Source organism: Eleutherodactylus coqui, chromosome 4 (genome assembly GCF_035609145.1).
Source record: "Eleutherodactylus coqui strain aEleCoq1 chromosome 4, aEleCoq1.hap1, whole genome shotgun sequence".
Classification (NCBI taxonomy): domain Eukaryota; kingdom Metazoa; phylum Chordata; class Amphibia; order Anura; family Eleutherodactylidae; genus Eleutherodactylus; species Eleutherodactylus coqui.
Window position 1 is genome coordinate 10,899,286 of NC_089840.1, and position 116,241 is coordinate 11,015,526.

The 116,241-nt window shown below is 47.6% G+C and overlaps 2 protein-coding genes across 6 annotated transcripts; both read right to left on the reverse strand.

The window, feature by feature from the left end:
* Positions 1-2,355: 2,355 nt before the first annotated feature.
* CFAP298 (cilia and flagella associated protein 298) lies at positions 2,356-15,964 on the reverse strand. 2 transcript variants are annotated; one of them, XM_066599074.1, is made up of 8 exons: positions 15,820-15,964; positions 13,297-13,437; positions 11,692-11,859; positions 10,278-10,345; positions 6,156-6,314; positions 5,195-5,326; positions 3,101-3,196; positions 2,356-2,568 (listed from the first exon to the last, which is right to left on the reverse strand). In XM_066599074.1, the coding sequence occupies exons 2-8, from the start codon at positions 13,433-13,435 to the stop codon at positions 2,458-2,460; spliced, it is 873 nt and encodes a 290-aa protein (XP_066455171.1). In that variant the 5' UTR covers positions 13,436-13,437; positions 15,820-15,964; the 3' UTR covers positions 2,356-2,457. The 2 variants fall into 2 exon arrangements, with proteins under 2 accessions (XP_066455171.1, XP_066455172.1); XM_066599075.1 differs by lacking the exon at positions 3,101-3,196.
* Positions 15,965-20,822: 4,858 nt separating this feature from the next.
* SYNJ1 (synaptojanin 1) lies at positions 20,823-112,280 on the reverse strand. Of its 4 annotated transcripts, none has more exons than XM_066599080.1 (30): positions 112,183-112,280; positions 110,554-110,703; positions 92,317-92,403; positions 91,037-91,304; positions 90,495-90,720; positions 87,108-87,191; positions 85,212-85,273; positions 82,566-82,662; positions 82,293-82,465; positions 80,671-80,752; positions 72,613-72,765; positions 64,778-64,943; positions 62,183-62,374; positions 58,841-58,925; positions 58,109-58,249; positions 57,847-58,039; positions 55,707-55,865; positions 53,746-53,902; positions 52,623-52,740; positions 52,315-52,530; positions 50,452-50,530; positions 48,600-48,762; positions 47,616-47,831; positions 47,181-47,318; positions 42,045-42,083; positions 39,215-39,262; positions 38,305-38,369; positions 37,822-37,924; positions 35,991-36,205; positions 20,823-28,210 (listed from the first exon to the last, which is right to left on the reverse strand). In XM_066599080.1, exons 2-30 carry the CDS (start codon positions 110,675-110,677, stop codon positions 27,389-27,391), a joined length of 4,671 nt encoding a protein of 1,556 aa, XP_066455177.1. In that variant the 5' UTR covers positions 110,678-110,703; positions 112,183-112,280; the 3' UTR covers positions 20,823-27,388. The 4 variants fall into 4 exon arrangements, with proteins under 4 accessions (XP_066455177.1, XP_066455174.1, XP_066455175.1 ...); XM_066599079.1 differs by lacking the exon at positions 42,045-42,083 and adding an exon at positions 33,313-33,336 and having other exon boundaries at positions 28,124-28,210; XM_066599077.1 differs by lacking the exon at positions 42,045-42,083.
* Between the last annotated feature and the right edge of the window lie 3,961 nt (positions 112,281-116,241).

Below are 116,241 nucleotides of genomic sequence, written 5' to 3' on the forward strand. Positions count from 1 at the left end.
ACGCAGTGATGTGTGTCATGCAGCAAAGTTTCAGAGAACTGACATTTAGCTGTTTAAAGGGGCAGTAACTTTTCAGACAACTTCTGCTCATCTTCCAGCTTGTGTTAGTCTCAGCATTTCATATACTTGTATTAGAAATGTTGTTGCTTTATCACTGTAAATCATGTTTGAAGCGGCTGCTACTAGGGGGTCTCTCTAGCTTCTCGGTAATCCACTCTCTGTTGTTAGGTACAGAGCTTCTATAGAGTAAGAAGGACACATGGACATTTCAATAGCAACGGAGGGGTTATCTTTACAGGCAGCTGCCCTGCATTCAGAAGCTACAGGCTGACAGATCTGCAGACACTGTGATAACGATCTCCATAGTCTCTGCCTCTTCTGCTGTCACAGCGTGTTGATGCACACATTACACACACACGCTATGGTCGCCTGCAGACGGCCGGGTCGGATCCCGCTGTGAGAATTTTCGCAGTGAGACCTGACCTGAGCCCCTGCAGGGACCAGTGCGGCGCTCACCTCCCCCGCAGCTTTAGGTCTTTGATGTGCTGGCTGCTGGCCAGCCCGCGCATGCACAGAGCAGAGCCGCAGCGCCGGGAGAGATTTGTTTTCCGCGTATATTTTCACGAGGACAAATCGCGGCCGTCTGCCTAGGATTGTGTTTTGCAATGCAGTCCTATACAGGCGTTCAGGGGTGGAAATCCCGCCACAGAATTTCCACCCGTGTGCAGGGGGCCTATAGTGTGTTTACTAACCATTTGGCCAGAATGTCTCTGAGTGCCTATCGTCCTGGGAAAGCAGAGGGGCGGGGGTATTCAGATACTGCCCTCTTCTGATTGGACCAGAGATAGTGCAATGTAGCTTAAGAAGTAAGGGCAAGGAAGTCAGGACAAGGAACTACTGGCAGAATGCTAGACTTGGTAACACCCCTTCCTGAAAGTGGATTACAAACAGCAGAACAGAAAAATGGTGAAGAACACTTGAAAAATCAGAACGTACAGACATGAAACGGGGCAAACAGGAGCAAATGAGGGGAAGAAGAACCTGGAGGATTGTAGAAAACTTCTTGCACACTCAGGTACGCTTTAAACAGGCAGATTGCAGTCCGGCTGCCGTTGGCTTATGTTTGTGTCTGTGATAGAAAAGTCCTGCATGACCGATTTGGATTTTCTAAGACTGTCGTGCCGCAGGTCCCAACAGTACACCATTGACAATCATTGGAAGCAATGTCATACTACGACACTGATCTTCAGGTTGGCAGTAGCTCTAGTCTAAGAGGACAGTCACGCAGCGCCCCCATCAGGCATGCACTAGGTATAGTTCTCCCGGACTGTTCCTTTAGGCACGCCTCTGCTCCGGGCCGCTTTCATGCAGATTATTAAAGATTAATGCCGTGTTCTCTATTTGTATATAAACAATGAAACCCAATCCAGCCGCTAACGTCACCAATCGACAGGAGCAAATAAGACTCCTGCGTGGGAAGAGAATGACGTCGCCGGAGAGAAGAATCTACTATCTGTAAGTCCTATCGCAGCACAACGGCGGGGGATCCAGCCAAGATATACGGACATTTCCGCCTACTCCTCTCACAGCGCCACATGTATTCCCGCGCTAACGGTGACGTCCAACAAACAGAATCCATATCACCTCTATGATCACCGGCGTCCTGAGACCCCACCTCCCCCAATGGTAACGTGTTCGGACGCACAACTCGCCGTCCCTCTGCATGGATGATATAACAGCAGGCGACCAGTTCCAGCGCCATTGTGTCTAAGAGAAACAGAAAGATGAGACTCCAGCGGGCAAAAGAGCGCAAAACTTGTATCACTGAGCAGCGGAAAAACATCTCCTGGTCAGATGGAGCCAGATCGCTGTTGCTCCGTGCTGATGGGAGGTCAGAATTTGGTGCAAGCAGCATGAATCGATGACCCCTTCCTGTCAGCCGGTCAGAACATATCAGCACCGCCATCTAATCTGCAGCAACTACAAGAAGCTTCCTGTCCGCAGGGGCCGATATTCCTTTTATCACCTAGTGAATCTACACAATGGTGAATCGCTGCAGTCCTAAAGGACAGAGGAGACGGACGCATTTCTAGAAGGGGCTCCAATAAAGTGTCCACTCGGTGTATTCTGACATCCAGCAGATCTCTTGGTTTGTAGCACTTTATAGAGGATCACAAAGTTTCACGCCAAGTAGTACAACAAAATGAAATTGCTGAAGTTGTGTCGCAGTACGGCCGCCGTGACGTCTCTATAATAACCCCAGACACATGAGGAGCAGAGAGAGCGACACCTAGTGGTCAGCCAGAGACATGGCGAATGCAGAATAAACGGGAAAACCCACAGATACAAAAGTGATGAAATCTTGTATAAAGCAACTAAAAAGCATTTATTCACATAATATAAGGAACGGCCGGACAAACAGAAGGGCAGACGCCGGGGGAGGGGAACAAGACGTCTTCATCTCGGCCTCCATTTAATGTCTTTTACACCCTGGAACTGTCTCTTCAGGGAGCTGCTGTCGGCCCACTCCGTGTTTAGGTAGGAGATGTCTTCATCCTCCTCAAGGTTCTGCAATAAATAATTATATTATTACACTCAGCAAATCAAAGCGTGCGAAACGGGTGTGTCGGTAAAAAAAAAAAGAGGGGCGGCTGTGTTGGCTCAGCTCTGCGGGCCTGCTGTGCTGGAGCCCTGGGTTTGAAAACAGTCAAATTCCCAATAGTAAATCTGCCCTCGTGTGGTTTATGTAGCGGGGCTCTTCCTATAACTGATGCTGCGGCGGGGGTCCAGCAGACTTACAGCAGCGGCTCTGATGTCGTAGATCTATTTTTCCATAGGTCTCCATGTAAAAAAAAAAAAAAAAAAAATGCTCCCCCCCCCCCCCCAAAAAAAAACAAAAACGTAGGCATGAATAAGAAATGTCCCACAAAGAAAATGTTGACATCAATCATAGAATGCTAGAAAAAAAAAAAAAAAAAAGCAGCCGGCACCTCCCGGCCCCCTTATGGCTTCACGAGCCGCTTTCTCAATGGACAGCAATCTTCGAATGAGTTGGGTCATCGGGTCGGACCCCCTGCTCAATAGAGGAGAGAAGCGTCACCTTAAGCTCTTCCTGGCGCCGGTGGTAATGCATCATCAGCTTCTTCTGCTCCTCCTCCGATATGACGGGCTCCCTCGCCGGGGCGCCGTGTCCCCTCTGGTGGAAGGAGTGACAGCGGTCGTTATACAGTATATTCATGGCTGCAGATCCCATGATCGATGTGAAGGACTCTCAGGCCAGATCCACACGGGTCGGCGCACAGGAGCTGCAGATTTGCGAACGAATGACGCTTTTTTTTGCACATCGGCGTATTTTACTGCATTTTTCTGTACGGGAGGCGCGTTCATTTATGTGCAGCAAAAATATACGCACCAATCGAAATGGCTAATTATTCTAATGAGTTCGAGACGTGTTCTTTTTCCTGCGTGATTACAGTGTCTTATGTATCTCCGTATTATACTCGCTTTTGCGCATCCATATTGACTTCTATGGGGACTTTTGTGGCGCAGCAAAATAGAGCGTGCTGCATGTTTTTTTTGTGTGACCGAAATGCGCAGGAAATACAATCATGTGATCGAACCCATTAAAACCAATGGGTTCTATTCACTATGTACGCAACTTGTGCGCACACAAATACGCCGGTGTGAATCTGGCTGCGGGTTCGTTCACACGAGGGAAAGCGCTGCGGAGTTTTCCATGGCAATTTTCGCCGTAAAAAAAAACATGTCAAAATCCGCAGGTTTCTGGCGCGGTTTTTGGCGTGGATCCACATGACAGATTTGCCCCGGCAACAAGCATGATCTTCACGCAGAACGCCGATGCAGAAGATCTTGCAAATATCACTTCTTGCCGTGGAAACCCGCAGAAACACGATTTTCCGTGTCGGAATGTTGCATGTAGATTTTGCTCATTGACAGCGCAAATTCTGCATGTGGATCCGCGCCAAAAACCTCTGCAAAAAGCTGCAGATTCTGATGCCGGTTTTAGAGGCTGAATGAGGTGTAAACAAACGCTTATAGTGAAACTGTCTTCACACCCAAGATAACAGGTGGCAAAAACACGTGTCCAGGAAATACCGCCATCGATCACTAATCCAGAACACGTACCTAGTGAGCAGAGAGGGCGGCGGCTTCAATGATCCGCAGCCGAGTTCAGCATCTACAGCGCTCCCCTCACCTTGTAATACCCCCTGCTGCCAGCAGGAAGAGTGCAGCGCTACCAGTGCACCAAGTCACCCGTCAGCTGTGGATCTGCAGCTGACTGTTAGTCATGTCAGCACTTCCACACGTAACGCGCCTGCATTGTTTAAACACGGATGACGTGTATTTCAAACATTATCTCCCCCCCCCCCCCCCCGTGCCAAGTAATCCGGAGACTTTTTTTTATATGCCAAATGCAAATATCGGGTGATCGGTCCAGCGGGCGGCACCATGGTGGGCTACCGTCTGTGGAACCCTGCGGCACTCCCCAACCCCGCCTCTCCATCTGTAAGTGGCATGGAGACATTCCGCACGCTGTCACAGCCTTTGTCCACGTCTCCCGCCGTGACCTTTGACACCGGTGCTTGCGCAGCTGTAAGGGATGAATCTGCAGGGACAGACTCCGCAGGCACCGGGCTCGAGGTCCCGACGCTTGTGCTGGACTTGGACTGTAGCTGTGATGACGTGGAGGATATCACCATGTCACTTGCAGAGAGAGGGGCGGTGTTGGGGGCTGGCACTGAGTTCGGTCCGGTCAGCCCACCACGAGGGGTCAGGCCCGCCCACCAGACCGATATTTGCATGTAGCATGGGAAAAATGAAAAGTTTCAGATAGCAGGTATGTTCGGTACAGCGCGGCCAACAGGAGAACTCTTAAAATACACATCATCGGGGCGAAAAAGTGACGACAGGTTCCTGTTAATGTCTATGGAGGGCGCCACTGCTCTACGCCCTGGGAATTCAATATAGAGTACAAGCCCCGCCCACAGACTTTTAATCTCAACAACTCATCCGCACGCGGTGGAAAGTCGGCGGCGCCATAACTTGTCCTGCGGTGGATTTTAACCACAAATATTCTTTGCAATCTGTAGAAAGGCGCAAAATACATATTTTGGTGCAGACCCCCTCGTCCCGCGTGACGCGCCCGGAGGAGCCGCCTACAGATCTTTGTTACCTTCTGTATCTTGACAATAATTTTCGTCTTCTCGTTTTTGCCGATGTAGTCACCGAGGGTCTTTTTCCTCAGCAGCTCCTTCCCGGCCCACCACAACTGGGCGTTGGGGTCCTCGATGACCATCTGACCAGCCTGGAAGAAGCAGAATGAATAAGGCGTTCAGAGCGGGCAGACGGCGGCTGCTGGGACGCTCATTACGCCATTTACTCACAGACCACCAGCCAGCGTGTACATCGGGGTCTCAGGATCACCTTGAGAGGATTCACATGTCTGCAACATTTTATCAAAACCGACTCCTTGACTCTTTCAAGACATTTTTAATTTTTTTTTTTCAATTTTAGCTTTTTTTTTAGCCCCGCCTTCTAAGAGCCATAACTTTCTAAAAATCTTTTGTAAATCAATGCAGCCAGAGGTGGGTTGTGATCGGAAATAAGAATTCCAATCCGGATCCCAGGCGTCCTGTATGTAGGACACATCAGCAGATCCTCTGAACTGGACTTCATATATTATATATAACAGAACAAGAGGAAAAGAAAGTGCCTTCTAAGAAGGAGCGGCGTTCACCTTCCCATCCGGGGCTTCCATAAGTATCGCCAAAAATGTCATCCAGCCTAAACCGTGGCCAGAACTGCGGGCGCTCATAACAAGACGTGCCGCATAAAATAGCGCAGTCAACTACATTACAGAAAGGAACAAAACCGCGTTACATGGAGACCGCCCTGTTCTCTGTTTGACCAACGAAAGCCAACGGATCTGTCCGCAGTTTCATCTGAAGCCATTTTGGGTGATACATACAGAATCCCAGGATGGAAAGGATGAACATAGTACAAAATAACCAATGTCGGAGGTGTAAGCTGCCCCCGGACCTCCCATGATGCCTTGCAGTGCGGTTTTAAATCTCTCATAAAAGCATTATGTATAATTCTATAATATATATATAATCATGTGAAGCCACTCGCACCTGAGTTCCTGAAAGGTCTTCATTATTTTCAAACTCCATCCGGACGGGGTCATGTGGAGGCAATCCCATTGGATATACAATCATGACAGCGCCCCTTAGCTGGTCCAAGGCGTCCTTCACCATGTCCATTGTGACACAAACATTCGCTTCTGCTTGTTTCTAGACAGAGAGATTATTGCTATTAAATATATATATATATATATATATATATATATATATATATATATATATATATATATATATATATATATATATATATATATATATATATATATACACACACACACACACACACACACACACACACACACATTACCAAATGACTGAATTAAATTCTGTCACCACTAGGGGGAGCTCACCGAAGACAGATACATAAGGCTCCTTTTGGAGACTCTATTCAGTTATCTCTCCTGGGGGCAGTTAGAATATTAGCCTTGTCCCATCACAGCAAGTCATTCCCTTTCTACAGGCCGATTAGTCAGGGTGTTGTGACCACTGTGACCCCACTGGTCCGGAGACTGTAGCCCCGCACGTCCTGAAGTGTGGCAGCACTGGTCGGACATAGCTGCCTCTGTTCCATTCACTTCAATGGTTTGCCAAGTATAGCTCGACAGAGGGGACCCTCACTTGCTGTGAGCCCCCCGCTAACAGATACTTGTGAAGGCGACGAGGATTAATGTACAACAGAAACCAAACACGGAACAAAACATCATGTTTAGAGAACAAGTTGTTATAATGTAGAAAATGAGAATGTGGGGTTATACATGGTGCATACTCTGATTGGGTCACAGTTACTAGTGGGGTACCACAAGGGGCCGTAGAGGAGGGGTAACTGTTACTACGGGTCTACCACAGGGGGCAGTATTGGAGGGATCACAGTTACTAGTGGGGTACCACAGGGGGCAGTATTGGGCCCTATTTACAACATATGTATTAATGATCTGGTAGAAGGATTGTACAATAATACAAAACTATGTAAAGTAATTAACACAAGAGAGGATGCAAGGAGATGGCAAGAGGATCTGGATAAGTTTGGGCAATATAAAGTGTAAAACGAGGTGTAACACTGATAAATGTAGGCTTCTGCACGAGGACAGGGAATCCATGTCACCATTACTAAATAGGAAGCACTGACACTGAAAAGGACTGTAGTCAACTGTAAGCTTAACTGGAGCAACCAGTGTCAGACAGCTGCTGCCAAGGCAAATAGGATCATGGGGGCATCAGAAGAGGTCTAGGGGCGCATGATGAGAACATTGTTCTTCCTCTTATAAGTCACTGGTCAGACCACACATGGGATATTGTGCACAGTTTTGGGTACTCAAGAAGGACATATCAGAGCTGGAGCGGGTACAAAGGGGGCAACTAAAGTAATATATGGAATGGGTGGACTACAATACCCAGAGAGGTGATCAAAATTGAGGTTACTTAGTTTAGAAAAAAAGACAACTGAGGAGCAACCTAATAACTATGTATAATATATCAGGGGGCAGTACAGAGATCTCTCCCATCATCTATTATACCCAGGACTGTAACAAGGGGGCGCTCTAATAACTATGTATAGATATATCAGGGGACAATACAGAGATCTCTCCCATCATATATTATACCCAGGACTATAACAAGGGGGCGCTATAATAACTATGTATAGATATATCAGTGGTCAGTACAGAGATCTCTCCCATCATCTATTATACCCAGGACTGTAACAAGGGGGCGCTATAATAACTATGTATAGATATATCAGGGGACAATACAAAGATCTCTCCCATCATATATTATACCCAGGACTATAACAAGGGGGCGCTCTAATAACTATGTATAGACATATCAGGGGTCAGTACAGAGATCTCTCCCATCATCGATTATAGCCAGGACTATAACAAGGGGGCGCTCTAATAACTATATATAGACATATCAGGGGTCAGTACAGAGATCTCTCCCATCATCGATTATAGCCAGGACTGTAACAAGGGGGCGCTCAAATAACTATGTATAGACATATCAGGGGTCAGTACAGAGATCTCTCCCATCATCGATTATACCCAGGACTGTAACAAGGGGGCGCTCTAATAACTACGTATAGATATATCAGGGGGCAGTACAGAGATCTCTCCCATCATCTATATATACCCAGGACTGTAACAAGGGGGCGCTCTAATAACTACGTATAGATATATCAGGGGGCAGTACAGAGATCTCTCCCATCATCTATATATACCCAGGACTGTAACAAGGGGGCGCTCTAATAACTATGTATAGATATATAAGGGGTCAGTACAGAGATCTATATATACCCATCATCTATATATACCCAGGACTGTAACAAGGGGGCGCTCTAATAACTATGTATGGATATATCAGGGTCAGTACAGAGATCTCTCCCATCATCTATTATACCCAGGACTGTAACAAGGGGGCGCTCTAATAACTATGTATAAATATATCAGGGGTCAGTACAGAGATCTCTACCATCATCTATTATACCCAGGACTGTAACAAGGGGGCGCTCTAATAACTATGTATAAATATATCAGGGGTCAGCACAGAGATCTCTTCCATCATCTATTATACTCAGGACTGTAACAAGGGGGCGATCTAATAACTATATATAATATACAAGGGGGCATTACAGAGATCTCTCCCACCATCTATTATACCCAGGACTGTAACGAGGGGGCGCTCTAATAACTATGTATAATATATCAGGGGTCAGTACAGAGATCTCTCCCATCATCTATTATACGCAAAACTGTAACAAGGGGGCGCTCTAATAACTATATATAATATACAAGGGGGCAGTACAGAGATCTCTCCCACCATCTGTTTATGCTCAGGACTGTAACAAGGGAGCGCTGTAATATCTATGTATAATATATCAGGGTCAGTACAGAGTTATCTCCCATCATCTATTACACCCAGGACTGTAACAAGGGGGGCGCTCTAATAACTATGTATAATATATCAGGGTCAGTACAGAGATCTCCCATCATCTATTACACCCAGGACTGTAACAAGGGGGTGCTCTAATAACTATGTATAGACATATCGGGGTCAGTACAGAGATCTCTCCCATCATCTATTATACCCAGGACTGTAACAAAGGAGCGCCCATAATGCCTAGAGGAAAGAAAGTTTCTACACAACATAGAAGGAGGTTCTTTACTGTAAGAGCAGTGAGACTATGGAACTCTCTGCCTGAGGACGTGGTGATAGGGAGTTCGATAAAGGAGTTTAGGAGGGGCCTGGAGTGATACAATATTACATGTTATATCACTGATTACTCAGGAGGGTCGGTGATCCGGGGATTATTCTAATTGCCAGATTGGAGTCAGGGAGAATTTTTTTCCCCTAAAATGAGGAAAAGTGGCTTCTACCTCATTGGGTTTTTTTCCTTCCTCTGGATGAACATTGGGGGTAACAGGCTGCACTGGGTGGGCTTGTGCCTTTTTTCAGCCTAAAATACTATGTTACTACAAACTGTTACAGGGACCGCAGAGAGCAGGACGGCCTTACACTGCGATTACCCTGCAGGACTCCGGACGTTACACCTCCACCCACCATCCATCTCATCAGCCTCGGTATACAGCACGGGTATCACCCACCATCCATCTCATCAGCCTCAGTATACAGCACGGGTATCACCCACCATCCATCTCATCAGCCTCATACAGCACGGGTATCACCCACCATCCATCTCATCAGCCTCAGTATACAGCACGGGTATCACCCACCATCCATCTCATCAGCCTCGGTATACAGCACAGGTAACACCCACCATCCATCTCATCAGCCTTAGTATACAGCACGGGTATCACCCACCATCCATCTCATCAGCCTCAGTATACAGCACGGGTATCACCCACCATCCATCTCATCAGCCTCAGTATACAGCACGGGTATCACCCACCATCCATCTCATCAGCCTCATACAGCACGGGTATCACCCACCATCCATCTCATCAGCCTCAGTATACAGCACGGGTATCACCCACCATCCATCTCATCAGCCCCAGTATACAGCACGGGTATCACCCACCATCCATCTCATCAGCCTCAGTATACAGCACGGGTATCACGGACACACCTCGTATTACATGACGTATAATGCACACAAGTCACCTTGGATATTACAGCTTTGGTTTCTTCCATTGTTTTCTGCAAAACCTTCTTCATATTCTCATTCGGTGCTAAAAAAGATACAGGAAATATAAGCACAATATACGGGAGAGCAGAGTAACCGAGACCCCCGCTGCTCAGCCAGGAAGGGGTAAGAAGACCCCAGATGGTGACCTGCAGGATTACCGACCGCTCCTCTCTGCAGCTCGTGGAAATTAAACTTTACTGTATTATGGAATTGCATCCATTTCACTGGGGGAAGGGGGGGGGGCCTCAGCCAATCAAAGCAATCTATTGCTGGAGGCGGGGTCTCCATCACTAGCAAAAGATCCTCTGTCAGCGATGACAAGTGAACCGCGCAGGGACCCGGACAGCGGCAGCTACGGGAGTATTGATCTTTTTTTTTTTAAGACTCCTTGGCTGCCAAAACGCTGTCAAAAATGGCTGACAACGCTGCTAAAAACCGGTGAGGGAGGCCTGAGGAATTAGGAGGGTTTAAACATTTCCCATTTATTGTTCGTACTTTTATTTTTGGGGACCGTTTATATCATAGTTAAAGTCCCGGATAATAATGACCTCGTTGTGATTTGCCTCAGTAATAGATTTTCAGTGGCTTTTGTTATATTTGGGGTCTATAGAAAACCCCTCTGAGGATGTTATTGTTGTTGTGTTTCCCTTCATGTGTTTCCACCCATAGAGACTCCACATGTTCATCTCCCTCACATGTATCTCCCCATCATGTGGGCTTCACACAAGATTTTACATAAAGACAAGCCCCTCCCCTTTCCGTTTTTTTATGATCCTTCCTGAACAGACTGTAACCCTGTAAGTTCACCGCCCAGTCACAGCTTTCATCCAACCAGGTCTCAGTTATTCCCACTATGTCATAGCTTTCCTCAGGCATTATTACTTCTAGTTTGTCAACCCTTATTGGTCAGACTTCTAGCACTAGTCAGCCTTATTGGTCAGACTTCTAGCATTGGTCAGACTCTAATTGTACTAATTACTCCCACCACTCCACCCCCATTCTCATTACTTCGCCCCAGATACAGGAGAGCAGAAGGTCCGCCAGGACATGAGCGTCTCTTCGTCCTGGGCCATAGAAGAGGCTCCTGAGCTGGGGATCCCGCCTTATAACATTCATATGCCCTAATAGGATATGTGAGCAGGGGAAGCCATCTTGGCTATCAAAGACTTCCATGGGAGAGCGCGTGCATGGCGGTCTGAAAAGAGTCAGATTTTCAGACCGTGTGCGATCTTCGCCAGGGGAAAGCGCATGAACAGGCGAGTATAAAAACCCACCCGTGGATCCCCGCCACCGCCCAGCATAACTTAGTGACAGGTGCGCTTTAATAAGATGCAACGACTAGATCCCGCGCCCTAGCCTGCAGGGCAGACCCGCCAGCGCCGTGGTTACCATGCCCATTCCGCCTTCCAAGCTCGTCCTTCTTGAAGACGCTTCCTCCGCTGGGCACACACTTGGTTTCCCATTCATCTTTCAGCTTCAGCTCTTCAATCTGCTCGTCCGTTAACCCCTGCATGTTGGGCGGCAGCGTGACGCCGTGTTCTGCCAGCTCTTCCATCTCTATGAATGACAAGACCCGCGTTAGTAACACCGGAGGAGACGCGGCTGCAGCTCCTCCATATCCCATGTCACTAGGCTGCCATCACTAACGCTGCCCCGGACAGAAGAACATAACGGGCGCCGCTCGCACGGGTTGGGGGACATATCAGAGGGGTAACAACATCCCAGGTGTTATTGGCACCACCATGAAGACTCTCAGGTCACGCTGACGCAGACAGAGGTTTTTAACCCCCAAAGGACCAGATACTTTTTAGGGATTTTACCACCATTTTTTTTTCTCCTGCTGCGCTTGTCCCCGTGACAAACAGACGGTTATTTTATCTCTTCTTTGACTGAGTTTTTTTCCCTTTTTTAAATTTTTTATTGCAGATAAAAAGTTAAAAAGTAGGTTTCCCACGCTTGGTCCTTAAGGGGTTAAAATGTAAACACGCACGCAGATACGTAGATCAGGCTGATTTTACTTTACTACATTGAACGGCGTAAAAACCTGCATCAGAAAGTGAACCGCCGCAGAGCAACTTCCATGTGGACAAATTGCGCAGCCAGCGGGCGAGACCGGAATGATGTCACCCACGTGGCCAAAACGGGTCTCGGATGGTTCTCCTTGCGGATTTGGGCAGCAATCCCATCCCGTGTGAACTTGGCCTTACAAGGACAGAGAATCCCCGAGTAGCACTGACCCCATGGTGCACCCGGACATGTGTACGTCACAGAATGTCTTCCCTCACAGAGAATTTCCTGCAGCTCTCTTTTTTTTATTATAAAGCAGGGGAATGCTATAAAAAAGACCCCATAAACACCTCCGGCTCTTTAACCCCTTCCCCACTCACTTTAGGTAGTGTGATCACAAACGATCTATGCACACGACCACTGCAGCCAATCAACGGTCTCAGCTGTACCAATGCTGAGGCCAGGGATTGGTGCGGCAAACAAGCAGAGACCCATGGGATCTGAGCGGTGGGGAAGTGAAAGAAGTTTTATCATAAAGTATTCCCTTATTTTAGAATGAAAAATTAAAGTAACTTCACAACCCCTTTAAGGCCTTAATGTAAACTTAAAGGGGTTGTCCCACTTCTCGCTGTTTTGCCACAGGAAGTATTCGGCTCCATACATTGTACAGTGGCCCAGGAGGGTACTGCAGGCTGAATCCTATTGAAGTGAATATTACTCAGCCTGCAGTACCAACCTGGGCCACCACACAATGTACAGCGCTGTCTGGAAGTGGGCCAACCCTTTTAAGGAGCTCTGCCTGTATGATCCATGGAAGAAGCCAGAAATTATTTGAGAGCGGTGCTCATGTTGCAGCGGCCGGGATCAGAGAAACCTCAGATCTCGACTGTTTAACCCCTTATATGTGGCAGTTAGGAGGGGCTCCAGGGGGGTCCTGGCTTTAATAGGTTAGTCCCCTTTATTAAACCTGCACACGGGTCTTCTCACCTGAGCAGATCCTACTGACTTTCAGTCGTCCATTATATATAGATGCCACCTGCTTAGTCAGCTCCTCCATGGGGACGGTCACGGTCGTATCAAACAGGAACTGGCTCTCATCGCCGTGTTTCACGTGTAAGCGCACCATTTCTAAAAAGAAAAACACGACCCGTCACATGACACACAGTTACTTGTAAGAGAACAGTTTATAAAAGTCAAATATCTGGAGGTCAGAGAACATCAGTGGAGACCGCACATCCCGAATATCAGATCCAGAAGCTGATATTTATATAGAGATCAGCGGCGCTACAAGGACAACACCCATGTCTGCTCCGTCACCGGTCACTGCCGCAGCAAGAGGTTTCTCCTCCTCCGACAACAACTGACATGAAATTATGTGTATATATATTTACCAACCACCCTAGAAGTTAACAAGATGTGATACAGGAGGGCATGGAGGCTCTAGTACCCTGTTGTACCGCCTCTAGCTTGGATACAAGATGTGATACAGGAGGGCATGGAGGCTCTAGTACCCTGTTGTACCGCCTCTATCTTGGATACAAGATGTGATACGGGGCATGGAGGCTCTAGTACCCTGTTGTACCGCCTCTAGCTTGGATACAAGATGTGATACTGGTGGGCATGGAGGCTCTAGTACCCTGTTGTACCGCCTCTAGCTTGGATACAAGATGTGATACAGGCTGGCATGGAGGCTCTAGTACCCTGTTGTACCGCCTCTATCTTGGATACAAGATGTGATACGGGGCATGGAGGCTCTAGTACCCTGTTGTACCGCCTCTAGCTTGGATACAAGATGTGATACTGGTGGGCATGGAGGCTCTAGTACCCTGTTGTACCGCCTCTAGCTTGGATACAAGATGTGATACTGGTGGACATGGAGGCTCTAGTAGCCTGTTGTACTGCCTCTAGCTTGGATACAAGATGTGATACAGGGGGCATGGAGGCTCTAGTACCCTGTTGTACCGCCTCTATCTTGGATACAAGATGTGATACGGGGCATGGAGGCTCTAGTACCCTGTTGTACCGCCTCTAGCTTGGATACAAGATGTGATACAGGAGGGCATGGAGGCTCTAGTACCCTGTTGTACCGCCTCTAGCTTGGATACAAGATGTGATACTGGTGGGCATGGAGGCTCTAGTACCCTGTTGTACCGCCTCTAGCTTGGATACAAGATGTGATACGGGGCATGGAGGCTCTAGTACCCTGTTGTACCGCCTCTAGCTTGGATACAAGATGTGATACAGGAGGGCATGGAGGCTCTAGTACCCTGTTGTACCGCCTCTAGCTTGGATACAAGATGTGATACAGGCTGGCATGGAGGCTCTAGTACCCTTTTGTACTGCCTCTAGCTTGGATACAAGATGTGATACGGGCGGGCATGGAGGCTCTAGTACTCTGTTGTACCGCCTCTAGCTTGGATACAAGATGTGATACAGGAGGGCAATGTGATACAGGAGGGCATGGAGGTTTACAGGTTTAATATGGTATCCTGCTGCATATCGCTCCACATTTGCTGTACCCGAGCCTCTAGATCAGGGGTATCAAACTCATTTTCACCGAGGGCCACATCAGCCTCATCGTTACCGGCAAAGGGTGGATTATAATTGTAAGATTGTATAGTAATGACAGTGACTCTTCATAGTGGCACCCCATTGTGGCCCCAGTAATGACAGTGACTCTTCATAGTGGCACCCCATTGTGGCCCCAGTAGTAATAGCGCCCCTACTATCATCCTCGGGTATTTTACTCCCCCGGCCCGCAGCCCCAGGATGATGGCGGCAGCCGCTGCGGAGTCTGTGACCGCTGATCTCTCCCCTTGGCATCCGCGCTGCGTACAGAACGTTACACGCAGCGGTGGGAGAGGTCGGTGGTCGCAGACGCTCTGCTGCAGGCGGGGGGCACATATACCGAGGTGGCGGGCCGCGGGCCTAATACTTGACAAATGTGCTATAGATCGTAGGCTGTCCAAGATGGCGTCGCGGCCGGTCCTGTGTGGCAGCTGCGTTGTCAGGATGGAAGAAGCGGCCACCTGTGTGCCCACACAGCGCTGATGACAAATCACCACACAGCGCCCCCCATAGTCGTATGTTGACTACTTTGAGCTGCGAAACAGGAAACAAAAATGTGGCCGCCGCTCGCAGTTTGTATGAAGCCGCCATCCTAATCCGGGCAAAAACTGAACAACTTGTAGGAAAAAAAACCCAAAGCCAAACGCAACCTTCCCCAACAGTGCCGACTACCGACACCTCAGAGGAGTCCGCGGACCGTCGCCTAGCAACAGCAGCCGGTACTAGTAGCACCACCCACCAGAAGACGGTCCCCTCGGAGGTACAATTCCTTTAATCCGGCACTACTAGACCAGAAATCAGATTATCAATACGGATTACTGAGCAATTAGCAGGATAATAACATACAAGAGAGAGAACTGACGACACAGAGCAGAACTACAAGTCCCAGCTGGTCAGACCCTCGAGCCGACATATATACATTATATGCTATAACTCGCTCACCTGCAGCTGCTGTCCGGCCGGCACACAGAGGCTGCACACCGCACTTCCGGTATCGGTTTCTAGGGAGACGAGTGTCAACATCCGGCTGGGCGGGGCTTGTAACAGGCTACGCCCCTCAGCATTGATTGGCCGCTCATCTCTGCGATTGCGGTGAATGGCAGCTGGAGTGTGTGACGTCACCAGCGGAGGGTCACGTGTCTCCCTGAACAGTTGCCGGTTGTCTTGGCTGCAGTTTGTTATCTGTTATCCGCCTGCAGCTGGGGCTGTTGTGGGGGCAGCAGGGCGCTGAGGCTGGCGGGCAGGATAGATAACAAGCCTCCAATGAACGCCCTATACGGCTGTGCTCACACTTCGCTGATCTGCTGCGGATTTGATACCTTGAATTTGGTTGAAAGGGTGAAATGTGCTGCAGATCGCGACGAAATCTATCCTGTGTGAACGCAGCCGCCAGATATGTTCAGGCGTAGCAAAAAGGCAGAAAACTCCACGCAAAACCCGCAGCTTTTCCACGACCGACCATCCGTACAATCACATACAACTTTATCGCAGTGCCAGCGCTTCCTTCAAGCGGCCTCTAGAGCGCAGCGCTGCTCATGTGATGTCACTTCTGCATCAACACCTTTTTACTCCATTTTCATTGGCTGACGGGTCACGAAAATTCTGGCATTATGGATTTTTGCCTTTTGCCAGCGTTCACGGTGGGGGATAAATAACGCGAGCCGTACGCAGAAAGGACGTTTATTTTTTTGTTGTTTTGTGGGGGGAAAAAAATGGAACAAGGAGGATTTTTGGAGTTTTAACCATTTCTTCAATTTTCTTGTAACTTTATTTTACGTAAATGTCACTTTTTTTTAGTTGGCCTAGAGGAATGGAACGTGCGATCGTTTGATCATTATTATAATAAGCAACAATACTTCAGTATTGCAGTATATTGTATTTTTCACCTTCACATATTAAGCCCTGCCACATGCATGACTTCAAGAGTTAAATACATGGCAGCCTGTGAGCCTTCACTAGGTCCAGGACACCATGGCAACCATCAGGACCCTGCAATCTCATCCCAACAGGGCGATGGCGAGTCAGCAGGGTCCCCCCTTCCGGCTGACAGCCTTCATAGTGCAGTGAGGATTGAGCGCTTATGTAGGCTATCAAACAGCCACAATTGGGGCCAACAACAAAATACAGAACAGTTACCTGCAGAGATCACAGGTGACATCAGCGCTGCTTGGACTGTTTTTCTTTTCTTCTTTATGTTTTTCATTCAGGCCAGACCGCCATGATAAGTTCTTCTCTCTGAAGTTTGCTGTCCAGCCATCTTCAGCTTCTCACCTTTCTATCATCCTCTTCCCCTTCTCTGCACAGACTCCCCACGCTGATGCTGCCCAGTGCCCCAAATTCTGAACTGTAGTTCTAACACTGATACACAGTGCCCCCTACAGTAATTAGTGCCACAGTGCCCTCAAAAATAATTATACCCAGCGACAAGTGGCTCTGACAGTAAGGGTACCACAGACGATAGTGGGTGATTGTTCTCAGCTAGAGAAACCAAGTCATCTTGTAGATATGAGACCTTTAAATGGCCAACAAAAATACATGATGTTACAGCGAGCTTTTGGGCCTCACAGAGTTCTTCCTCAGGCTTAATAAAACAGATCTGAAGATGCATTTATATAAATACGTCTTTAGATCTGTCCATAAGCCTAAGGAAGAGCCCTGTGTAGGTTGGAAAGCTTGCTGTAACATCATGTGTTTTTGTTGGCCATTAAAAGGTATCATATCTACAAGATGACTTGGTGTCTCTGGCTGGGAACAATCACTCTTTGCTCTACTGGTGACACCGGACCAAACCGGTTTTCATTTTACAGACAGGGTCGCCCACAAAGAGCTGTGCCAAGCTGGCAGGAATATAAGTGCCCGCTCTCAGGACAATAGAAAATAAAAAGGTTGCAAAATTGGACCTTCCCTTTAAAGCACCAAACTGAAGGACCGCGGCTGAATGCGACCCACCATGTAATTTTATGTGGCTTGCGACAAGGTCCAGACACAGAAGGACCGACTCCCCACTTTTCCAGAGGCGCACTAGCATAGGGAACGGGTGCCATCTTGGATGTGCCCCTCCACAGCAGCTCACAGGTGGTGGCACAGCTCTGACAGCTCTACCCGCCGCCCTCCAAGGTAGGAAGAATTGTAAGGAGAGAATGGTCATCATAATGCATAGGAAAATTAAGGACGGCGCTCCAAATAATAAAGTGAAGTGAACACACAAATATGGTGTCAATGGTGTTTTAGAGGAGAAGTATCTCACCTCTGCCACGTGGGCTAGACCATAGGTGACTGTAGCTGGACCACGGGGGATAGCCAATTCCAGATTTCCTTGTATCCACAGAAATGGAGAGCAAACAGCCCAAGAACCAGAGAGCATTGCAGCCATCTGGGAATTGTAGGATGAAGAAAAGAGAACGGCTTATGCTCCGCGGAATCTGAAACCATACAGTGATAACGTATAAGAGGCATCGGAAGATCATGCACTTACTGATTTGGTGGGGGGTTCGCCATGAGGCCCCCAGCGTGCCAGAGCTTGAATAGTATTCTCTGGGTCCAGAGAGCGTCAGTCATGGATTAGGTGCGATACAGTAATGGTGGGTGCAAATCAGCAGCACGTTTCGGCCCCCAGGAGGCCTTCATCAAGCCTCATGGAGAGATCTCCCCCCAGATCAGTAAGGGCATTCGCTTCCGATGCCCCTTCTACATTCTAGGTGTATGGTCTCACATTCCATGAGCATAAGCCCGTAGTGCACAGAGCACCATTGCCATGTTAGGTGAACTTACTCTTAGGACTCATTCACACGGGCCGATGCAGTTTCAGTTTGTGAAATATGCAGCGTTTTCACGGACCGAAACTGTTAGGCCTCATATCCACGGGGAAAATAAGAATTAAAATCCGCAGCGTTTTTCCCGCACGCGGATCCGCGCCCCATAGGGATGCATCGACCACCCACGGGTAGATAAATACCGGGGATGGTAATTAAAAAATTTCTGGAGCATGAAAAAAAAATGGACATGCTCCATTTTAGTGCGGATCACGTGTGTGGAGCTCAGAGCACATAGCGCAATTGATCTCCCGCATGAAAAATAAAAGACAATTACAGTGCATCCGCGGCCCAAATCCGCGTTACAAATCCACAGCGGATCCGATTTTCCCCGTGGCCTCATGTCCACCAGCAAAATTGAATTGCAGATTCCACGGGTGAAATTTTGCCCATAGGAAATCATTGGCATCTGCAGTCAGTTAAACTGAATTTTGCACCCGCGGATGGCATTTTAATCGATTTGCGTTTTTCACGCGCAGAAAAAAAACGCAGCATGCTCCATTTTAGTGCAGATTCCGCGCGGATCGGCCACATTGCTATCTATAGGTGCGGATATCCGAATAAAAAAAATACCATTTAAAGCAAATCCGCAGGGATTGTATTTTTCTAAACATGAGGCCAAGATCCAAATCAGTGAATACACACTTTTTTTGCACACTTATTCACTGCGTTTTTCATGTGCGCCAAAAAAAATGCAAGCAGGTCCCATCATCATGCATAAATACGCAGTGAATACATATACATCGCGCACATTCACTGCGTATTTACGCAATACAATAGACTTTAGTGGGCAATTTAGGTCTGTAATACGAGCCTAATAGGACATGCTGCGGGTGCTTGAAGGACACGTCCGAGTACCCCAACGCACGTCAATGGTGATTAACCGGCCATATTAGGAGTGTTAAACTGTAATACGGAGCACGAATACGCCCGTGTGAAGGAGCCCTTAGAAACAGCCCTTTGAAAGCAAGCATAATGCTGATGTGGCCCCCGCTGATAAAGAGTCTGACCCCCCCCCCCCCCCCCACTCCACTCTAAAAAGGAGGTCCAAGTTCAATAGTGGACCAAAAAACAACCCAGACAAAAAAAAAAAAAAACGAAAAAAAAAAACACACAACTTTCCCGTCGGTCTGTGACATTGCAGATTTCTGTTAAAATACAGTGCAAAATAGCGCAGCATGCAAGAATATTTCATCTTGGAGAATACCAGAGGGCATTTTGGACAATGGAGTCCCTCTGGTGCCGTTCAGGCCTGGCATGTGCTCTGAATCATGACTACCTGTAACAGCTGCCAACTTTGCCCACTTTCGGACAATGCATGTTTGTTCTAATGGTCCTGCGGGTGTTCCGCCGCCGAGACAATTTGTGGGGGAATCTGGCAACAAGTGATCAATTACTCTGCAGCGCCCCCAAAGAAGAAAAGTAGTATTACATAGTTGCTGTTGAGATTAATGGGCCACGTGTGTCATGCTGAAGAGCCGCTCTGCACACTGGCTAGTGAATACGGTTCCCGACTCGTCATTGATGACCACACGGCTGTTTTTTGCCTCCGTTTTCCGTACAGAATATGGAAGTGTGCCCGGCCTGACCTTAACGCCAAGCTTCATGCACCCCTATAACGCTTGCAGATTGGGTCAAAGCGGGACACACTTCCATATTCTGTACATGAGACCCCTACGGATCAGCAAATTATCCCCTTATCCTGCGGACAGGGAATAACTTCCAATCTCCGTACAACTCCTTTAATATTAAAGGGATTCTCCACTTTGTAGTCAGCGTATTGTCAATAGACCAACAAGTGGGGATTGTCCAAAGTGCCCCTCCTGCTGGGACCTCCGGTGATCAGCTGTGGGGAAACCTGGCAGTAAGTATTCAATTTCCCTGCAGTGCCTCCACAGGGGAAACAAAGTATTACACACAGTGTCTATTCACATCAGTGTGTTGTCCGTGTAATACAGGACAGGTCGGGTCCTCCAGAGGCGCAGATCTGGAACAGAGGCCCTCTTCTACTAACTCACAACTACAGTATGCAATTGGTTTAAACTAGACGATCCCTTTAAATAAAGTTTAGGACCCCTTTAAATACCTTTAGGTAGACCTGTAATTAACACAATCATTTCTGTTCATTTTTGAATTTTTTTTATTTCAACATCACGCCACGGATTCACAGGACAGCGCACGGTTACATCGTATTATACGGTAATACTGCAGATGTCCAGTATATAATCTCATACCACAGAAGCAATGGAAGTCGGACATGAATCATCACATATACCACAGCTCAGAAACAACACCCCACAGGTCCATCAGCAGGGGACAGTAGTGCAGAGTCCGGGCCAGGAACGTATCCCTAGGATGTCGGTTAAGGCAGAACGGGGAGGAAAGACGTCAACTGCGGAACACAGGGCGACTTTTTTTTTTTGTGCAGAACCAAACATCCAAACGAACCGGCACAACGACCGAGCTGCGGTCCTCGAAAGAAGGATCGGCGTAAAGTGTCTAGTGTGGGGGGTGTCAAGGAGGCAGACCTCTTTCAATTACAGGATCTACTAGATCTCCCCCCAAAAAGTCTTTCTTCCTCCAAAAATAGCGCCCCACTTGTCTGTGGCCTGTATCTGGTATTACACCTCAGCCCTATACAAGTGAATGGAACTGAGGTGCGATACCAGCCACAACGGGTACCGATTTCCTGAAGAGGGGTCCCACTTATGAGCGACCTCCCTTCTACAGAGACCAGTACAAACTGCGGAAATTTACTTCTGTCTCAGTCATGTGACCTTTTGGGGTCACATGACAGACAGAAGTAGTGAGAGCACTTGGAAGTTTCCGTAAAGTACCAAAGCGTCGCCACGAGTATAATATAAGCCAGACCCCCCTCCCCCCCAATCTGCCAATCCTTCTACAGACCGAGCGCCACAAACAAACGCCATTCACACCATGACACGACGGTATATTAAATAGTCCATCAGTACTTGTACAATAGTCATAGAATATTCTGGATAGAAGCCCGGCTCTCTAGAAGCATCAATGCAATTAGATTTTCTATAAAATATACAAGATAGAAGCACGATATAAAATACGCCACCCCTCCCCCGCACGCCACCATCTGGAATATTTATTTCTTTTATTTTTTACAATTATATGATCTTAAAAATCTAGCGACTTTGATCACTTAAATTTCTCGTCCCGCTCGCGTGTGAATACTAAAAAACTCTAATGCGGTGGAAGTGGAATGTCAGCGGGCCCGAGGCATCACAACAGAGCAGCAGGCCTCGTCGCCCGTAGCAACCAATCACAGTGCAGCTTCTAGGTCCCCACAGCAGTGTAAGCTGCGCTCTGATTGGTCCCTCTGGCCAGCATTTCTGTCAGTTTTGATAGACACGGCCCATTGTAATGGTTTCTACATGTTTATTGGACGATACGCAATATAATAATTCGGAGAACGGATTGTGTGAAATGTCAATAATCTACAAAGCGCCCCCCCCCCCCCATAAGAAATAAATAAAAATCGCCCTCTTCCGTCTGGTTTTTAAAAACGCTATTTAGAAGTTTCTTAGTAATTTACTTGTGAAAAGCTGGACGACAACCAATATGGCTGCCTGTGCCTGCGCCAAATGTAGGGCTCATTCACACGGGAGGATTCAGTCTGTGTGTGAAATAGGAAGTGTTTTTACGGACTGTAACTGTGTATTGCGTATTTTAATGGGCCACTTCGGTCTGTAATAGAACATGCAGCGTTTTGTTTCACGCGTGTCTGAATACCCCAATGCTAATCAAAGGGGTTCCAGGTCTCCGTATTACACGCGTAATATAGAGCGCAAATACACCCGTGAGAAGGAGCCCCTATCTAGTATTTGCCTTTACGGCTTTCACTGGCTTTGTTCTGCCCTAGAAGCGTCCGGATTGGTTGTTCAGACGTTTGGAAAAGCGGAGTAATGCCCCCTGGCGCGTACGGTTACTTATATTTAACACGCCAACATAACATCCACACCCAACTGTCCCAGACTGCTGAACCGCAATAGGGTTTGGGAAAGCAGAGCGGCAATTCCTCAGTAAGCGCAAATACTGGGCGGTTTGGTAAAAGACCGCGACGCCTCCTGTGAGTTGGATGGCGGTGGCGGTATTCGTGTCGTCCAGCTTTCCTATATAACTAGGAAATGGCCAAAATTAAGTTTACAAGAGGTTACCCCACCAAGTAATTATTGATGAGCGCTAACTGATTGATCGCTAGGGGTCCGACCGCCAAGATGTACACTCATGAGAATGACACGCAGAGTCCGCAAGGGGAATGTAGAGGCGGTGCGGGTGTGACCGCTGCGCCATTCACTATTACAGAGCGCATCGCTCGTCCGTCTCCGTCAGCCAAGTAGAAGCGAATCACGCCGTTCCATTCACCCAATGGACTCAGAATGGGTGCGCCATTCTTGTGATTTCTGGAGGTCCCAGCTGTTGAACCCTCGCAGGTAGTCATCACCCATCCATAATGATTTTGGTGGGATGACCCTCTAATGATCCCACAGAAGAGAACGACTCCCATTTACATTAGGTAAAAATACCGCAATTGGAAGTTATCCCCTACCCAGAAGATACGGAATAACCCGCTGATCGTTGGGGGTCTCACCGCTAAGACCCATGCCGATCCCAAGAACAGGGGTCCTGTGTCCCGCTCTGTCACTGTGGGGGTCGTTTCTCTTCCCGCAGTGCTATCACCATTCATTTCAATGGGACTAACGGAAATAGCCAAGCCATTGAAAGTGACTGAAGGCCATTCAGTCTCCTCCTAACTGCAGGGATCGGAAAGGGGGGGCACCGGCGGGGGATATGGAACTCCTGTTCTCAAGATCGGAGGGAACTCAGCGGCGAGACCCCCACTGATGAGTTATCCCCTATACTGTGGATATCTTGCGGTCGCGGTACACCCCCGTATAAGAAATCTGTGCTGGAATGTCTATACGCACCGCGCTATTCCTAAAGCCCATAAATACTGTTGAATATTACTATTATTGAATATATTATTACACTCATACCTGTAAATTGGATGTAGCTTTCTACACTACATCTATAGACACAGACTTTGGACCAGACAACCGTACAGCGTACTACTAGGGTTAGGATACATATATACACACACCGCTGGACGTATATTACATAGGATAATGGAGCGGGTTAGAAAAGCGTACCGTAGACTCGCCATTTTGTGGCCACACTGATACTTTTAGCCTCTGAAACGGCGGCTTTCGTATGGCGCAGTTTGCGTACACTTAGTAGAAGCTTGAAATTGGAATTCCAGATGTTTACAATATGCGGATGGGTCCGGCGCCGTACTGATACGCAGTAATAGAATATGTTCTGAAATGTAATGAGACAATTAAGGTGCATCGTGCGAACCCCGAGAGCGCTGGCGGTACGTCTCCGGGACACGCTGAGTCACCGATTATGCAATTCGTGTCCAGACAAGTAAAATCGCGGAAATATGGAATGGTCAATGGTATTAGTCATTGTTTCTCCACTTCGGGCGCTTCCATACGGCACGGAATAGTCTACCGTCAAATCCGGATCAGAATTCCGCCAGTTTCGATTCCGCACACAAGGCGTGCAGATTTTTACACACGTCAGAATATTCTGCAGGACGCTACGAAATATTCCGTCTCGTGGGAAAAAGCGCCCGGGAGAACTTTTTGGAGACTCCTCCTTGGTAGCAGCAGTTCTATATAATGTACCCCATTTGTACTGTGGACAAATAGTGATGCAGTTGCTATAGCAACCAGTTTTAAAGCTATTTGGTTGCTAAGGGCAACAACTTTGTTTACTCTGCAGACTGAGAAAATGGGGTAAAAATAATACCAAGGAAAATTGAGGCGTTACTCATAGCAACCAATCAGATTCCAGCTTTTTTTCTTTCTGAAGCTCTTTGGAAAACGAAAGCCGCAACCCGATTGGTTGTTCTGTGCAACTTTTGTGCAGCCAAAATCAATCACGTTGCTAACCACACATATAACATCATGGCCGCAGCATCCAGACCGTCGTGATTCTGATGAGCCGCACTAAGATCGCCCCGGATCTCATGTACAACAATTAATCTGGATAATACATGAACGTTGGAGAAGGATTGTGACGGATGGAAGTAGATGTGCTCACAGAAGGTGGCCATGTTGCTTACAGTGACCAATCAGATCCCAGCGCTCATTTACCCGATGCAGGTTAGAGAAACAAAAGCAGCCATCTGATTGGTTGCTGTAAGCCTGTCTGCTCTAACATCCATCATGGGGGCATGGCACTGGTACCGAATACATGTAGGAAGTAATCCCTTTTTTCACGGCGGTTTTTGCAAAATCGCCGCACTACTGTGGTGATCTGCAATGATTTGACTAGGATATGCAAAAGCATCCTAACACACGCCAGTAAAAGGGTATTCCCAACTCAGCTTTTTATGGCCAAGATTAGAAAACCCGGAAGCAGTTTCATCGACCTGTCTGAAAGAGGTGAACGCCATTTCTGTAGCTCTTATTGAAGTGAATGAGGGCTACGGAAACAGCGCTGCGCTAAGCTCTCGGCTATTCCATAGGCTCCGGCCCAGCAGCCATGGCAGTGGCTTCCCTTATAAGCATCGATAAACTGCAGCAAATAACTTGGTAGGCTCCCGGGACGCACTATTGGGGACCCATCCTCTGGCCTTCAATAACTGATCAGCAGGGTCTGCCGCTCAGAAACTCCGCTGTCACTGACCGCAGTGCGGGGAATCAGCTGATCGGTCGGGGTCCCGAGCGGTGGATACCACCCAATCAACTACTGATGGCCCATCCTGAGGATACATCATTGATAGGCAACGTCCTGGTCAACCCCTTTAAAGTTACAGTGCAACTTACTACTACGTCCGTGCTGCTATGGAGCCCAAGCCTAATCCTGTAGGATATGCCACATACAGGCCGCAGGATGTTTTTGGTCATGTATGAAGGTTTGGTTTTACAGAGTCATACAGATTAGAATGTCTCGGCTACAACTCTCTATACGATTGACTAGAGGTAGATATCATTTGCTTTAATCCCAGTCCGCATCCACGTTTTATCAATGGCGATGTCCAACACAATGCCCAAATGCTCCAATTACCGGGTCCCAAATGTTAATTCAGTAGCAATACCCAACTACTAATGGCTGCTCGTTATGGCCACATGCACAAGGACGTATTTGCAGGCTGTGTGCCGGCCATGCGATTCCACGAACACGAGGCTCTCTTAAAGCCTACGGGGCTATTCACATGGAAGTTTTTAGTTTTTTTATATGAACCTATGGTCCGCATGAAAAAACTCATGGCGTGTCCTATTGCTGTCCGTTTCACAGACGAGAAATAAGACCTGGAGCCTCCCAGAATGTTTAGCTCTTACGTGAACAACCCAATAGGGCATGTGTGTGCTGTCTGTGGAATACATGGGCAGCGAAGCAATGGTACCAAAACTATGCCCTTAGCTACAGACTGGTGAGTGATTGGGGTGGACCCTGTCAGGTACTGCATAGCCACCCATCATGGATGCCATACTTGGTTCCACGGTTCTACAGTAGTTCAGCAACCTGCAATGACTCTAGCCTCCGAAAACATCTGTCCATCTAGACCAATGGAAAATCTCGTACATGGGAATATGGTTTCCGTTTAAGTAACCTGACAGGAAACATTTGCCTTTCTATCCCGGCCGTTATATAAAGTGGTTTACCTCATACTGCAATAAACTTAAAGCATATAATAGTTTCTTTCTAAAAAAAAAAACAAAAAAAAGAACAAAACAAGAAGAAAACAAGGTAAATACGTCATCAAAGGGAAGCTGAGCAGGACAAGCCCCAATAACACAATCACATCCTTGAAGGGGTTGTCCAGTTATAGGACAACCCCTTTTCAACAGGACTGGCTGTCTTAAAAGAAACTGAGATATCCTTACCCCTCTGCGGCCGCTGGGATCCAGCGCTGCAGCCCCAGTGAAAGGGACTGCTGCGATAGATGATGTCATAGGTGACATCATCTGTCACAGCAATCAGTGGGACAGCAGCGGGTTGCAGTACTGGAGGGGTAATGGTCACTGTTTGTTATTTTAACAATCATGTGACCACTGCAGCCAACTCTTGGCATCGTGGCACTAAGGATGTGAGCGCTGATGCCAGGCGAATGGCTGGTCTCCTGATTTCCTATGTCATCAATCTGTCATTGCAAATCACGGGAACTGCAATAGGCTGCAGGGCTGGATCCCGGCGGCCACAGAGGGGTAAGTATATCTCAGTTTGTTATTTTAATACAGGCAGTCCTATTGAAAAGGGGGTCATCCAGTAACCAGACAACCCCCCTTAAAAGCTCAGCCGGTTGACTAAACAGCATCTTATGTATATGCATCTCTCTTCTTTGAGCTGCCAGCCATTCAGCAGAGGATCTTAAGAATTGAAAGAGTTCTCAACTGGTCACCTGATTGGCGTTTCAGGACTCTTTCGCCATGTGCCTCATACAAATGCCAAAAATCAAAAATGGTTCCTGCCCAAATAACTTGTTCCCTTTAAATGCCTTTACATAAATTTACAAAAAAATAAAAACAAAAAAAGTCACATTTGAAACGCCCAGATATACAGAGAAGATAAGGAGACATGTTACATAGTGGTCATGTAATTCTTCAATCAGGTAAACATATTGCACACCAGAGAAAAGTCAAAAAGTAACATCCTTGTTACCGGTCTGCAAAATCAAAACTTTGCAAGGAGTTTTCTGACAGTTTGGCAGCGAGTGGTTCAAGTTTTACCCTTGTTGAGAGCCGTGGAGGGGCTGGCGGCTTTCTTAAGGACTTTGTAAGCGACGATCCAGCGGGGAGACTGTTAAAGTTGCTGTCGAATTCACACGGCTGAGAAGGGCTTAGTAAAGAGACGCCATCGAGTTCCACTCCATTGCTGGGTGTTGACCTGCTTGCTTTAGTAATAAAGTTGGAGTCTTCAAAAGTTACCCAACCTTTGGGATTTGGGCCTGGCATGGTGGAAAAGTTATGAGGCAATGAGAGACTTTTTTCAGCTGGACCCACTGTAAACATGAGTCGGCTTCGCAACAACTCGGGTTGGCTAGCAGAATGAGATTGATCAAATGTACCAGTCTGCAAAAAGGTTGGAGCAGTGGGTATGGTGGTCTGGGTCTTGAACGGATTTGTCACCTCCTCTGATTTTTCCATGAATGGGTTTGCTGTGTGTGTGGTGTTGGCTCTATTGAGAAATGGGTTAGGCGATATCCTCAGACTGTCTCGAGATCCGCTACGGGCCGGGATCGGAGGAGGAGCAGCAAGCATGCAGTTTATATTATTCAGGATGTGAAGGTTATTTGCTGATGAAGGCGGAAACAGTAATGGCTCCTTTAGGGTAGATGATGATGAAAATGATGGTTGCGGTGGTGGCGGCAAGTGAATGGGCGCTGGCAGATTTAAAATGGGAGGTTGATCGAATGCCAAGTCCACAAATGGATCACTGTTAAACTGACTCTTAAAGCCACCGACTTCATTAGGTTGGTTCTGCAAGAAACAATAACAGAGTGTAATATTCACATCTGACAGAAAAAGGTTGCGATGGCATCTCATCTATATTCAAAACTAAAATGAACGAGATGGAAAATGGTCATACAAAAACAACAAAAACAACCTATGCCAAGATACAACCGGCTACAGGAACGAACAGCTCTACCGCCACACATGAAAGGCCTTGATCTTGGATGTTCTCCTACGAGCCTCATGCAATATTCATGCAATAATCAGGATGAAGATCTCCAGAAGGCTTTGGGTGGTCCGGCAGTCAAGAAGCAAAGACAGGACGTGACTCTCTCATAAACAATAAAAGGGTCACATGACTTTTACCGCTGCAGCTTGATTGCTTTCTTTCATCAAAACCTTCTTGTCCGTCTCAGAGACAAGGATATAAAACATATAGGAACGTTTGATGCACACTGAGGTTACAAGTGATGCATCTGTCAACTTCTTGAGTCAAGAGGTGTAAGGAGATTATACGGGACAGAAGGAACTAGATCTATGGATGTGTCCAATGCAAAGCTACTGCTAGAAAGTTCCTTAGGCAAGGGGGGGAGGGGAGGAGGGGGGGGAGGGGAGGAGGGGGGGAGGGGAGTTGCTGTATGCAAAATCCACAGCTTTTCCACTTGCAGCAACGTGCATGAGAATTTCTAAATCTCGCTCGCGCGCTACAATACAAGCCTCACTATATCGGTGCGGAAATTGACCTGCAGTGTGGAATTTAAATCCACAGGATGTCAATTTTAGCCGCGGATTCTGTGCAGAAAACTTGTGGAATTCTGCCACAGACTTCAAAGGACCGGAGGAAATCCAAACCAAATTTGGCAGCCGCTGTGGATTTGGGGAGCACATTTCCATTATTACATTTTTTTGCGCAGAAAATACACATATAATCCAATGACAAAACACACAACTACGGACTACAGAGTGGCCCACAATTATACATACAAAGTTTGTGGAGGTGTCTCGAGTTAACCCTTTGCAATCCAATTTTGGATTCTGGGTTTCCTAGGGGGCTTTCACTTTCTGTCATTATACAATGGCGCCATCTGTTGGCTAGAGCAAGTACTGCGGTATGGGACATGCTGGAGAGGCCCCTGACAATAGAGCAGGCAGTAATCTACAGAAAGAATACCCTGCTGGATGTCTTCGGACATCGGAGCTGTACAGCCTTCAATCAGAAGGTCTTTAGATGTCAGACAGTGGATTGGAAAGGGTTAAATGTTATGCTTACCCTTTGCATGAGCATAAACAATTTCTGCAAGGAAGCATTATGTGCATGACCTGGCGGAATTCAATGGGAGCTGCGCCTGCAATACCAACCTGGGCCGCTGTGCTACTTCCTGTGATGTCTGTAGTGACAGCGGCACCAGGAATCAGCTGATTGGCAGGGATCATGAGCACTGGACTCCTGCCAATCATTCGGTCAAGAGAAATAAAATCTCCAGGTCCCGGACAGCTCCTTTAAAGATTATATATAATTTTGAGCTGCTCTGTATAATACTTCATTTATAGTACCGGCCTCTTCATATGGATGAGAGACCTTAATTGCTTTCTGTATTGCTAGAACCCGGACTGTTCCTACAAGCCAGCTTGCTCATATTATACTTGCCACTTTTCCCCATACCTTCTTATTACACTCCTTTGCACCACTTGAAACAGTGCCAATGCTGCTGTAATCACAGGACTTTACTACCAGCACGTTCTCTTTACACACACAAAATGTGCCTGGAATTCTATTTGTGCATTATATTGAAATTATTTTAGTTATATCAATCTAAATGCTGCTGCAGCTGTCATCGGCAGGGAGAAAGTAAAGGGTTCTTCAAGTCGTCTTCTACTCTGTCCATGTAGCTATGAATGGTGTGCAGCTTGCAAGTGAACGCTAGATCAGAAACCTCAAGTCACATGCCGAGCTACATATTCTTGGAGCTTTTTAAGTAGATCAATGGCGTTCTACTTTAAATTGGGAAAACAACCTGATTACACCGAGGGGTAAAATATGGCAGTACGGCAATTACTCCGAAAACAATATATCAACGTATGCAAAGAGCACAACAACAACACCACTGTTAATGGATGACTGTAAGCCGGTTTATCATGTCTGCTCATTCATGGATATGAGATGAGAAAGCTGGAGATCACACTGTCTGTTAGGCAAGTATTGGATTCTGCAGCAGTAAAAGTTATGATTGGCAGGCATCATGTCATGATAAAGAATGCAGCACCGCTGTTACCCTCATACCCCAGCAATCTATTAACCACAAGCTACAGATACAAACGGTAAGCCAATCGGTTCGTAGACCGTAAAAGGTTATTGTACACAGACACTGATGCCAACTAAGATTAACTTCACCAAGTGGGTACACATACTAGTTGGCACATGGATCACAGTGAAATGATGGGTTCGGGTGGCAAATTCTAATTACGGGGGCTGCTTTATCAGAGACAGCGGCTTCATTATTGCAGCTACCATGGAGCCAAGTGAAGCTTTCTCTGGGCACAAATTTACCGTACAGCCACAGATGAAATGCGTGGCCTGTGCAACAAAGTTTTGGCGCAAAATCTGGCCTAAACTAAGCCAACTAATAGGTGGTATAAAATGTAGACTAGACCGTCTAAAGAGGCGCCAGATTTATCATCCAGCAATCACCGCGATAAACTGGCGCATTTTAAGACTGTCTAGTCTACGTTCGTACTGTCCAATCGTTAGGCAATATTAGTAAATCTATCTTATAACATGCAGTACAAAAGGATATTCTGTAGCCAACCACGTACTGCAAGTGCATCCCATAAGCCATGTATACTTCCATGAATGCAAACACAGCAAATACTTGGATGGTGAGAGATTAGCTCAGTTGCTTTGTGTGTATAATCATCACATATACACATTTTATATAATTATATATAGATATCTATAATGCAAGAGAATATTGACCGAGGCATCGGATCAGTCCATACTGCCAAATGATCCGCAGGCGGAAGAATTCAGAGAGTAGAGAGAATGTGGTAGAATGTAATGATAGTGTAGGGACCCTTGAAGTGGGCTGTAGGCTTGCCTATTTTGGTAAATATATTATCCAATACCTCGTATCATTATTTTTGCAGTGAGCGGTCTGGCTTTAGATGCTGGGCAGCACCAGTGTGGTTGACTTTTGAGGTGCAGGGCAGCCCGCTGGTATTTATTGTATGGGGCATCATTAATAGACATGGTGCATTACATCTATGAGTGGGATTTGGGACCCTTTGTTGGACTTTTTTATATGCAAATATATAACTAAGCAGCCACTGAGTGGTTGTTCATCCGTTATTGCACCCAGGCTAGCTCCTCCATATGGAAATTTGCCTTTCAGCATGCTGAGGGATGTGGTGTCCCTACCTGCCCTTGTATTTTGTAGCAGTATGCCAGTACATATGGCCACTTTCTGTGATTTGCGTGATAATGCCAACGTTTCGGTGATCCTATCAGCATCCACTAAACCCGCCGTTATACTGCTGGGCTTTAGCTTTCTAAAGAGGATCCACTCTGCATGCAATGCTGACCGATGCGGTTCGTCAATAAGTTCTTTTGGCAGCTGATGGCTGATTTGCACGGGGGCTTCTTCAGAAAGCTAAACCCCAGTTATATCACTGAGTGCTGCTGGTTCGGGTTCCTTATAGACAGAGCATCTTGCTTTGATAGACGAGCACCGGTCAATAAGATCGTCGCTCGTCTACCGGGGCTTCACACGCACCTATTCAGACTCTATTAGTGATGTTCTCATGGCGGATCCTCTGCTGTGGATTCTGCATATCTGAAGCGCCCCATACCGATGTGAACCCACACCGTAGGCTATACAGCACAGATTTTTTTTCTTTCTGCATGCAGATTTTAAATTCCCTTCTTGATGCAGAACCATCTTTGGGATTTCCACACATGGTTTTGCTCATCGAAAAAGGGTAAACTGGAGTTCAGATTTGCAGACCCTGCATATATAGCTGCGGCAGAAATCAGTGGTCAGCCACGGTTATTGAGGAGAAATCCACATGTAAAAAAAATCCAACATGGAATTTGCTGACCTGAACGTCCCCTTATGGGACACAGGAACGTTCATACGATTATTCACCCTCCTAGAGCAGACACTGGCCGTGTATACGGGGATATGTGCGGTCCAACAGAACGCATTTTTAGGTTCGCATAAAAGATACGATTAGCTGATTGTTGGACTGTTTATTAGGACAATCAGGCAAACAAACATTCAGGCCACCATTACCACCAATAATTGGGCTGTGAAAAGTCCTTTTAGTGGCCCCAACATTGCTGATGGGTTCCCTATGTAAAGCGTGAGACAAGCGAGAGACCTTAGCAGGGAATGCTTTTTTGAAGACCAGCAGGGACTGTTTGGTCGACAATCGCACGTATGTGTTTTTTTTAACTAATAAGAGTTACGTGGAAGGGCAAAATATATAAAAAACCAAAACACCCCAACAACAGGCGGGAGCCAATCGGCGCTCGGCAGGAGGTGCACACTGAATAAGCCTACAACTCCCTGCAAAGTTGTTGGCTAGGTGCTAAAAGTAAATAACCTGAGTCTGTCAGAGGACAATGTAATCAACCAGTGACTACTCTTAGATGTGCTGAAGCTAAACGACTAGTGAACGAACTCTCACTGGCCACCCTGTTGGTGGCCATATCTACATGGAACAACTCCATACACTTGGCCATGACCCATCCCCGTGTAAAAGCAGAAGAACGATCATCGCTGCGATGGCTGTTGGGAGCTGCAGCGTCCGACAATTGTCCAGTAAGAGGGCCTTAAGAGGGTCAGACACCTATAGATAACAGGTCCGCTATTAGAGCGTGCCCGGTAAAGACAGTAATCACCACCGATTCTGGTGTAAACTAAGACAGACCACGCTGCCAAGGAAATCTTTCAGATCATTTAGAGATCAGCTACAATTGTCCCTTCTTTATCATGACAGCAGACTGCAGAGGTAATGATGGTTATCCGGATTATTACATGTGATGGTGATCGGTGACATGAGGGACGGATGAGACTAAGGGGGTCATTAACTGATGGAATAGAGGAAATAGGGTTAAATTACTGTGGTACCTGTTACCCTGATGGTTGCTCCTGCTAGTGACAAAAAAAGACAGATATTAAAGAAAAAGATATGCGAAGAGAAACAGCAAAATAAGTACGACATGCAGCTGGGAAATTCTACTAACTCTTGGGCTATATCCACCTCTGCAAGTGCTTTTTATGCTTCGAAGTATTTAAAATGAAAAAAAATAAGTAACTTTGTCAATATTCCGTATATCGTTTTGTGTCTACAGCTCCATTTCAGACCTATGTGTCTCCATGGTTACAGACTACAAACTTTGTGTAGTCTGATCCTGCAATCCCATGGCCTTCTGTTTGCCCTCTGCTGAATGTATTCTAGGAAGTAGTAAAGGGCAGATGAGTTACTGCAGCATCAGACTACACAGGGTAGTCTGTAACCATGGAGACACATCAATCTGCAAGAAGCTCTAGACATAAAACAATAGACTATATTTAATGGAGATTTGCAAAGTTGCTTCATTTTATTATTTTAGATACAATAGAGCATTGAAGGGCGTTTTCAAGACTTAAAACAAAACTAAAGGGCTGGGAATGTGATAAAATAGTAAAATAAGCCAAACTCTCCTCTTAAATGGCCCCTAGGCCCAGCAGCCGCCCCGCTCCCTGCTGCTCTAATCCTGGAAGAAGCTGCCGCAGTCACATGCCGTTCACTGTGCATGTGACTGCTCAGCCAATGACAGGCTTCAGTGGTTCATGGCAGTATCAGCACTACAGCCTATGATTGGTTGAGCAGTCACGTGCACAAAGAACAGTATGTGACTACTGTAGAATCTTCTGGAGTCAGAGTAGTGGAAATCAGGATTCCTGCACTGGATGAGGGACCATTTAAAGGGGTTTTCCCAGGACTTAAAAAAAAAAAAAAAAAATTACAGGCTTAAAACTGTGGAATATAAAGAAATAAAATGGATACTCACTGCAGCGGCTCCCCATCCAACGGTGAAGCCCCGATGCCTTCCGCTTTGAACCCAGAAGTAGTGGCAGGTGGTTACGTGCCACAGATTGTGCAGGAGGCTGCTCAGCCAATCACAGGCCTCAGCGACCATGGAGAATCACCACTTAAGCCTGTGATTGGCTGAGCCGTCATGTGGACAATGAATGACACGTGACTGCCATTTAAAGCGCTTTTGTGTTTCATACAATTTAAATGAGCCTCCACTGACTGGACAGGAGAATTATAGCCCTTCTCCCTGTTCCGCTGTCGATCCCCTTGTTTCTGGGACCCCTCTGTGGTATTCCGACATGGCTGCTGCGATCCGGTTACTACGTTATGCACATTGTACATCCGTAGTCAGAGACTGCATGCACTGGCCAATCAGCAGCTTGTAGTGTCTTAGACTACTAAAACGCCACCGGTGTGGACCAGGTAGTCTAAGAATTGCCAACCCCATTAACAGGTGGATCATTGGCAGTACCTGAGGGTTGCTTTACAAGATCCAGTCGATTGCCTTAAAGGGGTAGTTTGGGAAATCAACAAATGTCTGCCGTCTGCAGAAAAAAAAAACATCAAAGAGCCAGGCCGCTTTCACACGACCAAGAAAATATTTTTGGGAAAGAGCGGTTTTGCACGTTTTAACGCATCACCTTTTGTTTTCAATGGGACAGGAAAACGCATCGTGCAGCAGGTGATGTGCGCTCTACTGCGATGCCAGGTTTTCCATTGAAAACAATGGCAGACACTTGCCAATCCTCTAACGCAGCTGAAAGCCGCGCCAGAGAATCGCAACCCCACAGAAATGATTGACAGAAAAAAGCCTCGCATTTGCCGGTAAATCGCACATTCATGAGCGCGATATTGGGCTGAGTGTCACGGCTGGATATTGTGCTCGGTCGCATGTAGGAAGCCTAACTAGGACGGGTTGATGAGACCCAACTGGAAGGAAGGAGGAGGTGGAGCCTAATGCCACACTGTTCATTCCAGGTAGCTTTACAGCCTCTGGCCCATGGCTCCTCCCTCTTCTCAGGTCTAATTAACCCATTCATCATAGGGTAAAGATGGCGGTCATTTTGTTGATTTTCTAGACTATCCTTTAAAGTAGAGAAACTATATAGCACAAGTATCCAACACGCATAGGGCGCGGCAATCACCAGCATTTTGATTAAGTGCTACACATTTAATTTACAGGAAACGGCAGTCTCAGCGTAAAGTATGAATATGGTCGGCGCCTCCATAGGATCGGTCTATCAAAATAATATCAACATAGACTGGCAACAATATGACAGCATTAAAAGGCTTGTCTGGTTACTTCAATAGAGCTGAATGGGGTAAAATATTACACTGAAATGTACTTAGCTCTCCGCGGACGCTGGATCCAACGCTGCAGCCTTGCTGTGGTCCCGGTGATTGTTGTAATAGATAATGTTACAGGAAATCAGGTGATCGCTGCAGCATCACATTCCCAAACTCCTGGCATCATGAAGGTCAAGATGGGATTGCCGATGCCAGGAGAACGAGCGGTGACACTGCAGTCAGTCATTGGCTGAAACGGTCACCTGATTTTCTGTGATCTCTGTTACAACAATCACTGGGACCACATCAGGATCCCGGTGGCTGCGGAGGGATAAGTATAATACAATTTATTATTTTACACCATAACGACCTATTGAAAAGATGTTGTCTGGTAACCCGACAACCCCAATGGTAACCTCAGCATATCATGGCTACCTACCTCTTGCTCTGAAGGCAAATTCCCGGAGGAGCGGCTACGAGGCGGCGGTTGTGGAGGCGGGTCTAGGCTTTGCACTGGGGGGGTTTGAGAAGTAGGCTGCAGCGCTGTGGGTAACAGAGGTTCTGGCAGATTTTGGCAGGGTGGCTGGGAAGTTGGGCTGGGCTGGAGAGGGGCTGCAAGTTGGGGTTTCAAGGGCTCAGGAAGAAAAGGGGTCGCTAGAAGAGAAGAAGAAACAGACATTTTAATTAACAAGACAATTTTTCAACCTGAACAAAAGTTAATAAACTTTCATTTCAGCTAACGTGAAGAACGGGAAAAAAAAACTGTTCGGATGCATTTACAGCCCCTTTGATTTTCAGACAAAAATATCTGCATTCATTTTTGTAATGAGGTTTTACTACAAATTTGGCTTCTGCATCTTCTATGCATCACAATATACGCAAACTGCAGAACGTCTCCTGAATGAGCCAAGATTTATAACCACATCACAGTAAGACATTGAATCGGTCATACATCAGCTTAGAAGACTGTTCAGGAGAGGAACGAGAGGGGCTGGAGGCTGAGCCGTTAGACAAGTTCTGCAGCTTCTGTATACTGCGATGCACAGAAACTGCAGAAGCCAAAACTGCTACATTTTTAGTAAAACCTTATTACAAAAATGCTTTTCAGACAAAAATAAATGCATTTAAAGGGGTTAACTCATAAGAGGTTTTACCTGTCATGCAGAAACCCCAGCTGTGACTCAGTTTTGTAATGAATGGCAGCAGGTGGCTGCACATGCACACTATAGCTCCATTCACATTCCATGGGGATGCCACAAACCCCTTCACCCAAAAGGATGAACAGTTCTGTGTTCCACGTGAGAGGTTTGTATGCAGTGGCTTTTGGAGCCAATACCGCTCCATACAAGATCTTTGACAACTGACACCAGCTCACAAGAGCCGCAATCAGCGCCCATGCTAATCCCGGCAGTTAAACCCTTTAAATTCTGACGACATTTAAATGCCCCAATTGGCTTTTGGGGGTTCCGAGCAGCACCCTTGTGATAAGATCATGAGGTGCTATTCGGTTACCATAGCAGAACAGGGCCTTTTGAAGGCCCCCTGGGATTCCCTGAATGAAAGCCTATCGGAAGTGTGGCACATAATGATAGAACATAGTATAATGCAATACTATGGTATTGCATTACACCGTATGAGCGATGAAACGATCACAAGTTCAAAACCCCTATGGGGACTAAATAAAAATAAAAGTGCAAAAGAAAAGGTTTTATTTTTTATTATTGTAAAAAAAAAAGAAAAAAAAAAAGGATATTAAATATTTAGAAAAAAAGGTAACACCTCTTATGGTGACGCTCATAAGTAAAAAATATGCTGCAAAAGGTATCCATAGCCTTTAAAACACATTTTCCAGGACTACAATATGACCTATGCTCAGTACAGGTTACTAATATCTGATTGGTGGGGGTCCGCCACTCAGGATGCTCATCAGTTGTTTGAAGAGGCCACGGAACCCATAAGGCCTCTTCTCAGGGCAGCGAAGCCGCATTCATTTGTCACAAGGCTCAAGAACAGCTTAGTTCTATTCCATCCTAGTGTAGGCACCGTCACCATGTGCGGCACTGTGCCTGGCATGTAGTGAAGAGGTCTAACCGATGCAGCCTTTGCAACAGCTGATCAATGAGGGGGGTCTTGAGGCAGACCCCCATTAATCTGATATTGCCGATCTACCTTGAGGATAAGTCATCAATATTTTAGTCCTGAAAAATCCCTTTAAGGAAGCTCCGATCCTGCGGCGAGGTCACATGGTCTGTATAGGAGGATGTACGTACCTTTGGCTGGCTCAGCAGCTTTCATTGGTGCCTGAATATTTGGTCTGATCTGTGCTTGTCGGGTTTGGGGGACACTAATGACTCCAGCACGGGGAGGTATTACCTAGAGGAAGAAATAGTCTATAATGTACCGCAGCACCTTCATTATACAGCTCACCAATAAAGAATGTTTCATGCAACACGTAAAGATGACTGAGGAAGGCAATGGCAAAAACAGTCTGCCGAGAAAACGTCACCCTAGGGGGTCAGTCATGACTTGGCGCTCACACCAGGGGACTTTAACTTTACCTTTTCTAGACACTTTGAAAAAGTGACAAGTGAGGAGCAAAAAGTGTCTAAAAGTCATTACAAATCTGGTGCAACATATGACAGACGTTTCGTGCATCCGCCATAGTACATCCACCCCGGCATCCTTTTCTCTCTCTTCCTGCCACACTAACCGCCATCTTGTAAACACCGACTAAAGGATCCCAAGACGCTTACCGGCCTCACTGAAGCATTAGTTGCCGCCATCGGGGCTCCGAGCTGGGGAGGAACCTGGGCACGAACTGAAACACAAAGTGAAAACTAAAAAAAACACCTAAATACAAGTGATTGTGTCGGCATAACGACTGGTGGGAGGAGGGAGCAGGCGAGACGTTAGTCATGCACACGTAGTACGAGCCTTGAGAAAGTTCACCAATTAGTATTTGCTAAACTCTAAAATGACACAAACTACAGTCCTACTACGGAGGGCTGCGCACAGACGCCATGACACTACAAAGTGTGGGTATATAGGATGCACGGCCCGCTGCACCTCCATTCACTGAGCGCTTATCGCTGGGCGGCAGTCGGGCGCCTGCAGTGTAAACGGGCCCTAAGACCATACTACAGATGAACTGGTCTGTATAGGAGCCATAAACAGGGCAATAAGGGCACATTCACGTCTGTGCCCGCAGCTCTGCTCTATTTCCACTGTTAGGCTTTGTCTTTGGAGCTGAACCACTAAATACCAGAACCGCCTGATCCAGGGCATGCCGGACCCCATTGACTACAACGGGGGCCGTCTGGCTTCTGATTGCATTCTCCTGGACAAAATAGCACAGCGTGCTGCACTATTCTATCTGGAGGTTTATGCCGGATCTGTGCCACAGGCTCTATATGCAAGCGCTGGTACCGCCGTACACCCGGCTGAGGGGATTATAAAGTTGCTTCTTTTTAGTTCAGATGAATTGGTTCAATTAATTAAAAAATGGTTGCCAAAGCCAAAAGTGCATTAAATATGTCATCACTCCATAGGAAGCTGTAGAGGTTATAGGTCAGACCAGCTATAATCCCAATGTACTATCATATTCCCCTACATGTTAGTAGTTGTATGATACATGCTTAGTACACACATGCAGTCCGCATTTACCTTCCGCATCTCTTCGAGCTACCCCGGGGCTGGGAGGAGCAGCCGCACCTTGTTAGAGAGAGAAGAGACACCGGAGGTTGTAGAGACCGTCAAAACAGGAGCGTCACACGGACAGAGCGGTTACAGGGAGCGACGGCATCAAGTACGGACACACAATAACCAACGACCAGGAGGGTTCTCTTGTAGGCGGTGTATTAGGACGCCACGTGTGCCCATAATATACAATGCCTTCAGAAAGTCTTCACACCCGCTCACCTTCTTATATTTTGTTATTCCCCATCATTCTGCACTCCAAACCTCATAATGACACAACAGAATGGGAGAAATCTTAAAATTTTTTAAAAAAAGTTAAAAACTACCATTCTGCATTGACATAAGTGTTCACACTACTCTGATGACTCCAAGATGGAACTTTTTGACCTCAATTTTTAAGTGTTTTGTCTGGAAGAAACCAGGCGCTGCTCACCACCGGCCCAATACCATCCTTACAGTGAATCCTGGTTGTGGAGCATCATGTGGGGGAGGGGAGACCGGTTGACGGAAAGCTGAATGGAGCGAAGTAAAGAGATAATGAATTCCTGATCCAGAGAGCAAGGAACCTCAGACTGGGCAGAAGGGTCACCTTCCAACAAGACAATGACCCTACCCTAAGACCCCCAGCCAAGATAACACGGGGGGGGGGGGGGCTTAGGGACAACTCTGTGAATGTTCTCAGTGGCCCAGCCAGAGCCCTGAACCAAATAGAACATCTCTGGAGAGACCTGACAACGGCTGTCCACTGCTGGCCCCCATCCAAGCTGACAGAGGGCAGAAAATCCCCAAATCCAGGGGGTGAAATCCCGGTGGCATCAACTAAACACTGAGTACGGGGTCTGAATACTTATGCCAATGCAAGATGGTAGTTTTTAATTTTTAAAAAATTTACAAAAAGTGATAACCGTACCCCAAAATGTGCAGAATGAGGGCGGAAATAAAACCCCTTTTTAGTCGTTTTTAATTGCACAAGGCCACAACATAAAATGTAAAAAAGTGACGGTCTGAAGCCTTTCCACACGCATTGTATATCCCAAGTGCTGCTGGAGAAGCTGGGTGACACGAATAGCCAACACACCATCACGGAGCTTTCCTGGGTAAATCCAGACGTGGCGCCTGCAGTGGATCGGAGGTGCAGATTCTGTACAACACAAGCAAATGGGGAAACAAACTGCGGATCCCTTCATTGTGTTATGGAAACGCCACAAATTCAGACGTCCCCCTTAATATATAGGAGGTGAATCTGACACAATCCGCATGCAACAACGGACTTTGCTGTGGAATATGGCGCTATGTCGGGACTTACCCAGAGCAGACTGGGTAATCTACAGCAATGAGGGAGATGTGTAACCTGCAGAGCTGACAATCAGCCGTTGAAGAACGTTGGACGACAGCCTCTACAGGAGCCATATTGGCTGTCATTCAACTTTTCTTGGGTGCTGACTGGACAATTCACATCAATCACTGCATAGACTGGCCAACCAGGTTGTATTACAGCCGCTGCGGAGCCTAAAGTAGCTTGAATCAAGAACTTACACTGAATGACCACTTTACTAGAGACCCCCGTCTAGTAACATGACGGACCTCCTTTGTTCTACAAAGCTACAGCAATTCATCCCGGTGCAGATTCCACTAGATGAGGACATTGTTCTGCAGGAATATCGGCCCCTGCGGACAGGAAGCTTCAGGTAGTTGCTGCAAATAACATGGCGGTACTGACACTTTGAACAGTTGACAGGAAGTGGTCATCGGTTCATGCTGCTTGCGCCAAATTCTTCTGACCTCCCATCAGCACGGGGCAACAGAAATCTGGACCCATCTGACCGGGAGATGTTTCTCCGCTGCTCAGTGATACAAGTTTTGCGCTCTTTTGCCCGCTGGAGTCTTTCTGTTTCTCTTAGACACAATGGCGCTGGAACTGGTCGTCTGCTGTTATATCCCATCCGTGCGGAGGAACGGCGAGTTGTGCGTTTGGACACGTTAGTAGGAGCCCCAGCGTTGTATTTAGCTGACTGTGCCGTGCCTATTCATCACATTCTTGACATCCTCCTCCGACCCCTTTTAGTGACGAGTTGTTTTCAATCACAGGATCCCCTTTGGATTTCTCTGGATGTTTTTCCTCGGTCACGCCATTACCTGTATACTCTCCAAAACAGTTACACGAGAAAACCCGCCGCGGTTGGCTGTTAGACCCCGGCTAGTCCCGCACCGATGACCGGCCTCGCTGGAAGTCGCTCCGCTCTCTGGATTTTCCCATCTAATGTGGATTCACAGTAAAACTGATCCACGGAAAACTTGTCACGTGATTTTATGCCGCACTGCGGGGTCGAGAATTACCATACAGGGGTGACAATCATGAGACGGCTAGGAGCTCTAATAAAAGGGTCATTCAGTGTGTAATTATAGTTGATTTCGGGTTTTTAGAAGGAAGGGCTCTATGTTCTGGTTGACCATAAAGCAGAATTGATATTTACATGGAAACACCACCAGACTTGCAGCGGGCGCCCCCTATATGTTGGGGTACACAGCCACATCTGGCAGCAGATGACTGGGTAAAATCACGGGTCTTACGATGGCTGACGTTTAGGAGGTCGCATCGAGGTACACCTGTGATTTTACCTGGGTAGCGTGGGATGAAGTTATTGGCACATCAGTCTACTGCACAGCGGACAAGAAGGGGTGGATGACACACAGTAACAACACTACATGAATGATACAGGAAAGGGAGCGGTAATGTAAACTGGACGGGCGCCCGTTTTACATTCAGCGGAGGAGACAACGGGATGCCAACCATTACCTCCAATCTCTTTCCTGGCGGGCGCAGGACTTCGAGCACCTTAACATGGCAGATGGGAAGTAGAAGAGAGTGAAGATCAGCGTGATCAGCGTGCGGTATAGCTGGCAGTGTGCCGTCAGCACACGGGTCATACCTGCCTATAGCATGTAGTATGCAGCACACGGTCCATACAATCACTGTCTACACAATGACATCCGTACACTTCAGAGCAAAAACACACTCATATCATACGGCGATCTCTACGTAAATATCCATCCATATGCAGCCGCGGTTTCTGAGGACGGATGTTAGTGGCGTATTATTGACATAGGGCGGCGTTCACACAGCATTTACTTTTAATTTGTTAAAGGGGTTCTATCAGAATTTTAAGTTCTTCCCTGCTCACAGGAGATCCCCATGCGATAGGGGATAACTTGCTGATTGGTGGGGGGTCTTATTGCTGCCACCAATCTTGAGAATGGGACTCCCATGTCCCGCTCTCCTGCCACTGCGGGACACTGCCCTCACAATGACATCACTCTAAATGAAGCGTTGGCCACAGATGTGCGGTCCGCGCTCTATTCATTTCAATGGGGATAACGGAGATACCTGAGCGGCAGTCCTGTAGATAGGGGACAATTTTGAATTCTGGTACAAACCCTTTAATCCCTTTAGTGGCACGCCCGGAAAATCTCCAGGCTTGCTGCACTGACCATGCAGTTAAATCCTGGAAGATTTCCGTGGACAGCTCTAGTGCTGAAATGTGCAGAGCACTGAGCGGTCATCTGAAATCTTCAGGGGATTTTACTGCAAACTCAGTGCAGCAAGCCCCAGAAAAATATGTTGCAATGTGATTGTTGCATTTCTTAATAAATACTTGTGAGATTAAATTGCATTGACGACTCATTTAAAAATGATAATGGTAATAATAAACCTGCCACTGAAGGGGTTACGTCAGGGGATTCAATCACAACTGCCGAAAACTACGCTGTCCCGGAATCTCTGAATGGAAGGGAAGCATTCACTTGCATTAGTGAAGCAGACATCACGTCGGTGCCCGTTTGACAAGGTTTCCGTTATATTTGGAGTAGTAAATAACTCAGTCGACTGCACTAGTCAAAATATATCAGAAATGAAAGGAAATCCTGTCAGATATCAATGTAATGTCCGTTTCACTAATCATAGTGAGTTGTTCCTTTCCATTTGGGGTTAAAGGGGTTGTCTGGTTGTAAATTATTGATGGTGAATACTAAGGATAGGCCATCAATAGATTGGCAAGTATCTCCGAGTAATAGACCATTGCCAATCAGCTGTTCATTGGGCTGGAGTGGTTGTGCAGTGAGCGGATTTCAGCAGAAAGCAGACAGCTCCGTTCCCACTGCAGTGGCCAGGTTTGATGTTACAAGCACAGCTCCCACTCAAGTGAATGCAAGCTTAAAGTCAGAACAGAGCTGTCTGCTTCCCCCTGAAATCCACTCTATGCGCAAACACACAGGCCCAGCAAACAACGATTGATGACTAATGCTCAGGATAGAATATCAGCTAAGTTCCAGACAACCCCTTTAACCCCTTGAGTGGCAGGTTTCCTACCACCCTGTCGTGCCCACCAGGGCAGGTTTTTTAAAATGGTCTAATCATTGAATTTCAACTAGTTTTGCAGTTGCGTCTCAAGAGCCATAACTTTTTCATTTTTCCATTGACATGGCCATATAAGGGCTTGTTTTTTGCGGGACAAGTTGTGATTTTTTAAACAGGGGGGAGGAAAAAAAGAAATGGGGAAAAAAGAAAAAAGGGGCCATGTCATTAAGGGGTTAAATAATGTATTAACTTCCTTCTCTGGGTCATTACGACGCACATGGATACCACATGTGTGATTGTATTTTTGATTTTTTACAAAGTAAAGGGAGACAAGTGTTTTTTTTATTTTTTTAATAATTTTTTTACTTTTTTTTTTTTTAATTTTTTAAAAAATTTTTATTTTTTTTTGTCCCTTTAGGGGACTTCCACAGGAACCCATCAGGACCCCTGATCACATTCCAGGGGTCCGATGGCAACAGCCCTTTACATGCTGCAGTGACAGCCCTTTACATGCTGCAGTCACATAGACTGCAGCATGTAAAGGGTTAACACAGCAGAGATCGGAGGTTTTCTCTGATCTCTGCTGTAAGAGCAGGTACCTAGCTGTCCTCTGACAGCCAAGCACCAGCTCTCCCTGCCACAGAGACCATCGGCTTGCTTCTGACAAGCCGATGGTCTCTATGGCAACCTGTAAACAAAGCAGGACATTGCCGACATGTCGGCAATATCTTCTGCTGGTTTTTCAAAACCCTTGCTTTGTTCTCTGTGGGACTGTGCAGGCAGAGCACACTGTCACAGCTTGTGGCATTGTGCTCTGCAGCTCCCATAGTGATACATAGCCCGGAAATCTTCCGGGCTATGTTGCTATGAGCAGTGGAGCTCGGCCCCGGAACTTTTCCGGGCGTGCCACTCAAGGGGTTAAGCCTCCATGCTGTGTTCGGCACACATGACTGAATCCAGCAGTGCAGTGAAGAATGCTGTAGGAACACTCCCTATGCTACTAGTGTCTGATCGACGAGGTGCCGAATACTGTGATGCCATATGTGGCTGTTAGGTCATACTGGGACAACGGTCACCAGAAAAGCATCACTACAGACACAAAACCTGGCACTAAGGCTGCTGACAGACGGAAGTAATCCAGACACCTTTATGCCCGTCACACGGCCGGGTATCCTGGCAGATCACCAGCATTACAGATTCCTGTGATGCTCCGAGGTCAGGATACCTGCGGTCACGCCACGACTCCCATCCGTATCACAGGCGTATATATCGGTGACCGGAGAACGCTCGTCTGTCACCGGCCGAAGAGCAGTTTTCTCCTTTCATATAGGCGGATCATCCTACAATGAGCGGTCCGACAGAATATACATTGTTTCAGCTCCTCACCACATTCAAGCCATCTGGACATTATTCTTCATCAACACACTTAAAAGGGAACCGGCCATCACCTTTAAGCCCCCACAAAGTATGTTAAGGAGCTCAGAGGTGAGGGGATGGGGTTCTGGGGACCGATGCACATAGTCTGCGTGCGAGTGGTCACCCATAGAGATCCATGAGTGGCGAGCGCAGCGCTGTCTGACAGACGTCACGCTGTGTACATGCACTGATCTCTTGGGGCACAGCGTGGAATGGGGGGCCTGGTGAGTATAGAAAGCAGCACCCTAGAACCTCGGCCCCTACGTCTGAGCCCCATAATGTAGTTTAAGGGGCTCAGAGGTGATGACCGGTTCCTCTAGAGTGTCTACAGAGTCAATTCTGAGGGTCTGCAAGAATGATGACTGGTCTGGACAATCCACTGCGGGCTAAATGCATAAGGCTGGGGTCACACGGGACTGAAATCTCGCAAAATGTCCACAGCTGGACTGCACGGAAATTCCGGAAAGCAGAAAGACTGCTTTAAAACCCGCACCATTTTGCAGTTGAACTTGAATTCCGTGCCACTTGTCAGTTTCTGCGCAGCTTGTCCGCAGCAGACCATTTTTGCAAATCTTTCACTTTGCCGCTTAGTCTCAGTTTAAAAAATGCATGCGGCATTGTCAATGGAGGTCGTCCAACTGCGTCATCGCTAAGCAAGGGTGCGGGGAAAACGAAGAAAAAGAAAACTGTACTGCACATGACCGCCTGCGAGCCTCTGTGGATATGTGCAATACAATTAACCCCTTAGTGACTGAGCAATTTAGCTTTTTTCCCCCATTTTCGTTTTTCTCTCCCTTTAAAAAATCGTAGCTCCTTTATTTATTCATCGCCGTCGCTGTATGAGGGCTTGCTGTTTTTTGCGGGACGAGTTGTATTTTTTAAATGGCACTATTTATTGTACCATAGAATTTAAAAAAAGTTTTTCTGTACATTATAAGCGGAGAGAAATGGAAAAAAAAAACCCAACATTCCACCATCTTTTGGTGCGTCCTGTTTCTACGGCGCACAAACTGCAACAAAAATGACATCATTTTATTCTATGGGTCAGTACGATTACTACAATACCAAACTTAGATAGTTTTTTGCTGTACTACTTGTATTTTTTTTTTAAGATATTTAATTTTTTAACATTTTCTGTGTCCATTTTCTGCGCACAATAGCTTTTTTACTTTTCCGTCAACATAGTTATGTGAGGGCTCATTTTGTGCGGTATGTCCTATCATTGACTTTTTGATCGCTTTTTATTACATTTTTTCTTGGCTATCTGGTGACCAAAAAAGTGCATTTCGGGTGTTCTTTATTTATTTATTTTTTTCGGACCACGTTCACCGTACGGGGTAAATAATGCATTACTTTGCTAGATCGGACTTTTACGGACGCAGCGATACCAAACACGTATTTTTGGTTTATTATTTTGATTTTTTTTATTACCAAAATAAATTACTAAAACTTTATTGATCTTATTTTTACACTTTCTTTTAGTTCTCCTAGAGGACCACAACCAGTGATGCTTTGATCGCTCCTGCAGTATGACGTAATGCTATAGCATTACGTCATACTGTTTTTAGACAGGCAGTCTATCAAGCCACCCCACGGGGATGGCTTGATAGGCAGTCTGCTAAGGCAGCCCTGGGGCCTTTCAGAAGGACCCCGGCTGCCATGACACCTGCACGACTCCCCCGAACTCACCGCAGGGGGGCCATACGGGACCCCCGAACATCGTTCGGGGGATTTAAATGCTGCTGTTAGAATTGACCGCGGCATTTAAAGGGTTAATAGCCCCGATCGGCCGAACAGCCAATTGCTGCTATTGACCGCGGGTGTCGGCTGTAATAAACAGCTGACGCCCGTGCTGTATGGAGGCAGATAGCAGCGCTATCTCCCTCCATACACGTCCTGCAACAGCAAGATGTAAAAACACAATAGGGCCGTCACTAAGGGGTTAATTGCCGAATCTGCTACAGGCCTCCCGAATGTGGAATCCGATCTGCCCGAGTGAGGACCAGCCTTAGGCCGAGCAGATGTGGTCTGCAGATGCGCATCTTCACAATTTCCACTCATTTGGTCTTGTATGAAATCTGGATGTAATGCCTGTCGTCACTGCTGGCTGTGAATAGCAGTGTGGTGCGGTATATCATTACACTGCTCAGAGTTCGCTCTTACCTGATGGAGGTGGCGGACGTTGCGGGGGCGCAGGACGTGCTGGTGGGGCACCAGGTCTCGGAGGCGGAGCTCGTTTAGGTTCCAGAGACAAAGATGGAGCTTCCTTTAGTACTACTGGCTGGAAGTCCACGGGAGAACCTGATGAACAGAGATACCCATTACACGGCTTATGGAGTCACTCACATTCACACATTCAGGATTTAGTTGCAGACTCTGCGGACCCTCCGCCAGAAGTCAACGGGGTAGTTACTGCAAACCTCTTCACAGAAAAGGTGGAACGGCAGCAAAAGACTAGACACAGCTGACATTTTTCATGCCAAAGTTAGGAAAGGAAAGAAGCAATTATGTCAAACCGCTCCAATGCGAATTATTAACAGCGCAGCGCAACTAGGTAGTAATACCGGGTAATGACAGGCGATCATTGGAAGAATATACCTTGAGATGAGTTGACGGGGGGTCCTGGGGTCTTTGCAGGCGCACGGCTTGGACGAATGGGAAGAGCAGGAGGTGGGCCCTCTGGCATGGTAGGCGAGGGGCACGGGCTTGAACGAGGAGAAGAGCTGGGGGATGACCCCATAGTGGAGAATGGCGATGGCTGTAAATGCTGAGGGAGAATCTCCTCCACTTCTGCACAATAGTCATCCACGTCACCTGTGGGATGGAGAGACACTGGGTCACAAGTCTGGAATCACATTGTAACTTCTACTAAGGATTAAAACTATGACCCCCCCAAACTACTCAGTCACTGTAGAAGAGGCATGTTCTATTCTGCGGCATATTACGTATGAGAGCGCCCATTGCTTTGCGTGGGGGGTGGGGGAGTGTATACGCACCGTTGTAAAGCGTCAGCAAGGGAAGTTTAAAACAAACAAAACCACCCCAAAACATAAAAACTAAAAAAAAAACAAAAAAAACAAAAAAACACACAGGTGGACTGCGCAAGATACACTGTCATGCACTGTACAACTTCCCTGCCATACGCAGCGATAGCCCAGGTCACCGGTGGCTGTACAATGATGAAACGGTGCGTTGCTCACACAGTGTTTTACTCTTACGGCCGTGTGAGTCCGGCCTTTTACGCAGGGGCTAGGAGATCTGAGAGGGGCAGTTCTCACATCCCCTGGCCCTACTTACACTTTTTTTTTTTTTGCGCATGCAAAATACACAGTACATATACACGCAATACACACCAAAAACCCTGCATATGTGCTAAATATCCAGCAAAGTGCAAAATACGCCTATGCTCGTGGGAGTGCGCCCTTCGGGTGACACTTTCCAGATGCTCTTGTACGGCATTTGCGCATGATAGAAGTAGGATCCCCTGCTCTATTAGCTAGAGGACGACATCCAATCACGTATTCTACAGTCCCCATTTTGATACTTGTGGCAGTTTTTTGTCGCAGTGGTCGCTGACCGCACCTTCCATGTCGTAGTCCGCAGCGATGTCTGCATCTTCTTCCAGGAGCGTGGAGCTGGTAGAACAAGGCAGCGCTATGGTGATCCTCTCCAGACTCATCTCCTCCTCCACCTGAGCGATCCAGTCCGGGTTCTTCAGCTGAATACTCAGCGTCTTCCCCAAAATCTGCATGAAACGAAGAGCAATAAATTACCACGGCAACGAGGAGAAATACTCATCCTGCTGATCATTTATTACAAGTGGCGGTGGCGCACAGAGAAGGAGCGTCCATTAGTCATCGTACAGGACTCTCCCGGAGGCTTCACAAAGCAATTACTTCCCGGAGACGGGAGATTTGTTTTCATGTAATACTGGATATTGCGCAATATTTCAAACTAATGGATACGGTAAACTGTGCGATAACGGATCATGCAGATGGATCTCTGCAACTAAAGTTAAAGGGGTGGTCTCGCGAAATCAAGTGGGGTTATACACTTCTGTATGGCCATATTAATGCACTTTGTAATATACATCGTGCATTAAATATGAGCCATACAGAAGTTATTCACTTACCTGCTCTGTTGCTAGCGTCCCCGTCGCCATGGTTCCGTCTAATTTCGGTGTCTTCTTGCCTTTTTAGACGCGCTTGCGCAGATCCGTCTTCTCCCTTCTTCTCCCTTCGGCTCCGCTCGGCAGCATCGGCATTTTGGCTCCGCCCCCTTGTACGCATCATCGCGTAGCTCCACCCCATGATGTGTGCCGGTTCCAGCCTCCTGATTGGCTGGAATCGGCACGTGACGGGGGCGGAGCTACGCGATGATGCATACAAGGGGGCGGAGCCAAAATGCCGATGCTGCCGAGCGGAGCCGAAGGGAGAAGAAGGGAGAAGACGGATCTGCGCAAGCGCGTCTAAAAAAGCAAGATGACACCGAAATTAGACGGAACCATGGCGACGGGGACGCTAGCAACGGAGCAGGTAAGTGAATAACTTCTGTATGGCTCATATTTAATGCACGATGTATATTACAAAGTGCATTAATATGGCCATACAGAAGTGTATAACCCCACTTGCTGCCGCGAGACCACCCCTTTAAATCAGAAGTCATCAATAAGGGAGATTTCACCCATCTTAGCGCTGCGCAGAAAAACCGCACATTTTACGCAGTAGATTTGACAACTTTTGGCTGCATAGCTGAAGAAGCTCCGACGACACGCTTCGCCTCCTGGTGCATCCTGGGAGCAGGTAAAAGACAAACAAGAGGTGGCGGATGGACCCCACGACTATAATGGAGCCTGTCTGGCTTCTGTCCTGGAAGAGCAGCATGCTGTGCTAGTTCGATTTCATCTGGGATATTGTGGCGGTTCTATACTGGAGGCTTCAAATGAAGGTGTGAACAAAACCTAAGAGTCATGTGACCAAAACCGGCATCACAAAACCAAATGCACACAGGTTGGCTGCGTGATAATTAGCCATACAGTGCAAGGACGGTGCCATACGGCACGTGTGAAAGTACAGCGAAAAGATGGCGATATATACTACAAGTGCAACAGCTGAAGCAATGGCTGCAAGCACCAGTCTGGACGGATTTCTGATCGCTCTTAGGCTGGATTCCTCGGGTGATTTTCACACGTTCGTTCCATCTGACTGCGATGCGGACAGAAGTCCTACATAAGGAAAAATGATCGCAATATGTTTATAAACATGGCCTGTGGATTCGGCCTCAGCTGGGTCAGCAGCCGTGTTGCGTTCCCGGGACACCTCACACCACAACTAGTGAACTCCTGGAAGGTCGGGATAGAATGTTTGGCCATGAGCAGAATTTGCAAATATCCTTTATTCCCCTTCCATTCTTAAGATCTCCGCTTCCCGTTTACCTCGACACCATCGAGTTGTAGAGCGGCGAGAGCTGAACTTCCTTCCAGGAACGTCACCCACATCTTATCCTCGACAAACCTGCAGCGATGAATAAATAGTTATCAGTCCACACATCCTGGAGGAACCGGAGATCACAACCAGCAGAACCAACATTATCTGCGCTGCCGCCGGCACCTGAGCCACGTGCCAACCAACAAATAATCCTGCCGCTTTGGGCCTATTGCTTATTTTGTTTTTGAGATTACAGAACTCAAAATGAGTAAATTCTGGCTGCCTTCAATCTCTACCAGGAGGAGCTTACAGAGGACAGACACAACTGTGAAAAGTTACTAAGTTAAAACGTACCTGAACTTAAGTTGTTTTTTTAAATGTACAGAATAGGTGATTCTAAGAAATCTGCAGCAGGTTTTATTAGACTATTCTGTATATTTTTCTTACTTAACTCCTATTTCTGCTGAGAAATCTGTCTTCACTTAGCTGTATAACAGTAGGGGGCGCTCCAGACAGATGTGCCTGCACCTATTTACTATAGAATAGCTGCAGTCACTACTGTACTGTTGTGTATAACAGTAGGGGGCGCTCCAGACCGATATTCCTGCAACCATTTACTATAGAACAGCTGCAGACCTTACTGTACTGTTGTGTATAACAGTAGGGGGCGCTCCATCCAGATGTGCCTGCACCCATTTACTATAGAACAGCTGCAGACACTACTGTACTGTTGTGTATAACAGTAGGGGGCGCTCCAACCAGATGTGCCTGCACCCATTTACTATAGAACAGCTGCAGTCACTTCTGTACTGTTGTGTATAACAGTAGGGGGCGCTCCAACCAGATGTGCCTGCACCCATTTACTATAGAACAGCTGCAGTCACTTCTGTACTGTTGTGTATAACAGTAGGGGGCGCTCCATCCAGATGCGTCTGCACCTATTCACTATAGAACAGCTGCAGACACTACTGTACTGTTGTGTATAACAGTAGGGGGCGCTCCAGCCCGATGTGCCTGCACCTATTCACTATAGAACAGCTGCAGACACTACTGTACTGTTGTGTATAACAGTAGGGGGCGCTCCAGCCAGATGTGCCTGCACCTATTCACTATAGAACAGCTGCAGACACTACTGTACTGTTGTGTATAACAGTAGGGGGCGCTCCAGCCCGATGTGCCTGCACCTATTCACTATAGAACAGCTGCAGACATTACTGTACTGTTGTGTATAACAGTAGGGGGCGCTCCAGCCCGATGTGCCTGCACCCATTTACTATAGAACAGCTGCAGACATTACTGTACTGTTGTGTATAACAGTAGGAGGCGCTCCAGCCCGATGTGCCTGCACCTATTCACTATAGAACAGCTGCAGTCACTTCTGTACTGTTGTGTATAACAGTAGGGGGCGCTCCAGCCCGATGTGCCTGCACCTATTTACTACAGAACAGCTGCAGTCACTGTTCTCTTCCTGTATTATGCTTTATTGATAAAAGTGTCACAGATCAGATTTATCACCACTGCTGTGGATGGATGGATGGATGATAAAGTCAACTTTGGTACAACCCCTTTAAAGGAAGAATGATGTTGTTGGTGATCTGGTCGCAGTGGTTTAGCCCCCACACCAGTGTAGATGTTACAGGGAAGACCCGCACTTAGCACAAATCTGCTTCGCTCTCCTGCTGCAGAATGTTTTAGCGGACAGCAATCTGCCACAGAGATCAGCGTCTCCTTAACCCCCGCCGCACTCAGAGGCCTTAAAAACATTCAGGAGTGGAAGGTCAAGGCAAACATGAGCAGAACCTGAACTTTTAGTGGGTTTTGGTTTCATGCTTAGGCTTCCCTGTGATTTACAGATCATGCAAGTTACTGACCTTATAAGTATGACTTCCCCGTGGCCGGCGCACTGCTGCAGCAGCTCATCAATCAGGTTATCATCAAAGTAGTTTTCCTGTGGGGAGGAGTTCTGTATGGAGACCATCACTGTCCCATCCGGCGGTCCCTGCGTGGCAATAACCTCCTTGTAGATCTTCTGTCTCTCTTCAGCTTCAGTCTCAAATATATCTATATCGACGAGTGCGACAACCGGCCTTCACAATGAGAGCAGAGAGCGCAGAGAGTGTATCAGTGATAATAGAAGTATAATGGATAAGAGGAGGTAATAAGCAGCTCCGCTCGTTACCTGTGATCCGAGGTTTTCAGCTCTGCTCGGCCATAGTGCAATAATGTACCTGGATTCCAGGTATAAGGAATGTTTTTCCCTTCTTGTAAACTTGAATTTAAGAGGTCCAAATCTTCAGCTGAAGTAACGAAGTAGTAAATAGGAGGAAACCACATTACAAACACTTATATTAAACTACCAACAGCCTACCTTTAGGATCTGTGTTGTTCCACTTTACAAAAACCTCCTCTGATTAGCTGCTCACTGGGAGAGTTTGTTCATGCACCGAGCCAATTTCTGCAGGATGCAGACAGCTCCGTTATCAGCGCAGTGGACAGACTTGGAATTACAAGGCCATTCACATCAATGGGAACTTTATGTGTAATACTAAGCCTGACCACTGCAGTGAGAACACAGCTGTCTGCTTTCTGCAGAAATCAACTCCCAAGTTCCGAAGTGCACTGGCCCAGTGAACAGCTGATCAAGAGGGGTCCTAAAACACAAACCCCCACACTTCTACTATTGATGGCCCATACTAAGGATAGGCCATCAATAATTTACAACCGCACAACCCCTTTAAATGGCGTTCCCAACTAGGACCTATACACCAATGACGTCTCTATGTATACATGGAGCTCTGACTAGAATGAGCATCCTGTAAGTTCAGGTATCTGTATGATGCAGCCCTTGCTTTTTCATCTTAATTTTTTCCTCTCCACTTCCCCAAAAAATGATAACTTCTTAAATGTTCCGGTGACATCACTACATGAGGGCTTGTTTTTGCGGGATGAGTTGTATGTTTATGCTGTACCATTTAACGTACCATACAATGTATTGGGAAAAACTTTTTAAAAATTCTAAGTGGGGTGAAATGGGGAAAAAAAAAATTTAATTTCAGAGGTATTTTTACAGTCCTGCAGTTGAAGTTACGGCTATCCTGTAGGTTAATGCGATTGTAGGGATACCAAATTTATATGGCTTTTTTGCGTTACTACAAAAAAAAAACAATTACATCGTCGCCACCTTTTGACCCCGTAACTTTTTATTTTCCCATTGATGCAGCTGTGTGAATTGATCGTTTTCTGTGGAGTGACGGGGCATAAGCAGATTTTGTACGACAAAAATAGAAAAAAAGAGTAAATACCTGATCTGTCAAAGGGCCACTTTCGTCTCTTCCAGAGAATCCGATCTGTCCATGCAGGGGTCCGACACTTTTCACTTGTGTCATAGTCATCAGAGAACAAGTCATATTTATAAGTGGGTGCAAAATTAATTTTTCCTTCTAAGAAACCCCGAAATACCTGCAGTAGGGCAAAAAAAAAGTTACAAGTAATGCCTGACCCAAAACTATGTACTACCCCCCCCCCATATCACCCCCTACCTGAAAACATGTTAAAAAGTTATATTCAATATAGGTCAGGAAGAGTATAGGGAGAGCATCTAGAAGGTGTGAGGAACCTTATAAGGCCATGCATGCTCCTCTGGGAAATATGCAAATGGTGATGGAACAATGCCTCTACAGCACCACCTGTTGGAAGACAGCATTCCTGCAAGTCAGACCTTTTAACAAGCCATGCAAAAACTCCAACACCGTCCGTCTGTACATGGTTGTCTTTTTCCTTTGGAGAAGCCTCTGGTTTTGGCCTATATTCCCAATCATTGTTATAAGGCTTGTTGGAAGGTCTGACATGGACTTGCAGGAATGCCACCTTCCAATAGGTGGCGCTGTAGAGGCACTGTTCCATCTTTCTATTCGCATATATTTGATATGACACAAGAGAAAGTTACACAGAATGCTGCAGATGTACTGAGAGAACATATATAGATGTCCCACCATGACTTATTAGTGAACATTATTGGCCCAGCAGAGAGGATGGCAGATCACAGAGAATGCTGCTGATATAACTAGGGCTCCGCTGAAAGAGCGCAGGGAAATATTAGGTGTTCTTCACAGGCCAGGTAACTATGTAGATATACCCAGCTGACCTCATCCATAGGACAGAACGGCTTGTTTAAAAAAAGGATCACCTGAGCACCAATTCTGACGTGGAGCTTTTTACTAAGAGGTCGTGCAAGGACTAAAAGTTACCCCCAATCTGCAAGATAGATATTGCTTTCAGATCAGGTGAGGTCCGACCGCTGAGACCTCACCGATCTTGAGAACAGGGTCCAAAGGGATCTTGTATGAATGAAGGGGCAGTCGAGCATTTGCACTGCTGCTATGTACATTTCAATGGGGCTGCCAGAAGTTGCCAAGTATTTGAACTCCGTCATCTCCGGTAGTCCCACTGAAATGAATGGAGCAGCGCTGCGCATACTCGGCTGTTCCTCCATTCTTGCATTGACCTTTTGTGACCAGTCTCAGGATTGTAGGGGGGTCCCAGTGGTCAGAAGCCCACCAAACAGTCATCCCCTATCCGCAGGATAACAATTCTGGCACAATGCATTTTGATGGTGGTCCATAAGGAGCCTTATTCTGATGGATACACCTTTTTACGGCACTGTATCAAAAGCCTAAAGAAAAGGTGACCTATAGGGCAACATGCAGTGCTGAAAACCCCACTTAGGTTATAGCACCACCCAACAGAAGAAAAATCAGAATTAAAACGAGGGCCGACATTCAAAGCCGAGAGCAACAGACAAACTGTTTTAGCCCATCTTGGCATATATGTGTATTCACTATGTAAGTAGCTAGAGTCTGTATAGGCTCTCCTAAGAAGCTGTGCCAAGTCACCAATGCAGCTGGGGACCAAGCCAGTAAATGTAGAGGTAACCATGTGGAAATCATGATTAAAACGCAAAAATCCCCCCATGGCTGATTGCTCGGGCATAAAATGGGCCCGTCACTAAGGGGTTAAGGGGTCGCCCTCTCTCCACATACCAGGAGGACATCATACAGCAGGGAGGTTCCCACGGTCAGGAATCCCTACAGTGTGGCTCCTGCTCTTGTGGACTCCTCCTGGCCAAGTATTACAATGGGCACCACTTAGGTTTCAGATCCCCATTAATGGGTTGTCCAGATGGAACCATCTCGTTAGACACCTCGTAATGTTGTAATTTTCTGCTCTACCACTAACTGGACGGGACATGACAGAGGAGCCGTACCTGTCCGCCGTTCTTCTGGTTAATCAGCTGATCTCCCAGAATGAGAGAATCCCACGTCTGATTCCTGATCAGCTCCTTGACGTCTTCGTTGGCCATGTCAATGCGATAGTTGAAATCTCCACACCAGAAGATGTAGTCGTGAGAAAACAGCATCCTCCCCTGATGGAAACATCACCGATCAATCATATCCAACACATTCTACAGGACGCAGTAACTAATAACTGTGGATACAGACTGACAGCCAATGAGGGGTTAAACGCATCTAATTCAGCAGAAAGAAAAACAATTATGTTTAGGATTTAAAATAAATAAATAAAAAAATTGATAAATAAGAGATCGATAATTCATCTCCTCTCCAGACATCCCAACTTGTGGAGTCCATGAACGTGTAGACTGTGGGGGCTCCTGTGACCCCCTTGTGTGCGGCCAAGCATTATCCTGAGAGGAACACATCTGGCTGCACGATGTCCTGAACGTATGGCTGAGCTGCCATTGTCCCTCGTACCACTACTAGGGGGGACCGACTGTTGTATGTGATGGCCTCCCAGACCATCACACCAGCAGGGGGCAGTGTGCCTCTCCACAGCAAAGGCAGGATTGAGGCGCTTGGCATTAGAAGGGTCCGGGACTTCAGGTGGTTACTTTTTTGAGGGGAAGGAAGGGGTTGGGGTAAAAAACGCTGCATCCAGGTATTAGCTGTAGGTGAATAGTATAACAAGTCCTACAAACATTGTGGTTTTTGTTAAGTGCTTTTTTCACACTCTTTGGCACATTTTTTGGTGCCCTGGCGCTCCCGTTTAGGGTGTTTTCTCACAGGACTTCTTCAGAAGAAACAAAGTACCATACAAAAAACCTACACCAAAAAAAACAAAAAACACACATGCACTTTTTTTTGCTTTTTCTTAGATATATGTGCTAGTCTATTTTTTGGTATTTTTAAAGGGGTTGTCCCGCGCCGAAACGGGGTTTTTTTTTTTTTCAACCCCCCCCCCCCGTTCGGCGTGAGACAACCCCGATGCAGGGACTTAAAAAAAAAACCGCTCAGCGCTTACCTTAATCCCCGCGCTCCGGTGACTTCTATACTTACCGGCTGAAGATGGCCGCCGGGATCCTCTTCCTCCGTGGACCGCAGCTCTTCTGTGCGGTCCATTGCCGATTCCAGCCTCCTGATTGGCTGGAATCGGCACGTGACGGGGCGGAGCTACACGGAGCCCCATTGAAGAAAGCAGAAGACCCGGACTGTGCAAGCGCGTCTAATTTGGCCATTCGACCATTTTAGACGGCGAAAATTAGACGGCAACCATGGAGACGAGGACGCCAGCAGCGGAGCAGGTAAGTGAAAAACTTTTTATAACTTCTGTATGGCTCATAATTAATGCACAATGTACATTACAAAGTGCATTAATATGGCCATACAGAAGTGTATAGACCCACTTGCTGCCGCGGGACAACCCCTTTAAGACTCGAGTTTTGCATTATGGTCATAGATGGGTCTTGCGCCTTACTCCAGCGGCCTTTAATACATCTGACACCTCTCAGCTGCCAATTTATCTCCTACTAAAAATCTATAGCAAGTAAAAACGAGAGGGGAAAAGTTTTTGTTTTAACTTTTATATTTACTAGTTTTATTTTTTTTCCTTTACATTTTTAGGATCGCTCCGATAGTACACTGCAGTACTTCTATACTGCAATGCATTATTGCTTATCATTGCGATCACAGGCTATGGAAGACCACTGACTGGAGTTCGTTGCCATAGCAAGCCATAGGCCCTTCACGATTACATAGTGGAGGGCCGATTACATCAGAGGAAGTGCCCTCCCTCTGTGAATCGTTTACATACAGCCATAGGATGCAAGTATACACGCATTTACGGCAACCCCTTCTTACACATGACATAAGTATACGCCCTGGGGCGGGAAGGGGTTAATGTAAGCAGTGCCTATACTGCCAAACTGGAACGCTGCAATGTAGACAGTGCCATCTGCTTCCAGTGCTGCCTGCAGTGACAGTGGGCTCAGTGACCAACTGATTGGCAGGGATCCCAAGGGGCAGATCCCCGCTGATCAACTATTGATGACCTAGGAGGATCGGGTATCAATAGTAAAAGTCCTGCTCATATACTCTCTTGCGCCCCCTTACCATTGGGAAGCTAAGCTTGCGGGCGATCTCATGATAATCCTCATTCCTCTCCTTTACTTGGGACTGTCCGGCTGCAAAGTGACTGCAGACGAAGCAGAGGCTGGTGGTGTGGAAGAGCATCCTGATGGCCACCGCGCCTTTGTTCCCCGTGGCTCCCCCCATGCCGGTCTTCACCGTGTCTACAGCCACATCTCTGCAATAGAAAGGCAACCGTCAGGTATGAAGCAGCAGAGGCCGACTGAGCGGTGGGAGCGATACTGACCTGATGAAGGGGGCGTGCTGGGGTCTTATGAAGACGAAGAGGCAGACGCCGACCAGCTGCTCCGAGGCCAACAGAACGTACTTGTTATCCCTGGAGATGGTCTTCTGGAGCTCCGCGGCCCACAGCTTCTGGTTGGTTGTGCTGTGGAGACATTACAGACTGTCGGAGCCGCTTAAAGGGAAGGTTTCTTCTATAGTTTATTTTAGTAATTAAAAACTGAGAATGACACATTTTCCATTTTTCTAATTCGCCTGCGTCTTCGGACTGCAGATTTAAAAAAAATCCTATTCTCTGTACAGGCGATGGGGGGCGGCCAACTTGCTTGAGCTGCAGCCAACTGCATTTTAGAGAGATACTTTACAGCAGCCTCACGGGCAATAGACAAAACAAGAGGGGGACTTACTAACTTCTATGGGAGAGTGTTGTGGACATGCAGGGAGGGGTAGGTGGTGAGCTGCGATATCTATTGTGAACAGTGGATCCTGTGTTATCTATATACAGGTGTCGCCTCTCAGTGTAATCCTGCCTGTGATGATAATGAGATGACATGAGAAGTTCTCTACAGAACATGAAGTGTCAGACTATTATTAGTCCTAGTGGTCAGTGTGAGAACTGCAGGATTTTAGAAGGGGATTCACTCCTCCGCTCAAACTCCAGTTCTCATCGCTCTCCTGTGTCAGACTAGGTAGAAAAATGGCGCAGGTATACAACACACACAGCAGTTGGGCTCACCTGGCGTTGACAATGTTCCCTGCATTTAATTCCACCATCTCCTCAAACCCGATGGCGAATATATCTGTGGGCTTACTTCTTCTATCTAATAGAAAAAAAAAGAAGCGGGAGAGAACGTTTAGGGGTGGAAGTGCTGCGGAAAATTCTGCAACATTAGCGCATAGAACACAGGCTGCACCAGTGGTGCAGATTTTAACTCTTTGCTCCTCTTACCTTACAACCCCTCACTGCAGCGCACAGAGTGGCCGTCACCCGAGAACTGCTGCCAGTCAGGTGATGTGGAAGTGGGTGCATCACCTACCTGGCGGATGCGGTGCTTACTGATGGATGCGAGGGCGGCTCCATGCGTTGCAGTGAGGGGTTGCCGATGGTGAGAGGAATGGCGGGCTGGATTAGTTGTGGATCTGCAGCAGATGTCAAGTCAAAATATGCATTAATGGTGCAGATTTTAACTGTTTTTGATGCAGAAATGCTGCCAATTTTGCGGTGGCATTTTCCGCTGTAGATAATCGTCAGCCTGTCCGCCACACGTGAATGTACCCTAAAGGGGCTGTCCAAGTATTTTACTATCAAAGGCTTATCTTCAAGACAGTAGACCGGTGGGGGGCTACCACTCAGGATACCATTGAATTGAATAGGAGCCGTGCCCGTAGTACCAACCGGGGCCGCTGCAATGCAGACAAAGCAATCTGCTTATAGTACTGCCAGCGGGCCCCAACGTGGCGACAATGTGCTCTACGGAGACCCCATGCAACCCGCTCCTCAATCCAAGCAGTAGGGACTGTTACTATATTAGAGGGAAACTGACCCAACTAATGATATTAACCAGTGAAACCCCGTGAGAGAAGAGACAAGAAGCAGGGAACCAGCGGGGCGGTCAGATAACTGATGGGAAGGGCGTTGTATAACCAGAGGCGGTCAGAGATAAGTCACCCCTGTAACGGTCAGTGCAGAGCTGAGCAAGGTTAGGGAGGACTTGTATCTGTGTTACGGGCAGCGTTACAAGAGAGATCGCTAAACAGCCCGGGTATAAGCTCTCCATGTTCCTAACTCCTTCATCCCAGAGCCATTTTTTTTTATTTTTTCCTCCCCACTTTCTTAACCCTTTAAGGACATGGCCTACTATGGTGTTGAGGATGCAACGATTTATTTTTTTGGGGGGGGGGGTGGGGGGGGGGGGATTTTCATTTCATTTCCACTCCTCAAAAGCTATAACTTTATTTTTCTGTCGACATGGGCTGCATGAGGGCTTGTTTGTTGAATCACACCCTCAACCACAGTATTTGGTACGCAGGATAATTAGTGTACTCAAATTATAGTACAGGTCTTTACGGATACGATGATACCACATATGTGGCGTTTTTCTTCATTTTCACATTTTTCTCATACAAATAGGGGAAAAGTACAATTCACTGAGGCAGAGAGATACGAGAAGAGTTTATCATAAATATTCACTGTGTGTATCCCCTAAAATATAACTTTTAATAAATGATTTATTTAAAAACATTTAATGCCTCACATACACAAAGACAAACAGACGGAACATAAGTTCCACACTAAATCAGGAACCTAGAGCCCCAGGTTTGTTATAAAAGGACCAAATGGTGACTCATCAGATGTTGGTCAGAGAAAACCGATCAGCAATTATTGTAGGTTCTCAGCAAAAAGTGGTTCAACGCGTTTCTGTCACATATAGACTCATCAGGAACCTTAATAGAACATAACGATCATCTGATAGAAATGGTGTAACAACCCGTAATACTAATATCCTAGATGCTGAATAATGCTGTTAGGCGTCCAGATTTAGGGTGCCCTTGCGTCACGGTTAACGGGCGCACAAACCATGGACTAAGAGCCCTCCCCAAAAGCTTTCCTAGTACCAAACTGGACCTGGGGTAGTTGAGAAGATGATATCTTACCCCAGATCGTCCTATACTAAACCGCTGGTGCCGGTAGTAACTATAGCATAGGTAATTGAGAGTGCCTAGTTAGAAGCAGGGATATGTTGCAGAGACAATATCCAACCTAAATAATCCCTGTCCACCTGGAGAAGAAGCACTGCTATTACATATAGACAATACTAAACCAGTACATGGCAATATATCCCCATTCAATAAAGGTAGATAAGATAGTACAAAGTGGGAAGGGAGGAACAGGACAGCATCTCCAGTCTCAAGGCGCTCTCAATGACCTATGCTATAGTTACTACCGGCACCAGCGGTTTAGTATAGGACGATCTGGGGTAAGATATCATCTTCTCAACTACCCCAGGTCCAGTTTGGTACTAGGGAAGCTTTTGGGGAGGGCTCTTAGTCCATGGTTTGTGCGCCCGTTAACCGTGACGCAAGGGCACCCTAAATCTGGACGCCTAACAGCATTATTCAGCATCTGGGATATTAGTATTACGGGTTGTTACACCATTTCTATCAGATGATAGTTCTGTTCTATTAATGTTCCTGATGAGTCTATATGTGACAAACGCGTTGAACCACTTTTTGCTGAGAACCTACTATAACTGCTGATCGGTTTTCTCTGACCGACATCTGATGAGTCACCATTTGGTCCTTTTATAGCAAACCTGGGGCTCTAGGCTCCTGATTTAGTGTGGAACTTATGTTCCGTCTTCTGTTTTTTCGTTTGTTTGTCTTTGTGAGGCATTAAGTGTTTTTAAATAAATCATTTATTAAAAGTTATATTTTAGGTAATACAAATAGGGGAAAATGAGTAAAAGTTTTTTTTTTTTTTTTAAACTTTAACATACAATTTTTTTTTTAACACTCTTTGGCCGCCTGCAGACGGCCAGGTAGGATCCCCTTTGAGAATTGTCGCAGCAGGACCCGACCCGCGCCCCTGCAGGGATCAGTGCGGGTCTCACCTGCTCCCGCGGCTCTGATGTGCTGGCTGCCGCTCAGCTGGACCCGCGAGACCTGCACAGAAATAGAACATGCGTGCGATTTCACACGGACAAATTGCGTCCGTCTGCCGAGGATTGCATTTTCTAATGCAATCCTATGGCAGCAGCCACGGGCTGAAATTCTGCGGGAAATCCTGCTGCAGAATTTCTGCCCGTGTGCAGGGGGCCGTTATGTTCCTGAAGGGGACCTGATCAATAGCTTCCATGATCGCTATGGTAAGGCATTGCAAGACTTCTGTCCTGCAATGCCTTTTTGCTTGTAATAGCAATCATAGGCAATGGCAAAGCAGGACACCTGTATCTGTTGTCCTGTTGCCATGGCAACCCATCGGCCTTCACCGTGCAGGCTAAATAATGTGTTCTAGATTGCACGTTTACGGATGGGGTGAAGGTCTTACACAATGCAGCACACTTATCGCCTCACTTACCTTGGAACTCGGTGACTCCAGCAACTTTTGGCGCATCCAGCAGCCAGTCTGTCAGTGTTTGATTCTTAAAAGCGATGCTTCGAAATTGCTTCCCGCCATTAACATTCCAGGTCCCGGCACAAATCCGGATTTTCCTGGGCTTGGCGTACCTGTAATAGTTCTCACACATGCTCCTTAATACTCTCGGGGACGCTACAAGAAACCAGGCAATAATGAGTCAGTCTGAATATACAGAACCACGATAAAAACTGTACTATCAAATGGAATAGGGCAGGGGGCGCCACAGGCACTCCTACTGCTCGGACTACGTAAATGGCCCCTCTGGGCCACTGTAGATGATATGCACTGAACTTGTGCTCACAGATTGCAGGTCTCGGGGGGCCGACTACATACAATGGAGGGTATTTATCAGCAGTGCGTCAGCACGGGGGTGAAATGTGCCAAAAAGTCTATAGTCCCCAAAAGAAGCTACAGGCCATCAGGAGGATGAGCTGTGATCTCCTCTATTATACCTGTGTGACCATCATCAGTAACTGTGATAGGAGAGTTTGTGTCCCTTTCTAGGTAGTTTCTGTGATAGATCCATGTAACAGCATCACACAAACTGATAATTTGACTAGAAAGTGAACCCCAAGTAGAGCAGATATGAGATGACATGACCATCTGACGAAAAAGAGGCCAGGAGGAAAGAAACAACCAAGGTAACACTTATATGTACTGGGAGGATCGCTACATAATGAATAAATTCCTGGAAGGGCCCTTTAAAACTGTTTAAGCAGACAAAAAAAAGCCTGACCCATGTAATAAATTTGGCGCACTTCATGCAATTTTCCTTGGTATTTCGGATCATTATGTGTCCAGCAGGAAAGCTATACATAAAGCTACACCAATACATACAACATGGCAGTGGTCACCCAGGTCTGGGGTGAAGCGGGAGCACATGACCTAAACCAACCGCCTCAAAGAAACCTCTGGCAAGTGAAGTTTGGGAGGAAATGTATGACTATACCTGATTGTAACATGAGCTCAGACACTGAGCGGCAGCAAGAGGGAAGAACAGACAGACGTTAGTAGCAGGTTAGAAAGCAGAAATCGCCACAAGTGTCACAAATATACAAAGATCACGTCTAAATACAAGCGAAATCCCTGAGAGATCTGGAAGCGAACCGGCAGCGCTGCTTACATCATGGAGGCTCCAGGGCATTGGAGGGGAGCGACAACCACTACGGAGTCCACAAAACTCTGGCCATTTCTCATCTCCGGGGTCCAGGTTTTAGGAAAGACTCCTACTTGCGCTACATTAGTATTGTCTTACCTTGACAATCCTTTCCATATGCTGAGAGACAAGCCCATTGTTATACCCCATCTATAAGGATATGGGCTAACTTGCTGATGGGTGGGGGTCTCACTGATGTTAAGAACAGGACTCCCATGTCCCGCTCTGCCCGTCACTATGGGGGTCTCGTCTTCCCGCACATTAACGTCACTATGAATGAAGCGCTGGCCAGGCGTGTGTGGCCAGCGCTCCGTTCATTTCAATGGAGCTGGCAGCAAGAGCCGCGTGGTGCCCGCTCAGGTATCTCCACAGTCCAATCGAAAGTGAATGGAGACTTGATGCAGACTACGCAGGAAACTCCGCCCCATGTGACCATAGCCCAACAAGATCCCCTCTTACAGGGTGACTCTCCGTTCTGGCTCCTAGAGGCTAGAAGTTTAGAAAACCCCTTGAAAATTGTACGATGCAAAATCATTCTACAAACGGAGCAGCCTAAAAATAATAGCGCCAAACTATAAAATCCTGGAGCCATCAGCGGTGATCCGCACGTGGTTACAGCACCACAACCTGCCGGGGCACCCTTAAAAGGAACCCGAAATCCAGAAAACGAATGGTAATAGTAAGGCTGTTTACACGGGCGAATGCGATATCAGTCCATGAAAATAGGACGATCCGCCCTCAAAAATCTGCAGTTATTCAGCGACTGCGATGCCTTAAAAAAAGCATCGCTGTACAAAGATAATAAAAAATTGTGTGTTGTTTCAATAGTTAAAATTTAAGAACCGCATCGCATGCACAAGCAAATCAGCGTTACATGTGAGCGAAATGGGTTTTTTGGTTCCCATAGACAATAATGGGCGCTTCTTGCTGCTGAATCGCTCAAAAATAGGACCGTGCGAGATCAAAAACGGACAGCAAATCAGAGGGAGCGAAAAACCGCTCATGGAAATTAACCTACTAAAAATAAGGGGGTTCCGCTTGCGTGTGAGTTCTGTCCGTCTGGTAATACGCAGTATCGGCCGTGTAAATACAGACTAAACACGACACTCTCTCACCCTCCGTATTTGCGGGGGGGGGGGGGGGGGGGAGGGGGGGGAGCTCCCAATGCGGCCGATTGTCTGGACACACGACTGTTGGGAGGGGAAATAGACGATCTTTTGGGACACAGATGATTTCTCTAGATGTTTCTCAGTTACAAGACAGAATTGTCGCGGGAACGGCTGGATTTTCCGTTTTATTATTGTGCCGTTGGATTCTCGCTCGCCCGACAATCGTAGGAGATCCATTAAGCAATGTTAGACATGTGCGGTCGTACTTACCATGCAGACTCCCAGTGGTCAGAAGAGCTCGCGCTTTATCAGCCAAGTCGCTGTTTAAGGTGTTCCCCAGGAGCAGAACATCGATTGCTTCTTGTTTTGAGCCGTCAAAAAAATTGCTCTGTATGGTCCGTGTAACGGAGCGGGCGCCGTCTTTCAGCTTTCCACCCTGTAAAATGACCACGACAATGCTTGAGCTCTCTGTAGCAAACGGTTATTTTTTCCTACTGCAGAAGGTGAAATCGGTCTCACACCGTCTCCCGAAATCTCACACCATCTCCCAGAGGGGTCTATAGGGGGATTCCCATCTGAGACTTTCATGGCACATCCACGGGAGAGATGCAGGTCCTATATCTGGGCCCATCTCTAGTCCTGGCCGCCCACAGCCCGGCTGAATATGGTGGTTGGGGGTGAACGGGACTTACCGAAACAGCCAAGCAGGCATCACTACGATATCTCCGTGACTCCCATAGAAGTGAAATGGAGGCAGGGGGCACAGTCAGCTACACCGGTTCTGTAAGCGAGGAGTCACGGACACAGAACAGCTCTCTGTGCTACGCTGTGGTCATTACTTTTACTGACCACTATGGGAGTTATGGAAAGAATGCAGCGATACCCCCTCAGCCATTTCCTTAAAGGGGTATTCCGGTTATGAAGTGAATTTTCAAAAATTCCAGCTATGATAGGTGTTTGCACCCTATTTTTGCACAGCTGGTTATGGGTATACATCAAGCAGCCATTACCTTCTTGTTCTGCCCTCCATATCGGATGTTTCCCCATATTACTATTGTCCAAGATGGCTGCCGCATCCCTGCTGATATGCGGCATGAAACTACATTTACCACAATTCCCCGCTCTGTACTTCCTTCCTGTGCGCGCCCCCGGTTAGCGCTGCCCTGCTATTGCTCATCAAGCCAATCTCAAAAGCTGGAGAGAAAATAATCCGCCCCCGGTTGTATCTACTGAGCTGTAGTATTTGGATGTCTACGGGACGTATCCATGGCAACCCGGGAATAAACAGTTATGACGTGCCGGAAGAAGGGAATGGAGAGCGACGGACACACAAAACAAAGCAGAACCGCACTGCAGACTTTAATGATTATCACTCAACAGTAATTTTGTGCAACCGGAATACCCCTTTAGGTTCCAACAACCCCAGATGCCGTATTCCGCTGGGCTGGGGTCAGAACTAGAGAGGGATGTAAGTCCCAGGGGTGGGGTATGCATCTATCACAGTTTTGTGGGGAAAGACCAGGAAAGCCTGATATGAGAATACCCCTTTAAGGGCTCATTCACATGAGTGTTTTCAGCACGTATTACGCGTGTAATACGGACCACATGAACCCTATTGCTCTGGGATAGTCGGACGTGTTTCTTATGAGCATATCCCGTACCGACAATGCCTATTAAAGCCTATGAGATCGCGTAAAATGCAGCAAGTACGCGGTTGTATACATCTTCACTGCGTTTTCAAATAAACTGGCAGGACACAAAGAGTTAAAGAAATAGCGACATCAATTTCGGGGGGGGGGGGGGGGGGGTGCATGTTAAAAAACCGTATTGAATACTTGGGCGAAAAACCTGCATAAGCACCAAATACACCAGCAGTAAAAACACTTTCAGGGACTGAAAAAGCGAGCGCCCGTGTGAATGAGCCCGAGGGTTCTGCTCAAGTGATCTAGGAAGCATCTCCGACCGTAAAGTTGGTGTCGGCGCAGGGCCAAAAGCTCATGGAGCGTTACCGACATCCCCTGCCAGCTCCCCTTTAAGGGATAACTGAACTACCTTCACCGTTCCCATCTGAAGGGCCACAACCACATATTGGGCCTCATTTACCAAAACTGTCAAAAGGAGAAACTGTCTTTGTTATCCGTAGCAACCAATCACAGCACAGCTTTCACTATGCCACAGCAGATTAGGAAGTGAAAGCTGAGCTCCGATTGGTTGCTACGGGCAACAAGGTCAGTTTTAGTTTTAAAGTTTTGATAAATCTCACCCCTTAGGCTTCACTTACCAAAACTAACAAAAAAAACGGTCTTTGGTACCAGAGCAGCCAATCACAGCGCAGTTTACTGCTGTGGTATATTGAGAGCTGCGATGTAATTGGCTGCTATGGTCATCAGTTTTAATAAATTACCCCCCTAGTGCACAATTCAGGGGCTGGTAAATAACTGTATTCGCCTCCGCCGCTTGTACCGCCTGAGACTACAAGCTAATATACAGACTCCGAGGAGAACTGCTGCTCCTGGGGCAGAGGCTGATATAACCCTATATTACATGGGGGAGCCTACAGTACACAGATTATCACTCTGAAGGGCAGATGCAGGAGCAGCGCCCCCCGCTGGACTCAACTTACAGTGAAATTTGTAAAGAAATAATAAAATTTAAGTCAGAAAAATTACATTTTCTATCTGTATTCTAGTGATGACAGGATGCGGTGGACACACCTTATATTGGGCTCTGTCTCTAGATTCCTGGGTGGCGTTTCCTTTAAACTTTACTATTGCGCCACACAACTGAAGGCCGCAGGCTACACGACATGCGGATAGGGAGCACAAAGCCATCTAATAGATTTATAAGGGCCGTGGAAACGAATATTCTGCTTGTTACTACAAACACGCCCAGGTTCTGTTACATACAGCCCGTAGCGCTATGGTGGCACCTTGATAACCGGACTTTTGATGACAGAATCCTTTAAAAAGGGGTTGTCCCACCAGAAAGAATATTCAATAGATGGGGTCTGTTTGGATATTTATTCCCCATTCACAAAACCTAAAGGCCCATCAATGAATCAAGCAGTGGTCATGGGTGTGCACTACAATGGGGCTGGGTGGGTAAGGGGGGGTTGCCTAGTACAAGTGGCCATCCTTCAGGACCCCCATTTTTGTGATTATGACCCCCAGATCTTTATGTCCAACCTTGGGGTTAGGGGAAAGTTCATTTGGTAGGACAACCCCTTTGACTATGTGGCAGATTTGCTACGCTAGTATATAAATATAATACATAAATAACACATTTAGACAAAAAAAATAAAAAAACCTCCACCAAGAAATCCAACAGTGTTGAGCAGAGGACGTCCACAGTGTCGCAGGGAGGGCCTGTAGGTTACACCTTGGTCTACACTGGCAGACTGTAGATGACCCTTTTCAACTACCCAAAACGTGACTGCGTTCTTACACTACAAGAAGCTTCATTCGAAATACTCACCGTTCACGCAAAGAATCAGGAGAAGAACCGAGAAGGAGCAGGAGAGAAGCAGCAAGAAGTTAGACAATAAGAAAGTAGACTTCTTATAAGAACAAAAGAAGGCAAAATAGAAACAGTGGCAAGCAAGGAGTTAATATAGCAACATACCAAAAAATGTTAACTGAAAATCTACATGTTAGTATAAAACAAAGCCAGGACTAGAGGGGGGCAGTAGCCAAGGAGGACGTGCTGGTGGCAAAACCATTATTAGAATGAGCCATTTAGATTTCACAACAGTAAGATAAGTGTTACCACGGGTATCTACCACGCCATGTGACCTGCTGGTCCATGCCAAGGACTCATGTTAAAGCCTGTGGACACCTTCGGGGGGGCAATTTCTTTTTTCACTTGTTTAAGTTTCACTTAAATGCAATAATTATTTTTAGCCCAAAATACATGCAATTGGATTAAAAATATTGCAGAGTTGGTCTTCTGCGGCTTCTACATATCACTGTATATAAAAACTGCAGTCCGAGTCTCCACGGGAGATCACTATACTCACTACACTATATACCAGCGCAGGCTGCTCGCCCGTCCCAGTACACTATCTACCAGCGCAGGCTGCTCGCCCGTCCCAGTACACTATATACCAGCGCAGGCTGCTGGCCCGTCCCAGTACACTATATACCAGCGCAGGCTGCTCGCCCGTCCCAGTACACTATATACCAGCGCAGGCTACTCGCCCGTCCCAGTACACTATATACCAGCGCAGGCTACTCGCCCGTCCCAGTACACTATATACCAGCGCAGGCTGCTCGCCCGTCCCAGTACACTATATACCAGCGCAGGCTGCTCGCCCGTCCCAGTACACTATATACCAGCGCAGGCTGCTCGCCCGTCCCAGTACACTATATACCAGCGCAGGCTGCTCGCCCGTCCCAGTACACTATATACCAGCGCAGGCTGCTCGCCCGTCCCAGTACACTATATACCAGCGCAGGCTGCTCGCCCGTCCCAGTACACTATATACCAGCGCAGGCTGCTCGCCCGTCCCAGTACACTATATACCAGCGCAGGCTGCTCGCCCGTCCCAGTACATTATATACCAGCGCAGGCTGCTCGCCCGTCCCAGTACATTATATACCAGCTCAGGCTGCTGGCCCGTCCCAGAACATTATATACCAGCTCAGGCTGCTGGCCCGTCCCAGAACATTATATACCAGCTCAGGCTGCTGGCCCGTCCCAGAACATTATATACCAGCTCAGGCTGCTGGCCCGTCCCAGTACATTATATACCAGCGCAGGCTGCTGACCCGTCCCAGTACATTATATACCAGCGCAGGCTGTTGGCCCGTCCCAGTACATTATATACCAGCGCAGGCTGCTGGCCCGTCCCAGTACATTATATACCAGCGCAGGCTGCTGGCCCGTCCCAGTACACTATATACCAGCGCAGGCTGCTCGCTCGTCCCAGTACACTATATACCAGCGCAGGCTGCTCGCTCGTCCCAGTACACTATATACCAGCGCAGGCTGCTCGCCCGTCCCAGTACACTATATACCAGCGCAGGCTGCTCGCCCGTCCCAGAACATTATATACCAGCTCAGGCTGCTCGCCCATCCCAGAACATTATATACCAGCACAGGCTGGTCGCCCGTCCCAGAACATTATATACCAGCGCAGGCTGGTCGCCCGTCCCAGAACATTATATACCAGCGCAGGCTGGTCGCCCGTCCCAGAACATTATATACCAGCGCAGGCTGCTCGCCCGTCCCAGAACATTATATACCAGCGCAGGCTGGTCGCCCGTCCCAGAACATTATATACCAGCGCAGGCTGGTCGCCCGTCCCAGAACATTATATACCAGCGCAGGCTAGTCGCCCGTCCCAGAACATTATATACCAGCGCAGGCTGGTCGCCCGTCCCAGAACATTATATACCAGCGCAGGCTGGTCGCCCGTCCCAGAACATTATATACCAGCGCAGGCTGGTCGCCCGTCCCAGAACATTATATACCAGCACAGGCTGGTCGCCCGTCCCAGAACATTATATACCAGCGCAGGCTGGTCGCCCGTCCCAGAACATTATATACCAGCGCAGGCTGGTCGCCCGTCCCAGAACATTATATACTAGCTCAGGCTGCTCGCCCATCCCAGTAAATTATATACCAGCGCAGACAATCATTAGAGGGCTAACAAGACTGTGTGCCCTGTTAATTCTGGCAACATTAAAAGTTCCTGGTTACTATTTAACTTTCGTGTTACTAAAGCTCCATTTAGACGGGACGAATGTCGGGCAAACAATGCCGACACCCGTCCTTGTGTGTCCTCACTCCCGTGCTGTTGCATGGGAGCTAGTAGTGCTGGCTCGTTCACAGAGTGGCTAGTAGAGGGGCGAGGAGGCTGCAGGAGATTTCTGTCCTTGCGCTCTTCCGCCCCTCACCATTGACTTAATATAGCGGCCATTCAATACTGAACGGCTGCTATTTACACTGAGCGATCTGCTCATCGTCCATTGCTTATGCTGCATCAATGATGATCGTTCAGTGTAAATAGCAGCCGTTCAGTGTCTTGTTCAGATTACTCATTTAGGCTAGGGCTACACAGTAACAAGCATTGCGTGACATGAAGCTCGCAGTGTCACAGTGCTGCAATGTTGCATCTAAGGATTTTCAATGGTGTCACTTTGCAACTTAACGGGACTGAATCGTGATAGTCACAGTACCGCAGGCCAGATGTTACAGTCACAGTAAATCCAAACCGATTGGATTTTGGTTGCAAGATGCATGCAACTTTTTCTGGGGCCGTGTACTGTCCGTGGAATTCCAGGCTATGAGGCTACACACGTGGATGTTTACTCACAAGGACCGATGGTCTGCATTAAAAACTTATCATGGCATGCCCCGTTTCTGTCCGTTTCACAGATGAGAAATAGTACACGGCAATGAGCAGAGTCTGTGTATATAAGCGCTGTGGAATATGTTGGCACTATATAAAGATTATTACTATTATATGGGACAGCACATGGACTGCTTTCTTTGGGGTGTCTGAATTACACCTCTCTCAGGCGCAACTCACATTACAGCTAGTGAGCGCCTAGTACATGCAAATTGCAGTAAACTTGTCTGCAATTTGGCCATTTTAAGTGTACCTGAGATTTCAACAAGTTTCTCCTTCCCCCTCATTTGCTGCTGTTAGCACCCTATTTCATGTCTATGTTCTGATTTTCAGGTTGTCTTCCACATTTTTCTGTTGTCCTGTTTACAACCCACTTTCATGCAGGGGTTGTGTAGCAAGACTAGCATTCTGCCAGTAGTTCCCTGCCCTGATTTTCTTTCCCTCACTTCCCATGCTGCATTGCACTGTCACTGCTCCAATCAGCAAGGAGGCAGTATCTGAATGCCTGCCCCTCTGTTTTCCCAGAATGATCAGGTATTCAGATACTTTCTGGCCAAATGCTTAGTTAACCTACTATAGTGTGTAGGTAACGTGTGCATGCGCACGCACATACTCTGTAACAGCAAAAGAGGCAGAGGCTGTAGAGGTTCTTATCACATTGTCTGCAGATATGTCAGCCTGCAGCTTGTGACAGGAGCCACCTGTGAAGATAGCCCATCCCCCTGTTGCTGTAGGAGCATCCCCAAGTTCTTGTTATTATTGAAGCTCTTATGCAATCCTATGCAGACAGCTGCGATCTGACCGCGTGAAAACTCGCCTGGTAAACAAATCATAGCATGTCCTATTTCTGTGCGAGCATCCTGGAGGACCCCCCACAGAAATGTCACCGCTGATGCGCTGGCTCTGCTCTGCGCATGTGCGGCTGTGCACCAGCTGGCACATCGCAAAGCAGAGAGAAGACGCCAGAGGAGGTGAGCCGCGGGTCACAGGTTGCATTCCACTGCGAGGGCAGCGGGAGCCGACCCGGCCATCTGCATTCACCCTAACACAAGCCGGTAGATGAGCAGAAGTTGTCTGAAAAGTCAGTAACCTTTTAACAGCCAAATTGCAGATTTGAAACTGTTGCACAAAATTGTTGGTCACCCAACTTTTCTGAGACTATCACCGTGTAGCCCTAAAGAGGACCGGTCTGTCTTCTGACAAGATTGCTTGGGTGGATAATTAAATTACCCATAAAATTATAAAACTTCAGCATTTTTAATTAGACCTCTATGTCTTGCTTTTCCTCTATTATGGAGTTGCATAAATAAACTAACAATTGGGTGTTACCATTCCCCTTATCAATACGGCCCATCCATAGAGGCAACGACAATATGCATCAGTCCTGACCGTCTCTCATCATATAGACCGCCTACTGACGGGGGGAACAAGCCACTACAAATGTATTCATTCATTTCCAAGAGGTATAACAGAGTTCATATAAAATAATATAGAAGTATAATGTGTTAAAGCCATAAACCCAACCAGGCCTATAGCATCACACAGACCTCCCCTCAATAATGCAGCCAATTAACCATTTCCTGACCAGAGGTTTTGCTTCCCCTTATTACCGGGCATGGACATTTACAGACTGAGGGCAGTCAGGAACAGGTTAAACATTTATCGGTTTAAAAAACAAAACAAAAAAAACGACTAAAACCGTAACCCGCGCCTGGGAGACGGGGGCTCTGGGATGTCCCCATCTGCACCTCACCTTGGCTTTTCCCTCGAGAGCTCCAGTGCCGGCATATATTTTACTAATGGAGTCTCCATTCGTGGACCACATGGAGCGGAAAACTTCCTGGAAGCGGGTGACCAGCTGCGGCTTCTCCGCCAGGCCGAGGACTTCAAGCTGCTTTAAGAGCATCTGAGAAGAGAGAAGAACGAGGGCGGATTAGAAATAGAATAATGGAAAAGCTCCAGATCTCGGCTTTAATTATTTAGCAGTTTAGGTCATTAAATGTAAAAAGTAACAGCTTGTCAGAGGAATCGTGTCGACAATTAAAAGCCTTGCCCTGCATTAGGACAAAATGTCTGCTATTGTGTCCCAGAAACAGCGCCACTCTTGTCTGCAGGTTGCATCTGGTACTGCAGCTCAGTCCAAAGCAAAGTTTTGATGCGATGTCCTGCGCGATCGGACACCTTTCTAGCATCCCCAGCAGGAACTTCATTAGTAACCTGTCCTACAGTCATTCCTCTGAGGGATGGGACCAGATGGGCGACCTTCAGTCTTTAAGTGCTACGGAATAAGTTGGTGCTTTACAAATAAAGATTATTATTTGTTACACGCATCAATGACCCTTGGGCGCTCATGACCGGTCGCCGGTTTACCAATTGCCCTAGCTTGGAGCACTTTTGGTAGGCGCCAACTACTACATCCGGGGACACCCCACAAACCCGGCTGTTTTGGAGATGCCGTGACCAGTCACCTACACATCACACCCGCTCAGATCTTTACACCCGTCCACTTTTCCTGCTTCTAACATCGACTTCAAGAACGGACCGGTCACTCGCTGCCCGATGTATCCCCTGAGAGTCGCCACTGTCACAGATGTCAGTGCTATTCATCAGTCAGTGGGTTTAAGGTTATGTCTGATCAGTCCGAAGCCACAGACCCCATTCAGGCCAAATAATGGCGCCCCCGTCAGCTGATGAGTGTTACTAAGGTAAGGACAATGACACAGGTGGATTTATCATGGTAAAACTGATGTTAAAAAGCCGTAAAAATTTGGCGCAAACCCCAATTGCGTAAAAGTGCTGCGACTTTAAATTTATGACGTTCACAGCAGTTTTATTGGAAAAGGTGTTCGCTGGTCCAACAGATGTAAATGGGTTGCATCACAATTGACTTGCCTCACATATGCACAGAACACGTAATACAAGTTTGATTGGTGGAAGTTTTACCTGTGAGACCCCCACTGATCCTGTGCTCCCATCTGCTTGTCACTGCGGGTAACTGCACCCACCCCCCAATGACATGGCAACCGAATGGAGTGGAGGTCGCGCATGTGCAGCGTTGCTGCACGCATTTCAACGGGGCTGACCGAAATACCGAATACAAGCGCTCGGCCGTCACTTAATGAAAATGAATGACGCAGCGCTGTATATGCACGACTGCCACTCCGATCTCCTTCCTCCCTGCAGGGGGTGCAGCAAGGCCAGTGAGGAGGGGAGGGAGACACAGGACCACCACACCACCCACACCCCCCCCCCCCCCACGTTCTCAAAATCAGTGGTGGTTGCAGCAGTGAGACCCCCAGCGATCAGAAATGACTTTTTTTTGGTGCGCACACCATCTCCAAGCTAAGCAAACTGTTGTCTGACAGTGAAAGGGTTAACACCATTACGTAATCGTTACATGGGGAGTAATCACTTCAATGACTTTGTAAGTCAGAGGAGAATTGCGCATTATAGATTCGATATACTTTGGCTGTAAGTCAACGGCTGCATTCTGCTGGGCGCATCCAATGTACAGTAGATTAAGTTGAAAAGCCTCATTCAGTTAAGCGCTTCCTGTCTGTACGGCAAAGCAATTACTTTTAATTCCCCACCGACTTGTAATTGTAGTTTAGTTAATACTTCTGTCCTGGAACTGTTACCTGCCGATTACAAGAGGCAGAATGAAGACTACAGAGGCTACGGTGACTGCTCCGCCGCTGTCCGGTATTACCCATAACCCTGAATTATATGGGAGCGGCCGTTATACTGACTTTTGGATGAATCAGTAATATATGTGAATAGCTACTTTGTAATATACACTGAACGGCCACTTTATTAGAGACCCCCATCTAGTAGCGTTGGACTCCTTTTAGCCTTCAGAACACAGCAGTTCGCCAGGATGTAGATTCCACTAGAAGTAAAGAAATGGTTCTGCAGGAATACCGGCCCTTGCGGACAGGAAGCTTCTTGTAGTTGTTGCAGATTAGATAGCGGTGCTGACATGTTCTAACCAGCTGACAGAAAGGGGTCATCGATTCATGCTGCAAACTCTGACCTCCCATCAGCAGGGAGCTACAGAAATCTGGACTCATCTGACCAGGAGATGTTTTTCGGCTGCTCAGTGATACAAGTTTTGCCCTTTTTCTCGCTGGATTCTAGTCTTTTTCTCTAAGACACAATGGCGCTGGTACTGGTCTTCTGCTGTTATAGCCCATCTGCAATAGGGAACAGCGAGTTGTGCGTTCGGACACGTTAGTTGGAGCTCCAGCGTTGTATTCAGCTGACTGTGCAGCCTGCTGGTCAGAACGATTCCTGACATCCTCCTCCGACCCCTTTCAGCAATTAGTTGTTTCCCTCCTCACGATTCCCTTGTGCTGCATGTTTTCCTTGATCACGCCATTTTTGGTATACTCTCCAAACCCATACACAAGTAAACCTGCGCGGTTGGCCGTGAGCCCCCAGCTAGTCCAGCACTGATGACCGGACCGCGTTGGAAGTCGCTCAGATCGCTGGAGTTCCCCCATCTAATGTGGATTCACACAAACTGATCCGCGGAAAACTTGTTACCTGATTTTATGCTCCGGGGTCACAGGGGGAATTACCATACAGGGCAGCGCCAATCATAAGGGGGCCGGGGGCTCTAATTAAGGGGCATTTAGTTTACCTTATCTTATGGGAATGGGACGTCAAACAATGACGTAGTGTAATGGGCCAGAAATCACCAAAAAGACTAGTTGAAATGGAGACTATATTTGTCAAGAACATGTTGGGGGGCGCTGGTTAATTGTAGGGAGGCGCAGCTCAATATACACTGGAAACAGTGGTCAGAAAACAGGGCAACAAACTTCTTATGAGGAAGGGGACAAGACTGGTCACACGCTGGCTGTTCTAGCTGAAGCACGACCGGCTCCACATACATCACTGGTTGAGAAATAGGGAATTCTTAACACGGATAACTCGTTGATTAGTGAAACTTTGCATTCCTTTTATGCCCCTCTGTATTCCTCCAGATTCACAAAACACAGGCGCAAATTGTGCAAAATCTAGCAGAACACTGCCAGTCACAAGAGCAGAGAACTCCGGTGGAGGCGATGGCTGCCCTACAAAACAGTAAGACCCCGGGGACTGATGGCCCACCGGTAGAGGTGTATACAAAGTTTGGAGAATTCTGTTGCCACGACTACTTAAAGGGGTTGTCCCGCGAAAGCAAGTGGGGGTATACACTTCTGTATGGCCATATTAATGCACTTTGTAATGTACATTGTGCATTAATTATGAGCCATACAGAAGTTATTCACTTACCTGTTCCGTTGCTAGCGTCCCCGTCTCCATGGTGCCGTCTAATTTTCAGCGTCTAATCGCCGGATTAGACGCGCTTGCGCAGTCCGGTCTTCTTCTTTTCTGAATGGGGCCACTCGTGCCGGAGAGCGGCTCCTCGTAGCTCCGCCCCGTCACGTGCCGATTCCAGCCAATCAGGAGGCTGGAATCGGCAATGGACCGCACAGAAGACCTGCGGTCCACCGAGGGTGAAGATCCCGGCGGCCAGCTTCACAAGGTAAGTCAGAAGTCGCCGGAGTGCGGGGATTCGGGTAAGTACTGGACGGTTTGTTTTTTTTATGCCTGCATCGGGTTTGTCTCGCGCCGAACGGGGGGGCTATTGAAAAAAAAAAAAAAAACCCGTTTCGGCGCGGGACAACCCCTTTAAGGTATTTTATGAAGCTGAACATAAAGGTGAATTACCTCCATCTATGAAGGAGACAACGCTAACCATTATCCATAAAAGATCCCTTAGTAATTGCTTCTTATAGGCCTGCATGTTTATTGAACGTTGACATCAAAACTAGAGCCAAAAGTATTGGCAAACAGTCTTTCCTTGATAATTTTCCCCCTTGTTCACTCAGATCAGAATGGATTTATACCATCGCGTTCTACGGCCATTAATAGTCAAAGACTTTACCTAGATTTTCAGCCGCCGATGGATCCTGTGGGGGAGCAGATAATATGCTGGCTAGATGCAGCCAAAGCTTTCATACAATGGAACGGCCCTTTTTGGGATTCGGCTCAGCATTTATAAGATGGGTGCAACTCTTATATACTGATGCTACCGCCTGTGAGAGTGTAAATGGGGGTCCTACAAGTACATTCCCGCTGCAGGGATGCCTCTCCCTTTAGCAAGTAAAGTCAGATTGCATCCGGGTATTGGGGCATTACAGAAAGAAAAAAGTGCATTGTATGCAGACGATCTGTTATTTCTGGGAGATGCAGGGACATCGCTGAGGACGGCTGGATCCGTGATCGATGACTATGGTTGCCATTCTGGTCTCAAGATTAATTGGGACACGTCCATACTAATGCCACTAGAAGAACCTGATCTAAGTGTTTCTATAGATCAATTCCCATTAGTCTGTGCGTCATACTTTAGATACTTGGGGCTGAACACATCAAGGCATAGTCTAGATCTTATAAAATTACATTTGGACGCACTGTATCTAAATGTAAACAGACGTTACATACACGGTGGAAACTTCCTGTCTCAGTATTAGAGAGAACAAATTAAATTAGGATGATCTGGATGTCACAATTACTCTAATTACATAATTCCCCACAATGGATTGTGCAAGGTTTCTCCTACGAAGTTAACAGTTTATTTACAGATCTTATATGGTGCAAGAGGTTTTCTTGCATAAAACTAGAGACACTTTACAACCCTAAAGAGGGCGGCGGACCGGCTTTGCCCAATCCCACGGCATGTTGTTTTCTTGCCCCTCTGATGCAGTAGTTTAGGGGATTCGATCTGGAGGACATCCAAGATGCTGGTTCCCCAATTTCGAATACCTTGAAAAGGTGTTTTTGTTTGAGGCTCTGGGAAACAGCTTTAAATGTGTCTTCCCTACACTTCCCCTCATGCATACCGTTAGGTGGAAATCTAAAGATATTCCACAACATACCCCTATTTGGGAACCCCTCTGGCTACCAGAGCTACATAAAATTACAAGATTTTACTGTTTGGAGAAGAAAGGGCATAAGAAAAACAAAAAACAAAAAACAAAAACACAGGTCTTTCAAATACTGTCATGAATAGGAATAAAGGCTTGGGTATACTAATAGATCATAAACTGAACATGAGTCAACAATGTGATGCAGCAGCCAAAAAGGCAAACACAATTCTGGGATGCATTAAGAGAAACATAGAGTCTAGATCATGGGAGGTCATTATCCCCCTCTACTCTTCCTTAGTCAGACCTCATCTGGAATACTGGGTCCAGTTCTGGGCATCCCCCTTTAAAAAGGACATAGACAAACTGGAGCAAGTTCAAAGAAGAGTTACCAGGATGGTGAGCGGTCTGCAAATCATGTCCTATGAGGAACGGTTAAAGGATCTGGGAATGTTTATCTTGCAGAAGAGAAGGCTGAGAGGAGACTTAATAGCTGTCTACAAATATCTGAATGGCCGTCACAGTGCAGAGGGATCAGCCCTATTCTCATCTGCACAAGGAAAGACTAGAAGCAATGGGATGAAACTGAAAGGGAGGAGACACAGATTAGATATTAGACAGTGAGGGGGATCAATGAGTGGAACAGGTTACCACAGGAGGTGGGGCGTTTTCCTTCAATGGAAGTCTTCAGAGGTTGGGGAGACATCTGTCTGGGATAATTTAGTGAATTCTGCACTGTGCATGAGGGGGGGGGGGTTGGCCCCGATGACCCTGGAGGTCCCTTCCAAATCTACCATTCTATGATTCTATGAAAGCAGTCTGACTAATTGCAAACAGAATACGAGCTGCCGCATAAGCAATTCAGTGCCCACAGCCGTGACGGGCTCCGCAAGCGGAATAACGCAGCGGAGTCCGTCACGGCGCCCCCCAGAGACCCCATACTCCCCTCTGGCCAGGTGACGCACCGGCCGGGTCGTAAAACGCGGGGGTCGGGGAAGCAGTTTCATACTATCTACAGCTGTGCTACAGCGGAACCTGGCGTGACGGACGGCTTCCATTGACTAATAGAACATGCCGCGGGTGAATACACAGGGCGGAATTTCTAATAGCTGCGGGACAACGCCGCGGATTTCCGCCGCGCGATACATAGCGGAAATCTGCAATTTAGTCTCAGCCGACATTATCAGGCAGGGAACATATCACTGTATAGTCATTTACAGACATCTGAATCTAAGTCACCCAACTACAGCTGAGAGTAGATGGGAAGTAGATAAGGGCCCTATTGAAGATTCACATTGGGACGAAATCTTGCAAATGATCCAATGACCGTCATTAAGTGAATCTCATAGATTATCACAACTAGAGCCGTTGCACAGAGTACATCGATCCCCGGCTTTTTTATACAACATAGGAAGGAATGGGAGACCATTCTCCTTGCATATGATGTAAGACCCAAACTGCGGGTCTAAGGCCGTAAGCGTAAAACACTGCATGGGTCACACACAGTTTTACAGCAGTGGAACCAGCGGTGACCCAGGGTACTGCAGTGTATGCTGGTGAACGTCTGACAGCGTCGCTCACACACACTGATGCGCAGTACACCTGTTTTTTTTGTTTATCTTTCACAATCGTCCAAACACAATGTAAGTGCACGTATATATGCGCCCATCGAGAACAATGGGTTCCATCTCGCTTATATATGCTGCAAAATAGAACGGCTGCGTTCTTTTCACTCGCGTATTACACAATTCCGACACTCTAATGTGATTGGAACTGCGTAAGGCAATATAATGGATTGCCCTCGAGTTGCCGCATATCACACAGGCTTACAGAGCAATATGCGGTAATCATACACCCGTATCAGCCTAATACATATGATGTGGCGCTGCCCAAAGTCAAATAGATACTGGACAGAAGTGCACTCCTTAATAAATGCTGCATACAAAAGGTAACTTACAACTTACTCCACAGGTAGGTATACTTGGACATGAAAGTGACCTACACATAGAGAAACAGGAAGAGAGAGCAGTAGCAAGACTTCTATACATCGCACTGAAATTGGTAACTCAACACTGGTTAGATGGAGCGCCCCACATCTGGGGAATTATTAAAAAAAAAAAGAAAAAAAAAGGGGAAGTCATCCCCTTATCACCCTGGGAAAGGGTATATCTGCAACGTAACATGGAATACACGTATGATAACATATGGATGAAATGGTTGAGCACTCCTGGTCTGCGTTTCTAATACTGTGGGGTAATGGTCACTTGGGTTAGCTTAGATACACTTAACTGAGAATTGAAAGGGTCAAGACTAAATAGAGTGGATACAGGGGGATGAAGTACATATATTCCAGGGGTACACAAGGGCACGAGATCTGTGCTGGGGAAAACTTAACTCTACTCCTCTATATGTTGGTTAACCTCCAAAGTCTGTACAGCAACTAGAATGGGACAAAGCAGATATATGGGATGTGAGGCACAGCTCGAATCAGTTCAGCATCCCAAGGACCGGCATCCTAAGAGTAGATTAACGAAAAACATGTCAAAAGAAATTAAAGCCTACAAAATAACTACGCAGTCAGTCAATTTCGCAGTGGAGGGAACACCTACGGACTCCAACATTGGGTCTTCCTTCTAATTATTGAACGGTTCAGCAAAGATCTGAGAGAGAATGAAAGGGGGGGGGGGGGTGGATGTTTATGACATTTCATGCTGTAAAGTGCTAAGAATCTTAATGAAAACTTTTGAAAAAATGTTTAAATCAAACAAAGAAGAGAAGCGGTGCGGCCATCTTTGTTTGTCCAGGATCAGAGGGTCACTTTAGATACAGACACCACCACCTCAGAAGCCAGAAGTCTTAGGAGGAACCAGAACCAAGTAAAGTGATCGTACGCTTACCTCAAGCCCAAGGAAGGCCTGGACGCTGTTGGTTCTGTCCAGACAGTCCAAGCAGTTGGTTCTTATGCTGCCGCTCTGGGTTCTAGGAAAGGGTACAGAAACACAAAGCACTTTATACTGTTGTCAAGAACCCATCATGGTTACCATAAAGCAATGGAGAATAACGCGGTGTGACACCAGTGCGGCCATTAATACAGCGGACCACAGACATCCGAGAATCGTTGCTCTGAAGCCATTGGGGGATATCATTCCAGCCGCCATCGCTCTTGAGATAAGATGCGTCTGTTGTAGATTTGCAGTTGACTAGCAGGCAACCAAAACACAATGGAGGGATGAGGAACTGAAAGAGACTGTCACCATCTTTTTGCAGTCCCCACTGAGAGCTCCATAAGGTAGTGCTTGTCATACTGATTACTGCGACACGTCTGCTGCATGTGTTTGTGCAGGCGTTTTGGAGAAACCTACATTTTATTAGTAGTAACCAGTACCAGAACTAGTCCTCCCAATTCATGGGCTGCAGGCTAGCCACACCCACCCCGGCCTCCAGCCAATGATCTACAGCTATTTCTCTATGCCCAGTAATAAGCATAGAGCTGTCAATCATGGTCTGGCGGACGGAGTGGGTGTGGCTGCAGCTCATGAATATCCAGGACTGCTTTAAGTAAACCTATATGCATTTGTTGCTACTGATTAAAAGCAAGTTTCTCCAAAACTTCTGCACAGATTCACACAGCAGACATATCACTGTAATCAGAGTGCCTGTCACTACCTTTTTCTGCTCTTAAACAGGGGTGCAAAAAGATGGTGAAAGGGTCCCTTTAAGACCTATAGCCCCTGGACATTCACCATTACATGGTACCTGCAGTTCTTCTCTCAGTTTTGGGCTTTTTTTTTTCTTTAGCCTTTCAAGAGGTCTGCATCAATTTTCTGATAACCTAATGCACACTGTACATTGCTCTCTGATTGGCCAGTGCTGTTCACATATCAAGTCTGGTTTGGAGCCTTCCTTTAAAAAGTCAATGGGCTCCAAAACAGAAAACAAGCCATACTGGTGAGAGATCCCCCTGGTCCCCACTGCTGCATCCTGGAAGAAGCCGCAGAGGTCAGGTGCTCTTCAGCCAATCACAGACATCAGGGGTGATACTTGCCATGAAGGTCACGTGACCACTGCAGCTTCTTCTGTGACCTAAGTGATGGGGAAGGGGGCTCTTGTTCTGTACTGGGGGACCTCTGACCGGCGATTACGGCTTTTTTTTTTTTTTAAACGCATTTCCTGCCCAGAGAATATTTTCAGACTCTCGGAAAAGACATTTAAGAAAAAAAATCCAACATAAGGGCTCCTGCACACTTGCGTTTCTCTTGCGCGTTTTTTCACGCGATTGTCAATGGGACTTTTTAATGTTAAAAACGTTTCGCGAGTTTGTGCTTTGCAATTTTTGTGCGATGCGATTTTAACATTAGAAAATCCCATTGATGATCATATTAAAAAAAAAACAAGCGATATCGCGTGAAAAAAAAACGCGCAAGAAAAACGCAAGTGTGCAGGAGCCCTAACCAATTCACATCAGAATAAGCAGATTGGGTGGCTGAGAACTACATCAATTTCCTACAAGAGATCTGACCTGTGGACACCATCTTTGTCCATGTAGAAGAAGCCGCACTCCTCCAGAAAACTGGCGACTTTGGGCTTCAGCACGCTGAGAAGCTTCTCGGCTTTGCCTCCCCGAACCATCTGATGGTAGTCAAAATTCACCATCAGGATATCGGACACGTGCTCCGAGGCTTTCAGATGGCTCTGCGGAAGAGACAGAACGTATTCAGGAGGTTACGGGAATAACCGGACCAGGGAAGGCTGCAGTAAGAATACATGGGGGGCTGGGGGGCATCACTCTTACCTGAAAGGCTTTGCTCAGCATGGCTTCTCCTTCCTTGGACCCAAGAAGATTGACAACCACTTGCCTGCCGTACAGTCTCTTAAGGGTTTGGAAATGCCTGGTAGGAAGATAAAGGAGACCTTAGAGCAGCACTTCACCTGGGTTTACTTTACAAAGAGTCAACAAAGTCTCCAAAAGTCTTAAAAGAATATAAAAAGCTGCATTACCGCTTTTCCTAAAAGGGCTCCCAACTGCTGGGGATCATGAGAATGGTGCAGCCTAAAGGCCCTTTTACACACAACGATAATCGCTGCTTGTAAATGGTGCCCATTGTGCACTTTTCGTCCATCGCCGAATTTAGCTGAGCTTAAAATCCATAGTCCCTGAGGGACGGCACACTGAGTTCTCCACAGGCAGCACTGATAACTTTCTTTCAGCTGCTGTCCCGCTGGAGAACAATAGCAATTTATTTAGAGAATAGACCCGCTGTTCTCTAAACACAAGCAAATTAAGCTAGTTAGCTACTAGTGGCCTGATTAGCCTATTAGTAGCTAATGCAACCAGATCACTCAAAACTGTCATTTTCTGACGAATTTTGAGCAATCACCTGTGTGTGTAAATTGGGATTAAAAGGGTTGTCCCGCGCCGAAACGGGTTTTTTTTTATTCAATAGGCCCCCCGTTCGGCGCGAGACAAACCCAATGCATGTGTTAAAAAAAAAAAAAAAAGGTTTAGTACTTACCCGAATCCCCACGCTGCGGCGACTTCTTACTTACCTTACCAAGATGGCCGCCGGGATCTTCACCCACGATGCACCGCGGGTCTTCTCCCATGGTGCACCGTGGGCTCTGTGCGGTCCATTGCCGATTCCAGCCTCCTGATTGGCTGGAATCGGCACACGTGACAGAGCGGAGCTACGAGGACCAGCTCTCCGGCATGAGCGGCCCCATTCACCAGGGAGAAGACCGGACTGCGCAAGCGCGTCTAATCGGGCGATTAGACGCTGAAATTAGACGGCACCATGGCGACGGGGACGCCAGCAACGGAACAGGTAAGTGAATAACTTCTGTATGGCTCATAATTAATGCATGATGTATATTACAAAGTGCATTAATATGGCCATACAGAAGTGTATACCCCAACTTGCTTTCGCGGGACAACCCCTTTAAATCCCCCTTAATGAATGGGGCAGCAATGACGTGTGACCACTGCTCAGTTCACCATCTACAGAAACAGCTGAGTGACACTCTCAACCATCTCATCCAACACTGCATGCACTAAGGGAAATTGGGGGGGGGTGTCATACTTGTGATCCCTGGGAGTAACAGTGATCAGAACCCCAGCCTACTATCCTATGAAGTGGTGATCAATGACTGGCTGGATAATCCCCTTAGGAGATTGTCCGACTTCTACATTTTTTGCAGTAGGGAGTACACTGCACAGCAGCCCGGGTTGGTATTGTGAGCTCAGTCCCATTCACTTCAACACGACTCCTCCTGCAGTACCAAACCCTGCCACTGGGCAATGTAAGAAGCTGTTCGCTTCCTGCAGCTAAACAGCTCCTACCCACTTTTCATAATAGTCTGGTAAGTGTTGATTTTAAAGAGAACCTGTCACCTCCAAACTGCATCATAGACTAACTTATGGTGCTGTATGGGGATATTTTTTTCATACACGCCCGCTCTGCTGTTTTTGCCAGTGAAGTCTGTGTGTGGTCAGAAGATCTGACTCTTTATTTAAAAGTCTATGGGAGTGCATGCACAGTGGTCGGAAACAAGTCAGATTTTCAGACAGTGTGTGGACTTTGCTAGCGGGCAACACGGGAACTGGAGAGCTGGCGAGTATTAAAGAGAAAAAAACAAAAACATCCCCATCACCTCTCTGAACAGCACTAGAACTTACTTTATGGTGCTGTTCGGAGGGGTCAGGATCCCTTTACATTCGTGTGTTTTTGTAAAATCACCATAAATTTGTTGTGTTTATCAGTTATCCAAACTTTACAACTGGACTACCCCTTTAAGAAAGTAGAAGCTACTAATGGCGGATCTACGGCCGGTACGCTTGTGCACGGAGCAGATTTCAGCAGCACCTCTCTGCTCCTTGCAGTGGCCAGCCTCAGTAATAAAGTGAATGGAAACTTGGCCCGTGATACCAAATCAAGCCACTGCAGTGGGAACGGAGCTGTCTGCTTCCTGCAGATATCGGCTCAGTGTCCAACACTGCCCAAAATGTGAGGCGATAAGTTTTTCTCACAAAATGCATCACAATTGCACGGAAAAAGTGTGCAGGTTTAGAAGTGCGATATCGGTCTGAGTGAATAACAGTGTAGTTAAAAATGTATCAACCAGCAGTAAATAGAATGAACAGAACTGGAACTATGAGAGCTGTCTGTGATCTCAGACCCTGGATGTTAACATGATCAGCATTCACTGACAGCAAGCAGAGACCTTGAAAAAGTGAGGAACTGCAGCAAAGTACATTAGAAAGTTGCAGAACTTATCTGAATAAGGTCTATGTACATAAAACCCCATGATGGATGAATAGAAGAAAACACTGACTTATAAATACCCAGACATGAGAGGCTCCCGGCGCCGCCACACCCTGCGGGGCCCCAATATATCACAATATAACAGCGCTTACAATATACTGCAAAACCAGAGCGAATACCTGTCAAATGCTGGAGCGTTGGCCTCAAAGCCTCTGGACATGCGAACACGGTGAGATCCGACCTTGTAGAGAATGATACAATAAATTACAGTATTATCGGATTAGTGGAGCCCAACTATCAGGTACCAGCGGGGTCGGACCATGCGATGTTGCTATGGTAACCCGCATGCTAGCGCTCTACCGTGACTCACATATGGTAATACTGCAAAGCGTTACACAACCAAAGTGCTTCCATAACCCGCTGTCTGCCCCCCGCGGGTATCGTAATAGATTTGTAGGGCCATAGCAGAGCAGTGATTTCATGTGTGCTGATATCATACACCCCTATAGGGGTTGTCCGGGATGTGAAGAAATTGGCGCATCATGGCAGATGACTAAAGTATGGTGCACCAATCCGATCCATGGTAAGCATGTGTTGCAAATCTAATTGGCCGTACTATAGGACGCGGTGCTCAACAATGAAGGGGAGAAAAAAGTCATAAAATGTCAATATAAGTCAAAACCACTAAAAGTTCAGGTTTTGGTCAGATTTGCCTTAAACTTCTACTTCTGAATGTTTTTACGGCTTTTGACGGAGAGATTAAAGAGACGCTGATCTCCGTGGCAGATTACCGTCCGCTAAAACATTCTGCAGCAGGAGAGCAAAGCAGATTGGTTATAAACGTGGAGTTCCCGTTCGCCAGTGTGAAAACGCCCTAACATTAGAATTTCACCTCAAATCGCGATTTTGCCGCGAGAAAATCACGTCTTTTTTCCGCGTTTTTTTGAGTGTCAGACCTGTCTCTTCGTGCAAAAACATCGCTGGCACTTGCAAATTTCTTGAGCGATTTTGACGTGATTTTATTTTTAGCGCAAAAGTCAATAGGACTATTCAATGATAAGAACACATCGCACGGTAATTGCAAGTTCGTGCTTCGCAATGCGATAAAAAGGAGGCTCTATAGGGAAACATGGGAGATAAAAAGGAAAAACGCAGAAAGATTGGGCATGCCGGGATTTTTTTTTTCCCCACACAACATCGCATGAGTGAAAACATCACAAATGTGAAGGAAACCATTGAAAAGCACGGGGTTTTATAATTCTGCGCTTTCATTCACCCTCGCATCGCTCAAAAAACACGCGATTTTATCGCAAGTATGAACCTGGAATAATTCTACACTGGTGTGCGGGATAAAGCACTGAGACCAAAGAAACGAGATAATTCTTCCTTAAACCTACAGTAACATGGAACCCGTCAGCATGTTTGAGCCCCGTAAACTAATGGGTGAGTGAATGGGAGGTCCAGAGGGCTCAGCAGGCCCCCCGTTCCAGCGCCGTGTCCTGGCGGAGTTGGCGTGACTCTTTGCAGAGAGCTGTGCGCAGACCAACTCCGCAAGGACTCAGCACTGCAACCGGGGACCCAGCGAGTACAGAAAGTAGCTCCTCGCACTCCATTCCCTCACCTTTAATCCCCATTACATACATCATGGGTCTTAGGAGATCTGATCGGATCCCTAACAGAACTAGAAAAAAAACGCCCCCGTGCATACAGCTTTACTTTTATTTTATTCATTGAAATTCCTGGTATTTCTATAATTGGGAGTCAAGTGGGCGGTCCTACCAGCGATGGTCAGCCTTCATTGTATCAGTGTGCAAACAGATAGCTGTCAATCACTGTATAGGACCGCCCACTGGACTCCTTAACATGTGTCAGGTGAAGGAAATACAAGTTATACAGATTTATTGGAAAAGATTCAGCCCCTCCGTCTGCTTTACAAGATGTCACCTGCAGATCCCACATCACCTTCAAGGCTCAGATTGTTCTTTAAATGCTATGTATATAATTCGGCAGCCCTTCACATACATACATACATAATACTACACCTGGACTCCACGGATCATCCGATAATAACTCACCTGCAGACCAGGCTGCTCCCAAAACAACGGAACGGACCCTCGTATTTGTATAAAGGAGGACACGCAGTCATCAAGGTAAATCACCTGCAGAAGAGAGGAGCATGTCCGTCACCGCTCTCACTACAAAACGCTTTCTGCTGACAGAGCGCTCCATGATATACATATATACATACAGCGCGAGGCAAAAAGAGTGGCGCAGAAGTGAAACGGATCTCTTCATACATGATGGAACCTGAAACAACCAGAATGACATGACAAGATAGAAGAACGCTTCACACTTGCGTCTTTTGTTTCCATATAGCTGTTCCTTTGTGGGAGGACCAAAAACAGAAAGAAAGCGGAAATTAAAAAACAGAAGCAAACGGATCGCTTTCCATCTGCTTCCGTCTCCCATTGACTGCAACGATAAAAAAAAGAATGAAGACGGAAAATTGACAAACAGATTAAGCCTGAAGGTCTTCAGCTTCGATGCAGGTCTACGGGCACAAAAAACCCCAGCAGAGTTTTCTTTCCATTCAGCTGCTCCATGATGGAACAGCTAGACAAAAACCGCTAGTGTGAACAGATGTTCCATGAGGGCGCCGGTGAGGACGCGGCAGAAGTCCAGCTGGTGGTCCAGTTCTGGGCAGCCGTGTCCCACCATAACTTCTGTTATTACTTCCTCTACAGCGGAGATACATTGTTTTAGGTCATCCAGGGTCCCCAACGGCGCCCACATGGGACATCTGCAAGGTGCAGCGAGATGAAGAGTTCTTTTATACTTTCAGGTCATGTTGGCCGTTGTCACTTTATGTACGAGGAAATCAACTTAAAGTCTTTGTAAACCTTTGTGGACAAAAAGTCAACACTGTAGGAACGTCGGGGGTTAACCACCAGGCACACAAACAAAAATAAGGGAACGGTTTCTCCAGCAAACAAAGATACAACGTCCTTCACACCGGTGTTAGCAGTTGTAGTAGCGATGACAATAGCTGTAGCAATAGGAGTAACAGCTCTCACCCAGCTTTCCTCAGGGATAGGTGCCACCCAGCTTTCCTCACAGAATAAGTCTTGAGCTAACACACACGCGCACTCACACTCACTTTCTGCAGCCAGCCTCCTTTTTTAAAATCCAAAAGCTGCCCGAGCCCCACCAGGTGTAACTCTGGAATGAAGTTGGAGTGGCCTGGGCCTACATTACAGAGGCCAGCAACCTCCGTGACACATATCTGCCATCCCTGACTTTTCCCTTAACGCTGCTACAACACTTATGAAGTTCCTGCAGAAAAAAAATGTTTGACTCAGTTCTTTTTGCATTGAGTTTTCCTTCTCATCAATTTAGGAAGCTTCATACTTGGTTTGCAGCCTCTCCTACATCCACGTTTCAGGCTGGGATGTGTTCTCTGCATTGATCAGCTGGTCCAGCTCATAAATGTGCACAAGCTAAGCTTCCCCTCTTTCAGAAGCTATGTAGCATAACCACATCACTCAATACTACACAGACATCTTTCCTCCATCTCCTCTAGATCCTCTCTCTGGAGTAGCTGCTGGTCCCGTTCCTCCGCATGGCTGATAAGAGCTGAGAATTCACCAGGAGTAAATAGTCGCTTTCTCTGCACTCCTCTATCATTCCCCAGCCCTCTGTAATAGTAGATGTCTGCCCTCTATCTTCCTGATCCCCTCCACCATCCCCCGGCCGTATCATAGAGCCATCTGCAATAGTTCAGTGGAAAGGAAGTGAATGCAGGTTCACAACAGGGAAGGAAATGTCCATTCACTCGGACTGACAGAATTTACTAAGATTTCAGTCCTCCAATCCCTTGGAAAAACATATAAGCATAGAGATCACAAAGTCAGACATTTTTAATGAAAACAAATTACAAAAAGTCTTCATTTCCAAAAACACTGATAAAGAAAATTGAATTCAATTGAAAGGGTGAAATCTGCTGCAGATCTGCAACATGTGAACGCATCCTAGGGGAGAATATTTGAGCATGGCATTTAATATCTGGCAGGCACGAAAACCAACAAGGACTCCAATATTCTCGCCTGGGGTGCGGTCCAGGGTCTGTCCCATGCATTTTGGGAATCCAGATGGAACCAGCACTTGCTTCATAAAAAAGCAAAACCAGACTTACCTCTGAGCAAGTGCACCCAAGCACTGGAGAGGCAGTACGACTGTCTACCATTTGGCAAAGGGCAGTGACATCATCAGGTGTTCTATATTTTCTCCCCATCTTTTATTTTTTAGATTAGACTACAAGTAGACCTACTAAATGATCTTAAGGGAAACCGGTCCCATCCCTATAAACTAACTTCTAGCACTGTTAGGAGAGGTGACAGGGAGCTGGTTGGTGTGTTTTTTATATTCACCTGTGATAGACATGATGATTAGTTAGTATAAAATGTCTATCGATTTGTACTAAACTAGACGTATTATGTGTGTTTTGTGACTTCAGCCTAATGTGGAACTCTGCTGCATAAGGAAAGAGTTAAATCACAGTGTTATGTTATTGCTTGTATATGTTACTGAGTGTTTTCCCATTCCTCCCCATCCCCCACACAGAATCTTCTTCAACAAAGAGATATCTACTTTCAGTTTCAGATTTGAGCACATGTTTGTAAGACAAAGACTTGCTTATACATTGGACTTGAGAGAAGGTGGGCAGGAAGGAGGGGGGATTCTATATGATCCGACAAATGAGAATCCTATATGTTACTGATGTAATCTGTTGCACGCCCATTGTATGCTGTACAATAAAAGGGGCCGTCTGGGTGTTTCTGACCAGAGAGCCATTTTGGATATGAGACTGATAGCTTGTGTCTGATCTGCTCGATGATGTGTGCACACTATACAATTTGGAAGCTACAAAATACCCCGAAACCTGCTGGAGAAAACCATAATCCAGATCACACCCACTCCCCTGTTACAGCGGTGTCCTCCACTGAAGATCATGCGAGGCAGAAAAATCAGACTCTTTTCAGAGACCCGTGTGCACGCTCTCCCATAAACTTGTGTGGGAGAGTGCAGGTACAGGACTCTGAAAAAAAAAGTCAGCTTTTCGTGCACCGCTTGGACTTCAGTGGAGGACACTGCGGAAACAGGGGAGCGGGTCAGTATAAAAAAAAAAACAATTGAAAAAGAAAAAACACAATACCCGGCTCCCTGCCACATGCTCCAACAGTGCCATAACTTAGTTTAAGGCACTTTTAGCTTCCTGTCGGATGGGTCAGACGTTGCAGCAAGCCATAATGTAATAATGGACATGAGTGCCACCTGTATGTTGCAGCATTCACTAAGGCTGGGACAGGTCCAGGTAGTACAGAGCACAATGGGCAATGCACATATCAAATTCAGCTCTGCTACATCTTTACTGCACAAATGTTTCTATCCCAGAGCCAACTCACCTGCTCAGTCTCAACAAAATTTGCCACTTGGCCGTTGTCATTTGTGCCGCGCACATTGAACCGCGTCCCGGCTCGCTCGCAGCTGAGACGGGAAATGATGCAAGCCTTGGCCTGCTTGTGCGCTGCATAAATGGTCCTGATCTCGACTCCGCCACACATGAGGCGCAGCAGCCAGTCGTCACAGTTCACCCCGTAGTGCTTCAGGTGGAGGTGCAGGGACTGGTTCCTGGGGGAGAAGAACACAAAGAGGCGACTAGGACAGGAACATTGCTTCTTTACACTGTGCGAACGTCATCCACAACACTGTTAGATTCTTTTAAAGGGGTCGTACAATAATTACTAATAGAGTTGTGGAGTCGTGGAGATCTGTCATTACGGAGGCTTTCCTCTACTTTGTGCAACAGCTCTGCCCTAGTCCTGCATCTAAATACCCTGGACAGGGTACAGCAGTTTGTTTGTGGCTGGCCGTCTCTGGTCCCAATTCGAGGACCTCCTTCCTAAGCAGATATTCAGTAATAATTGGAGGGACACCACAGACTCACCAGAAGAAGCGGTTGTCGGTTCGCTGTTCCTGCGTGCTTCGGTGAGCATTGAGGCTAAGGTCCAAACTGACAGCCGTAGACGACCATGCAAAGTAAAAACTGCCCGAGTTTAGCACCTTGCGGACTTCAGATATTCGATCTTCGTCTGTTGGATCCGCTCTTAAAGAGATGAACTCGGTGGACGTCACCCGGAACACCTCCGAGTCCTGAATCTTTCCAACAGACATACAGCCGGTGACCACCACCAGGTAGTGGGACATGGTTTCCCCTGAAAGTGAGAAGACTCATCAGTATCATGTACATTGCTCCCAATCCCAGGGCCAACCCGCTGATACAGACCTGTAGGCACATGCTGGCAGGATGTGTCATTATATTCATGGTCTGCACCCTGTATGTGTAACCACCCTTCAATACCCAGAATGGCCACTCTACTCAAGACCCCCATCTAGAAGCGGGTTGGATCTCCGTGGATCATCAGAACTACAGCAATTCGTTGTGGTGTCCATCAACAGCTATCAGAGGACCCCAAGTGTGCCAAGAACCACTCCCAACTACCATCACCACCATTACTGCACCTCCACAAACAAACAGGGAAGGGGTCAGCGATTCATGCTGCTCGCGCTAACTTTTGACCGCCCACCAGCAACAGAAATCTGGATCCATCTGAGCAGGTGATGTTTTTCCGCTGTTCGGTGATACAAGTTTTGCCCGCTGGAGTCTCATCTTTCTGTTTCTCTTAAACACAATGGCACTAGAACTGGTCAGCTGCTGTTACATTGCATCCGTGCGAAGGAACAGCGAGTTGTGCGTTCGGGCACTTAGCGTTGTAGTCAGCTGACTGTGCCTGTTTCTCAGAACAATTCCTGACATCCTCATCTGACCCCTTTTTTTAAACAAGTTGTTTCCATCTACAGGATCCCCTTTCGCTGGATGTTTTCCTCATTTACGCCATCGTTACACAAGAATCCTCAGCTAGTCTAGCAACGATGACCGGCCTCGTTGGAAGTCGCTCAGATCGCTGGATTTTCCCATCTAGTGTGGATTCACACTGAAACTGATCCGCAGAAAACTTGTCACGTGATTTTATGCCGCTCTCCGGGGTCACGGGGAGAATTTCTATAGAGGGAAGGACCAATCGTGAAATGGTAAGGCGTGTCTTATAAAGTGGCAGGCATGGCTTACCATCTGTATTTGGGAGCAGTCAATACTGTACAAGACCAGATGAAACAACACAGTTTATGCAGAAATAAACTCCTTGAGTGAAGTCAAGCATCCCTTACCAAGATTTAACCGGAGAACCCCCAGGAGGCCGTATGTATCCATGACTTTACTGTACGTGCTCTTAATGGCTTCCTTTTCTGCAGAGGCTGCAAAAGAGAAGAACAGAGGAGAGGATTAACCAGCAGCAATGTGAACAATCTGCTACAATGGGTCTGGAGAATATCTTAGGGAATTGCATGTATAGTCGCTTTATCTAAAGTCATATCACAGTAACAGACAAATAGATGTAACACCTTAAGACCCATTTACATGGAGCGATATCGCTCAAAAGGGATCTTTTGAGTGATAATCGTTGCGTCTAAATGTGGCGCGGCCATTGTGTACTTTTCGTGCACTGCTAGCTGATTGTTAAATTTAAAGGAGTTGTCTCACGCCGAAACGGTTTTTTTTTTTTATTCAATAGGCCCCCCGTTCGGCGCGAGACAAACCCAAGGGATGGGTTAAAAAAAAAAAAAAAAAAAAAAAGTTTAGTACTTACCCGAATCCCCGCGCTGCGGCGACTTCTTTCTTCCTTTACCAAGATGGCCGCCAGGATCTTCACCCACGATGCACCGCGGGTCTTCTCCCATGGTGCACCGTGGGCTCTGTGCGGTCCATTGCCGATTCCAGCCTCCTGATTGGCTGGAATCGGCACACGTGATGGGGCGGAGCTACGAGGACCAGCTCTCCGGCACGAGCGGCCCCATTCACCAGGGAGAAGACCGGACTGCGCAAGCGCGTCTAAAAACGCCAGAAGACAGCAAATTTAGACGGATCCATGGCGACGGGGACGCTAGCAACGGAGCAGGTAAGTGAATAACTTCTGTATGGCTCATAATTAATGCACAATGTACATTACAAAGTGCATTAATATGGCCCTACAGAAGTGTATAGACCCACTTGACTTCATGAGACAACCCCTTTAAGCCAGCCTAGAAATCACTGCTGGGTCTTATCAGGAGTTCTCAGCGGGTAGTGCTGATAGCATTGTTTCAGATATTCAACCTCTAGCTATTAACTGCATTCAGATAAAGGCTTCATTTACATGCTAATAAGCTATTAAGTAGCTACTTAATAGTTTATGCAAAGTGATCACTCAAAGCTCCATGTAAATAGGCCTTTATTTAACCTACTTTTCACTGACCTCACTAATGGGCTTTAAACCTGCACATACATTAAGGCTCTGGCTGGGCTGAGTACCGACGGCCCGTCTCCTGCTCTAACAGCCAGGAATGGAGTAACCTGAGAACCTGGCAATTTAAAGGGGTTGTCTCGTGATAGCAAGTGGGGTTCAGCACTTCTGTATGGTCATATTAATGCACTTTGTAATATACATCGTGCATTAAATATGACGGGGCGGAGCTACGCGATGACGCGTACAAGGGGGCGGGGCCAGAACGCCGCTGCTGCCGGACCGAGCCGAAGGGAAAAGACCCATCCGTGCAAGCGCGTCTAATCGGGCGATTAGATGCTGAAATTAGACAGCACCATGGCGACGGGGACGCCAGCAACGGAGCAGGTAAGTGAATAACTTCTGTATGGCTCATATTTAATGCACGATGTATATTACAAAGTGCATTAATATGGCCATACAGAAGTGTATAACCCCACTTGATTTCGCGAGACAACCCCTTTAACGCCTTACATGTTCCAATCAATAGTAACTGCAACATGTAAGCAGATGACAGGGGTGGGGGCTCCTACTGTCACCCATCAGCACCCTGCAATGCAACAGCAAGGTGTCAATGGGTTCCCATGGCAGCAGGAGACCTGACAAAGGCCTCCGTGTATCCCTGCTGTGTAACTCACCCAATTAAAATGTGATTGTTCCCAGCAAGACAAAACCAAGTAATGTTATGTCACGTATGGTCGATGCCATCAAAATAATTGTAAAAAGTAATACCAAAATTGCTGTTTTTCTTTTGTTTGACTCCCAAAAAACATCGCAAAAAGCAATTCAAAAAAGTCACATATAACCAAAAAAAAGGTACAGATAAAAACGACAACCCTTCCCACAAAAGACAAGCCCCCCGCAGAGCTCCGCTGCTGGAAAAAGAACAATGCTCTGGGTCTTAGAATGCAGCATCAATTGTTTATCTTTAAAAGGGTTTTTACTGTGCAAAAACAGTAAAAAATAGAATAAATCTCTATAATCGCGCCGATCACTGAACGACTGTCTTTTTACAGTGTATGGAGGCGGGTGGGCTGGAATGATCCCCACCAGCTCCGCATCCATTCAGGACCATCGCTTCAGGGGGGGGGGGGGGGGGGGGTAGTCGCTGTATGGCTGTCGGGTGTACCGTGTGTCAAGATAACAGCTGGTTGCTGCAGGTACTTCTCTAACGACCACAAGTTATTTAAGGGGGCTTGACATTTGCTGCGCTGTAAAGCATTGACAATCGGGGGTCTCCCTGCATGAGAGACCCTCCTCAGACGTCCCAGGAGCTATAATGCAGTGTAGACGCTTACAGCACTGTGTACAATCCCGTCCCGCCATCCGCACAGCCCACCGCCCGACCCCATCTGTCGCGCTGCACGCACTCACAGGATTAGATACTAATGCGGCAGAGAATCGGTGGATTCCTACAAGATCCTTACGGCCGGATCACGCAGAGGACGGCGCGGCCGGATCACACAGAGGACGGCGCTTGTGTTAGCAGCTTTTACACCGAGCAGGTTGTCACAACATCAGGTTTATCCCTGCATTCTCTTGTCGCAGCCAGATGTTAGCGGGAATATTGCGCTCGCTACAAACACGGCTCCCTGCTGCGGTTTTCTTACATTAGTTTGCGGTATTTCCCTCCAATGAGTTTGGGTCCCCACGTAACAAAATACACATGTAATATATTTACTGCAGCACTTTGAAGGGTTTTTTTACATTCAATTTAACCCCTTCACAACCAGAAAGGTTTTATTTTCGCTTTCTCATCCCTGCCTTCCAGGAACTTTTTATTTTTTCATTGACACCTCCGTTTGAGGGGTTTTTTGGGTGACAAGTTGTATTTTTCAATGGTGATCGTTAATCCTCCACATAATGTTCAGAAAAGCTTTTGCAAATTTATAAGTGGAGAGAAATTCATTAAAAAAGCAATTGTGCCATTGTTATTTTTTTGGTGGGCGGGCGTTACTTTTACTGCAATACAACACAGTAAAAAGTAACACATGAACTTTGTTTTATGATTATGGCGACACCAAATCTACACAGATTTTTATTGTTTTTTTTTATTTTTATAAAAACCTAAATTTTTCCATACATTCTGTGCCTATACTCTGAGACCTGGATATTTTTAACTTTTAAAGAGACCGTGTCATCAGAGAATGACCTATTATAGAAAATCACATTTTGTGTTAAACATACTTTAAGAATTTTCGAAAAAAGTTTCTTTTTAACTTTGTCATAATCTGCATTTGCATTAAAAAAAAAAAATCCTAAAATCCTGACTACTAAGCCTAATAATAGTCTGATACTTCCTGTTCTGTAGAGAAAACTTCTCATTTGTCATCTCATTATCATCACAGGCAGGATTACACCGAGGGGAGACATCTATATCTAGATAACACAGGATCCACCGTTCACAATAGGTATAGGCTGTGACCATCTACTTCTCTTTGCCCAATCAAAATACTAAGGACCACCTGTCCGTTCATGAGTGAGTTACATGCTCCGCCCCTGATCACATGATGGTGACGTCATCACAGGTCCTGTAAACACACGACTGCTGTCCGGCTAAGTGTTCGTTAGTATTCATTCCATAGCAACTGACGCTGTGGGGGGTTGTAGGAGATGTAGTCTGCCAGTAATCTGCACAGGGATGAAGGATTTGTGATGACATCACCATCATGTAATCAGGGGCGGAGCATGTAACTCACTTGGAATGAGGAACTGTGATGACGTCCTCGTCATGTGATAAGGGGTGGAGCATGACAGTGACGTCATCACAGGTTCTTTATCCCGAGTGCTGTGCTGCTTGCGATCCCTGTGGTATGGAATAAGGAATGTATGTAGCAGAGCTGTGTCTGTGCGCTGTGCATGTAGCAGAGCTGTGTTGTGCACTGTGCCACCAGAAAGACTGGTACTATAATTTCCTAATAATTACTATTCAAAATACTAACGACCACCAGTCCATGATTGAGTTACATGCCCCGCCCCTGATCACATGACGGTGACATTAAAGTTCCTAAAATATGCAGAGCCTAACAGCAGCCGTGTGCTTACAGGACCTGTGATGTCACCATCATGTGATTAGTCACCTGTGCTCCGTGTCCGTGAGTTACATGCTCCGCCCCTGATTACACGATGGTGATGTCATCACAGGTCCTTCATCCCTGTGCAGATTACGGGCAGACTACATCCCCTACAAACTCCTGTAGAATCAGTTGCTATGGAATACTAATGAATACCTGTTTGTAAGTGAGTGACTGTGTGAGTTACATGTGAAGATGCCACCATCATGGGATAAGTCTCTGGGGCTCTAAGCTCCGTCCCTGATCACATGACGATGACATTATCACAGGTCCTTCACTTTATTAAAAACCTGCAGAGCCGGACAGCAGTCATGTGATTACAGCACCTGTGATATCACTGTCATGTGATCAATCATCTGTGTGGAAAGAGCCTGGGGTCACATGACCAGGGGGTGATCAGGGTGTGCAGGACTCTGCTGTGCTCGTTGTGATCTCTGTTGTATGGGATGAAAAATGTATGTAGCAGAGCTGTGTGTGATGCGCCTGCAGCAGAGCTGTGTGTGATGCGCCTGCAGCAGAGCTGTGTGTGATGCGCCTGCAGCAGAGCTGTGTGTGATGCGCCTGCAGCAGAGCTGTGTGTGATGCGCCTGCAGCACATTGTGGATAGGCCATGGATTCGGGGGTAAAAGCAGCAGTTTATAAAAAAAAATCTGTACTGTGCATGTCCGATGGCGAACCATGTGGACCATCCGCAGTACAAAGAAGATTGAAGACGACAGGTCCGAATGGATGCCAGCGAAGAAGACAACAGGTATGCAGGGTCACCCGCCACGGTCAGGGTCGGAGGATTCCATGTGGGATTCCGCAGCCGGAATATGGACGTGCCGTGTGAGCCCATCTTAAAATTTCGTAACCCAACAGGAACTTGCGATCGTTTGATCACTTGTACTATATACTGCAATACTTTAGTACTTGCAGTACTTTAGTGCTGCCTATGAAGCCCTGCCATTAACAGGTCTTGATAGATATCTATGCATAACAGCCCTGGGAACCCTCAGCAAACACCGGCCTGCGATATGGACCAATCAGCACAGCCCCCCCCCCACCCCCCCCTCCTGATCACGTTGCAAGGTGTGCTGATGGGGTGTGGGTAGGAGTCCCTCCCTCTCCCATTGACCGCAGTAGTTTCTGGCTTCTATCAGAAAAGCTGATAGCCACTTGCTATGGAGTCGCTCCCTCCCAAACCGGCTCCATACACCATCACATGACGACATTTACATTAAGCGGTTGTGAAGGGGTTAAAGAGGCAGAGGTCGAACTACTCTACATATTTCGCAAAAGAGTAATTAACCTCCTCAGCATTTAAGAAAATTTTTAGCCAAGGATGAGAGCAGAATTCATAGTACACAGGCATACGTGGGGTTAACACAATCCACAGGCATACGTGGGGTTAACTCTGTAAGCGTCCACGGACAGATCAGCCACGCAGCGGTTCCGTATTCCGCGTTGTTACACGTAACGCAGCTGCACGCACGCCGCCTTGTAAGTTTTAGCCACTTTTCTAGGTCCATTCCATAATCCAGAACATGTCATCACAAGGCGCCGATCCCGTCGCATTCATGTTGGATTACGGCCGGCTTCACACTAGGTGGATTTGCGCACGCAATACGCAGTGATTTCAATGGGTTTGTTCATTCAAACGCTTTTTCGCGCAAACCAAACAAACAATGGCGCCTGCTCCGTGTTCTGCTGCATCTGTGCTCCAAAAGTCTCTATAGAGGTCAATGGGGTTACGTAAATGTGCGTGCAAAACGCTAGGAGATTCGCGACGCACCGCGTCACTGTGCAGGAAAAAAAAACGTATCTGGAATTCAGACTAATTAGCCATTTCAGTCTGGGAGCGTCACTGCTTTTTTTTTTGGCGCGCGCAGATAAACATGGCTTGCGCATGGAAAAAGTACAGTAACAGACGCTGATGTGCGCGCAAAAGAGCAACGTTCATTCCACGAAAACGTGGCGCTCATAAATAAGCATACGCTTGTGTGAAGCCGACCTAAGAGATAATAAACTACCGTACATATAATAACATTCTCTTAATCCGGCATCTGCTGCGACATCTCCTGCGGTATAACATAGGCGTCTTGTGATGGTTCTACTCTCTCCCGGTCCAGTCGTAGGGCCACGGGGAAAACTGATATTAGCGGGAATACGTTGCAGACACACGTGAGGCCTGAATACATTCTCCATCGCCGGGGTCGTGTTGCACACGTGAGCCTCACGCCGGCAGCTTACACCGAGGTCCCGGAGTCCTTCTAGACGTTACATGGAGGACATACAAGCTCTATACAAACGGCTTCCACATAAAGACCCTCAGGCCTAGGAGAAGACATTACAGAAAGCAGGCAAAACTACAATGTCAGGGAATGCTGGGAGTAGTAGTTCTACAACTCATGTCCTCAATTCTCTTCATTACTACAGCTGTGCTTTACTAGGCCGCAGCCTGAGGCGGCCATGACAGAGCAGTAATGCCCCGACACACCCAGTACTACAGGAGACACCCTCCCCCCCCTCCAGGCCACCACACATAATGGCGGAGGCTCAGTTGTGCTGTACTAGGCCGCAGCCTGTGGTGGCCATGACAGAGCAGTAATGCCCCGACACACCCAATACTATAGGAGACACGTCGCCTGCCAGGCCACCACACATAATGACGGAGGCTCAGTTGTGCTCTACTAGGCCACAGCCTATGGTGGCCATGATAGAGCAGTAATGTCTCCTATACTGCTGGATGTGCCAGGACACCTCCCCTGCCAGGTGGCCACACATAATGGCGGAGGCTCAGCTGTGCTGTACTAGGCCGCAGCCTGTGGCGGCCATGACAGAGCAGTAATGTCCTGACACACCCAGCAGTTCAGGAGACACGTTGCATGCCAGGCCACCACACATAATGACGGAGGCTCAGCTGTGCTCTACTAGGCCACAGCCTGTGGTGGGCATGATAGAGCAGTAATGTCCTGACACATCCAATACTATAGGAGACACCTCACCTGCCAGGCCACCACACATAATGGCGGAGGCTCAGCTGTGCTCTACTAGGCCGCAGCCTGTGGCGGCCATGACAGAGCAGTAATGCCCCAACACACCCAGCAGTACAGGAGACATCTCACCTGCAAGGCCACCACACATAATGGCGGAGGCTCAGCTTCGCTCTACTAGGCCGCAGCCTGTGGCGGCCATGACAGAGCAGTAATGTCCTGACACACCCAGCAGTTCAGGAGACACGTTGCATGCCAGGCCACCACACATAATGACGGAGGCTCAGCTGTGCTCTACTAGGCCGCAGCCTGTGGCATCCATGACAGAGCAGTAATGTCTCCTATACTGCTGGGTGTGCCAGGACACCTCCCCTGCCAGGTGGCCACACATAATGGCGGAGGCTCAGCTGTGCTGTACTAGGCCGCAGCCTGTGGCGGCCATGACAGAGCAGTAATGTCCTGACACACCCAGCAGTTCAGGAGACACGTTGCATGCCAGGCCACCACACATAATGACGGAGGCTCAGCTGTGCTCTACTAGGCCACAGCCTGTGGTGGGCATGATAGAGCAGTAATGTCCTGACACATCCAATACTATAGGAGACACCTCACCTGCCAGGCCACCACACATAATGGCGGAGGCTCAGCTGTGCTCTACTAGGCCGCAGCCTGTGGCGGCCATGACAGAGCAGTAATGCCCCAACACACCCAGCAGTACAGGAGACCTCTCACCTGCAAGGCCACCACACATAATGGCGGAGTCTCAGCTTCGCTCTACCAGGCCGCAGCCTGTGGCGGCCATGACAGAGCAGTAATGCCCCGACACACCCAGCAGTAGAGGAGACACCTCACCTGCAAGGCAGCCACACATAATGGCGGAGGCTCAGCTGTGCTCTACCAGGCCGCAGCCTGTGGCAGCCATGACAGAGCAGTAATGTCTCCTATACTGCTGGGTGTGTCAGGACACCTCCCCTGCCAGGTGGCCACACATAATGGCGGAGGCTCAGCTGTGCTGTACTAGGCCGCAGCCTGAGGCGGCCATGACAGAGCAGTAATGTCCTGACACCCAGCAGTACAGGAGACACCTCGCCTGCCAGGCCACCACACATAATGGCGGAGGCTCAGTTGTGCTCTACTAGGCCGCAGCCTGTGGCAGCCATGACAGAGCAGTAATGCCCCGACACACCCAGTACTATAGGAGACACTTCGCCTGTCAGTGAGCGGCAAGCACACATAATGGCGGAGGCTCAGCTGTGCTCTACTAGGCTGCAGCCTGTGGCATCCATGACAGAGCAGTAATGTCCTGACACATCCAATACTATAGGAGACACCTCACCTGCAAGGCGGCCACACATAATGGTGGAGTCTCAGCTTCGCTCTACCAGGCCGCAGCCTGTGGCAGCCATGACAGAGCAGTAATGCCCCAACACACCCAGCAGTAGAGGAGACACCTCACCTGCAAGGCAGCCACACATAATGGCGGAGGCTCAGTTGTGCTGTACTAGGCCGCAGCCTGAGGCGGCCATGACAGAGTAGTAATGTCCTGACACATCCAATAATATAGGAGACATCTCGCCTGCCAGGCCACCACACATAATGGCGGAGGCTCAGCTGTGCTCTACTAGGCCGCAGCCTGTGGCATCCATGACAGAGCAGTAATGTCTCCTATACTGCTGGGTGTGTCAGGACACCTCCCCTGCCAGGTGGCCACACATAATGGCGGAGGCTCAGTTGTGCTGTACTAGGCCGCAGCCTGAGGCGGCCATGACAGAGTAGTAATGTCCTGACACATCCAATAATATAGGAGACATCTCGCCTGCCAGGCCACCACACATAATGGCGGAGGCTCAGCTGTGCTCTACTAGGCCGCAGCCTGTGGCATCCATGACAGAGCAGTAATGTCTCCTATACTGCTGGGTGTGTCAGGACACCTCCCCTGCCAGGCCACCACACATAATGGCGGAGGCTCAGTTGTGCTGTACTAGGCCGCAGCCTGTGGCAGCCATGACAGAGCAGTAATGTCCTGACACATCCAATAATATAGGAGACACCTCGCCTGTCAGTGAGCGGCAAGTACACATAATGGCGCAGGGTTGTCAGAATAGTTTGCTATTGTTTTTATGTTAATCTTCAAAAGGGTTTGTGAAAGAGGAGCCCGGCTGCTACAAGCAATTATTCCACTTTTTTTTGCTGCAGTTTAGATAAACATCGGCCATTAGGCCTCATTTATCAAAACAGTAAAATGAGAACCGTCCTGGTTGCCCCTAGCAACCAATCAGAGCACAGCTTCCACATCCTAATCTGCTGTGGTAAAGTGAAAGCTGCGCTGTGATTGGTTGCTACGGTCAACAGTGATAAAGGAGGCCCAATTATATCTATAAGGGCTCATTCACGCTACTCACAAAAGAACAGCGCTCTCGCTGCGCCATACGCTGTGAAATAGAGCGTTTTGCGATCTTTTTCACGCCTGTATCTACACGCAGGGTTTACACACTAGTGTGAATAGAACAATCCAAGTCCACGTACATCATCACAATTAATAACGGGATTTTTTTAATAATCTGGACTTTTGCGGATGCAGGGACGCCATTTTTTTTCCTTTGATGCAATGACTAATTTTAAAAAAATTCCAGAGAACAAAACAAATAAAATATTTACTACCGACCGGCATCTCATCCCGAGGACGCAAACACCGCCTGACGCACTTAAATGCTGCGGTTAGAATTGAATTAAAGGGCTAAAAGCTTCGATCGGGGTTTCCGCTGATCGCGGCTCTTGCGGGGGTGTCAGCTGTAGTATTACACTGTATGAGCAATCAAAAGATCGCAAGTTTAAGTCCCCTATTTTTTTTTTTTTTTACTTTTTATTGTTTTCATGTTTTTTCTCAAGTATTGAAAAAAAAATTAAGTAAGAAACGTAAGAAAAAAATTAACAATTTTCCTATAATGAAAAAAAAAGCCTATTTGGCATCGCTGCGTCCATAAAAGTCCGATTTATCAAAGTATCACATTATTTGTCCCGCATGGTGCAGGTCATCGGAAAAAAAACAACAGCGCCAGAAGTGCACATTTTTTTGTTCACATCGTCTCCAAGGAAAAAAAACATGAGCCCTCAGACAACTACGTCCAGGGAAAAATAAAACCGCTATGGCGCTCAGAAGATGGCGGCAGAAAACCGCTGAGTGTAATAAACGGTACAACCCGCTCGTGTGAGAGCCTTGAGGGGTGCAGGATGCATCCAGCATGGCAGCCACCCTTTGTTAATTTACTTGCCCAGACTGGCACCAATCCTAGCACAGAGTGAAATGCCCGCGGGTACGCAGCGCAGCACAGAATCCATAACCCGTACGTAAATGGAGATGACAAATACCCGGCAGTGGCAGCTTCATGACTCAGGTTTATGGAGACCCTCAGAAGAAAGCCCCCGGGGGATGCGAGCTGCGATCAGTCCGACCTGCGCCGGTGCAATTACAATCCACTCCATTAGATCCGATGATGTATGGATCTGACTTGTTTGCTTATTAGAATCCCAGCGCATGTAAAGGGAGGTAAGCTCAGACTGAGGAACGGATACTATACAATACTCTAAGCTGAACGTATAGGGGAAGATTTATGCAACCGTCTAAAACAAAAACTTAGTCCCCCTCCTCCCAACCAATCACAGCGCAGCTTTCACTTTGTATTCTGCTCTCTGATTGGTTAATAGGAACAACTAAGACAATTTTTCTGTTAGACAGTTTTAGAAAATCGGCCCCATAGTTTACTTTTCTGCCTCGTTTCCAAAGCAGTGAAACAGAAGACAAAATAGCGCAGCACACATTACTGGATTCGGTGCTGGATCAGGCAGGGGATCGTTTTTCCTTAGGGAGAGCACCTAGTAGGTGTGGGGAGACTTATAAGGCTACCCATGCTCCTCTGGGAAATATGCAGATGAGAAGATGAAACAATACCTCTACAGCGCCACCTACTCACAGGCAGAATTACTGCATGTCAACGTCAGAGCTTTTAACAAGCCTTGTAACAATGACTGGGAATATGAGCCAAAGCCACAATCTTGCGGATCTGTCACATTCATGATTTTTATTGTTCGGCTCCCAGAGACCAAGTCAAGGCTGGAAGAAGCCCTCATGTCAGTTTATGCCCAGATAAAGAAGAACAGGGACAATCGGCAACTCCAATTAGTGAAAATGTCACCTGTGATCACTGGAGGTAACGGCACTGTAATCACTATCACTGTACAGAGCTGCACGGTTTCTGACCAATATCTGGTAACTGTATTATGTAGAGATATACTAGAGCTGAGCCGCTGTATTGGGTGGGTGTGTGTCTGGGGGGCGCAAGCTGAACCTTCGCGTCCATGAACCTTTAGCTACACCCGTCTCCAGCTGTTGTGGAACTACAACTGCCAGCATATCCTGACAATTAGCGGCTCTCAGTGCATGCTGGAGGTTGTAGTTCAGGATCACACGTCACCTTCCAGGGGGTACTGTGCCCCCAGTATTTGTTGACGAGGCGGCGATGATGAATAGATCAGCAGACATGCGGCTGGCTGGGTACACAGGCTGGCACGGCTCACTGCCATCTGCTTCTGTGTGGTAATGTACAAGGAGCAGCGATTCTCTGAGCACATCTCCTGGGTATAATAAGTAATGGCCGGAACGGTCGCCCTGTAAACCAGAGACCGGGCAAACCGCAGCGCCACGTCTGCAATTACCGGCCCACCTGCAGAAATCCATTGTGATTCCTGACCCTCAGCGCAAAACCTGCACCAGGGAGCCGTCCAGCTGCCACGTACTGTGTGCAGCCCGTCTACAGTTATATCCCAGTGCTGCCCTTCTATATACTGCTGTAATCTTATATGGCAGAGGGGACTTTAGGCCCTTCAGGATGGAGAGCCAACATATCACTACATGTCTGCAGCGGCATCAATGCTAGAGGGAATCCCTTTAGAGGGAGTACATTATCACACAATGGCCTTGTATAAATCAGGTTTTTAATATTAAACAGTCTTAAGATTTTTTTTTCTTCTTGTAATTGCCGATGTTCCCATCTACATTAAAGAAAAAAAATCCTAAAATCGCGCAGTTCTCACACTGACCACTAGGTCTAATGATAGTCTGACACTCCCTGTGTTCTAGAGGAAACTTCTCAGCCATCATCGCATTAGCATCACAGGCAGGATTACACAGGTTACACCTATATATAGCTAACACAGTATCCACCATTCACAATAGGTGATGTCACAGCTCACCTCCTCCCCTCTCTGCACAGGTGACTGTGTTCCTAGAGTCTCCAAGCCCGCCCGTATCACATCTTGTATCCAAGCTACAGGTGGTACAACAGGGTACTAGAACCTCCATGCCCCCCTGCATTACATCTTGTATCCAAGCTAGAGGCGGTACAACAGGGTACTAGAGCCTCCATGCCCCCCTGCATTACATCATGTATCCAAGCTAGAGGCGGTACAACAGGGTACTAGAGCCTCCATGCCCACCTGTATCACATCTTCTATCCAAGCTATAGGAGGTACAACAGGGTACTAGAGCCTCCATACCCACTCGTATCACATCTTGTATCCAAGCTATAAGCAGTACAACACGGTCCTAGGGCCTCCATGCCCGGCCCACCCGTATCACATCCTGTATCCAAGCTATAGGAGGTGCAACAGGGTACTAGAGCCTCAATGCCGGACAGTATCACATCTTGTATCCAAGCCAGAGGCGGTACAGCAGGGTACTAGAGCCTCCATATTTTCCTCTTCTAGGGGAGGGATGTTACTGATGAGTGGATAAGAAAAACTGAGAAATTGAAACAACAGTATACTAGAGAGTTGCAGATCTTTGTTACATAATGATGAAGCCTTATTCATCTCAGTAGGGGAACTCCCTGAGGGGTTTTCCAGAACTTTTACTGCCGACAGGTCATGAACAGTAGAGTCCCAGAGAACATTTGTGTGGCATCCAGAGCAGACAGCATACGTACGACCTGATGTACAGCGGCCCTGCAGGTAGGGGGCATGATGCCACACGAGAAGCGGCTTGTCACCACCTGCTAGATCACATCTAACACCGAGGCTCACCATTACTAGAGAGTGGCTGGAGGGCGGCTGATACATAAGGTCAGAGCTCCCCGCCTAATATTGTGCCGGTCCTCCCCTGCTGACAAGACGGCTCTGATCCGTGAAGGACTCCACGAGACCTCTGAAAGTGTCCTGGGGGATTTGGTACAAGAAGTTTGGCAAGTTTTTACAACGGGTGCCGTCCACGTCACGCGGCTAGAATATAATCTTGGGCAAAGTCACCTTCATAAAAACCTGAATGAAGGCATCAACTTCAGATAAGAGATCGCCTGTCCGCGGGAAATTATTAACAGCTTGTAAACAATCCCAGGTAGGTCTCTTACCGGGGAGCGTTATCAGGGGTCACGGGGAGCGTTATCAGGGGTCACGGCCCCTCTCTGGGGAGGCACTATAGTTATGCCGTTTAACCTGTTTTTCCAATCCATACAGTACATAAGCCTTTAGGAGAAGTTGGCGGTTGGGCAGCTCAATATGAGGAATTAGAATGTTACTAGACATTCTGGGCAGAGAACGCCCTCACCTGGCCCTAGGGGGCGTATAAATGTATATAATAGGTGGGGAAGGAGGCGAGCCGTCACTCTCTGTATACTGATGTACTTCCTGTTGAGGATCTCCAATAGGTAGTAATCTATCTGCCTATGATTACACTGATCTACACAGTAACAGGAGTCCTGAGCTTACAGCAGCCTCAGCATCCAGGCTCATTACCCTCAGGGCAGGCAAGGCAGTTATGGTGCTTTTATATGGGACAAGCCGTCAGGCAAATGATGCCCGACACTCTTTCCAGTGATGCTCGTCCCTGTCCATTACACAAGAGCGAGTATCGCTAGCATCGCTCACAGCACATGGAATGGAGGCGGAGCGGCCGGCGGCGCTCTCCCCCCATCTGCCTCCATTCACAGTAATCAGACAGTTGTTGGAAAGTGACCGACTGAACGATTCTCACCCAGTCGCTGCATGCGTTTACACGGGACGACTATCTTCACAGAGCGGGATCCTGAACAATATCGCCCGTGTAAGATGGCCGTCACCAGATAATCTCTCACTGATTATAGCTTGCAGGTTATAATTCTCTCCATGCTATAACGGCCATCAGTGTCCGTGTACGGAGCATGTGAGGAGCGGTGCTACTAGTACACAGCAGCCCCCAGACAGTAGAGGGAGCCGGTTACAGAGCCATATCTGTGTGATCGCTGCTTAAAGGGTTTCTACGCGGTCCAGTGGGCGTGCCGGACCGCCTCTTCTCAGCAAGCTTTCCCGTAAGCCCGCCCCTCTCTCTTCTCAGGCAGCGCTACAAAGGCTCGCGACGCTCCGACATATACAAGTGCGGATCATCAGTCTTGAAGCAATCACTTGTGGCAAAATGCTTTTGGGAAGAGGCTTTGCTATGGCAGTGCGGTCGAGTGCTTTGAGGCACAGGGGAGGAATCGGGGATATATGGAATATGTTCTTTGTAGCCGTATTAGATGCTGGGACTCCACTGTAAGTGTACACTTCTAGTGATCAGTGCGGCTCTTCAATGACGGTGGCTCGGTGGTTAGCACAGATGCCTCGCAGTGCGGGGGTCCGAGGTTCAAATCTCATCAAGGGCTACTTCAACTTGAAAAACTCCAAACAGCCATCATTTGGGTCAGATTCGAACCTACACTTCCAGCACTGCAAGGCAACAGTGCTAACCACTGAGCCACCCTGCTTGAGCGCAGATGAGAAGCGTCCTTAGGGCCCATTTACACACAAAGATGATTGCTCAAAAGATGAGTTTTGAGTAGAGATGAGCGAGCGTACTCGCTAAGGCAAACTCCTCCCCGCTCGCGATCATTCTGCATAAACTACTACTTGGTACTAATATCTATTACTACCAATTAGTAGCCTGTGAGCCACTGGGAGCTGTAATCAGGGAACGGACCGCCCGCTGTTCTCTGAATAAATTCCCTTCGTTCTGCTACGGGGCTGACAGCTGAAACAATGTAATCAGCGCTCCCTGGGCAGAGCACAGCGTCCCTCTTATCAGCTGTTCTGCCGAACGATGGATTTCACGCCGAACTAAAAATCATTGCTCAGCAGAAAAGTGAAAGATGGGCACATTTACACCAAAAGATTATCACTTAAAAGATGGCTTGAGCGATAATCGGTATGTAAAAGGGCCTCTAGTTATACTGAAAAGCGAACACCGTAAAAACAATTGTAGTTAGGCAGCGCAGACTCGGGCCGATAAATCATTCAATTCACAGAATGCAGTGATAAAAAAAAACTAAATTATTTGCGCCCAATTGGTAACACCCACTTATCAATTCATTCATACGTTTCCAGGAGGAATAACAGAGGGACGGTACAATGTAGAATTCTATAAATAGGTGTTTGAAAATTGCTACTTTATGAGGAAAACAAGCATTTACCAAAATAATGCAGTCATCTTTGAGGGTTAAACAGGGTTGCAGGCGGAACGCATCCAGGATTCCTCACTAATAACCTGAACATTAAGACCAGACGGCCGCCATTAGTACGAGCAGCCGGCAGCCTCCTGGAGGACGGTCATCAGTCTCTGGGGAGATGAAACGTTCCCAATGTCTAATTACCGCTAAACGTCCGCCACGTAGAGCCGCAGGAAGCGCACAAAATCCGTAACATCAGAGGCTTCAGATCGCTAAACCGAACGAACAGGGCGGCCGCATTCAGTCACAAAGGCCTCATTTAGGAAACCTGTCCCTCTTGCCCATAGCAACCAATCACAGCGCAGCTTTCATTTTACCTCAGCAGCTACAGAAATGAAAGCCGAGCTCTGATTGGTTGCTACGGGCAACAGGCAGGTTTTGGTAAACAAGGGCCAAATTCTGTGCAGAAAGCAGTACGAACCCAGCCAGAACAAAACAGGGACCCCTTCACCAGCAGACCCCGTTCATGGCCTCCACACCGGCGCCAATCTACATCAGTTCTACTATGGCGGACTCCTCGCGGTTCTACTAACACTGCGCGTTCATCGGTTTACAAGAACTGCCAAGAGTTCAGGTTTCCGCAATGCCAGTTCGATTCCGCAGCGTCGCGGTCTCGGTACTTGCTCTACAACGCCATATGAACCGGGGGTCATTCACACCGGCGCTGCGGCTTTCCATCTTTCCGGTCTGTTTCTGAAGCTGCTGATTTCAATGGGGTTTAAAAAAACAGAAAGCTTTCATTTGTGTCCGTTTGGTTTTGTTTTTTTTAAAGAAGCGAACGGCGCGGTCCGCAGCGCAATTTGTTCCGTTTATGAAACTGAAGCCGTATAGAAGCTTTCCGTTTTTTTAAAGCCCATTGAAATCAGCAGCGGAGAAAAGCAGATCAGTTTAAGGGCGCGGTCCCACGGTCATGTGCGCAAAACACTGCCTTTTACCGCGGTCATTATAGCGTATCTCACGCACAACACCATTCGCTTCTTTTTTTTATTCCCCACTCTGTCATTTTTTTATCGATGTTGCGTAATAAAAGCCGCGGATACGCCATGTATAGCACGTGGAGAACAATATGGCGGTACGTGTAATATGCGGTGAAATAGAACGCGCCGTGCTCTTATTTTATGCTCGCATTATACGCAATGAACGGGACAGGCACACATCAATGTATTTATATTACCGCGATGTACCGCAGATTATACGTGCGGACATCACCTGCGTGATACGCAATTCAACTCCATTCGTGTGAATGAGCGCTACTATTGTTTAATTCCATCTCTGCTACAAGAAGTGAAAACCGCCCGCCTAAAGGGCGCGGAGTGGGATTTAAAGGGACCCTCCAGTTTCAGGACAAGATTCTGATTGGGTCTTCACAGCGGAAGGCGGACATTACCGCTACGGGATCTTCTCACCCTCCATCTGCCACGTTTCCATCTTTGGACCACCTTATCACCTACAGTGCATTGGTTTAGTTAGGACCCCCGCTGTACTATAGCAGTTCTGTCATTGGCCAGCGCTGGTCATGTGACGGCCGATCATAGAGCAGTGCAGTGTGTAGTCACAAAATAGCGGCGGCCATGTTGGCTGCCCAAAGACAGGACCCAGAAGGGAGGGACAGGAAATCTACCCCCCTGCCCCTCCAATCTGTCCCAAGAGTGTTCATTTAACCCCTTAGTGACGGCCAATAAGCCTTCTTACTGACCCCCACTAACGGGCTTAAAACCTGCACATACATGCCACGAGCTCTTAACTGCCATGACAACCAAACAGCACCTCACCGGGGGACCATGTGTGACCCTTGAACGTCAATCAGGGCATTTAAAGAGGCAACAGCCATGGCATGAACCCTGATCACGGCCTTTGTGGCTGGGTGTCAGCTGCCGTGTGGGGGGCTCCGCTCCTGGCCCCGCTCAATGCAAGCAGGTACATCTACTGGCCAGGAGCGGCACGAGGATTAGAGGCTCCCCCCTCCTCCAGGGACCTATGGCTTCTAGTTTAAGCGTCTGATCGATGGGTCCAACCACTGGGACCTCCGCTGATCATGAGAACGGGGGTCTTATATCCCCCCAGTATGAATGCAGCGGAGGCCAAGCACTGGATTCATCTCTATGGCCAGAGACAGCGGTGCGCTTCTACTCAACTCTTCCTCAGCCGTCCCATAGAGGTGACCCCAGTAGCCCAGACACATGCTCGGGGGGAAAGATCATGAGACCCCGGGCAGACCCCCTCTGATCAGAGAATTCTCACCCATCCTGTGGGCAGGGAATAGGTTTGTATCTTGAGACGAGCCCTTTAATCCAAGTACAAGAGAAAGTTGGAGAAAACTTTTTCTCTCCCCAGTTAGATCCGATTTACAGCACAACTTCAACATCACAAGTGCCGCGTCTCCACCAGACATGTGACACTCCGGATGTAGCAGAGCTGAACTTGTCACTGAGCACCAACAACACAGCGTAATGTAACTTTTACCTGCAGCCCTTTGGAAAACAAGACAAACTCAGCTCTGCTACATCCAATATAGGTTGGGACTTACACAGAACGGCCACGGCTCCGGACTCAAACATCAGACATTCCTCCTTGTTTCGAGCCTCGACCATCACGCTGAAAGGAGGCGGATCCAGCTTGTGAAAGATCCGGTAGCCTTTACTGAACGCCATGATGCTGCCGGACGGTGAGGGGCGGCCTGAAAAAGACAATTATACGTCAGACGGCGAGATAGACGAAAACCACGGAGTGCAAGTCCACGGCCGGCAGCGTCACACAGTACGGGCGGGGGTGGGGGGCTGCAGGGGCCGTCGCTGCGGGACGTGAGAGAAAGAAGAAGTGCTGATAATCGGTTCCCATTCCAGCTGCAGGGATTTCAGTCCATGTTAGACCTCCGCTTGCTTTCAGTGATTGGAAACATTCTTGTTTACATTCTGCTCAGATTTCAGGCCTGTATGAGGCAGATCTGATACACTGTAACGAGTCCTGCAGCTGTGACAGCGGTTCACCGTTAGTAGAGGTTTTATAGCCCATGAGGGTAAACAAGCGTGCTTCCATTCACTGATAGCCGGGGAGGCGCCAGGTATGATGATACAGAGATCAGCGGTGCCGCCACTCGTCTCCTCCTGACAGCCTTCTGTAGCAATCACTTCTGCCGGACGTTTCCTCTCCTGAGTGACCACTCATTGGCTGACATCGCTGCACCCCCTCTTAACAAAAGAGGTTCTGCAGTAGCTGTAGTGTGTATTATACACTGCGTCCCGGCCGCTGCAGAACCTCGTACTGCATCCTCAGGTTGCTGCACAATCTCACATCACCGGCCGCTTCAGAACCTCACGCTGCAGTCCTCGGGCCGCTGCAGAACCTCTTTTGCAATACAGAACAGGAACCTTCCGCTAAAGCGAGACATTAAGGCCGAGAGCGCGCTGTGCCTGCGATTATTGGGTGCGGCTGGCATCGCCCGGACCACCGCCAGTGCGCAGTACGTTACACGTCCTGATCTCGTACGAGACTTGCGCCAAAACACGACATGCTGCAGTTTTTCAGCCTCAGGCCGGCGGTCCCGGTGATAACCCCGCTCGGATGAGTTTCGAAAACACTCCCACGCGTACATGTCACGATAACGCCGGGTCAGCAGAGCGACCACCAGGGCCAACGCTACAGGCCGCTCAACCACCAGCAGAACCCCCAGACAGGTAGCGAGCGCCGCCGCAGATACGGGATATCCGCCCGCAGCCGATACAGACCAGAGCAGATCGCCACAAAGTCACCAGAATGGCGGTAACCGTGGCACCTCTATGATCACACCGCGGGCTATTATACGGTCAGACGCCACGGATCCGTTTCCGACAACTTTGGACGACAGACTATTATAATCGCCACAAGCTGGAGGGGCAAATATAACAGGTGACATTATATACACTCAGCAGCAGATGACCCCCATCACTGAGACTGCGATAGATCGAACCCTATCACGACAGAGAAGGCGAGACCCAACTGGAAGAGTAGTAGGACAAAGGTCAGGAGGACAGCAGTGTGATGACACAAGTCGGGCTGTGGCTGTCACGACATAGGGCAGCACATCGTGACAGCGGGTAACGGGCCTGCGATGCTCCGGCCTGACATGACAGCTGTCAGATCAGCGGCCTGAGGGCGGGGAGCGGCGGGATGTACGTACCGGAGACGTCTTCTGCTCCCGGCGATCACCGCGCACTGACTGACCTGCACCGCGGGGCCGCGCTCGGAAGAGAACAGACGCAGCGGCGCGCTATCCCCGCCCTAATCACGCCCCTTCTTTAGCCCTTAGTAGTAAGAGGCGTCACCTAGCGCAAAGACCACGCCCCGACCACGCCAGGTTTCCACCCCAAAAAACACACCTCCTTCTCAAACCCAACGTAGTACAAGGCGTCAGGGGCACGCTGTCCCCGCCCACCCACTGTGCTGGTCACGCCCCACGTTCGGCGTCTTCCGCCTTGAAGGCCTGCAGCTGCGGCAGCCATCTTTAGTATGGGCACAGGGTGATATGAGTGGGCGGTTCCGGACTACAGGATGTCTGTTTACTAGGCCGCCCCCAGCTGGTCCGAGTCCGCAGGGAGCCTGCAGTGCTGCTTCCAGGGGGTTCATTATTCCAGGCGGACATTTCTGCGTCACAGTGTTATCTCTATGGGGCTTCAGTTCCGCACCTGTTAAAATCTGCGCGTTTTACTCCAAAACTGTAAGATTAAAAGCCGCAGCGGAAAAGCGTTGTGCGGATTACGGCCGTCTAGCGTTGTGCGGATTACGGCCGTCTAGCGTTGTGCGGATTACGGCCGTCTAGCGTTGTGCGGATTGCGGCCGTCTTCCGGAATTGTTGCCGCAGATTTCTAACATTAAGGAGATGGAATTTCACAATTAAAGTCTGCGGGAAAAAAAACCAAAGAAATCCCAGGAAGCGTTCCACCGAGCGCAGTTATCAGCGCGACAAAGTCCGCGGTCCGCCCGTCCGCTGTGAGAGGCCACGAAAGATTTGTTTTCGTCAGTAGCGATACTTGGTGTTACTGTGGCGTGATGGCAGCGGCGCTGTAGCTTCAGGGGTCATTCGCCCCGGCCAATGGTATTTCGGTGTTATGAGCGTGTACACGGCCGCGCTCACCGCACGTTTATTCACACCCACAGACGTTTATAGCTGATATTGGTCGGTGACTACAAACCGCGAGTGGAGACGCCGCGACGCATCTGATGTGTAACATCATTCCTCATAGAAACCGTATATCTGCGTACGCCAACGTAACAGTGCGTCCGTGCGCCAAACGTCTTCACGCTGTACAAACTTGGGAAAGACAAGCCGGCTGTGTGGTGGGGTCCCAGGAGCCGTTACATGGGACGTCGCAGTGGGGGAGGGGAGGGGGGCACAGATGTCTGACAGGTCGCCCAGCAATAATCGGACACAGAAATGAGCGTCGCTCCGTGCATGGAGGCAGAGCGTGGTGGGGGTCATTCACAGCAAGCAGGCCGTCACTCAGTGGATGGAGGCGGAGTGCGATGGGGGTCATTCACAGCAAGCAGGCCGTCACTCAGTGGATGGAGGCGGAGTGCGATGGGGGTCATTCACAGCAAGCAGGCCGTCGCTCAGTGGATGGAGGCGGAGTGCGATGGGGGTCATTCACAGCAAGCAGGCCGTCACTCAGTGGATGGAGGCGGAGTGCGATGGGGGTCATTCACAGTAAGCAGGCCGGCGGTCAGTGGATGGAGGAGGAGCGCGATGGGGGTCATTCACAGCAAGCAGGCTGTCACTCGGTGGATGGAGGCGGAGCGCGATGGGGGTCATTCACAGCAAGCAGGCCGTCACTCAGTGGATGGAGGCGGAGCGCGATGGGGGTCATTCACAGCAAGCAGGCCGTCACTCAGTGGATGGAGGCGGAGTGCGATGGGGGTAATTCACAGTAAGCAGGCCGTCGCTCCGTGGCTGGAGGCGGAGCGCGATGGGGGGGGTCATTCACAGTAAGCAGGCGGTCACTCAGTGGATGGAGGCGGAGCGTGATGGGGGTCATTCACAGCAAGCAGGCCGTCACTCGGTGGATGGAGGCGGAGCGCGATGGGGGTCATTCACAGCAAGCAGGCCGTCACTCAGTGGAGGCGGAGCGTGATGAGGGTCATTCACAGCAAGCAGGCTGTCGCTCAGCAGATGGAGGCGGAGTGCGATGGGGGTCATTCACAGCAAGCAGGCCGTCACTCGGTCACTTTAGTCTGCAGTTCTCCAAACGGAGCTACATCGCGGGAGCGGCAGCAGCTGACCAGCGGGGTCCCGAGCAGCAGACAGCCACTGATCTGCTTACATGTCCTGAGGCTATAGGTCACCAATATCAGAAAATCTCTGCCAGCCCCTTCATGTGAGACCACTAAGAAAGCAAACAACCCAAGAAAGATATTTATTACTTCAAGCAATTTCCAAAAATATATACAGGCGGTTGTGATCAGCGGTGTAAAGTCAGGACATGTGATGTAAACACGGCAAAGGGACATGAAGAGCAGGACCAGATGAGCGATGGCAGCAAAGAGGGGAACGGCCGGTCACCCGTAGAGGCTGCAAGCAGAACCTGGAGCTGCTAAATGAAAGGGTTAATCCCGCTCACATTTCTATTGCACATTTTCCTTGCAGTTCTTTGACCGCAGACAGTAAATTGTGGATATTCTCTGTCCAACGACCTGTAGAGACATTCATCCAGACCTAATCTACACGGCAAAGCCCCATCAGGCAGCATATTCTGCTTTAAGGACCTTTCACTTGGTTCAAGTTCCTCCACAACCCGCAGCAGGATTTGCCATTGTGCAGAAAATCCTCAAAATCCACATCTAATGAGCGGCTTGTGATGTGGGAGTGAAAAGGGTTAATGTGCATCAGCATTGTTGTGGACCAGTTTGCATCTCGTGAGAAGGTCCTCTAAGAGAGACCAGCTGAGTAATACAAGCCACGACGGCCCGGGCCCCTTATAACGCAGTATGGGCTCATGGCCGCTCTCTGCAGTCGTCTGTAACCGCACTGTAGAGATCCGGCGCTGCACTCCCTCCAATAAAATCAGAGCTCTATTCAAACGGCTACATAGACCGCATGCGAGATACCGCCACATAGACCGCATGCGAGATACCGCCGTGTGCCCAGCGACTGCTGCCGGTAATTATAACTTGAGCGCTGCACTGGAGGTCTTCACTTGGGATGATTTCCGCATCTCTGTGGATGCCCTGAACCAGCTGCATGCCATTGTGCAGAGGGTGTTGGTGCCCTGATAATGTGGGAGCTTCACTGAGCAAAAGGCGCCTGAATTCTGGCTTAAATGGAGCAAAAAATAAATAAACTGGCCTACATGCCGCGCGCTGAGGTTAGGGTGTTTCAGACACTTTACTAGAGAGATTTGAAGGCGCCTAGAAAACAAGGCAAAGCTTCGAGCTATAAAATGCACCAGTTTTGGGTCTCATTCACACGGGCAAAATCTGCGATGGGAGAATAAGCAGTGAATGCACCCCACACGTCTCTGCGCCTCTTCATATTAAAGGGGTTGTCCTGCGGCAGCAAGTGGGTCTATACACTTCTGTATGGCCATATTAATGCACTTTGTAATATACGTCGTGCATTAATTATGAGCCATACAGAAGTTATACACTTACCCCTCCGATGCTGGCGTCCCCGTCTCCATGGCGCCGACCAAAGCCGCCTTCTCCCTGGATTAGATGCGCTTGCGCTGAAGGGGCCGTTCCGGCGAGCCCTGTGTGGCGCGAGCACGCCGGAGCCGGATAGAAAGCGCAAGCGCGTCTAATCCAGGGAGAAGGCAGCTTTGGTCGGCGCCATGGAGACGGGGACGCCAGCATCGGAGGGGGTAAGTGTATAACTTCTGTATGGCCAATATTTAATGCACGACGTATATTACAAAGTGCATTAATATGGCCATACAGAAGTGTATAACCCCACTTGCTATCGCAGGACAACCCCTTTAAGTGCTGTGGATCCATACAAAGATTGAGCCGTTCGGTGAAGCAGCGCGCAGGCGCCAACACACATTCTGCGTCACACATCGATAGGACAATTCTTTTTTTTTTTCTCCGTGATGCAATTTGCAACATCCGCACTGTGTTAACTATGGCGCAGACTCACAGACAGCAATGGGATGTTAAAAAGAAGCAGATTCTGATGAAGAGTCCACATCCAAAAACCTCTGTGAATGGAGCCTTATGAGTAAACCAGCAGAAGCGGCACAAGGCACCC

Bases quoted from the DNA above. Each gene is read 5' to 3' on its own strand.
- CFAP298 (XM_066599074.1), bottom strand. From the start codon at position 13,435: ATGGTGCGCTTACACGTGAAACACGGCGATGAGAGCCAGTTCCTGTTT. The intron at 11,860-13,296 runs GTGAGAAGACCC...TGTCATTCATAG, and splicing joins AGTCAGTAGGATCTGCTCAG to AGATGGAAGAGCTGGCAGAA. The intron at 10,346-11,691 runs GTAACCACGGCG...TATCTTTTTTAG, and splicing joins TGGAAGGCGGAATGGGCATG to CACCGAATGAGAATATGAAG.
- SYNJ1 (XM_066599080.1), bottom strand. From the start codon at position 110,677: ATGGCGTTCAGTAAAGGCTACCGGATCTTTCACAAGCTGGATCCGCCT. The intron at 47,832-48,599 runs GTGCGGTCAGCG...TCCATCCCACAG, and splicing joins TGCGGACTACGACATGGAAG to GTGACGTGGATGACTATTGT. The intron at 47,319-47,615 runs GTATATTCTTCC...TCTGTTCATCAG, and splicing joins CCCCGTCAACTCATCTCAAG to GTTCTCCCGTGGACTTCCAG.